This window comes from Gordionus sp. m RMFG-2023, chromosome 4 (genome assembly GCF_954871325.1).
Source record: "Gordionus sp. m RMFG-2023 chromosome 4, tfGorSpeb1-WG-v2, whole genome shotgun sequence".
NCBI lineage: Eukaryota > Metazoa > Nematomorpha > Gordioida > Chordodea > Parachordodidae > Gordionus > Gordionus sp. m RMFG-2023.
The window spans coordinates 26,781,297-26,925,475 of NC_088778.1; the positions used below are offsets into that span (position 1 = coordinate 26,781,297).

Consider the following 144,179-nt stretch of genomic DNA (forward strand, 5'->3'; position numbering starts at 1 on the left):
GAGCATTTACCATTTTTATAATTATAGAGTAAAAATAATGATAGTGTGAATTTCTAACCAGACCCAACTTTTTTCTAATATAAAAGATTTTTAACTAGGGTTAAAAAATATATATATTTTTATCATATTTTATATCTTCCTTGTGGATTAAATAGAATCAAAGTGCAAATTTCTTACTAGACCCAAAGGTCTTAGAACTTTCTGAGGATCACGTAAATATATGCTCAGTGTGTACCGAGTATTTTAAAAGATCCTTAGCTCTATATCTAAATATGACAAGCACAAGAGTTTCGGAAAAAATAGGGATTAATGTGATTTTAGGTATGTTCCAATTGTAACTTCTAACTAATATTCAGCTCTAACCATAAATTGATGGAAAGGAAGTGACCACCGTATAACATATGCAAAATCCCAAGCTAAGCGATTCCGTAACCTCACTCCAAGCATATAAAACAAAGTGAGAAAATGGAAAAGAGAAATATTTAAAAATAGTTGTTATATTATATAATAAATTTATATTACTGTTTATCAAAATAGTTTAAAAAATTAAATAATTCTTGGCTACGGCCCCCTTACGTGATAAAGTACCGAAATGAAAATGAACGATAACGCTATATTATACTAAGATTGATTGCTCATCATTTATTATATTATTTGATTAATTTGATATTCACAAGGAAAATATAATAAATAATAATTTAAAATTTAATAAAAATTTAATAATATATAAAAAATATATATTATTCAAATTTTTATAAATATTCTATATAATTCATAATTTTCCATTACTCATTTGAATGCTCTTTCATAAAAAATTGGGCAAACAAAATATGTGAAATTCATCTAATTCATCATAAAACATATGTCCAAATATTGCGAATCTACAGTTTTATTAAATATTTAGAAAGACTTGCACCTTAATTTTGAAGGATATTATATTATGAAATTTTCTTTCATTTAAATTAATCTGGGAAAATTTAATTCTTACATAAATATGACATCTAAAAATATCATATTTATTATTTTAATTTTTCATTATCCATATATTCGTTCCTTAATCAAACGTAAGATCATTTATATATACTTATAATAACTAAATACAGAAAATCAATGTAAAATTAATGAATTCAAATGTGCCAATGGAAAATGTATTGAAAAAATATGGATGTGTAATGGTATAAATGATTGTGAAGATAATTCAGATGAAGAATATAATATTTGCCGTACTAATTTAGTCTTACTTTTAGTAATAATTAATAATTTTTAGCTAAATCATGCAATTCTCAACAATTTGCTTGCCAATCTGCCAAAAATGTATGCATACCTCTTTCAAAAAAATGTGATGATAGAGTTGATTGCTCTGATGGTTCAGATGAAAAAGACTGTGGTAAATTTGCTATTTACAATTTTTTTTTCAAATTAAGGGTACACCTAAATTTCATTAATTAAGGTTATAAAAAACAAATTAATAAGCTTACAATAATGTTATTACTGAAAGTCAAAACTTAGATACCGGCATATTACATTTAAAAATATTTCAATTTTATCAGCCTCATTTATATAAATAATTCTTTTATTAAACATGTAAGCACGACCCTGTAATGCTACAGAATTTGCCTGTTTAAATGGGAGATGTATATCATTAAAATGGAAATGTGATCGTGATAATGATTGTGGTGATAATTCTGATGAAGCAAATTGCTCTTTTCCATTAAATTGTTCAAAACATGAGTTTATGTGTGCAAATACTCTTTGTATTCCTTCAAGGTAAGTGATACAAATATTAAATTTTTATAGGAAGAACTTTAACTGTTCCATAAAACCAAATTCATTATTTTTAACATACCTTAATTTATATTTTATAATAAATATCCTATTTTCAGATAATATAACATTTTTCCAAAAAAATATCATTGAGATAAATGACATAATTTATTTCTTATGTTTAATTTTTTTAAACCAATTATTTATCCATATTTATTGTTTCTCTATTAAATGAGAAGAAAAATGGTAATTTATTCTTTAAAATGCATTTTTTTTATCTTTTATTTTGAAAGGGTAAAAAAACTTAAATTTATCATGATATATAAAAGTAAAAAATAAATAATTATCTTTATCTAATAATTTTAGATGTTTCAAATAAATATTTAGAAAATAAAATATGAATAATGATTTTTTAAAATTCCTACAAAATTAATCATTCTTTAAATTAATATTTATTTTAATATTTAAATTATATTTTTATGGTAAATATTATTATTCATATGGTTCAATAAAATCATGTGTAACAATTGTTTATTTATTTTTAGAATAATTAATGAGTTTTTTTTATTAACCATTTTCCACATGTGATGGGCAAAAATAAATTCATTGTTTATAAAATAGTATAAGAATAAAACGAGATGGTTATTTTTTATTTTGTAAAATAAGATTTTACACATTTCTGACATAACGTGTTGAGCATTGGCGTAAATCCATTAACCTTGATTACATTTTGGGTCAAAATTATTAAAAAAATTCATCGAAAATTAGGCACAATTTTTTGCACCCATTCATTCCCCAAAATGGATCCTCTAAATACGCCACGGAATTTAGGTTAGTTGAGGTAGGTAATGGCTAATAAAATCGGTTCTATGAGATACGTTATAAAACAGTTTAGCATTGAGACGCGAAGTGACTAAAGACTAAGTTTTTATCCTATTTTTTAGAATTCGCGAAAACGGGCAAAAACATCTGAAAAATGGAGCCAATTTTTACTCGTTAAGTGTACTATAATTTAACTAACAACCAGCGCTAAAAATTTATTTGATAAAAATGACAGCATTTTACCGTTAGGTGAAATTTTTGGAACTTTAAGAAATTCTAATAAAAATTTTGAAAATTTTACTAATATGTTTTGGCCATAATTTTTTATTTTATTTAAAAAAGAACTTATTTTATGCTTTTCGATAAAGTTTCGAAAGTTTTCGAATTAAATTTTTTGATGTTTTGGATAGTGAGTGCATTAGGAAAAAAATTTTGGAATTTTTGAGTTAGATATAATACCTTTTTAAAAATTGTACTTTTTACAACTTTTTTTTTTGTACGGACATGTCAGTAAAAAAATATGAATTTATTTATAATTTATTTTTTGAAAACACCATGGCAAAATAATTATGTTTGAATTTCAAACGCTGATTTTAAATAAATATCGATATCTAAAAATATTAATTTTTATTTTTTAGCCTTAGATTTAAAAAAAAAAAAAATTATAACTACCATTGAAATTCTCTAATTTGGAAAGATGATGTAAACATTTTTTTTTAGAAAAATGTTGACAAACTTGAAATTATTTTAATTACTACCAAAATGATTTCTGTAAATATGTTTCACTTCACTCTATCTAACATTTATCCATGTAAATTGAATAAGATAGTGTCCATTGAGCCAAATTAAAAAAAACACTTCTAGAGATTTTTGAAACCTTTAGAAGTAAAAAAAATGTTTTGTGTCACTGAAATGATAGCTACCCTTTAGCCTTAATAAACCATTAGGACTATCAACCGACTGGTTAACTAAATATCGTCTGTTATATCCATTTTTAAAAATAATTTTTTAGGAGAGCATTTAAAAAAAAAATCCTATGTTTTAGATAGGAGATCATTACACCATAATAATGCAAATAAAGTATTATTCTAAATTATATTTTAACATTTTTATTGGGGATATATGTGTTGCGAAAAGGATGCATTTTGTATAAAAGTCTATGATCAATTTATATGAGGAGTTGATTTACTAGATAGAGTTTGATCATTCTTAATAAACTCGACAGAAGAAAAAAACATGGCCCATATTTTCCTATTTTCGTAATTTAGTAATTGTAGTTTCACGAAGTATAATACGAGACCAAGGATATATGTTTATACCTGGTGGATATATATTTTACCTTCTTTTCAACTCATATAGTAATGCCATTGATCGGGAATGCAGAATAAATATTACCCACTAGACCTGTTATAAAATGAGTTGTACGCGAGTTCCAGATATTCATAAAGCTCGTTGCAAATGAAAGCAAGATAAATAAAACCTATATATATAAAATAAATTTTTGTAATTAATTTATATAAAGTGGTCACAATTATTTTACAAAAAATGATAATTTTACTTCCAAATGTTTTGATTTTTCCAACATTAAAAGAAATCATGGGATGTATTTTTTTTTGAATTTAAATATATAATTATGTTTAAAAAAATTCTAAATTTCAGGGTGGAAATAAATCTTTTTGATTTAAATCACGATATAAATGGCGATTTAAATCAGGTAATTGTGATTTAAAATTTTTTTTAAAAAAAATATTTAAACTAAACAGATTATCAAATTACTTACAAATCACTTGACATTTTACGACAAATACCTTTTGCATATTATTGAAAATTATTAAGTGACCTTTCCTAAACTAAATTAATTTTATTATCAATTTATTTGACTGTATATATATTTGTAATGTTAAGTACAACGAATAAGATTGTTTATGTGTTATCACCGGCAAAAAAAAATATTTTAGAATTGCCATAACTCGAGTTTCTAGACATTATTTAATATGAAAGGCGTAAACATGATTTTACTCAACTTTAACATTCAATGATTTTATGACAGAATTAGCATCTTCAACGATATTTCGCCAATCCTAGGATTTTTCTTAATAGAAACATTAACATATTTAATACCTATTGTTCCTTTACACGTCTTACCTCTAAATCGTTAAGAGTATATTATATTAAAATATTTCCTATATTCCTCATCTTAAACATGTTTTATACATTATCCATAACCACCACCATTGTAACCCATGCAATTAAATTTCTTTTTGTACTTTATTATGAAACCTAGTGTTGTTAAACGGCTAACTTGATATCTTATTAGGAAAAATATTATGCAAGTTTTAAGATTTTGCTCATACGTGCCATAAAGGTTTGATCATCTACTAATGAAATCTCGAGGCTTAGACAATATTTATCTGGCTAAAATATTGAGTTAGCCTTTTTTAAAAATCGACTCAAATCGAGCCGTTTAACAACACTAATGAAACCTATCTTTTAAAATAAAATTTGATGTTCTTATAAAAGTTGCCTGAGAATTAGATTATCCCATTTCCATTTTTTGTAATTTTACAGGAGAGCAATTTTAAAAATCAAGTTTATATTGTTTTCAATAGGATATTTAACCTTATATTGGCTATAATTTAACTTATTTTTTATATATTAAAATTTTTTTTTGTTTAAATATAATAGTATAATTATAAAAAATTGAATTATTTAAAAAAAGTCACCTTTGACAAAAATTGTGGATATAGAATAACCTAATTCTCAGGCAATGAAATGTTAAAAATTTACTTTTATGTACTTTATAAATTAAAAAATAGGAAATGTATTCCCTTTTAAATACGATATATATATTTATAGTAAATAAAGATATCACAATTAAAATCCAAAAGAAAACCGATTAAAATAAATCAAAAATATTTAAAAAAAATTAGAAAAATTTCAAAATTTTCGCAAATTTTAAAATTTTAATAAAATATGTTAAATTTTTGAAATTTATAAAATATTTTAGAATTACTTTTGGACATGTTTTTATTTTTATATTTAAAACGCTTATTTAGTTATTTTCATTTAAGTTTCGAAAGTTCGCTTATTTATTTTTTTTAAATTTATTTTAAGGCTACGAAAAAATGAAGAAAAAAATACGGCCAAAAAAACATATTTGTGAAATTTTCCAAACTTTATCAATAGATTGCTTTTCCTTAAAATTTTGAAACTTTTCAAAACACATTTTGGACGCAATCTAACACTATATCTTTATAATAAATAATCAAATACTGTTGCTCCATTCCAACCGTTCCTTTCTTTTTCTAAAAATCTCATTTAATGATCAGTTTGATTCAAATAACCTCTATTTATAATAGATATTTATCTTTACGTGCTTGTACTTTTTTAAAAAAAGAGGATAATTCGAACAATCATTTATCTTAAATGTCATCACCCGTTTAAAAACAAAATCATAAAATAAATATGTCTGGGAGCATGTCCTGACCAATACTGAGTATAATATAACCAGCTTCTAAATGTTCCGCTTTAGGTTATAACGGCTTACCGCCTTCGCTTTTATAATTTTAGGCCTACTAAGCGGACATGTAAGTGATCTGAAAAAAATATAATATGTTAGTTTTATTATTATGAAGAGTTTTCGAATTCCAATTCAACGACATGTTAGTGTAAGAGAATGTCGGACTGACCATCCAATGCATTAAAAAACTGGAACCAATTTAGCATTTTTTTATATCCTGATTCTGTCGTTATGTACTTTGATTTAGAAATTTTAATTCGGATCGGGCGACTCGAACTTCAACAATATTTAGAATTATTTATGTTTTTTTTAAAAAATATATAAATATTCTTTCCAATAATAACACTCAAAATCTTTCATTTTCCTTCGACGCTTATAATTTTTCCGCTTTCGACTTTTCTAACAGTCCACTATAAAAAAAATTCGGATCGGATCGGTAGACCAATTTCTATAAATAAAGTTTTGCCATTTTACTGCCCGTTTCGAGCCGGGCTTGCTAGTCTGATAAATGCCAATCAATACTTTTATTGTATCTGAATTGAGTATAAATTATTTTAAAATATTTTTTTGCATAATTTTTTTTTTCTGCTAAATGGAGCATAATTAATTTTTATTGAATGGTATTATAATAGTATAGAGGGCTTAACTTAATCATAAAGTATTCGCTTTCATAAGCTCTGTTTTGTTTTGCTGTTATTTTCCAAAAAAATCATTTCAATTGATATCGTATCCATATATTATATTGGTAATTTTAGCGAAATTCGCGTTTTTTTTAAAACTTTATTATTTAAAAATACCGCACCAATTTAAAATAACTGGGCGTTTTATAAAAAAAACAAGGCTACATACACACGTCTCCGCTCAATTTGTAATCACTATCATGCTCGCATATATTTCAAAATTTTGCATAATAAAAATATGCCAAAAGAAGGATCAATACGAGGCTAATCGATATGAATAAACATTTATCATTTTAATTTTAAATAAATAAAAGGAATTAGTATTATGAATTTTTTATTAAATTATCATAATTATATTTGGAAGAATGTTATTATTAGACGCGTAATCAAGGGGGGGCAAATTTGCCTGTTCTCGTAAATATCATTTTAAGCTAATAAAAATCCCCTCTTCCACCCCCTTTCCTCCAAAAATGTTTACAATATATAACCACTATAAGGAAGAATTTGAAAGAAAAATTAGTAAATGGATGATATGATCATAATAGTCAAACCTAAAATTATATTAATATCGCAATTTATGAGCCTTTGCGATGTTTGAAATTTCATTTATTAAGATATTGATTGTAATAATAATTTTTGTTTGAATTACTTGAGTTACCTAATCAAATTAATATGTAATTTTTTTTTAAAAAAATTAGCGCTTAAAAATATTAAAATTTTTCCATTTAATATTTAATATTTTTTTTGATAAATTTAAAATTCTTATTTGTTTTATATAAGTATATATGATAGGATATATTGTTTAATTTAAAAATTAGATATAAAAATTTGTATATTTATAATTTTAAATAAGTTATTAATTAAGCTAGAACCATAACTAACTCTAAAAAAGCTACCATTTTAATCAAAAAAATATTTATCTTTTTAGTTATATATCAATCGATATTTTATTTTTTTATTTAATTATCAGGCCCAGCTCGGATGAGACTTAATTTTTCCCGGGTTCGGGCTAGTTTCAATTTTTTTATTAAGGGCCCCAGCCCGTGTTTTCAAAATCCAAGCCCGGTCCAGTCCGATTTTTATAATATAAGACCTAACTCGAAATGTATGTAGTTGAACTCCAAATAAACATCTATTTATAATATTAGAGAGTGGTTAAATTAAAAACACTTACTTTATGAATTCTCACTTTTATCAGATATCAGAATTCATCAATAAACATGATCCATTACATAATATGTCATATTTATGTCAATGATGATTTTATCATGTTTTGAGATTAAATTAAAATTCAAGATTATGATCAAATAAAAATATGAGCAAATAACCTAATAATGTAGATTGTTTTATCAGATAACCAATAATCGACATTAAATTTTATGCAAAATAAAATAAATATATTTAAACAATATTAGACTATAATTATTTATTTTTCTATTGTCATGCCGACCAGATATCTACTCTTTGCTCGCCCGGCCCGGTGAGTTTTTTGTCCGACACGGCTCAAATAAATTTTTTTGAACGTTACTCGAGCCGGAAATTGCAGATCTCTACCTTCAAATCGAAAGAGCCAATAGTTAAAAAAATTGGGCGGCCTGGTGGTGGCCATTTTTTTGTAGATTTCCTTGAAAAGATTTTTTGGTCTGGCCCTTATTTATCTTTACCCGGCATGATTTTGTGATTGATGGCTGGCTCAGTCCATAATAGTTTTTTTAATAGAAAGGATAAAAGACGAACTTGCTCGAATTTTTCTAAGCTCTAAGAAAAAAATTTGCGAAATTTAAACTCGGCCCTTAAAAATATTTGGTGCAAGTTTTCCAACCTGACCCGAGTCTAATGTCAGTTTGCCCCACCCGAACCCGATACTATTACCTTCATCTTAAATTTGGTATTTATTCCTTCTATTAATTGTATTTTTTATAAAGAAATGTAAAAAATCAAAATCAAATATTATCAATAAATTTTAAACTTATCTTGTGATCAGGGACCAAGAACATAGGCATTTTATGCTTTTCTCTGATTTCGGCCAAAAAATTATGTTCCGTTCCACGTTAAACTTCTCGGAACGTTTCTGAACGGTTCTAAAAAATCTTTCATTTCTATTTTATTCACATAATGAAGATATTACATCTATACAAGTAATAATCATTTATATTTGTTGGGTGTTAATATAAATCTGAGTGTACCGTTCAACACAAACGCCGCATTTATGGTAGACGCGATTCTCTCAAGCGATGCGAAATTAATCGCTAACAAAATCACTGCATTAGTTCTCTCGATTTCATCAGTTCGCTTAGTATTTATAAATTATATCTAATATTTGCTCAATTGTGTAAATTACGTAGTGAAAAATTTCGCATGGCTTGTGCCAATTCGCGCTTACTATAAATGCAGCCTAACCCCTCTAAGCGTGAATTCGCGGCGATTTAGAGAATTTAGAACTAACTGCGAAAGAGGGGTTACCCTGCATTCACAGTTAATACGAATTAGCGGCGAAGTATAACAAAATATGCACTTTTGTATATTTTTATATACTTGGTCACGAATTTCGCGCTTTATGAATGCAGGGTAATAACTCGAATTTTATGAAACAGTTACAAATTATTTTGAATTTGACCTTAAAAAAAATGTTTTATATAATCTTAAAATGTAATCACATTGTAATAAATAAATATATGAATGAGTAAATATAATTTGTTGCTATGTAAAGCAATGGGAAAAGAGAAGAAACTAATATATTAATGAATGGGCCACTCAGTGATGCAAAATGGTTCCAATTTGAGCCGATTTTTAAAAACGGTTAATTCTGTATTTCAACACTTAAAATATTTTGCGAGCTTGAAGATTTTGGTCATAGATGGCACAAAGGTTTGGTTTGGACATCTATTAGCCAAATCGAAGCTTGGGCAACATTTTATTGGCTAAAATATTGAGTTGGCTGTTTTTAAAAATTTGCCCAAATGGAGCGATTTTGCATCTAGAGCCACTTATAAAATATCATATATTTATTATATTATTGTAAAATTAAAATTTATATTACTTTTCGGAGTTATTTTATGATTCATAATTTTTCCCAAGTTACGGTTACCGGAACGTTCCATTCCATGTCCCTGTCTCTAATCATGATTTGAGCGGGGGAGGGTGGTTAATGTTTAGGACAAATAATTTTTTTAAAAAAAAACTTCAGGCTATTTTGGATGTTTACCTTTTGGCATGAAGGTTGGGGAGTAGGGTTAGAAATAAATTTATAACAAAAAATAATCAGCTGTTTTTTGACGGCTCCAGAGTTTTTTTTTTATAAAAAATTTATTAAATTTTTTTAAAAATTGGTCATTAATTAGATGGCGATGCGATGGGGATATAGATTGCCACGACAATTCCGACGAGATAGGCTGCGGGAAGCTCATTTCCGCCACATCCCTACTCCACTCGCTCTACAAACCCTTCAACATGAACGCCTACAAATGCAACTCTCACGAGTACAGGTGCGATAATGGTCACTGCATCATGTCTTCTTGGAGATGCGACGGCGACACCGATTGTTTAGACGGGTCAGACGAAAAAAATTGTAAGAAAAAAAAGAATAAATGATGATAAAATCGGGCAAAAAGGGGGATTTAAAAATACTGAAATAATTTTTTTTAAATAAAATAAAGGTAAAATAAGGATACTAACAAGCTGTTCAGTATAAAGGAGATGATCACGTATGTTGAGATTTCAATTTACGTTAAAATCTCAAAATGTGGTCACCTCTTCATATTTCCCATTTTGATACAGTCTCCTTAAAGTGAACTCTATTAAACCGCTCTTAAATGGTTCTATTTTATGCTGAAAATTATTATATAGCTTTAGATAGTGTTTTTTTTTAAAAAACGTCCACAACAATATTTATTAAAAAATACACGAAAAAATTGGTTATATGTTATATAATATATTTATATAATCTTCTGAAATCACTACTTTCGAATCGGACATTTATTAAAATACAAATTGATTTCTATATATCGATATTTCTTTCATAAGATATTTTTTTTTGGTCAAAATTTTGTTTTTAATGATAAACAAAGACCATGAAAAGAAAAATGACATAATACCATGTACACATTTTTTTTGTGATGTACGGTTTTTATGATGATATATAAATCGATTAATCTTTTAGGCTGGGTTTTTGTTAGTTACTAACTATGGTCGTTTTCGGGAAGCGTCTGTGGCCTAGTCGGTAAGAGCGTGCATAACTAATCCAATAGTTTTAGAATCAAATCTAGCAAGAACCCATGTTTTTTTCTGTAGGCTAAGTGGGGAGGGTGGGGTGATATTTAGAATATCTGAGCCGACCGCATGATTTCATCTCTTAATATACAAAAAAATTGGTCGTTGCTTGGCAAATTAGGTTGTTTAGAAAAGATTGCAACTAATATTTAACGATATGAATCGATGTTCTAATTTAATCGTCAAGCTGTGGCCTAGCTATTATTAATTTGTTTCTTTCTAAATTCGGGATGGAATTCTTAATAACATTCTATTTATGAAAAGGTTTAGAAAGCGCTTTTCTCCTTGGGTTTTTGATGCGTCCTTCATTTTTATTAATTAAAATATAATTCTGAAAATTTTTATCTGTCTTTATGAATTTTAAGATATTTTTTTAAAGTTGTTACTTAGCCGTGCTGAGAATTTACTTTCTGGCGGAGTATTGAAGAATTGGATCGGTTCAGACCGCTACATAATAAAAAGGTTGTTGGCTACATAAGAAAATATAGTTATTTATCTGCCAAAATTTTCTGAAGTCGATTCTGATTAACCGTCACTCTAATACCACAATATTTGTCGGAAAAAAAATTTACTAAATCATTTAAATTTTTTTTTTTTAATAATGTTCTTAAAAGGTTCAGATATATCTTGTCATTCTTACGAGTTTAAATGCAAAAACCACAAGTGTATATTGGGAATATTGGAGTGCAATGGACTCGATGATTGCGGAGACAACTCTGACGAAATCAATTGTGGTAAAAAATACTTTTAATTTTATCTATGTTATGTCCAAAATATGAAAACGATCCACAAACTTTTGAAACTTTATTTACGATCTCATTAAATTTAAAACTTATCTAAAACTTTTAAAAGTTTTAGAACTTATTTTTCAAAATTATTCTTGGATATCGCCGGAAAAATATAATACAAATTTAACTTTTTTCTGACTATAAGTAGCCGATGAAATCGGCTTACAATCTAATGTATACTAGCTGTATATATTTTTTAAAAAGGTTATTTTTAAATAAACTTTAATATTACAGTTATTGGAATAGATTTTGTTCTGATTCAAATCCCATTTTAGGAGTGTTCAGGAGTACCGGTTCAAAACTCTTCCCTCTATCATGAATCGCACAAGATTTTGTGTAATTAGTACATGCAAATTAATTATAAGAGGTTCTAAAGTCGGTTACGGTTCCCGGAAGAGGGTTTGGTTTTGGTTCAGAGAGTTCGGGTTCCAAACTCTACCCTCTTTTGAGTAGTTAGTACATGCAAATTATTTATACGTTTATTGGAACGGGGTACTGAAAATTTTGAGAAGGGCATCTAGTTCCGTCTCCTAGATTTTACCGGGTTTTAGCTACAATTTCAAATTATGATCTATGTATATTAAATATAAAAGTTGCTTTTTTTAATATAAAATATTATAATAAAAAAATAAGAGGAAGCAGATAACTTGTAGTAACAGCCTATTAACGATTATTGTAGTTCAGCTAATAACAGAAGGATCACATATTTTGCTACTTATTATTTTTAAAAGAGTAGTTAGGTTATTTGTCGAAATGTCCTTATCCTCAATTGGTCACTAAACTAGACCACACTGAAAATCGTATATTTATAATACATTTTATTTAGATTGATGATTGTAAATACATTGAATTTTGCTATTGAAAGGCATTTAAACTAAATGTCTTTTAATGGCTAATTACAGCTGATTTCAATGTATGATAACATTTATCTCCAGTTTAGACTAAGGAATTGATGCCATTTTCCAAAATTTTTTTTTCAAGACAAAAAGCATAAAAAGTGCGATCCCAAGAAAGAGTTTGATTGTGGCGATACCTGTATACCCGAGTCGAAAGTGTGCAACGGTAATAATGATTGTGGACAATGGCAAGACGAACTTCACAATTGTGGTTAAAATTTTATTATAAACTTTGAAGGTGCAACGCATATATAATTTTTTTTAGAAGTCTATCCGAATGGATAATACCGGATATCAAAATTCGATTTTTAGTAATTTAACGATATGGATGGATAAAAAATAATCGATTTTGCTAAAAATATATTATTTATCCAGCATGATAAATTAAATATAAATTATATTAAGTTCAAAGGTTTTTGCTGAAATTCTTACTTAGGTATTCCAAACACGATAAAATACATTTTCGGTAAAATCAGATGTTTAAATTTAAAAAAAAACGCGCTCTAAAAATGATTATAAAGTTGATAAAATAACGCACTGCCGGAAAAAAACACTTTGCCACTAACACACACACATATATATCACGAATCTAATTCTACCATATAAAATTTAGGCGTTAACGAGTGCCTCAAGGCGAATGGTGGTTGTTCCCAAAAGTGTATCGATCTTAAAAAGGGATTTTACTGCGATTGCCAACATGGTTATTCTCTCTCGCCAGTCGATAACGTTACCTGCCTAGATACCAATGAATGCCTTCTTCCCGGAACTTGTTCCCAAATTTGCATGAATACGGAAGGGGGGTTCAAGTGCGAGTGTCATGCTAGTAAAATGATTATTTTTTTTAAAAATATTAATGTGATGTAAATTTGTAAAATATTTGCTTATTAATTATTATAATAAATTAATAAATATAAACAAAGCCTGAATATCTTAGTTCTTGTTTTTTTGATAGATAGCTCATTTACAAAATAAACGAAAATCCTTGTAGAAGTAGTTAACGTCAGTAAGCATTCTAAAAAATCGATTTGCGAGTCAACTCATTGCAAGTCTGAACCTTTTTTACGACTCCAACTTGAGTCATAAAAATTTGATTATTTAACAACATCAGATAGGAGATACCATTGAATTTATCCTTCATATTTATAAACAAATGTGAATAATTAAGATTACTCCTTGTACCCACTAGCCGACAACAGTACCTTTTGCAAAGCTAGCGGGGAATCGGCCAAGGTAATTTTTGCGAATAGGAGGGATATCCGGATGATTGACAGTGTCCCACTCACCATGTATTCGAAATACAAGCTTTTGGTGTCGGAGCTTCATAGCTCGGTGGCCATCGATTTTGACATAGTAACTCAACGAGTGTTTTGGTCCGACGTCTCCAGCGAGACTATTTACAGGTTCGCGTTTTAAATATAATTTAGTTCTCATTTGCTATTTTTGTGAAACAAAAAAAATGAAACAGTAGCCTGAGATCACCTAGGCCGGAAATTTTTGCTGTTAATGCACTTGAAGTCAATGATATTCAAATTTGTGCAAGTCAACTTAATTGATATACGATATTTGAAATCTAAATTTTTTTTTAAAGTTCTTGTAATATTTTATTAATGATTTTGCGATACTTTAGTATTCATTTATATATAATCATGAAATAAAATGTATTATCATTGTTGATTTCTAACTTGAACATTATATTTAAAGTACTCCCCTTGTCCCCGAAGAAATAGTGGGTTCCAATAAGATCGAAACAATAGTTGAAGGTAATATAAGCATGCCAGATGGGATAAGCGTGGATTGGATATACAGACTTATATATTGGACAGATACCGGCAAAAATACTATAGAAGTTGCCCGGTTAGCTGATCATACGAATTCTAATCAAAGTTTTACAGAAAAAGGATCGAAAGATAATCAAGTTATTAAAATTTATTGCGTTTCGTGGCTTTAAAAATTATAATAAAATAATTGATTGATTTGATTTATAAATATATTTAAAAATTTTTATTTCGAAATTTTTAAGAAAGAAAACAATTGAAATTTAATTTTATTTGGTTAATTTTTGCTATTTTTGAGGTTGTTTTCTTAAATAAATCGTGTATTTGCTATATTTGTTGAATAGTTTTAATTAAAATTTTTTTTTAATTTTAATAAATCCATCCGAAAATTATTTAATTAATTTATGATAGAAAAACATTTTTTCGGGAAATATATTAATTTAAGAGTAGATAGAACCAATTTAAATTTTAAAAATCACCCGTAGTAAATGATTTAATTGGAGAAATATATACACTGATTGTTTTCCAAATTTCATTAATAATATCCTAAGTCTGATTTTTTTTTGTTTTCTTTAAAGTTTGAATAAAAATAAATTTTTTAAAGTTTTTTTTTTACATTTCTTAGATTTACTAATTTTTAATATTTGTTATATTAGTAATATATATTTTTTTACTAATAAACTCAATTAGACAAACATATTCACTAAAATTTATAAAATAAGTCAAACAGCTCCCGAACCTTTGGAGGAGGTTCTGTAATCGCCAGAAAAATTTTGTTCGACTCAGACCTAGACGAGCCTAGAGCTATACTAATAGATCCCAGGCACCGTTATCTTTATTGGACTGACTGGGGCGCTAAACCTAAGATAGAAAAATGTGGAGCGAATGGTGTTGGGAGACGCACGATTGTTAGCCGTAACATCGTTTGGCCCAATGGGTTGGCTATAGGTTTTTACTTTAGAAAAAATTTTATAAATGCATTGTTTCACGTAATATTGGAGTTATAACTTTTTTAAAAGTAATATTTGAAAATTTCTTTGGGCTTAGTAGTAGACTTCATTACCTTAAATTTTTATGATAGATCCACGATCAAATTGTATAGGGTAAAAGGTTAAGAATATTTTTTCAGTTTTTGAGAAAGCTGAAATTAAATTACTATGATTATAGACTTTTTTTATAATATAATTTTGGAAATGTATGTTTAATATTTCCAAATGCTTTTTTAAAATATAAAATCACAAGACTTTGCAAACAATAGGCTATTTTGGGTAGACGCGAAATTAGATCAGATCGTTAGCTCAGATCTAGAGGGTCAAAATCGGTATATAGTTTTGGATTCAAAGCAAAATATCAGACACCCCTTCGCGATCACAGTTTTTGAAGTGAAATTAATATAAATTTTAATATTTTTTTCTTTTCCAAAATAGGATCGGACCAGGCCAGACCTAGGTTTCTCCCCAACCGGATCCCATTTTTTGATTTTTGGGCAGGTTTATATTCTTTATCAAAAAAAAACTGGCCTAACAAAAATTTGCATGATGGTAGCAGTTTCATTTCGAATCATGGCACCTTATTACCAAAAATTAGTATTCTTAAAAATTACTTTTGAAAGGTAACAAACTACAATACCATTTTTAAAAAGGTAATTAGCTACACATTTAGAAAAAAGGTAACTTATAGTTACTTCTTTCCCCATATGGTTTATTACTATACTTTAACAACACTACTAAATAATCGAGGTCCAATTTTTAAAAAATAAGCTCGGATTTAATTTTTTCCATTTTCAAGCTCACCTGTTTGGATTAATAATGTTTTTTTGCCCTAGCCCGATTCTTTCAACATAAGGCTCTATATTTAGTAGTGTTATTAAACGGTATTTGAGACGATTTAAACTACCAACTTAATATTAGAAAAATATTACGCAAACATTAAGATTTTGCTCGTAGGTGGCACAAAGATTTTGACATTTATTAGCCAAATCTCGAAGCATCGGCTCAAATTGAGCCGTTTAACAACACTATTATTTAGCGTAGATTGAATTTTTTATTCATCTTTGGTATGGATTAATAATTCATAAAAAGAAATAAAGATTTTTTTATATTCATATTATCGTAGGATTGGATGTACTGGACCGACTGGGAAAACGAAACACTTTTTTCTGCAAACAAATTTACCGGGGCCGATCTCAAACCTTTAGCTCGAGATCTATACTCTCCCATGGACGTGCGAGTGTACCATCCTCTTAGACAACCCGTATATAATTTAGACGGCACCCCAGTTATCAATGTGTGCGGTAGTTACCATTACAACGGGGGCTGTCAACATTTGTGTCTCCCCGGGCCAAGTTTGTATTTTATTTTTTTTCTGGGATATTGTGGGCTGCACATCAAACCAAGCCCTCGTATCTGACGCATTGAAATTGTCCTCAGGAGAGACAAAAACAAACAATTTCAAAAAAGTTTTTTATGAAAAATCAATTTCATGAAAATTTTAGATGAGGTTTGCACTGAAGACGACGGACGATTAGAGACAATGTGCGTAATCGCACACTGAAATTTATAGAGGAGATATTTTACTCATGCTGAAATATATTTTACGTAAGTTCAGATTTTTTCAAATTTAAAAAAAAACGCGCTTAAGAAGATTTGTTGAATGCGTTTTTAAATTTGAAGTTCTGATTTTTGCAAAAATTATATTCCAATATGTTTATAATACTTAACTATTCTATAAATTTTCGAAAATCTTTGTTCGATTAACTAGTTTTTTTAAAACTTTATACGCTTAAAAATTAAAAAGGATTAACCTAAATATTAATCAGGTAATGTAATACACATATAGCCTGATCACATGAAAAAGTTTGATATGTTTTTTAATGCAAAGATTTCTGCCACGGAGGGGTATGAGATTCAAGATAGTCATTATCATCATTTAAATATAGTTGGAGGGAGGAAGATAAAATTCATTGGCGTAGGGGTGGGAGAGTGGGAATCCCTGTTATCGCGTTAAAATATAATTTTATATATTATGCCTCCAAATCTAATATCAAATTTTTTTTACCATAAAATTATTTTAAACTCAAAAATTCAAGGTAGATTATGTTGCATCTAACATTTTTTTAAAAACTATTATGCATAATTTAGGCCATAACAAGTCGGTTAGTAATGGTTTATCGGCTCTTTACATTTGCGCCTGCTCAACAGGATGGACCGTAGATCCCAAAGATGCCGCCAAATGTATATTAAACGAAAACGGGCTCATTGCGAACTATAAAGCTTCCGAAAATGGAAAAGTTAGTTTGAATAATATGGTTGCGTTATTTTTAAAATGAATATATTAAAATAGTATTGTTTAATCTTGGAATTAATTTTATGGTCTTTGGGAATCGGTCTAAAATTAATTGCCTATATATCCAGCTTTTTAAAAATATTTATATTACGAATTATTCTGTATTTATGTGTTATCTAACTTAAGATTCAGGAGTCATCTACTTCTAAAAATTCACAAGATATTCGCCCACCATCTTCAAGCTTTGCCCAAGGATTTACCAAAATTTTCAACAATAATGATCTTCATAACGATAAATCCGATATATTTTCTCGAAATGGTGATATAATATAATTTTTTTTTACCTAAAGATTATGTACCAAAGTATCAGCCATCTTAATTTCGTCGCTTGGGAATTAGGTTATTGCATATCCACTTTTTATCAAAAATGACTTTTTTTACCTAAATAAATTTTTTTGTAATTTTACTTTTATTTACATAGAAAAATTCGAAATATTTAATAAATTAAATTATAGCCAATATAAGGTTAGCCATCCTATTGAAAACAATAGAAACTTAATTTTTAAAATTGCTCTCCTGTAAAATTATAGAAAGTGGAGATGGGATAATCTAATTTTCGGGCGACGATTTATCAAATTTATTTTATTCTGTCACATGATTTTTCCCGGTTACATATGGATTATAGCTAAAATACTATGAAAGTTGTAGCCTATAATTATTTTATTTTTTTTACAAATGCTACGTATAAATATTCACGAAGATGATTATAACCATTCCCACTACCGAGCCGTGAATAGTGCAGAATCTCAAAAATTTGGTTCGTTGCAACAAATCAAGGAAGGTACAACCGCTAAAAAATCGCGCAGAAAGTCGGGATTCGCAATATTTGCCGGAGTCTTTATTACCTTTTTAGTCACCTCATTGGTAAACCTTTGATTTAAAAAATGTTCGATACTATATTCCGTTTGGAACCTACATGCCTGTAACTACCAAAAAGGGCACTTATGGGCCAAAGACACACAAAATCTTTTGATCTCGAAAGAGTTGTTATTTTTGGTGTTTTATGTAAGTTTACACTCAAAAAGGTTTAGATATAAGTCTTTTCATACAAATTATTTGTATTTCACTACAAAAATTTGCACAAATAATACTAGCTGCTTATTCACGAATTCCATTTTAAAAATGACGTGCATAGTATTATTTGTGAGTACGAAAGGGATAACAGAAAGAATATGATCGAAATATGTAATATGCGAAAATTTCTAGTTGGGATAACTGAACTACAAACAGTTATGGTTTCTAAATACTTAAAAAAAAATGTTTTTCTAGTTGTACTTCCTGAGGGTTCTAGTTTTCACAATAAGCATAAAAATTATTTGCACTCTTCTTAGAACCGTTTTCGTAGATTATAAAATGAGTTCAGTTTTCGGCTCCTGTTTTAAAAGTTGGGTCTTGGTCCAGTTCCTAAATTTCTCCCGGTTCCGGGGAATTCGTTTTTATTGCATCATAATTCAAACCTATTTTATTTGTGTAAACGGTCCTTTCCCAAAACAGATAATCTTCTTACTTTGGAAAAATTATTCTAACCGCACCATCAAAAGTCTCAATTTTGATAACCCAGTTTATCGCAAAACTACCGAAGACCAAATTAGTCTACCTCGCGCTTTCGAAAGCTCAGAATCTAAGAAGAGTAATTCAAGCCTAAATGGGGGCTATAGCACTGTCGGTGAAGAAAGTCGTAAACACAACTTTTACGCCCTTCCGGCCCAACCCCTCGAGGAAGAAGAAGCCTTTTTTGACGATTTCGATTCCACGAAATCCCCCCACGAATACCTTAATAATTTTAATGGGGGGAGGAAGGCTAACGAATACGTTTAAGGTTATGTTCGGCTGAGGTTTCAATTTTTGATAAACGGGATAGTTACATTTATGCTTTAAAAAAATGTAAGATATTGTTTTTAAATCACCCATACCAAAAAAGAAATTAAACTTGCAAGCAGTATCTATTTATAAAAATAAATTAATAAATTGGAGGACCCCTATTTATTTATTATCTAAAATATTTCTTAGGAAAAAAAATTATTCATTGAATCAAAAAAATTATATAATTGACTTTTCACACACTTCTTTGTCCTTCGTTAGTTTGTAATTTATTTTTATAGTATTTATTTAAATATTAGTTAGGGTCCCCTTCACCTATATTAGTTAGGGTCAATCAAAAGCATATGTTTATGAGTTAAAGTCACCCATGTTTCTGACAAAGGACAGGCACCATGCAACTCAAAAAAAACTACAAATATATTAATGCGTAAAAGATTCGATATTGGAATCGATATTCGCAAAATTTATATATAAATTCTTCCCTTCCTTTCTAGTTCAAAAAAAACAATTATGTGAAATTTTTTTTAAAAAAAAATCTCCAATTTGATTTTAAATTTTAATCATTGATAAATGTATCTAAATTTTTTTTTTATGATTTAAATTAGAATCTGAATGTAGCTTTTAATATAGGCATTATCAAAATATATATACTCAATCATGCTAATTTTCATTACATTTTTTTTTGTTGAATCGTATTAATTCGAGAATATTTGCGTATTTTATATACATAAAAATTTATGAAAATTTAATTTATAATTTTATATATTATACATTTTTTTTGTTTACTTTACAATTTTATGTTGTGTAATAAAATTCATTTTATAACATTTATTAGATATCCTCTTAAATTACTTGTTATAATTACGAAATTTTAAAGATATATATATTATAATCACATTTTAAAATAATTTCCACATGAAACATAAAACTTAATTTTTTTCATACCAAAATATACAATATTGCTTATGGAAAAATATTTAAAAATATCCTTTTAAACCGCGAACATTTAAATTTATTTTCATTTCCTCCGAACTTATATAATATTATAAATATAATCATGAATTTGAATTTTGTTTATTTTTTTTTATATATTTATATTATATATAATATATAAAATAAAATTTAATATATTTTATTTACAATATAAATTTATATATTTATAATAAAATGTATATAAATAATAATATTTTTTTTCTCATTATAATTAAAATAAAACTATAATAAACAAATTGATGATATTATTTAAAATTGAATATACGAATACAATCGTCGATTATCGGGGGTAAAAAACTTGTGTTTTGGTAGATGACGGTAAATACTTTTATTTAACAAATCGGTAAATATGATTTATTGCTAAGTTTCGGCTTCGACTGAACTTTGTTGGGCGGCTTTGGCGATTTCGAAAGAAATGGTGCCTTTTAAGTTATTCAAAAAATTATTGGCTTGAGTATTTGACATATTTTCTAAAGATTGTCCATTCACACTGAGAATACGATCACCTTTCTATTATTTATTTTAAATGATAAAAAAAAAGAATAAAAAAAATTATGTTTCTAAGTTGAAAGAAATGACTCGTGCTAAACGTAACCTGGTAAGAAATTAATTTAGCGCCCCATAAACTGTAAAATAATTTTAATTTGGTTTCAAATAAGTGACCAGTGATGTAATTTGCATTCATAAGAAAATATTACATGAACATAACCATAGTTTAAGTAAAAATAAAAAGACCATGTCTGTAATCCTGAGTTATGAGGGCGTGGAATCCGATAGCTACACTCCGGTTTTTCGTTTAAAATTTTAAAAGGGTTTATAGTTCCATTCTCTATCCCTGAATAAATTAATATTATTGCGTAAACATATCGTCTCGTTTCGGTTTTTATAAGCTTTGTATTTCAAATATATATTTTTATTACTCCACCCCCCTAAATAATTTAATAATTGTGCAAATATCCTTAGTGGTCGTTAGTGGCGTCACAAAACAATCAAGATTAAATTACAAGCTTTCACATGATATTACCTTAATACCTTGGTATAACGATCTAGCCCCCACAGTCTGGGACTACCTGCTTTGATTTCTCAGCAAAATCAAATAATAAGCACAGCCTAAATAAAAAACTTCGACTTTCAAGGGGAGCAATTTACATGCCCATAGTTATCAACGCCTTGGGAATCTTTGGGGGCAAGGTTTTCTAATTCAATTAAAAGTCTCGGAAATGCATGTGGTTCTATTTTAATTATTTTTTTTTATTTGGCTCGAAATTAATTATCTTAGTTAATTATATTTTCAATTTTTTGGACCTTTTACTGATGTATTAAGTGAGGAGGCTTATATAGCTTTTTCTGGAAAGCGGGTTTAATAATTTACATGTCATGATCATGTTATTTATCAAGTTTATATAATTTGTTTGAGTATGGCTAGCTATAATTATTCGTCTGCGGTAAACGTTTAGTACAAATCGTAAAAGGCTTAAACACTTATCATCTGCCCAGAACAAAATTAAATAATTTATCATTTACTTTTAATTTTCCCTCGCCCAAGCTTCCTGATTCGATTTGACTGACAGTCACGGGTTCATTTACTTCCGTTTGACTAGTGATACCCATTCCAATAAATTTAAATCCCAAATTTTCGTTTTCGTTGCGAGTGATCTGAACAAGCGAAATGTTTCCAATATCTTTTTGAGGGTGAGCAGATTTATCTTGAAGATTTATTAAATAATTATGTTTTATTTATATAAGTGATAAGAAGGCCTAAAAACAGCTGTCTATTTTCAGAAGAACTAAAAATACCTGCCTAAATGTCTAAGTTCAGAAGAACTAAGAATATCTCTAGTCCTAAAGAGTGCATAAACCATAATTTTTTTTTATTAAGATGTAGCTTAACACTTAGTTTTAATGTAAATATAACCATATGGATCAAGTTAAAGCCAATATTATACTAAATATAATTCAATAAAATGTGATTGTATGAATAATATAAAATGGAAAGAGATAATGAAGGGAGCTTACCACCTAAAATAATTATGTAATTAGAATTTTATTTTAAAACTCATACAAGATTCCAGACTTTTTAAAATCGGCAACAATTTTTTCTTTACAATTTTTAAAATTTTAACGTTATAACATTGGATGAAGTCCGAATAATATCAAAATATTTTTTTTGATATTTTATTTAATTTGGGGTCGAATCAATACCCCGGTTTGGGTATTTCTTACGCGGGGTAAACTAAACCCCATCGGTGATGGTATTTTTATTTCCAACCTATTTATAAATTTATGTCTTATTGTTACTTAAGACAAATTTGCCGTGATGTGACATCAAATCTTGCAAGGAATCGGAGCTCAATTTAAGCTTTAGAAATTTTTCGGTGAGAGGTGTTTTGGAAGTTATGAAAGGTTCGCCAACTGCGTGTTTTAATCGTCGAATTTTCAAAACAATCTTTCCAACCAAACCCTAAAAAAAACAACACATTTTTTATACAAGCTATGCTATAAAGATAATTTTTACTCTTAGTATCAAGGCTATATCTTCCTGATTGGAATCTTCGACATTTTCAGAATTAACTTCTAAGATCTGATCGCCAGCTTTCAATCTACCGTCGATTTCTGCCACCGATCCTTTTATCTGCATAAAAAAAACAGGTTTTCATATTAAATTAATATGCAGTGTCTTTTAATCACAGATAGTGTCACTTTTAAGAGGCATTGTCACTTTAGAAAAAAATATATTGTTTGAAGATACTGTTAATAAAAAAACGCGGCAATGCTATGTGACTATTTCACTTATGATAAATGAAATCTTCGTTCACAATATTAAAAAAAAAATTACCACATGAGTTATAATGACCCGAGGACTTGTTGATCTATCTTTAATACTTATTCCTAGCGATTTTCCCGGTTTTTTTATCAGATCAATACTATGAAGCTCGTAGTAATCTTTTTCGAAAGTTTCGATATCGGTATTACGCTGAACTAGCAATGTGACATGAGTCTGAGGTTGATAGATATAATCCTTCGCAATATTTAGCGGAGTTTTCCGCAAATTCTCGCCATTCACCTGAAACGAATAAAGATTTTAGGCTTAGGATTATGAATAAAAAAAAATGGAAGTAAACCTCTAATATTAGATCGTTCACCATTAATCGATTATCCTTTTCGGCGACTCCTCCTTTATATATTTCGTCGATCATAATTGAACCCTTCAAAAAAAAATAATAATAAAAATGTCGAGTCTTTTCCAAATTTTTAAAAATACAGTGAAGGAAATCAAAGGTCCAGTAATAGATAGCTCAACTTGCTGCGATTCAGATCATATTCATAAATCAAATAAAATTCTAGTTATTTTGTCGGCCAAACTAAACTGGAACCAAATCGATTTAGCTGACAAAATAACTATATTCCGATTGGTTTTCTAAACTCGATCTAAACTGCAGCCGATTTGAAGAAATTTTTTTTGATAGAACGATCTGAACCCAGATTCTTGTCATCTACTAATGCAAACAAACTCACAAGTAATGTGTCTTTCCCACCAGTTAATCCTATACCCAAAGGTTGGCCGTGTTTTTCAATATGAATTAAAGTTGGTTGATCGGGTATGATGGAACAAGTTAATAGATCGAATCTATCTTCTATTCGTTTAGGCGGCGAAGATATCAACTTTTCTGCCATGTAAAACAATATAATTTTAAAGGGAAGCGAAAAGTAAAATAAGACATTGCAAACTGTGAGAAGAGTATAATAAAAAGTAGGAAAAAGTTGATAAGATATTATTAACACTATAATGGAAGAGAGTAAGTCTTTTAGAAACGAAGGATGTTAAAATATGTAGGTGGTATACGAATTTCCGGGAAAGCCCGGGGTATAATGGCATAGGAAAAAATATGTTAATATAACTAATTGATTATTAAACTTGGACTTGAGGAAATGTTAGATTTGGCGTATGAGTATTCATTCATTTGAGCAGCCTAATCAATTCGTGGCAAAAAAAAACACAATTAAAACATGCTATTTTTAAACATGAATTTACATTCTTACTTTCAAATTTTTTTTCAATTCATCATCTTCAAGACCAGTCTCTTGAAATTGACAAATACTCTTTATTAAAAAAAACATATAAATAAATAAAAGTCTCCTTTGAGTCCTGATAGTATGAAAGGAAAAGAATAATTGTATATTAAATTAAAAGAATTAATAATATATATTCTTAAATATTTCTAAATTTAAATTATCTCAATTTTTTTAAAAATAAATTTATAACAAAATCGTAAGAATAATTAGAAAAAAATCCATTATAATATTGCTCAAAAAAAACAACATTATTTTAAGTTTAATTTCATGTGGAGAGAAAACTGAAGAACCAAGTATAATCCTTTTAGGGAAAAGATCATTAAGGTTTATTTAGATGTTTTTATGAAATTCTATGCCATTTATTGTATATATATTAAACTTACATTAAGTAAATGCTCATTAGCTTTTGTTGGTTTTATAGCCATTTCTTCAAGTCCATTAGCGCGCCTAATAAATCAATATTTTATTTTTTAAAAAAATAAAATAATATAATGTAGTATAATAAAAATATCGATTAACAATTTTAACACAAACTTTGTTTGTGCAGGTGATGATTTGTCAAAAAAAAACATTTTGCGAAGGTCTTCATAAAAATAAACGAAACAATAAAACGACAGTTTGATATTCCGGTATAAAAAAAAACAATCTTATATACATGCCAAAATAATTTAATAATTAACGGAATAAAGATTTAGGCTATTACAATAATTCGGGAAATGAATACACTTATTTTAATTCCCTTATTTTGGTCATGTGAATTGCTCGCTTTTCCATCTAAAGTTTCTTCTATAAAATTATTTTTGGATTTAAAGCTATTTCATTATTCTATTTTAACGAAGTGAGGGAAGATATTACATAATATCTAATGAATCAAATAAATGCGATATTAATTTTTTCCGACTTATCGGTCTTTTTAAACCTGTTATTGGGAATCTTTAAAGAAGATGTATATGTGCGGCCCAGAGCAGATGTTTGGCCTTTCTCTCCTACTCCTATTTTTTTAGTATCCTTAGTGTTGTTAATTGGTTGGTTGTGTAAACCCCAGACCCGGGGTTTGCTAAAAATAGACTAACAGCTCTTACGAACCCCGAGCACAGACCCGAAGTTTTCTTCTCTCTTTTATTCCTTTTCTAAAGAAAAAAATGTCAACCCAGATCACTTTGAACTGGATTTATTAAACCATCCTTCAATACCGCTAAGCCAGATCATTAGAATGAAAAAACATATTGGACTTCAAACTTCTAAAAGGTTTCAATTTAAAAGATTTAAGATAAATTTCTCTAGGATGATTCATTCGATACACAATATTTACTTTGGCACATTTAAAAAAATAAATATTTATAATATAATATTCTTATATAAACAAATAATTATATTTCCGAATAAAAAGGAGAATATTTTTACCTTAAAATGATGAGCTTTATTTCATTTGATTCCAAATTTTTGATAATCGTGGAGGCGTTGAGATGACTTCTACCCAACAAAACGTGATTATTCGCCTGTTTTTTTGAATAAAACAACAATGTTTGAATAAAATAACAATGTTTTAATTGAATAAAACGAGGATTGGAATTATCTGGAATCTTCGAAAAGTAAAAAATAATAATCTATCAATTTTATTTATATAAAAACAGTTTTTTTTTTCTTTAAAAGGTAAAACAAAAAAAAAAGAAGAGATTTTAATGATGTAATAAAAAATAAAAAATTTTCAATTTTGTTTTTTTTTGTAATAAAAAAAGGCAAAGAATTATTGATTTTTGCTGTGTATATTTTTTATAAGAATAGGAAGAAGAAATAAAAAAAAATGTTTAAGATAAAATAAAATTAGGTCAGTGAATATTAATAAGTCATCAAATGGTTAATAAATCGAGACTGAGGTGCATTTAACTCTGCCCAGGGAAGGGATCTAATCTAAAGGATATAGAACTTCATATGTGTCAGACTCATTGAGAGGCTTCTATTTAAAAACCTCTTTCCCACAACTCTCTCTAACCCCCCTCGGCTTCATGAATGACAATATCAGTTAATTCAAACAGGCGAATGCCGACCGAAGAAAAAATCTGCTAGGCATTGAGGCCCCTGTAAATTTATTTCACCCTTTTCCTCAAGGGAAAATAAATTTTTAACGGTAGGGGGGGGAGGAGGAAGGTTAAACACATGAATATTTAAATTAGATAAGATTTCAAGAACCGAGAATTGTTAACAAAAAAAAAATAAATATTTCTTTGGAAAATTTTTTATAATCATCCATGATTAAGCGATTTTAAAATTAATAGAGATCTACAAATCACGACCAGGGCCGCACCCGGGAAGGCCAGGTCTATATTTAAAAAAAAATTCAATTGGGGCTGGGTTGGGCCTAATTTTTTAAAAAATTTCCGGCCCGGCCAGGTGGGGCGTAAATTTTTAAATATGATATAATTTTATACTTGCAAGAAACAAGGCGCTACTTTTTTTTTTTTCAAACAATCAAAAAAATAAATAAAATTTTCTATATTTAAGGGCCGAGCGGGCAAATAATTTTAATAGCGAGTAGGGATTTTCGGGGCAAATAAAATAGAATTCGTTCGGGATCGCGCCGAGTCAGACAAATTTTTTAAAAAAATTTCGGGCCGGGTCGGGTTTGGGAAATTAGGCCAGATGCAGATCACTAATCTGTAATACCCGGCACGGTGTGTGAAAAATTTTATTTGGGCCTGGCAAAAAGTAATGATTCCCGATGCGCTTAATAGAGAATAGAAATTTCTTTTCTTTCTTTCTTTCTTTCTTTCTTTCTTTCTTTCTTTCTTTCTTTCTTTCTTTCTTTCTTTCTTTCTTTCTTTCTTTCATTCATTCTTTCTTTCTTTGTTTCTTTATATTGAGAATTTTAATCAAAAGAAGTGATGAAATAAAATATTTTAAATATATGATTGATGCTTTGTAATCTATTTTTCTTTGTCGTAAAAACGATAAAATCCAAGGCGATTAGAAGTTTAAAAGAAAAATATGATACATAGGATACACTCCTGGGACCACTTAAAATCGTATTTAAAAAAAATAATTGATTATTTTGTTTTGCAAAATTTTGTATTAATGGAGATATAAGTATAATAATATCAAAATAATTTTATTTTTGGCAAAGTGGGCGGATTAAAAAATCGATATAACTCTTTTGATTATTAAATTAAAAATACATTAATAAAAATTTACAATATTATTTGTATCTATTGATGCTAAAAATATAAAGATTGTTCTTTCCTTACCTAAATAATTTGGGTAAAGCTCAAGTGACCATTGCCTGTCAGCTGTAGAGTTGCTAAGCACACTTTAAAAAAATATCTATAGAAATTAGATTGCGCAAACTAAAGAGAAGAGCGTGACTAATGAGAAGGGGAGGGGTGAAATTCCCCCATCGCAAATTTGTCTGCTCTCGTAAATATAGTTTTAAGCGAATAAATATTCCCAACCCACCCACCCTCTGCCAAAAAATGTATACAATATATCATTATAAGAAAGAATTTGAAAGAAAAATTAATAACTTTTAAAAATAACGACTATAAATTCAAAATTTTTAGAAAAAAAGCATTTTAATAAAAAAAAAGGCGAAAACCCAAAACTATTTTTATTAAAAATTTAATATATTCGAAGGTCTCCAATAATTGGACTTAAAGATCTCCAACAAAATTTATGGAGAAAAAATTCACCTAATTGTGTTTCCCCTTCCTTTAGCAAAATCCTGGATACGCTGGTCACAGGGCTCACAAACCAAAAAAGAAAGAAAAAAATGTTGTGGAATAAAAAAACAAAAAAAATTATGGTAAAATGTTATAAAAAGTTTGTAATTGATAATAATTTATATGATAGATGGTGTTTATGTTTAAATCTTAAATTCATGACGAAAAAAAATAAAATTTACTTATTGGTTATTTAATTTTACAGTCTTTTGAGCAGATTTTTGGTAATTTTAGTTTTTTTTTCTAATATGAAAAACGAAAATATCCGCCAAAGTGTATGTAATAAAACCAAAATCGATCCAAAATTGTACAAATAAATAGAGACCAAAGGAAAAAACAAAAGGAATTTTTATATAATATATATATGTAAAGTTATACAATTAGATAGATATAGGTTACAATTTGCTTGTAATTGTTGCTTCAATGGATGCTGCATCATAAGAAAAACTGCTAGATAAGCATCCCCAAACATCGGAAGTTATAACGATTTTTGAAACTAAAAATCCGTCTCCAATTTTCACTTCGTAGGAATTAAATCATTCAGAACTTTTCAGAAGGACGCGGCCCCTGGATTTGAAGGCATCAAACCTTTATTTCTTTAAGATTTAACCACTCCTATCCTCAAGTCAAACCTGTTTATTGGACAAAATCACTCAAATTTGCAACAAAGTCATCAATGGTGACGTCCCAGATTTCGCAATTTTTTTTGAGCCAAATCAGGCTTATTGTTGGTGCCGTATATAGGAGATTATGTTCCAAGCTTATAGCTAGCAATATTTTTGCACAAGTTTCTAACATACTTCTTCCTCTTCCGAGCTCAGGCTATGAAGCGGCTGCACATATAACTCGTATTTATGTTCAAAATGCTACAATCGCTCAACACCTTGTTAAAATCGACTTTTAAAATAATTACACTAGCATTCACGGGAAAGTAATCATTTCACTATTCATAAAACATTTCCCAGTTTCTACAAACTATATCCTTTCATCCTATAAGAAACCATCTCATTTGATATTTGGCCATTATGTCTTACCCTCTTCTGAAGGTATGCAACAGGGCAACCCCCCTCCCCCCCCCAGGGGTTCCAAATTATTTGTCTTGGAATCCATGATTTGATAACTAAAATAAAAAATGACTGCTCGCTGCCTCTACATTTATTGTACATTGATGATGGGGTCATCTTTGGCGATTCTGCTGAGGTAGAAAAGGCTGTTAATATTATTAAGGCTTCCACTGACAGTCTTGGGCTTGTTATTAACCAAACCAAAATCGAATACTGCGAAATCAATACAATTCCATTAAACATTTTTGGTTTTAAGCGTATCCCCTTGAAAAATTTATCGCATTTGGGCTCTTCCATCGGTTAGGAGTCAGTAAACTCGTTTTTTAGCAATATGGACGATATTTTTGAAAATTTAATACGCATTCTTCCCTGCTCTCGTCTCACAAGGCCTTTTTTTTAAATTAAGAATTTTTTTAACATCCCTAAAATACTCTCTACGACCCGAGCCCATTATTTTTAGTGAGGGTGCATCTAGTAAAATTCGAAACCAGAATAAAAGTCATTCTTAGTGACTGGTTAAATGTCAAGTTTACAGATATAGCCTGGCATCAAGCCACACTTCCTTCAAAATATGGCGGTTTTGCTATAAGATCCCCACTGCTAAATTCAATAGCCACCTTCAGGCACGTAGATTAATTGAGCAACATCTGTTAGTCCACACCTTTTTTGAATACAGCTAGGATGGAGTGGGCAAAATTCGTCACAACCACAACCCTATTTCAGCAAAACGGAAGGATTGGGATCTACCACTTGTGAAAAACTCCATTTATTACCTTATTTCGAGTTTTCCACCTTTGGGGATCAACATTCGTTGAACTTATCAAGGATCGGGGATATGAATTTTTAGATGTTATTCCATCTAGTAATCTCAAACTTGAATTGGGAAACACGAGCTCAGCTATGCTCTAAGTAACAGGCTCAACATTCCTTTCTCATTACCATATAAAGATGTCATACTGATGATGACAATATGGCGCTGCATCCTTTACATTTCAATCGTAATCCCGGTCGGCAAACCCGACACTCGAGGTAATCAAGTTATATCTCTTGCACTTAGATCAGCTGGTTTTTCTACCTAATTGGAGCCTTCTGCATAAATTCCATGGTCACAAGAAAAGTTTCTAATATGGGGCTTTTCTTGTCTGGACACGAACTCCCCTTCCAATTTCAAGGATGCTCTTGAACAGAGCTCAAAATTTTAAGATCGCCAAATACAGCGCTGATTCTTCTAATTACATATTCTTACCAATCATTTGCTCCACTTTAACAATATATGGTGATTTGGCTATAAAAGTTTTTTAAAAATGTTGGCCGCCAAATTAGGAAAAATTCTGGGGAGCCTCGCGAAGGTTTTTACATAAGGCAGAGGATCGCAATAGCCATTCTTAAGGCTAATTATGTTTGTTTTATCAATTCAATCTCTCCTGATGATTAAGGGGAGGGGGTTTTGAATGATTTTGCATTTATTTATTTTGTATTTTACATTATTTTTTATTTATGTTCAATATTGTCTTTTTTGTTATTATGATTTTTTTCTAATTCTTAATAGTTTACTAACTATATTTATATTACATGGCCTGAAACTTATAGTTATATTGTCATCATTAGATATTTTATTTACAAAAGGTTGCATATATATAATTTGTTATTTAAATCAAATAATGAAGAATTTATGTCATACTAAAATAAATAAAACGTATTGTAATTTTTTTTTTTATAATTTGGACAAATCCTCACCCGTAGCTAAGGTCTTTAATTGAATTAACAAACAAAAATTTAAATAGGCAATACTTTAATGAAACCATTTAGACTTTTGCATTGCAAGGTTTGCTGAAGATCTAATTTTTTGACTATGCTCTTTCTAGAACCATCAAATAATAACTCTTGTGCTCTCGACAGACTCTTCTATCTTCACAAAAATATGCTAACGTAAATTTTAATAAAAAGATATCTGAATTTATTTCTTCGGTCCATTTTTGAATACGGTCTATGAATAGATGAAACTTATTTTCGAATGATAATTTTAAATTGTAAAAAAAATATTCTTGAAGGTTCATCATGTGAATTACATCGCATACAAACCCTTTAAACACAATTGCTGGGGTGGCTGAAATGTTTGAATCCTGAAAACCTAGTGCCATATTTCAGCCACAGCAATAGTGTTGAAAGGATATCTGTATGCGATGTATATCGCATGATAAACATTCTAAAAGGGGGTTTATTGCCTTAGATGTAGCCTCTGAATAATTACTCGTCTATCGCCACATAAATAAATTTTAATAATAAAACTGACATATACAGGAAAGATATCTGAATTTATTTCTTCTTCTGTATTAATCCATTTTTTAATATGGTAAAAAATGATATTTTCAAATAAATTTTTTATTTATGAAAGACGGAATGAAATGTATCCCAGAAAATGCCATATCCGGGATAAGTCCCTAAGACTATAAACTTAGATGGGATGCGTCTCATGGATACAAAATCCAGCGCGGAACAGGACTGCAGAATGGATATTTGATAATCTATACAATTTAAAATAGATATTTATTTTTTATTATATATGGCCATAAAATCAAGAAATTTAAACTTAAAAGTCAACCTATATACACTCATTTTAACTTTTCTTTAATTACAAAATGATTTGGTTGATAATGATTTGTAAAACAAAATATAGGAGGATATTCATTTGAAGCTGATTTCTCCAAGTCTAAGAGATAGAATAACCGGGGGGGGGGAAGTCCCCCACAGCAAAAAATTTCTTTGGACATCTAAATTTGCCCCCCCCCCCAAAAAAAAATAATTTAAAAAATATAATTTTTTTATTTTATACAAATTAATAAACAAGTTGTGAAAACCTATATTCGTTATATTTTTTGTGTAGAAATCCAAGAAAATTTTAATAGGAATCATTAATTTACAATGTCTTTCTGTTGAAAGCATTACTAATTTTATTTTAAAGCAACTTAATGAATTAAATAGTAATTCATTGAATATTTTAAGCCAGACATGTGATACGCCATGTCTGACCTAAATGGATGAGTACAAACCCTGCTTCAAAAAAATTAATAAAAAGTGCCTTATATTCATTGCTACAACAGTGTGCAAAAAAACGGCTAACTCAATATTTTAGCCAGAAAAATGTTGCCCTCTTCAAGATTTCGCTAATAATTGCCACAGTCGAGTTTTGAAGATAGCACGAAAAACGGGAGGAATTTAAATAACAAAGGAGACTTTCGGAATTTACTTTGTTAAATATGGATTTGTACTCGTGTTGGTGGAACACGATAAATTTATTGTATTATAATTTTAAATTGTGTATTGTTGTATATAGTTAGTTAATAAAATATCTTCTATATTCTATGTATGGGTGTCTAACAAATCTTTCAATCAATGTTCCAACCTACAATAATGGTGCCGAATGTCAAGGGAATTCTTTTCATTCCAATATTCCCAAAGGTCTCTTTTCGACATGGAAACAAGAATATTGAACTGTTGGAGGATATAAAAGAAAGTAGTCTCGTAGACAGTAATTTTCTAGGAGGGGATAATTTTTTTTATATTGAAATGATATTACAAATTTATTAGGACTTATCATCATCATATAAAATTATTATAAGCAATCATATTTAAGAGCGAATATAATGTTAAAAAATATTATAGTTATGTAGGTAAATCAAGGGTAATGTATAGAATTAAACATTATAATATGATTTAAAAAGTTAATCAAAGTATGTTCATAATTGAAAATTTTCGATCGGGCCAATTTTTCAATAATTTGTTTTTGTATTGGGTTAATTCTAGATGCATATTAAGCAAAGCCAGTTTATTCAATAATTTTAAGGTGTCGTACTTTTGGGATAAGTTTTTATTCTCCGTAATGAAGAAAAAGCCTTCTCATTTATGCTTGGATTAATTAGAATTGTTCCACAATATACAGTAATTTTAATATATTTTTTTAAAAAATATGCATGTTCCGTTGCATTTCTTGGAGGATAATCTATTAAAATTAATCCATCATACAAAGATTTAAATTCTAAAATTAATTGGTCTGATGCATTCATATCCTCTAAAATTTTAGTATATATTTAATTTTTTCAATGTCAAGATTTAAATATATTATCAGAAGAATTTATAGGTAATAGTATTTGAAAATTGGATAGAACCAATTAACGGATCACAAGTCATTCATCGATTTGAGTCAAAAATGTATCTAAAAGTGGAATAAAAATGGATAGTAATCCTCAATTGACACGTTAATATTGGAACGATTTTTTAGTCTAGGTATGAGTCGAGGTTTGAGAATATATAATTTAGCCTCAACAACCACATAAATCTCGTGAAATTTTGGTAGATATTATCTTTTAGTTTTCTAAGTTGTATTATATAATAATATTCGCGAATAACCTCAGCTAAATCCATATCAGTATTTTAAAAATATTGGATAAAATTGCGGTGTAATTAAATAATTATTAATGCATTCCAAGTGCAAAAATAAATCGGCTATCATATTAAATATAATAATGTATCAGTTTCAGATAAAACAACTGGTTCAGGCCATTATGATATTTCTTCAAAAGCATTTAAAATAGGCTCTTCTAGATCCAAAAATGATGTAACAGCTTGATGTCGAAGGCTCCATCTTGTCCGGCATGCTTATTGCAGTCTTATCTTTTAGCACAATAAATATCAAAAATAATTTTATTCAGTAAAATCTATCTCTTTAGATATCTGGATATGTCATACACTTTATAAATTATGCCTAATCATAATTACTATTAGAAATAAATAAATAAATAGTTTATTTTTAGATAAAATGTTCTTATATCCATCAGTGTATAAATATGTAGAAATTAAGCCTAGGTAAGTGTCGGAATGAAGGAATATACATATAGAATATTCAATGTGATATGTGCTATAATGAAGCGGATACTTTGTGATAAATTTATTAATATTGTATGCTTCTTTGGTAAGTCTGTTAGATCAGAAGTGATTAGCCTAATTAGTCGTATTTTGATTGGATATGCCGAGGTTCTCTGTTCTACAAATTATGCCATTTTTTATTTTATTTTAAATAAAATAGCAATTATATACTCCTAGAAATGATTTATACAGCGTTTTACAAAGTTTGATACCTATTTACAGAGTTTTGCCATTTATTGAGAATTAGAAGGACCCTATAACGGCGTGTCCTTTAAGAATTTCTAAAAATAAATAGTTAAATGTCCAATTATAGTGTAATAAAGAGGAAAAAATAATTAGTTTAATCGTTTTCTCGTGGTGCTGAATGTCAATAAGGTTGATTATGAGGTGATGTATGCTAGCACTTTTATTGAACGACCTACGGATGTAATAATAAATTATGAATCTACTAACCCCTTTGCATGTCTAATTGCATCTGTTGATTCCACAGTCGCTCATAAAGCGTTTTTGATGGTATATTTACTAGCATTCTGAACAAGTTAGTCCTTTTCTTCTTTCGTCACTTTAAATATTTTTTTTTATTCGTGATTCATAAATACAAAGTAATATTTTTCAGTACCCCCAAAAAAAACTTTTGGTCTAAATTGACAAAAAAAAATACAGATAAAGAATAGTGTTGTATATGTATATTTGAAATATTAATTTATATAAAGACGTTTATAATGAAATATTAAATTATAGCATAGATTCCAACACGTGGAATGAGTGTTGTAAAAACACCATTTATAATTGTATCGATTTTCTGTTTGAATTTCATGATATATAATAAAAATTATATTAGATCATGATATATTTTTTTTTCAATTATAAATTTTGTTTCATTATTTTTGAAGATATCTAAAAAAGCTTTCAAATTTTTTTTACGAAGAAACTCGATAAAATCTTTGAAAGGTAATTATTAATATATTCAATAAGCTATTTAACAAGGGTAGTCATAAACGCGGGAGAGTTAGACAAGGTACTCTGTGTGATATTCTGTTTTACAGATGGGACTATCATTTTTATGGCTAGATGATATGCTTAAAAGGCAAATGGATTTCGTATCATATAGTGGTCATAGAATGCGGGAGATATATTGTGCAATATTACGATATAGACTGGTTTTCGTGATAATATTAAAAATAAAAGGATCTATTTCATCGATTCTGCATTATCAAACCACGATATTCATCAAAAATATGGAATGTTTATGTGCCCATTTGGCGCTATCTAAATTAGGATCATTTAGCGGATGCAAGGGCTGAAATCACCTCTAACCCTGCGGGATGGATATGCATAAATGGGGCTGTGCGTCACAAGCGGATATGGACTAAATCGGCAGATCGTCGAGAGCCCTGAGTCCATCCTATCTTTTTTCCCGTCCGGTCTTGATCGAGAATCCTTATTTTAGAAATGGGTTCGATCTTAATAAATTATTCGAAATAAATCGAATAATTTACTATTCGTATTGAACCGACTATATAACATTTACAATTTCAATTCGACAGGTATAATTTCGAATACTAAATTATTAAACTTCGTTCGAGTGAATAGAGTACAAATAACTCACTATTCAATTAGTATTCTTTATCGAATAGACCTGGCTCCGCCCATTTTTGACGATTTTTAAAAACAGCTCGATTAAGATTTTAGCCAAAATAATATAATGTAAGCCTTGAGATTTGGCAAACAGAGCTCTAAACCTTTCTGGCCGCCTATGAGCAAATTCTCCAGGCTTTACGTAACATTATTTAGGCTAAGATCTTAAATGGTTCTTAAAAATCGACCCAAATCGGGCCGTTTAAAAACAGCAGAGTTGTTAAAAGATACTTTTTAAATGGATCTAGATACAGATACATCGTCGAAAATAATATCTAGATACCGATATTTTATTCAAAAATCTATCTAGATACAGATACCACATTTTTATATCTAGATCCTTTAACAACTCTGAAAAACAGTATAGTGTTATACTAACGTTTATCCGATAGCAAATAAAAATAAAAATATCTTTTTTTGAAATAAAAAAATTAGCGAGTTTATAAATTAAAGATAAAAAAATCCTAAACTAATTTTCTTTGAATCGCCATAAAATTAAAGATGACAATTATAAATGTCCCATATATGTGGAAATAGAACCAGGGGTGTTTTTGGCAAATTCTTAAGACTTCAATCATTGGTAGCGCGCAATTTTTGAATTTTGAAAAAAATACTTATTTTTTACTGGATATCGTATTTCAGCCTTGTATAGAAATATATATGTACCTTGTAAATTTCATAGCAACTTCGTTCATAAATTCTTGTGTATTTATTAATTTGTCAGTTGAAAATTATAATGTTCTATCTAAAGGAATTATTTTAAATGGGAAATCTCAATGGAATAATACAAATAAATGGTTATTCTCGAATATATTTTAATATTTATTGTGGATATATAAAATTGCAGTACTGAAGAATGCATTTATCAAGATAAAAAGGCAAAATAAAGTGGATATAGACCATTATAATACTTCAACAGACGATAATATGGAAATTAATATATATTAAGGGATAGATTCAAAAATTATCTGATTTAATAAAAGATTTTACCATAATCATATTTTTATTTTTAAAAATTAACGCGCACCATAAATGTTTTAAGTGTTTTTTAAAGATTAAAAACCTATATTTGCGAAACCTCCCCCCCCCCCCCACAACCTATATCATATGTTACGTATTAATTTACTTCTAATATTTCGTCGCCGACCATGAGTTCTTTCTTAGCATCCTCCGAGTTTATCCCAACCACAAAGACGCTCAATTTATTCCTATCTTTATTTCCGGCCAAACAAATACCCAATCTTCCCTGCGTTCTGCGTAGTTCTACGATATGAATTTTCCCCGGGAGTTCATTGTATTTGTTTTGCAGCTTTTCTATTATATATAAGTGCCAAACAATATGAGAAATAAATAAGGTTTATTTTAATATAATTTATATATCACAAATTTTTTTCCTTCTTCTATTACTAAACACACAATTTAAAGTTTTGTTTCCTTCCATATCCCCAAAAATTGTTTCTCCCACATTCTCCCTAGGTTTCACATTCGTGACTGACGTGACACTTCTACCTTTTATAGGCCCAAGGAGTACCAGTATACCCCAGATCTTATTTGTCTGAGGGTCAGGTCGTGGAGTTATTTAACCAGAGAAAACCTGATATGCGACTGTGTTGTAACAAGACTATTTGCATCATTTCACCATCTTCAAGGGTGATATATACGAATAGGTCTCACCCTAATTGCTCCCTCTCATTTTTTGAAATTCGAGTAACCCCTCGTTCATAGCACGAATTATACAAAATACGCTGTATTAATTTCCCGTGAATTCCCGCAAACTATGAATGTGAGGTACCCTAAATTCACAGTTAACACGAATTTGCGGCGAAGTATACAAAATGTGTATTTTTGTATTCTCCACCGCGAATTCTCACAGGAGGTTGAAAAAAAAGGATTGGATTAAAAAAAGAAATTTATAAAACAAAAAATTTCAGGGGGAAAGTATATTCAGGATAAAGAGGGAACGTAAATGATCGTTGGGGGTTAAACCGATGAAGGCTCTACTCTAGTTGTACAGTACATTATATGCATGTGGCAGTCCCATTTGATAAAAAACTGAGGCTAGATCATAGGTCTAGATGAGATCAAAGTTAAAATTACGACCCCGCTGCCCATATTGAGAGATCGAGAAGGGGAGGCTACGTCAAAAAAATAGAAACGACGAAACGCTGCCCGTGATTAGATTAATAATAGAGGCCCAAGTTAGAGAAATCCAAGGATGGTGGGGCTGACGTGTATTACACCCGTGGAGTTAGTGACCCGATAGTCCCACCTACTACCATTAGTCAGATGGAGGCTAGGTGGTCTCCGCTCCGGGTAACTCTTCGTCTATAGGATTAAGGTCGATGTTTATAGAATAATTGATGGGGGGAGGGTGTCACGTCTCGTTGTCCTACGGAAGGATAACAACATAAGTCACCGAGGAAGTAAAAAAAAGGATTTTACAATTTAAAGATCCTACTTTTTCCTTAAATTAATATTTTACTGCAATTTACAACATATAGGCAACTTTTTTTAATAAACAAAAATAATAAATAAAAAATTTATTGGTTTTTTTTAAAATTTCTAGATTGAAATCGGATGATTTTTGAATGATTAAAAAATAAAATATATTCAAAATAAAAGGTTCAAAAGGATGTTATTTTTTTTTTCTTCCATATTTATGCAGAGTGTGAAATTTTTTTTAAAAAAAAATAAAATAAAAAAATAATTGAGTGAGAAGATAATTTATATATCTATTTAGAAAAAAAAAATTAATCAATAAAAATGCGTGGGCAAAAATATATTACATTCAAGAAATTATTTTGTACAAATTTATTACATTCCGGCGACGGTTATATTATTCGATAAAATCAAGATAAAAAATTATGTTTTTGAGGATTGTTTTGGAAAAAAAGGAAGCAAATCTTCTAAGTTTAAAACCCGGCCCGGCTCATCGTGTATCCGGTTCATGACGGGTCCTAAAATGGCATGATTTTAAATAAGTGGCCTGAATTTAAAAATAAAATCAAAACACGCATAAAATTATAGAAGTTACTTGTTAATGATTATGATTGTAGATTAGAGGTCGGCGCTCGCGAAAAAATTTTCTAACGGGAATTTTTGGCCCGGTTTGTAATAACTTCTTATGATAGAAAAAACATCATAAATTTGCCTAAATTATCAAGCTTTAAATAACATTTTAAACTTTGGCCTGGCCTTACGCCTAAAAAAATATTTTAAACAATATGTCCGGCCCGGTCCGAAAATTATTTTTGTCCCGGTTTAGGGTTTTGGGGTCGAGTTTTATAATAATAATTTTTATTTTTATTTCATAAATTGTTATTTATATTTAAAATTATTTTTAAAACAATATCTAAAATATAAAAGTCATATGTGCAAATGTCGTAATTCAGAAATTTGATTTAATGGATTCGTCGGATTTAAGAACGTACCTGGCAGTTCTTTGTACTTATTCGATTCTAGGCACCAAATCTCTAAGTATCATTTCACCCGAGCCATATAATAATCGTACATTGTAAAAATCGAAATCTGGACTAAGTAAAAAACTTGTCCCGGGAATTTGAGAAAATCGGAGTGGGGCGGAATTAAATATGGCAAAAAGTTTTAAAACCGGTTCGGATTTTAAAATTTGATCACAAATATATATATATTAAGTCAAACTTTTATATATTATTAAATGAAAAAATAATTTATGATTTAATTTTGTAAAAAATATATTCATTATTCGATAAATTTTATCAGACACAATTATGAGACGCATTTAATTATAAAATAAAATAACTTTTTTGTAACTATGGAGCCTTGGATCCTCTAGGGAAAATAATGTTTTTTTGGGGGAGAGGGATGAAGCTCCCATATAAAGCAGTGCAGTGGGTACAAAAAAAATTCACTGAAATAGTTAAGAATTCTAGAGATAGTATTTGTGGCATATTTTGTCAGATAAAAAAAATAAAAATATATGATAACGATTCGGATGATGCATTGATTGATTGACATGCAAAATATAGAAAATGTTTCTAATTTTAAGATTTATTAATGGCATTCGCATGAAAATTAATCCCCTATAGAAAAAAAATCTTTTAAAATGAACTTAATTGATATTTTAAATAAAATGTGGGACAAATTTTTATACCAAGAAAAGAGAATCGAATCCTGATAAATTTCCCATTTTTTTTTTATTTAATATATAATCCGACATTAGTCGCCATTTTAACTAAATTAATTGCGTAGAATTTATAAATAATTAATATATCTTTTTTTTGGGAGAGGGGTCACCAGCTCTCAGCTTCCTTCAATCAACGTGTCTATAATTTAAGTACAAAAAAAAATATATATATTAAAGTTAAAATATATATTTGTTTTAGTTCAATAATTTTTTGAGTACGATTTAAGCAGAAATGCATTTCAGCACGTTTAGCATAGCTGCCCGATAAATTTAACAATTTTGCCCTTAACTCTTTAGTTAAGGTTAAAGTTTATTTAAAAATTTTTTATGGGAAAATGAAATATAAAATCATATTAATTACAAAAATTAATGGCCAAAATTTTTTAAAAAAATCACAGATATATAAGTTTTCTTAAAATAATGCGCTAAAAAAAATGGATGGAAATACGACTTGTATTGCAAATAGTGATTTGCATCGGGTCTAATTTTTCAAGCCCGGCCCAAATTTTTTTAAAAAAAGTTTTGCCGGTCTGCCCGAACCCGAATTTTTTTTAAGTAATTTAAATATAGAAATTATTTATTTTTTTTTAAAATTATTATTATACCCAAAATAAAAGATATTATGTCATATGGCGTCTATTCTTTAAATAAAATTAAGTATTCTCATTTTACATAAAAAATTCAACATATATATTTAAAAAAATTTCCAAGGCCCGACCCGGTCCGAACCCGATTTTTTGCAGATTTCTAATTGCAAATCGATAATAATTTTTTGATAAAAAAAAACTTTTCAAAATATATTAAATTGAAAATAATATTTCATTCTCCTTTACGATTTAAGCGAAAAATAAATCTTTTTGCGACAAAAGGATCATTAAGTTGCTGAACAACTCCCCTCAGAAAGTTAAGGAGATTTTATAAAAGTTCTAACTCAAAATATTGGTCAAAACAAAATAATTTTTTTTTACCTATAAAATAATCATCCGTACACATTCTCTTAAGAAAATTGATCCTCTCCTGATATAAATGCGAATGTGAAAATTCTTATAAATTTTCATCTATTACGATAAAATGGATATGTTAGGAACGGGGAAAGGGAAAGAGAGTTAAATTAAGATTATTTTAATCATTTCATTTCATTTCATTTAATTTTTCTTTTTTTTTTGTATAAAAATAATGTAAAGATAATCTAATATAACAAATCTATATAAAATTAAAACGGCATAAAATGTTAAAGTTAAACTGAAGCAATTTATTTATTTTAAAAATATTATTTTGGTCTTATTAAAATGAAATGATAAAATAATATTTATAAATAAATAAATATAATTTATTTTTTAAAATAAAAAAACAGAGGAAAAAAAAGTTAAATAATGTATTTGTTTTTGTGGTCCCGTAAAAAATAATTATTTGAGAATTAGTTTTTACAATCTTCTAATATTAAATTTCACTTCGAAAAAATTTTTAAAGAGAAAAAAAAAACATAAGTTTACATATGTCTCGCGTTTTATATGTATTACATATATTAATAGAATAGAGGATATATTATGTAGATGGATAAGTTATAGATTGAATAAAATGTATGGTTAAAAGTATTTTAATTGATAAATTGATCTCTTAATTTCGCTCGTAAAAGTTTATTAGAGTTTGGTCTCTTGATCATATAGAAAATATAAGAATTGCTTTACAAAAATAAAATACTTCTTTATTTTATTAAACAAAAAATAAAAAAATAACATCAATGAATGAAGATCATAGAATCTAGTGTTGCTAAACGGCTCGTTTTGAACCGATTTTTATTTTAGCCAGAAAAATACTAAGCAAGTCTGAAGATTTTCCTCATAGAAGGAGCTTAAGTCTAGAGATATATTAAAATCTCGAGGCTTAGGCAATATTTTGGCTATGAGTTGCCGTTTAACAACACTAATAGAATCATTATAAGATTCAAAAAATATTGAATCGGGGAAAGAGAAACATTAATGTATTCAGAAATTGATTTTTGATTTGTAATATAAAATTTGATTTCGTTTATAACTGGGTGTTATTTTTTGGTTTAAAAAAAATGATCGATGAAACTAGTAATTACTAATCATGCATCATATATTGTTCATTGCTTTTATAATTTTCCTCCTAGGATGATGCCCATCTTGGTGATTTTTTATATTTTGCCTAAAATGTTTTTCTCTAAACTATCTAACCAAACCGGTTGAGGTTGTTAGTTTTTGGTTCATAATTCGGTTACTTTTTTTAATAGCTGGCGAAATTGACTAAAGAATTAATGAGACACTAAATATTAAAGCAAACCAGATAGTTAGAACTTCTATATTCTCCGTTCTGGAATGATGCTAATTTTTTTATTAATAATTATTTTTCTTTTTAAACCAAACTACCAAACAAAATAAAGCAATAAAATATACTAATAAAGCCCTACATAATGGATTAGTATAAGTTTCAGAATTAGTGTTTCACAAAGCTTGGCTCACTTCATGCCTAAAGCGTGACGTCGGTTTTCATTTTGTTTAACTCAGTTTCTTTTTTGTGGTTCTCATATTTAAGTGAGGAGCAGAAAGTCCCAGCCAGGCACTTAATATTGGTGCATGAATATATATAGTTTTTTATATTTTTCATTTTATGCTATCTATTTTGACAATTTTCTTTTTTCTTTATACTGTCCACCAAACGGATTAAATCACGAATAAAACATAAAACATGTTCAGCCAAGTTTAAGAAGACCATGTAAAAATATATAACAATTTTTTATAGGAGGGACCAGGCCGAAGGCCGGGTAATATGGAGTTAGCCCCCTACTTCCCCCACAACATTGAAAAATCTTAGCTACGCCACTGAGTAATGGATATTTTATAGATTTGAAATGATATAATTCCAGTTTAAAAGGATACTTTACACAGCAGGAACGTATCACGGTCAAGTTCCTTTGCGGTTATTTTATGAAGAAATTTATATTAGCTCTTTTGTTCTAATTAAAATCACAATATATATATATTTTAAAATTGTTCCGTAATAATCTAATAAAAAAGAAAAAGTTTAATAATTTTTTTAAAAATATTCTATATAATTTTTAATCCATAAAATAGAGCTAATTTAAAAAAAACAAACCCGGCTTGAACCGGTTTAAACCGTTTAGAACGTATTTATTATAACGATTCGATTCCCTTGATTAGGAAAATTATAACGTAACAATTCAATATTAGTGTCGAGAGTTGTTTCACTAAATCCTGTTAGAAATGATACTTTAAGAAATAATATGATATAAAGTATAACCCGTGAAAATCTAAATCAAGTTTTTACGTTATGACACTTAATGATAAACTGGTTTTGAATCTCCGATTTTTTTTCTCTCTAAACTTAATTGGTTAAACCTTATTTTTTAAATCAAAATACTAAAAAAAAAGAAGAAATCTTTCATTCTTCCAAAGATTAGAAGCGACTTTAACTTCAACTTATTTTAAGGAGCGTAAAATTATATACCTACGTGAACATGTGATTCCTCAATTTGATTTCAAATTAAAACTGTCTAGAGAAAAATTATTATAACGAGAAGACTTCTTAAACGATTTGAGAGCTCTGACTAAAACATCCATTCAGTAGTTTTCTTCATTCATTTTATTTAAACTAATTTGGATTCGTCTTACTCAATATATACATTAACCTGGTTAGGTAATTTAACACATTTTAATACTAATATTGCGAAATCCATTTTAACCAAATGCATACCTCTATAATTAAGATGCTATGATTCTCACTGATAATAAAATGCCAACTAGTTCTAAACAAATGACTATAGCCAAACAAAAGCAGAAATTAACAATGAAAAAAAAACAGATTTGAGAAAAATATTTGAATAATAACCAATTAAAAATGTAGAATCATTAATTCACTAAGTTACGATCTTTCGTAGTCAAGTTTTGATAAAATATCGATACCATACAAATATCTCTAGGATAGAAAGCATTACAAATTTAAAAACAGAAACTTACAGGAAAATAGAATAATATTGAAACAATTTAATAAAAATCATATTAGTCTTAGAAGGAGCATAGATCTAATTCTTAACCCTATATTCACCGCAGAAGTATATTACAAATAGAAACAATGCAATGATTTGACACATCTTATGATGTTTTCCTGATAATATCTTGGATTAAGCATTCGCCATTGGTTTCAGTCTTACTGGATTATAATATGTATGTGGAATATTATTGCGAGAATAGAGATTAAAATATACATCTCGAAAAAAAACATTATTAAAACATGCCTATGCCTATTAATATTCCAGAGAACATAAAAATGACATCGATTTGCTTTCAGTACTAAACAAATTGTTATTTATGGCTTAGAAGAATATAATTCACAATTAGTTAAATTCTTTCATAGATAATACATTAGTACCAATATGGAGAGGGGGTTAAACAAATAGATATTTAAATGTTTTATTATTTGATTTAACAAGATTTCCTATTCCTAATTTTATTGAATATAGGGCGAGGTTTGAAATAAAGCAAGAAAAGCTGATTGCGCTATGTTTTAACAGCTAGGACGCACCTAAATTTTTAAAAATCATAGCGTATTAATATTTAGTTCCACGAGGCTAAGATAAGTTTTAAGATATAATAACAAAAGCAGGTTGAATATCCTAAAAAGGAATATTTAAAAATTAAAGAAATAAGAACGCACGCAGACGATAATATAATTTTCAAAGACAAATTTTTTTTTTTAAAACTTATTCAAAATTTTGAATCGTAAAGGATATTAATAAAAAGACAACCTCAATTTAAACTAGGAACGCGTTACGTTTTTATTTATTTAAAAAACTACGGCAAAACGTAAACTCTTAATTTGTGAGCACTATTAAGGTGTATGATTCCGAAAATAGAATTTAGTATGGAACAGAGAATATGTATCGATGTCAATTTCGTTTACCGATATCGATTAAAAGTATTGGATTTCTCTCTCTCTCTGGTAATCGATAACCATCCTTTTTTTTTTAATTTTTATTATTTCAATTGTTTTCAAACTTTATTAATTATGGAAAAATTTTAAATATGTTTATGATCAATTTCTAAGCAAGAAATATGCAAATCAACACATCATTTTTTTTTATTATTATTTATATGCCCATTTTTCTTTGTGTCTTGTAATTTGTACTTTTGATGTTCTGACCTGTCTTACCTACCTATATGATAATAATTCATACTTTATTGTCTAAAATATTTGATCACTTTTTAAGCCCCCGAAGTGGGGCTGGAATAATAACCAATCTTTGAAATTAAGGTCTATTACTATAAATTAAAATTTTTTTTAGTAACTTAGATCGTGACTATAAAACCTGCTTAAAAAATCATAATTATTTTTTTAAAAAAATCTACAACCCATATTATAAAATGTCAATAAGGGGATATTTTTCTTTAATTTATATCTAATTTTGATGGATCTCAAATAAATTATTCTATTTTAATCACTAGACCAGTAACCATAATTGTGTTTAGCATTAAGCTAATACATGAAAGTAATCTATATTTTCGAATTAACTAGGCCAGCTATAGAAGTTTAAAAAAACTATTTTTGTTTGATTAACCCCTGCTGCATTCCTTTTAGAAAATAATGAAACTCAGCAGGAATTCGTGTGAATTTGGAATCTATACATTTTAAATCATTTAATTAGATGGGCATTTATATTTAAAAAAAATCTGCTTTGGTCGAAAAATCAGCAAGTTTAGAGAACGCACATTGCAAATTCTAAACTTTTTTTCTCGTTTACTTTTTAAGTGTACTCTTTTCTTATTATATATATATATAAATACACAAAAATTTATAGAAAAATTGTGTGAAATTAACAGTGTGGGTACTATCTGCATACATTTCAGATCGCGTCCAATTTTTTTAAACTTAAAAATTGCTTCAATATATGAAAAAGATTGAGAGATCCCAAAATCTCTATGAATTCTATTGTATTAGGACCAAAGATTAGCTATTCTTGCAGTAAATGCATTTAAAAATGTAAATACGTAGTGCCATTTTGTGGTTGACATTAATCGTGCGTTAATATAATGACGAAGAAGATAATTAATCGATGTACAAACAATAAAATGGCGCTACAACTGAGTCCTTCCTATCTATGTAGGAGAGATCGGGTGAATAAATAATATCTCATTTTGTTTCACTTATTTACTTTATGGCAAGCAAAAAAATAATTTTTCAACAATATTAATTTTTCCCGAAAAAATATATCTGGGAAAGGATGAGTTACACTTTAAACAAATAAAAAATGGATTAAAATTGCAATGGGATCCAAGCGAAAAAAGAGAATTTACATGGGACAAGGACCCATAAACATGTTAGGGCAAAGGGGATTTATTAGATAGTTGTATAGCCTAGTTTCTTTCATTTTCTTGAATATTTGTCTTGATGTAGACAATTTTAAATCTTGTTGTTTCATTTATCTTATTTTATATCTTTTTACTGTTGCATAACCTAAGTTAGTTTTCTCCGTAACGGCTAGCAAAGGCGGATTTTCATTAAATTTATTAATGATAGTTGTTTCTTCTTTATAATATGATTTCGCCATATTCAAATTTTAATAATCAAAAAAATAAATTTCAAAAATTAACTCAAAAAGCTCATATGAACCTTTGAAAAATAGCCCCAGACCCTCAATATATCATTAAAATTTAATTGTATGGTAGTTTTAAACATATTTTTTTGTTCAAATAAAGAATAATTTTATTAGAATAGGAAGATAGTTATTGGATAATTAAAACCTTTATTATTTTTTATTCCTGATAAAAAGATTACTTTTGAGGGTATAAATCATATATTGTGTTATAAATATTTTATGTGATCCGATATTAAAAATCAGGAGTTGAGTACTATAGAAGAAAATCAAGGCTCACAAGATCTCCCCCCTATACTTTTAATTAATTGGAATCGCTAATATAGTAATATATATACAACATTAGTTACGACATACTATATAGTAATTTATTGTCCTGCTATAAATTTCCTTTAAAATTTACCATCCACAAAAAAAGTATGAAGCCAGTTGCATATTTTAAAGAACTTAATGAATATTTTTAAATCATAAATATCTAATAGTAAAAAAAAAATAGTGGCATATAAAATATTATATGCCGAATTTTTTTTTTATATTAATTATAAATTATGCAATAGCGAACCATCTAATCATGAATATAAATTAAACGAATCCCTTTTCCAATTTTTATTTAGAAAAAATAGCCTGGGAATAATTACATTCATTTTATTAAAAAATAATTATATCTTGTTAAGAATATTTTTATTTTAAAACATGTGCGAGCCATATGAAACCTCTTAGGATCCGCTAGGAATGATAGTTTAAATGTTTTTCTTTTTTGAAGTTTAGATAAAATACTGAGAAAGAATTGATAACTGATAGGCAATGTTCTGGCTCATCCCGACATGTGTGCTCTATTCAGAAAAAAAAGCAAGGACACCCTGACATTATAGGACGCCGCTATAAAGCGTATTGGTGTATTTTACAAAACATCTCCCTTCATTCCTTCCGACCTACCGTATGTCCCAAATTATAAGAAAGGAATCTAAATCAAAATCAAAACCCTTTGCAACATGATAGGCGGGCCTTATCTATTATAGTACATAGTTCAGGAATTTTATAGTATTTTACTTATTGATTATATAAATAATTCGTTATTTATTCCGTCTTGTTAAATTATCGAACATCATATTTTAAAGTATAAATGAAATCAATTAATTTATACATTCTTAAGGTTTTCTTGTTTCGTTTTTTTACCATTCGTCACTTTTATAAATTCTCAATGTATGTCATAATATGTTAAAGCTAATAAACTTTGCTAGTTTACAAACAAAGTAGAGGCTTAGCTAGTCTAAAAAACGAGTTAGCTAATATAGAAACTCAGTTAGTTTACGAAACTAAGTAGAGGCTTAGCTAGTATTAAAAACTAGTTGGCTAATATAAAATTTTAGCTAGTTTACGAAACTAAATAGAGGCTTAGCTAGTTTTAAAAACTAGTTGGCTAATATAAAATTTTAGCTAGTTTACAAACTAAATAGAGGTTTAGCTAGTTTAAAAAAATAGTTAGTTTAAACTAAGTTAGCTAATATACAAACTAAGCTTGTTTACAAACTAAGAAATAAATAATTCAAATTACCATTTAAAAAATATAATTATTAGCGCCTTGTTAAGAAACTTGAGGTCCCAATTCCTTTTTATAGAATGAGCGCCTTTTTATTTTTATTATATTATAGTTTATGATTGGAAAATTGCATAATTATTAGATTTTTGAGAAAATAGCCAATAAATATAGGTTTGTAATTTTAGTAGACTTAGCTACTTTTTAATACTAGCTAAAACTATCAAGTTAATACATTTGTTTTTATATATTTAATTTTTCTTTTCTCTCCAGATTTTGGAATATTTTATAATTGTTTTGTTAGAAAAAAAAAAATTTAATAAATTTTTCGACCTTTTATTCTTATTTTTTATATATTTTCCCCCCATTTTTTAAATATTTCAAAATTATTCTTTTTTTAGTTTTAACCTGGGATTTTTTCCTCTATTTTCGCCTAACTTTGTATAATTAATTCTTTCAAACCCATTCATCGATTATTATATTGACTTTTATTTTCAAACTTAATTTTTCTCCACATTTCGAGTTTTTTTTCCTTCCATTCATTTTGTTATAATTTTTTTTAAAAAGTTTATTCTAATTTTTCTTCTTCTCCGTTTCCGGTTACCTTTACATATTTTTTTCCATCCATTTATTTTTTATAGTAATTTATAAAAAATTTTTTTAACTTTTATCTTCCCACGCAATTTTTTTTAAAATATTTTATAAAAAAAAAATCCCACGCAATTTTTTATGGTAAATTATTCGATTTATTTTAGCCTGATATACCAGAATTTTTACCATTTCAAATTTAGTAGTATCATTTTTATATTTTCTCTTATGATCGTTGACATTTATATATATATATATTTTAAGCAAATTATTTACTTATATTTCGATTGAAAGAAAGAAAGAAAGAAAGAAAGGAAAGGGAAACTCGCCTCTGTTTAGCGTTATACCTTTTATTGGTAGAGATTGAAACACCAAACAAAAAAAAACAATTATATTTCTCATAAACATATTTTCAGTAAACATCCAGAGCCGTCCCCCCCAAAAAACAAATGAAATCCAACTTCTTGACTGATAAATATCTCCAAAACACATCGTAGTCCCTCCTCGTAATTAAAACCATATTTCTTTACTCACCAAGGATTAAAGTTAGCTTTGAGATGTAGCAAAATAGTTTCTCGCCTATTTTAACATCTTTACTCTGGCATTCCTTCTACTTTTCTAGAGACTCGTTGCGTAACTATTTGCTATCAGAGTCTCATATTGCAACTTACGTTCCCACTTTTCTCGATTTAATCTTATTCTTTAAACTTGGCTCCGTTGTTCAAAATTATCCATCTTTTTTAATTTTTATCTTCCTAGCGGAAACCAACAACAACAACAAAAAAGTAGATATAAAATTTTATGTAAAAATGAAATTCCAACAGTAGGAGACTCTGGTAGCAAATCATCATGCAAGTCTCTAAAAGTTGATCAAATTCAAAAATGATTCAAATCGGAAATATAAGATATTATATCAACAAAAAAATCATATCTAAATTTATTTTATATCTCTTTTTTTTTGTAAGTAATATAATATATATTCGATAAATTTCATGCGAATCGGTCAGTAAACTAATAATAATATTATCTAATAATATGATAAAAACTTTAATGACATAACACATTATCATAGTTTATACAACTATTACTATACATTGGTATAATAAACATTTATTCGAAAAGAAAAATATAATGCATAATGCAAATAAGGGACAAAGACAACGGATAAAAGAAAAATAAATTATTAATTGAAAAATTCCTGAATTGTAAAAATTAGTAGCATTTGTATGGCGTCGATCCCAAAACGAATTTCAAAGACTATATTAAGACATTTCGATAGAAAGGCATTGGAAAATAACCGTATATTGTGGGATAAGTATTTGAAGTTTTTTATAGAATAAAATTGTAGATTTTTCATCACATAGGAATTAAACCTTTGAGGAATGGGTAAATAATAGACATCATTGTCCCATCTATACCTTTTTTGGAATGTTTTGCTTAATTGGATAGCTAATAGATATAGGGTGATAACTAGGTGATAAACTATAATAGCTTCTTTCCTTTTTTTTTAATACTAATTATTTCCGTGTTTTTATTGTCCTATATCGATGAATGCATTATATTTTTTTTTTTTACAAATAAATTATTTATAATAATATTATAAAATAAGATGATATTGATGTATATCGGTGAGGTCGATTTTTTTCTGTGTTATATTAAAATATTAGATAACATCATAATTTTATCTTTATACACAATTTGATCTTTTTCGAGTAGGGTCTGTGCCCTAATCGGTTCAGTGCGTGTATCACAATCCGATAGTTCTGGGTTCGATTCCAGCAAGGGTCATGTTTTTATTTAAAGTCAACTAGGCGGTTCCGTCTTTGGGGGGGGGAGTTCACGTGATTCCGTTAATATATACTAAAAAATAAATGGATCTTATTGCATTTTAATAAATTTTCGACGTGAATTAACGTAATATATCATTACCCAGAGAATTAATGAATGAATGATTTCTTAAATGTAAAAATATAAGGGACTATTGTTATGTAAAAATTTTATAACGAATTAAAATGAATAAGTTATAAATTAAAAGTTGCATTGTTGTATTTTTCAAAAGATGCAAATTTGAAGTATAACTCGTAAAATTTTTAAAAAAGTTACATCTAAGATACTTAGAATGTAACTAGCTAAAGTTATATTTACCCTAAAATAAAATGCTTGGTTATGGATAAACAACTTATCTGGTAATATATAATTAAACTCAAATTACAGTTAAAGTTATAGATTTTCTAAAAATGTTACATTAAAACAACACTAGAAGTAGAAATTAACCACACAAAATTTGTATAAATTATTTTTTTTTATGAATTTACCGCTAGTCGGCGAACTTGGAACACTTGAAAGGGATGATGATATAGTCGATATTAGCGATAATTTTTTAGGGTTAATGTGTATCTAAAAAAAAGAAGATAATAATAAAAAGAGTATTTTTTATGCTTTTTTGTGGCACTTTTTTTTGCGAAGAAAAAAATGGCTTTAGAGCTTTTCAAACCCCCTGAACCTCTATGGAAGTTAGGAAAATAAAATAAATCAAAATTTTCTCAATTAATAAATCACAAATTAAATTTTTTTTATATTATAGAAATAATTCATATGTATGACATATTAATCAATAGGAAGGGGCAAATGTTTAGCATTAGGCCTAATATATATATTTTTTTAAGCAATACATGTATTTTTTTTTTATCTAAATATATCATATTTTTGTCTCTTTAGCACGCAATATAAGAGTTTATAATCAGGATCACCAATGGATGCCTAAACATTAGCCCGAAAATTAAAAAAAAAATATTGATTTTTACCGTTTCATCTTCGATAATAACGGTTTTTGTTGCGCCATCGCTAAAATTCGCGGGAAAATAAATTGTATAAATGCCACCCCGTTCATTATATTATAAACTAAAATTTAACAAAAAAATAAAAACAGTTTACCTATTAACACAGGTTTGCTTTTTGATGATTTCATCATCTTTGACGTTCAGACTAGAGGGATCGATTGGCGGTTTTAATTGTTGCAGTAAAATATTTTCAGTTTCGTTCTTTGCCATGGGGATTAAAGATTTTTTTGTTTGCGGGGTTATAACTGGGGGAGACATAGTGTGAGTACCATTATTGCTTGAGCCTTCTGATGAGATCCTCCCACTCGATGAAGAGGAGTATTCGGGAGATGATAAAACTTGATTAGGTGATGAAATTGCATTGTTATCAAGGGGAGTGGCCAATAGAGATCGCGAAGAAGTCTCTGTCTTGTCAACTGGTATGGTTATTCTTTCGAAGAACAAAGAAGGGGCTGGATTTATAACGGTCGATATGGGTATAATGGGGGTATATTTACCGGGGAGTTGTTCCGATAAACGCTTCGATAAAATTTTGTCGTTTTTAGTTGCTGCTAAAGAGGTTAAGGACGGTTTAGTATATGCAGTATTGAGATCGAATGTTGTTACATTACTCATCCTATTAAGATGAGGTGGAGACGATAATCTACGCGATTTGGGTTGGAGTTTCGTTTGACTAGCTGTATAGGCTTTGGGGTGTCCTAATAACAATTCTAACTGAGGTCTTTGCATAAATGAAGTTATGGGAACTTTGAAACGCAATTGACGGTTCATCGAATCCGGGGTAACAAAATTAGTGGGACTATACGATAAAGGAATGGATTCTCTCGCGGGAAGAGACGATACATTGGTCAAAGAATGTCGCTCAAAAAACTCTTTTTTTAATTGATCTATAGATTTATAATTTACTTTAACGGGGGTAGGAATTTTTGATTGCGATGACTCCTCTTGAATAAATCCTAGCGAAGGTGTCGCTAAAGATAACCTTGATGGACTCAGGGGTGTTACGGTGCTGGTATACTTTTGCATATTACTTGAGATAGAATTTTTTGATGTATCTATAGGATAAATCTGAGTGCTATCATCGATTTTCAAAGAACTTTGGACATTCGTTAGCACAGAACCTGCCCCCGATTCAAATGGTATGCCATTTATCGTACTGGGCTTGAATGCTGTATCCCTTCTACCTTGATTAGTTAGGTCTTCTTTAATTTTAGTTGAGATTGGTTCGAAAACAAGGGTGGAAACCGTCGAAATTCTTTTTGAAGAAGGGGGAGAACTCTCCGGTGTGGTATTATCAATATTTTGATTATCGGCACCGATAGTAGATATATTTGTGGTATCAGATTTTTTGGGAGTAAATGTGAATGTGTATGGTATCTAGAAGAAAAATATGAAGAGGAAGATATATTAAGATTGTTAAATCAATCGCAAAAAAATACCTCATTAGATCCCATCAAACTTTGTACCAAAAACTGTACTCGATTTTTGGATTCCCGAATAATTTTAACGGCTTCATCCAAACTTGAGTTGTTAACTTTATAATTGTTGATCTAAGAAAAAGAAAAGGAAAATAAGCGTAAATTTTATACAAAATACTTCTAAAATTCTATCGCCCGTTTTTAGGCGCCCATTTCTAAAAGCGGGTCCGCTGGGAAACACATTTTTGATAAATATACCCGCGACGGGAACATCAAAATCTGGATTAAGATCACTCTCTATAGTTCCACCCACGATACTTAATCCTAATTTGTTTTTGTCAAAAAATATATATATTCTAAAATTGAAAAACAATTAGAGCTTTTTTAAAACCGTAGCTTTGGTTATCATCTTTAGTGAGTTCAATAAATTGGGGAGGACTCCAACGATTGTCTTCTGTGGTATTCGTTCTATCATCTTCGGTAGAAGTTGTTATTGCTTGCGGAACAAATTCTGTTTGCGATTCTGGGCTAATATCACTTTTCAAAATTTCTTGGATTTCTAAGCTTTCGTTACTGACTGGCGTAATATCTTCTTCTGGGTACAAAGGACTAATCGTATCATGTTTAAGTAATAAATCTTGTTGCGATTGAGGAAGAGGGGGAGGTAAATACTCTTGAATTTTATCTTCCGATATATGACTTTCGAGTATCGCCTGGGTCAGAGATTCACTTATATCTTCAATCAAGCGTTCCATCAGGCTGTCGACGTATTTGATATACACAGTTAAATCTTGCATTGATAACTTTATACCCCTCAAAATTTAAAGTATTTAAAAAGGTTAATCTGATATAATTTAACAGGTACATTTATGATAGAAATTTTAATGTAATCGAATGCATGCAAAATTAAATTTGAAATATTTATTTATTAAATTTAAAATTACAATAAATATAAGAATTGAGGAATTATTTTACAAGGGTGATAATTAATATAATTCAAGGAATACGCGAACGATAGATAGCATAATATAATTTACACTAAAATAAAATAAAGTGAATATATAAATAAAAATATGAGACAAGCAAAATCGATATGAATTCAATCACACATCGTAATTAGGATATGAAATACATGAGAATTCGGAATCTCTCAGTTTTAAATCATTTACTGAAAAACATTCTTAAAATCTAATTTTACTGGAAATGTATTCTAGCGTGTGTGAAGTAACCTATCTAATTTCAGACAATTTCCGTCAACAAATTTTGTATATTTATATGAAAAATATACATAAAAATTAATATAAGTTCATGATAAATGCCTGAAATTTACGATTAGATACTATACACTAGTGTTGTCCAGCCCGATTAAGATTTTATCCAAAATATTATAAAAACTTGGAGATTTTGCTCATAGTTGACAGAAAGGTTTAGACCTTTCTCTGCTAAATCTCGAGATAACATAATACTATTTTGACTAAAATCTTAATCAGGTCGCTTTTAAAAATCAACACAACTCTCTACACGTTGATATAATTTTCCGGTCAAATCAGGTTTTTTTTAAATTTAAAAAATTTCACCTCGGTAAAATGATATAAAATCGATTCTAAATTCCTCATGAATTTCATGTCCCAATATGACAATATACTTTTAACCCTTTCTTACAATAAGATTTTTTTTTTAAATATAAATTATTAAACTATTATTCCTAATTTGTATTACTAACCAAAAAAGGTCGTATTAAATAAATTTTAAAAACAGGCTGTCAATTCAGGGTACCTACCTGATCAAATGTTAGATAAATTATAAGGATAAAATATAGTTTAGTATTTTGAAGCATTATTGCTAAAGAAATAATTTTTTTAAAAACACAAACAATTATAATGGGATTGTTATAGTTAGTTTTGCTAAACGGCCCGATTTTTAAAAACGCCTAACTCAATATTTTAGCCAGAAAAATTCTCCAAGCCCCGAGATTTTGTTAATAAATGTCCAAATCTTTGTACCATCTATAAAAAAAATCTTTAGACTTGAGAAATATATTTCTGGACAAAATATTGAGACAGCCGTTTTTAAAAATGGGCTCAAATCGAACCGTTTAACAATACTAGTTATTAGTAATAATTAATTCTTTTTTTTTTATTAATAATCGTAACGCTAATAAACATATCTAATCATGAGATAAAATAAATATTGAAACTTTAGTATTTTTTTAAGACTATGAAAATACTTATAAAAGATATTGATTAGTATAGGAAGAAAAAAGTGAAATGCAGATAAAAAATATACAAGTAATTATTAATAAAAATACTTATTTCGCATAAAAAAAAAGGGGGAGATACCCATGAGAGTATTTTTTTTAACCAACTTAAAGGAAATTATGGCGAACAAGTTTTATATTCTACTAGTTTACATTCCAATTTAAATATAAGCAAGGCCTAAACTACGTGGGGACATTTAAAAACCAGAAGTAAAATTCTAAATATTTTAAAATAAACATGATTTGTGCAATGCAAATAAATAGTTTTAATTATAGAAATAAATTTGACTTAATATCATTGTAAAAATTTTCAAAAAAATTGCAACCACTTTCATTTAAAAATTTCTGGCTATGGCGGTAAATGTAGATGTATCAATATTAAATAAATTGTATTTTGTTTAAGGATACAATTTATGGTGTACTTTCTATGAAAATAAAAACATATTATTGTTAAAGTTAAAACTTATTTTGTTAAAATAAAATTATATTTTATTCTTACAAAACCTTTTTTGTATCTTAAACACCACAGTAGGCTCGATCATTTTTATAATTCTATGCATAATTTTAATTTAATTTATGTATTTTTTTAAAACTCAATATGCTATTAGCTGATATTTATTTTATCTACTATAACAAAACAAATATTACTCTTATTTCTTCCAAGTTTATATTTCATTGTAGGAGATCTCTTGGTCAAATTCATCAGAAACAGCACTGGCCCAAGTAATGGGCTTTTCGAGAATTTGCCCTGAACGTCAATAATGCTATTTTTAGGGCGTCATAAATTAGAAAGTTTTAAGCAATCCATCAAATTTTTTTCGAGTTTCCTGTGTCACAAAAAGCTTTTTAAAAACTTATAAAAAAACACCCACTTATTTAAGATCGAGTATTATACATAGAACATGTATAATAATTTATCGATTGTTTTACTGGAGAAAGAATGATATTGTACACAATTTGAATATTGAGAAGATAGAAAATTTAGCAAATAAAAATAGCCAGAAAAAAACAACTTTTATAATATATTTGATTTTAAATATGATGTAATAATATACATGTTCAATGGTGTTATTTTTCAACTTTAAATCATTTTTTTTGAGTGCGTTTTTTTAAATTTAAAAATCAAAAATTTAAGGCCATGATCAATAATTGTAATACGTAAAACCAAATTGGGAATAATGGAGATGAGAATGAAGATAAAAACTGGCAAAGAACTGGATACCAATTGGTGTTATAAAAGATTTATGGGAAAGATGCCCAAGATGGGAACAAAGCTCATCTAAGATATTATATGAGAAGATGGCAGATAGTGAGAAGAGAAGATAGAGCAGGGTCGTGAATAAAAGAGATTTGACGGGGAACTGGCTTACAGTGTTATCTAGATGGATCCCATAGACTGAAAGAAAAATCATAAGAGCCTGTTCCAACAGATATATTCAATTTTCATGCTATATCTTATATTTTTAAGCATGGTAAATTTAGAGAGGTAAAATAGTTGGTCAAAATATGATAATTTTAATTTTATTATCTTACTTTAGATTCAGCATTAACAAAATAAACCTTTAACTTTTGTCAATTCATAATGTATGATATAATCATAATAATTTAAAGCCATTAAAACAGCTTATAATTTTTTTTATCAATTACTTATAATAAATCTAAATACCATTAGTAGTATTGTATTTAATTTATATATATAGAACTAAAATTCAAGCTTTAAATAAAGGTCAAATTTTAAATTAATCATGCATTTAAAATTTAAATACTATGTATATAATAATTATTAATAATAAAAATTTAGTTCATTTTGAATAAAATATTTAAAAATTTTTCATAAAATAAAATAAATATCAATTTTTTTAAAAAAACAATACACAATTTAAACATAAATGCATAACAGAAACTGCATGCCATAAAGATATTTTTTTGCGGTAAATACATTCCACAAATAATTTATATAATATTCATAATCACACATTCTTTATTATATATACTATAGTATAAATATGATGCATTAAAGATGATACAATGAGCAAAATATAATTAATAAATTTCAGGCAAAATTATTAATATATGCAATGCGTATGGAAATTACTGATCATATAAATTGATGGAATGTGTTGAATCATCTTGCAAGGCCATAATGGCTGATTGATTATGAATGGCCGCGTCATCGGAAGGAATGTAATTTAAGCTATTTAAAAAAAAAAATTTAATTCAATTAATATAGTGGTAATTCTATTCTTTAAAAAAATATGACTATAATAAATTTCCCTGGAAATTAAAAAATTGGTTTTAATTCTGGTTCGGTAAAATTATTTAAAAAAAGGTTCTGGTTACAAACCAATTTACAGATAAACTTTTAAGTTATCGTTTATTTAATATTTCATGAATTTAAAATGAAAGAAAGGAAACAATTTGTATCATAAGAACAAAATATCAGACCTAATATCACTGCTTATGAGGGATATCCTGGATAAAATAGATTTAGCCTGGTTAAGAGTCACGTATCTAAGACTTTCGTTATTGATGGAAGTTATATAATCTCCCACTTTAACTCTACCATCCCTTTTTATAGCTCCATCGGGGCTTACGGAAGAAACAATGCAACCATTGGTGCCTATACCCTCGGGTTCTAGCGTCAATCCTTTTGTGATGCAGATCATCAAATTTTTTTTATTTGAAACATATAATATATACAATTATATTAGAGTCTTAGGCCGGCCCTCGCCAGTCTGAATTTAAAAAAAAATTAAGTAAAATTTTTTTTAAAAAAAAATCAGTATTTTGTAATAAATAGAATAAAATAATTAAACATTAAATTATCAAAAGAGATTTCTAAATATTTAATTTTAAAATATACCAAGCCTATATCTAAAATTAAAAAAAAATTGTGCCATGGAGCAACGGGGGAATCTTGGCCAAAAATATGAGATCCTAAAAAAAAAATCACTATAACATGCCTGACCCAAATGAAGGAGTCCCTTTTTGATTTTGATGACACGTTCTAACGCGTGGGGCAAAGGTGGTAATACAGGAATTTCGTCTTTTTTAGGTTTGAAAGAGGGGATTTCGTCTTCAGAAAGCGATGGCCTTAAATTAATTTGAGTCTTATATACGTATTTGTTAGGACCAGATGATTCCTGTTGAATAAAAGGGTGTTATTAATAATATAATAAAGATTATAATATATACTTGAAAAGGTGACAACGGTTCGGCATCTTTGATGGTGAACAGTGGCTTGTCTTCAATGGCCAGTTCGTTTTTCTAATAGAATTACACAATTTACAATTAATAATAATTACGTTTTTCTTTTTTTTATAAAATATTATTGGCTTAATTTTAAAAGATTTTCAAATGTAACTTGAAATGATTAACATCTAGTTAAGCAAAAATAGCTATTTTGAGCCGATTTTTAAAAACGGCTAGCTCAGCATTTTATTCAGAAAAATATTAGAGCAAGCCTGAAGATTTTGCTCATAGATGACACAAATGTTTGAATATCTTTTAATGAAATCTCGAAGGCTTAAACAATATTTCTAGCTAAAATAATGAGTTAGCCGTTTTTAAGAATCGCCTAAAATGGAGCGATTTTGCATCTCACTACTAATATAATTATTTATTTAAAAAAAATTATCACCCAATATGCTATTTTTTCTAAAGACATAATTTTCAAAATTCAAGTAATATTCATAATGATTAAAAAAAAGGGGAAATAAATAATGAAACTAAATACTATTAAAAAAAGATGTAATGGAATTAATAATATAATTAATTCTTTTTGTTTTACATAAGGTAAAAATAGGTCTTCCGCTTTAACAGGTTCTTCTTGAGGTACTGGAAGGACGATTTTCTCTTTGATTTCTCTATCGGGTGTAAATTTCTGTTATTGAAAAATAAAAATATATTTAGATAATTTCTAAATTATAAATATCAAAAAAGCCAAGTATAAATAAAATATTGAATTATAAATGAGAAGAATATCGTTTTAGAATGTAAAGAATAAAGTAAGGTGGGTGGATTGTGTTAGCTTCACCAAACCTTTTTAGAGTTCATTTAACCCACTTCTATAAATTAATTATAAATAAATTAAGAAATGATATTTTTTCTTTCTGTCATATCTTTTCCTCTTTTCCAACAAATATTTTAATTATTCCTTTTTGATATTGGTGGTATCAGTTTGAGTATCGACTAAAAAAGTGACAACGGTTTAAAACGGCAAAAAAAATTAATAGAAGTAAACGGTTTTATGTTTGCTAACCGTCACATTTAAGAGACAAAATGTATTAATAATTTATATAAATATATTGTAGTTAAATCTTTATTAAAAAAAAAGATGATACCTTATTCAAGTACTCCGAGCTTCCTTCCCCTTCCTCTACAAGAAATGGCATGGGTTTGGAAATGCCAATCCTCACTAACCCCTTGGGAGCACTTTTAAGTGCGGTAACGGCAGAATCAAGGGTCAAACCTTCCAAATTCACGTTATTAACGAATAAGAGTCTATCACCAGGTACGATAGTTCCGTCTAATTGGGCTTGCCCGCCCGGCACCAAACTACGTATAACTATAACCGTGTGATTAGGATTTGCGGGATCCTTGGGGAAGGGGTTTATGAACAAATATGTAATAGATATTGGTATTAATATACATTTTATAAAATTTCTAAGACTTTAGGTAGGGTAATGTATAAAAGATAAAAAAAAATGTGACTAGATAATTCTATATATATATGTGTATCGTGCGGAGTTTTTAAAAAAAATACTTTCAAATGGATCTAGTTAGAGATATATCATTTAAAATTCTAGATAGAGATACATTGTCAAATTTTTATTATACTCATAAACAGGGTTTGCGTTGTTTTCGAATAGAAACTCTTATTATGAGAGCACAAAATACGTAAACAAATTTTTATATTCTTGTTCTCATCAATTCTAACACCATATAAAAAAAATGTCAATACCAGTATATTTTTATTGTTCTTTCGAACAAATTCTCATTTAAAACGAGCATTTATTTTAAAAAAACTTATAATTTATTCATTAATAGCTATAAAATTATTTTAAAAAATTCTAAATAAATTTATTAACAAAATAATTTTGTGCATTAATGTATTGTTTTTAATAATTAATGGGGGCAATGGCTAAACATGGATTTATATATTCCTTTACATGAAAAATATATCTTTCACAATCTTGAACTGATGTCTATATATTTAAAAGGAAAAAAATAATATTGAATTAATTTTCTTTTTATATATAAGTCTTAATACTAAATATATTTTTATTATATTTGTCAATATTTTTTAATATATCATAAATAAAAATTTTTTATTTTATTTTTAATATAAAAAAGCGTTAAAAAGTATATCAGATTGAATATTAAAAAATACCTAAAACAGATACAAATACCTCTAAAATATATATAGACAGATACTTTAATAAAAGTGTACCTAGATACAGATACTACATTTTAAACTCTAATGTAGTGTGATGGGCCGAGAAAAGTAATATACAAATTAAAAAAAAAACTTGATAATCTAGTATGCTAAATCCCAGGCCCCTATCCCCTTTGATGAGGTCCACAACGATGGTTTTGTTGCTCCACATAGCCAAGCCATGCATGGGTTCTAGAGATCTAGATTTTATTCTAACGGAATCGGCGGTAATATCGTGTAGCGAATCGGTAAGACCTAAGGATATAGCACCTTCAGATTTGGCCTTGAACAAGCGGTCGCCTTGAAAAGATAGGAAATGTTAAAATAGTTAATCCAACATGAAAAAAGTGATTAGAGGGAGACAGGGATTTTAATAGCCTGATATTATAGCAAGAGCTGTATGGTTCTTTCCCGAAGGTATAGGATAAACTTTTTCGAATATTACAAAAAGAAAAATGTAATAAAAGGCATCTTATATAAAGAGGAAGGGGGGCTCTGCATGATTTTTGGAACAACAAATAAGTTAAAACCTTCTTTAAAAAAGAATTCCGATGAAAAGGGGTTGGGAAAACTTTTTTTTCAGAAAAAACCCATTCAAAATATGATCATGGCATCTTCAACTTAAGTTGATCCTTATGATTCGGTCAATGAGATCATTCTTTCATGTTATATTTTATAATCAATGTTAGCATTTTGGGGGACGATAATATATATTAGAAATCTGGAACCGAATTGGGGTTTAAAATTTTAAAATTGTTTGGTTGGGCTTTTTTGAAACCATCAGAATTTATGGACAATCCAAAAAACCGGGATAATATGGATTCGGGGCGGGTAGTTAAGACCACTTTTAGAAAAACGGTTTTTAAAATTCCCTGATATATTTATAAAAGAAAATACCAACCTGATTCCCTTCGGTCGACCTCCTCATTCACGAAATATTGCTGAGACTGGGCTCTTGTATCTAACGATTCTTCCGGTGTGAAAGGCCTGGTGGAAGGTAAGAAAAAATAGGAACTGGGTATCGAACCCTCGATCGCTTCTACATTTTCCAAATCCTCCCTATCCAAAGAAGATGGAGAAGTTTTGATTCTGGCGCATACAATTATAACTCTTAAGGGAGTTTCCTTGAGGACCCTAACTACTTCCCTATGATTTTTGCCGTAAAGAATTTGTCCGTTAACCTTTTGATTGATTTACGGGAACGTATTAATTAGAAAATAAAATAGAAAATTTAAAAAAACAAAACTATTTAAACAATTGTAATATTGTGCAACTTATAAAACCTCTAATAACTCGTCTCCGCTTCTCAGTTTTCCGTTGATACCCAACGGTCCGTCCGGCAAGATGGACCTAATGTAATGATGAGGACTGGTTTCGGTTCCGTCTTCCGTAACATCCACTGTTCCTTCTAGGCTTATTCCCAAACCGCCACCTTGTTTAAATTTGTCGAATTCGGATATCACGATCAGAGCGTCGGGGCCTAGCACCGACGACCATTTACGATAGTAATCCCTTGTTTCTGGTGGCCAAAGATTTTTTTTATAAGTAAAGTGTTGTAGATTGGAAATAACTAATCCTTTATTATATATTTTTTAGAGTAAGTTTCAAAAACGCCTAAAAATTGGCTCATATTAAAATTTATATCGCTAGTTTGCCTTACAATATAGCAAATATGTTTAACATCAATAAGAAACTATTGGTTTTAAATATTATATTATAATGATTAGAATAACAAAAAATAATAGTTAATTAATGTATAATAAAAAAAAATTGGACCTCTAAATGTTGATTGAAAAATGCGTTTTCAAATTGCACTTAATTTTATTGTTTTGTAAAAAGGATTCATAAAACTTTTTTTAAAAAAAAAGAAAGGAAGGTGTAATATATAGTGTTGTTAAATAGCTCGATTTGAGTCTACTTAAAAAAGGGCTAACTCAATATTTTATTCAAAAAAATAATACGCAAGCCTGAAGATTTTGCTCATAAATGTTACAAAGGTCTAGACATCTATTAGAGAAATCTAGAGGCTTAGACAATATATATATATATATATTAAGTTAGCGGTTTCTAAAAATGGGCTCAAAACAAGCCGTTTAACAACACTTGTAGGATATTCCTAGTGGATTAAAAAAAAGATGTGGCCCCGTTTTGAAATTTTTATAACTCTAAAACGCGTCATTCGTTTTTTAAAAAGTATTTAAATCGAATCGGTAAAAAAATTAAGATAAAAAAAATAACTTCAAGACCATCAATTTTTTTCCTTTCAAAGATGGGTTCCAATTTGAACTATTATAGCCGGAGGCTCGTCATTTATTTTAAAAACTTTTACCAAATAAATAATTTATAAATGATAATGCAAAACGGATGCATACTTCGAGGAAGGAAGGAGAGAAATATATACTGGAACGTTCCCTATATTTTATTGAACAACACCTAACATCTATCCACTAATCGAAAGCCAACTTTTCTTGGAATTAAAGGCCATATTTCAAGAATTATATTATTCAAGTTTATCTAAAAGATCCAAAAAGTTGTAGCCTAATTTTTTTTAAATATAAACTAAAAACTTTTTCGGAATATGAAATCCAGTATTTTCCGCGTTGATTTAAAGAGCTCGTTGAACTGAGAGAATATTCAACTTTTGCTAGGGAGTAAGGAATCATTAGTGCATTCCAATTTTTCAATTCGTGGCATAATTTTATGATTATAAAATCTTCTATTGATAAATAAATTTATAATTATTGTCTAATTTTATTTTTTTTTCCGGTCATGGGTTACTTTATTTGAATAAATACTGACATAATTAATTTGAATGATTAGGAAAATTTCGACCAGCTACCACAGGTAACCCATCTAGCCCGTTTTTGAAAAATTAATAATTGAGGGATTATAAGTTCAATATATTCTTTAATAAAATATGGTATTATTTCATTAAACAAAAGGATGTGTTTTAAAGTTATAAAGATTTCAAAACGCGACATATTTTTTTTGAGCCATGGTATATTACAGATATATAACTAGAGATGTTATCGCTTTTTTATACAGACCAATCCGATTAAACCCTAAAGACTCCATACTTACATATACAGTTTATGCGAAAAGTGATCGCTAAATATGGATGAAATTTTTATTTTTACCTTCATCATAATGAGGTTTGGGTGTAGGGGAAACAGTCAGGTATTCGGGCTTGATCTTGCTGGAAGATTCATCCGTCGATCTTTCTTCCCGTTCTTGTCCTTCGGAAGAAATCAATTTTTCCCTCTCGCTCTCCTTCTCTTCGACGTGATACCCGTTTTGTGATGATTGAGGAATGTTTGACTCTATTCGAGATGTAGGAAGCTCCTTTGCCGGTTTAGAGCCGGGTTTAATTTCTTCAGTTTCTGAGGGTGGTTGAGGAACGGCATTATCCATTTCTTCATGTTCTTGATTTATCGAATATTTAAATAATGATTTTAAGGAATAATCAGAGAATAAACTTTTTAAAAAAATATGAAAATTATATATTAATCAACATTCCAACTAGTAAACATGATAAGAACAATATTTTATTATAGGCACAGCACTCGTATATTTATATTATCATTGAGAGAATGGGGTTAGAAAGGACCTCATAAGGGCCATAACTTAATTTCCCAAGGTGCTAAAATCCTACAAAAATCAAGTCACCATTTTATTTATAATTTTATTCTGATGGAATTCATCAAAAATCGATGTAAGACTTATTTATCAGCCGTTTTATAATATTTAGGGATCAGAGGCGCAATGCAAAAAACAAAAATTCGTATGGGAATCCGTAAAAAATTGGATTGCCGACCCATGGGAAGTATTTGTTACCCCTCTGGGGAGGGGGGTGGTCCTGCTCATTAACGAATATCAAAAATAAATTTAATACACGTAATTACGAAAAAAAATATGAAAAAATAATGTTAAAAGTATACTAATTTACCAGTGTGATGTTCCAGCTGTTCATGCTTGGAACCCTTGAGATATCTAACGAACTTCAAATGGACTTTATTCCCCGTATTTTTCAACACCTCGACAGAATCTTGGTTACTCATTCCTATCAAGGTACGGCCATCAACCTAAATATCAATATTTTTGTTAAAAAAAATGGGAAAATAAATCAATTTTTTCTCTTTGAATATCGTCTTGATAAAAGTGCCAATTAAGGGGATATCATAGTTCAAATATATCCTGTTCAAAAAATGAATTATTTGTGATCGATCCCTTTAAAAAAATCGAATAATTTAATTCGTACAAAAGAATAAAATAAATGAAACTACATTACTTCGACAATTTGATCGTTGATTTTTATGTAGCTGTCAAGATTGGCAGGACTCCCAATGGCTATACTTTTAACAAATATCCCTGAAATTTCGTCTATTATAAAATAGATAGTTTATTAAATTCTACATAATTTTTTAGAAATATGTATCTTTTCTAAATTAAGTCGGAGTGTGACTATGATTTTATATCTTTCCAATTATGAGATTAAACTACGCATTTAGATTGAAAGCAGGGGGGGAACTCCCAATGTTGGATAATCGATGGTTTATAATATTATTATTCAATATGATAAAATAGTTCGGTAATGTAGTTTATTACAAATGTCACACAATTATATATGCGTATTGGGCATTAATATAAAAATGCAATTAAAAACTTTCTTTCTACCTTTTCTTCCCTTCCTCTTTCTTATGTTCGAATAATATATTTTAATTAAAAATCGAAAACCTTTTCATTTTAAAGGTGAGGTTTAAAGTTACTTAAATTCTCAAGGTTAGTGTTGTAAAGTATTTATTTTTTTGCAATCAGTTACACTTTACTTCCGAAACAATGCAAGCGAAAATCAAATGCGACAAATGCTCAAAAAAAGATATAAAAATTTGAACTTAAGACCCACGAAGGTGCCAATTTCTGCTTATTAGGACTTGCTCACAGTAATACCACATGGCTTGTCCCGTCCGATAGAAAGAATTTTCAGTAATACATACTATAATTGACTAAAATAAACTGTAGGTGACCCTTAAAGTGAAGACTTTTATAGTGATTTCGATGTAATATCATTTGATAATTTAAAAACTAACCTCCAATATAACCGGCGATAGTCATGCCTAACCCGTGAGACCCTTTTATCAACGTTCTTTCAAACGTTTCGCTCTCTTCTACTAATTCATCTTCCGTTAAGTTTTCGGGTTCATCTGGTAATATATTTTTCTGGTGGAATAATAAATATACTCTTTTTTTAATGAAAGATACGAGTTATTAATAATAAATCCAATTTTAGTATTTAAATTTAAAATGGCTTAGTTTCCTTCCAAAAAATCTTACCCCTTAAAGCAAAACCTTGTTAATTATTTTAAGGGCTATGTCCAAAATATGGAAAAATTTGAATCGCGACTTTATCGAAAAAGAAGAAATAAACCTTTGTTTTTGTAAAAAAAATAATAAAAATATCCAAAGTTTTAAAAACTTTTCCAATTTTTTAAAAAGATTTTGGCCATATCCTAAAATTAAAAATCTAGGTAACAAACCCCAATAATTAATTGGTTTTAAAAAAAAAACTTCCAGGCTTAATATAATTAATAATTAATGTAACATTAGTTAATAAATGCAGCAAAACTAACATTCGCTATGATCTGACTAGGCAGTATATCCATGCCCAATTGTTCGTTTAATAGTTTGGTTGGAAGGTAAAGGGAATTAGCAAGGGTAGTAGGTGATGGGATATCTACGATTCCTCGGGCTACCACTAACTTAACGTAAGGTCCGCAATGTCTAAGAACGCTGGCGACCTTTATATTAAAAATAAATAAATAGTATATTATTATATAGAACGCTTATGAGATGCGCGGTTCAAGCATTTTTTTTAACGGATTTCCGTTACTTTTTAAATGTCGATACCATCCGATTCTGATGTTTCCAATTTAGATTTTTGATGATTCTCATTAAGATTTTTGCCCTGAATATGACCCCCTCCCCAGATCTAATGTCTAAGTCCGAATTGAAGGGTAATTCTTTCGATTAAAGATTTTCTTAATTAATGCATGGATCCCTACGCAATGTACTTCAAATCAATGACAAAAAATTATTTATTAAATAGCGTGTATAAGTTTTTAAATCGTAGTAAGAAAGCTAATTTCGCCGAAAAATATTAAAATATGAAGGAAAAGATAAATAAAATATCCTAGTATAAATTCTTAAGATACGTTAAATTTTTTGGCCGGCTCGCGTGATACATTGTCTTTAAAATGGTAGATCGAAGATAATGAAGGTCGAAATTCCAAAATGATATCTAAATAGATATTAGGTCCGGTGACTGTCAGATATCCGAAAATCGGCGCAAATCCGATCTCCGAGTTTCGTACATCTCCATATAACCAAATGTATAAAGATATTGGTATAATCTCATCATTATCCAAGAATAATAAATTTTAATTTTTCTTTTAATAATAATTTTATACAAAAGAAACATTTATTCCTAAATTTTTTTGTTTTTATCATTTATGCAAAATCAAGTTTCAAAAATAAAACACAGTGAAAAAAAAATTACCATAATAGCTAAATTAATAATATCAAACCACAAAAACTTTTCTCACAAAAAAGATTGATAATCGCAAAAAAAATATAAATAATATATCTAAATCTATATCTATTTAAAAAGTTTTGATTAATTTTATTTTTAAAAATCAAACACCAAATTATTATTTATAATATAAATCACTTTTTTTTATAAAAAAAAAGAAATGGATGGGATGATAGCAGAATTAGGATAAAGAAGTTATATCTAATACATATTCGGCTTTAAAAATATTTCCAAAAAATGTGTTAAATTTATATTTATTTATTGATTTTAAATATCTTGAATTACTAGAATTTGTTATAAAATGAAGATGCTATTTTAAATATGAGTCTTACTATTTGCAGGCCCATAGCTAGGGTTAACAGTTTATATAGGAGCTAATATTTTTTGGCGTATCTATCTTTCATCATTAGAAACAAATTTATAAGGCAATGTTTGGGGATCGAAAATTACACATCTTAAAACCTGCTACCAATACACAGCAAGTCACGTATAATGCTTAGGTGATATATTGAAAAATACAAACATTTTAGACTATAATTATATCATGCCGCTAAAATAATACGATAGCTTAGATTCACTATTGAAAGTGAGGAAGTAAATTTTCCACTAATGCATTCCGTCAACAAAAAGATCTTTCTTTATTTCTGTTTTTCTTAAGAATAGTTCAAAGGTTCGCAAACAAAATTGCCTGAAATTCATAGGGTGTAAAAAATGCTAGAATATTTAAAATCGAGATATTTCTAATTAATCCTCAAGAATTCTTAGAAAGGCAGGAAAAGAAGTAAGTGCCATTTTAGGATAAACTGCTATCAAATCCCTTGCCTGGCCATTTTTACAAAAGTGAACCACGAATACGAACCGTGGGAAAGAAGGCCTATTCACGGTTAATGTTAATATGTAACTTTAAAAAAGGCAGTACATGTATAAAAATATCTGGATTTTAAATATAAATACAAACTTGGTCCGAACTCATGCCTCTAAGATTGACGTCTCCTATTTGTAAAATGTGATCCCCATTTTTCATATGTCCATCCTTAAATTTAAAAAAATAAATAAATTAAAAATAAAATGTAAATGATTATTATTCATTTTTTTTCTTAAATTTTCATAAATCAGAACTTTTCTTTTTTCCGGTCCGAACCTACCCAAGACTAGGTGGAACTATTTTTAAGGTCTAGGCCGGTCTCGGCATGTTATAAAAGCATAATATGTGGGGGAGGGGGGAAATGTTAGGCGTTAAATTTAAATATTCACGCAAAGTAACTTATAAAATTTAATGATATTTAAATTCTATTCCATTCTATTTCATTATAAAAAAAAAATATGATTATCGATATATTTTCCCAACCTTTCTGATTTTTGGTTATTTTATTTTTTTTCAAGAAATTTTTTTTTTTTATTATTTCATCGGCTTGAGTATTATAGTGTTCTATATCCTCATTTATTTTATGCGTATTTTTCAAAAAAGAAAAAAAAAATTATTCAGTTTACACTATTTATGAACAAATTAAAATTATTAAAATATAATTTAGAAATAATCCTTTATTTCTTCTATTTTAAATTACAAAAATAAATATTGTTAAATTTCATTTTTATAATTTGTGATATTTTTAATCAAGCAAAAAATAAATAAGAGGAATTAGGGTAGGAAATATAACATAAATATTTTTCTGAGTGATCACGTCACGGGACGAGCCTATATTTTCCCGACGATGCTACCACTGGCCTTGCAGGACTCAACTATTGTAGTAATAATGGTAAAAAGCAACATCAGCTGTTGTGGCTAAAATATTTTGTCGGATTTAAAAAAACAAATATCAAGGGTAAAAACTAAAAGTAATATATTTTTTTGTCTCCTTCAACAAAACAAATCATCAAAAGAGAAAGAAGAAAAATTAATATGATTTTTTTTTACAAACGAGGCATAATGATAAAATATATGTATTATTAACGTGAATCGATATTAAAAATATATATATATATAAATTTGGTGTGATGGTCATTTTTGTAATATTTCATTTTTGTTGCATTTTTTTTTGAACATTATAAATATCCTCGTAAATTATAAAGAAAAGAAAAAATATTATATATTTTTTTTCTTCTTCGAAAGGCGCTTGTCAAAATAACTAACTATATTATTATAAAAATGATTAAAATCATCTTTTAATAAAATTTTTGAAAATATATTATTGGTTGGTCAATATTATTTACTTTTTTTAAAATAAATATATATATTAAATTAAATAAAAACAAGCAAAAACGATGGCAAATATAGTATTTAAAAAAAAATAAATAATCTGTATAAAAAATAAAAAGATATGCGCAGAAGAAATAATTTAATAATTTGATCAAAAATAATGTTTGAACATTCTTAAAAAATAAATTCTTCCAGATATCGAAATTTTTTTTTAAAGAACAAATCAAACTCAGATGTAACGTTTTTGGAGGCATGAATTAATAAAATAAAAATTGATCTGTAAATTTTTCTAACCCGACAAGACAGTATATTAAAATTTTTCTACATTTAAATAAATTCGGGTAAGATCGGGAAGGACATAATAATTTTTATTTTAGGGTCGGGCTTTTCGGGACAAATAAAATAAAATTTTCGTTCAATAGCAGCTTCCCCTCTAAACAAGATAAAAAGAAAGATGCTAATTAGATCTAGTAAACACACACACTTAAAAACAAAATAGAATAGGAGTGTCCTAAATAAACTGGTCTAAACATAAAAACGCTTCAAAAATAAAGAGTAGTCAGGATACGGGTTTTATTGCCGTTTCTTGAAATATCAAATAAATCAAACACTTACTTAATAATTGAGTAAAGAGCGTTGATTGGTAATTCTAATTGGTATTATAAAAATATAATAAATATATTTGGAAATATAAGGGTTGATGGTACATTAAAATTTGTTTATTTTAAAAAAAAAAAATTATTTTGAGAGAAAACATTGAAGTTGTTTAAAGTTTAAAAGATGATAATTAAAACATAATTTTATCAGGGCTCTGGACCCGAGTTCACGTTCAGGAATTTTAAACTCTATTTAGCGGAAATTTTGATAACAGGAACTTAATCGAAAACCGATTTTCGAGGTCCGAACTCGCCCGGGTCCATATTATCCCGGATTTGATGGGTTGCCCATAAATTGGTCTCTGGTCTCAAAATGACAAACCTAACATAAATTTTTGAACCAGAATTCGGGTCCTGATTACTGATTCTTATCTTATTCCAGTAAAATAAAATATTACGAAAATATGTATAAGAGAAGCAATATAAAAAATTTTTAAAATGGCCAAAATTTATTTTTTGTGCTATCATTAATTGCAAATAAAAATTAATAAATTGTTCTTCAAGACCTAATTTAAAGCGTTATTTATAATTACGCTGTTTGCGTTATTTTCAAAAAATATTAACGCTCAATGTGTCACTGTTAACGCTATGAAGAATTGAAGAATCAGCTGTGATTTCGATAGCGTTAAATAAAGCAATGCTTGAACATAACGCGTTTACTATAAATTAGGCATAAGAAACAATACGATTGCGTAAAAGTAAATTTTTCTCGCAGAAAGTAATATTTAATTATGTTAGAATTTTTTATATGTAAAATAAAATTTGATTAGTTGTCAAAAAAAAAAATGTAATTGAATTTGTGGATTAGTTTAAAAAAAATTTTTTTTTTGCTTGTTGTTAAATAGCATTAAATATTTATAGGTTTACTTTTCTTTGAGAGTATTAGATTAATAAAATTATTGGTGTATTTTTGGATCTTATTTGTATAGAGATAGATAGATGAAAGCCAGGGATGTATGGTACCAATACTGTACACAGCGTTGGGCGATTTTTTTTTAAAAATAAATAAATTAATCGGGATACAAACCATAACGGATATCGGTTTAGCTAAAAAAATAATGGTTAACGATTAATGACCTACTCGTTAAACATAGTAATATCGGTTCAGTTTTGAACCTTTAAAAACCGGTTTGAACCCTTTTCGCAAGGTAAAGAAGAAGCATCACTAAAAAATAATATTGATAGAGCCCATATACAGTTTAAAAATACTTTCAAAATCCCTTCTCCAAAAGAATAAATTCTACGGTTAAGCTTGTAGACAGGACCAAAAAACCTTTTTTAAAAAAAACAGGCGCGGGTAAATTTATTTTTAATTCCTTCAAAGTTGAACAATATTTTTTGGAAAAAAAAACCAAGGCTGAGGGAGATAGTTTTAAGTTAAAAACTAGGTTTAGACGGCTAGAATGGCTAAAAATATGGTAATTACTCGACAAATCTTTTAACCGATTAATGTATAAATATATTTCGGGGGAGGATAACAAATTTCGGAGAGAGGCTCAATTGACATGAGTTTTTTTTAAAGCTTCTTTTAGTAAATCTTAAAATAATTGAATGGCACGTATTTTTATTTTTTTAAAAGAGAACCCGCAAGAGACAAATTTATTCGGCCCAACCTGACTTGACCCGTGGGAAGCAAAAATTTTTCTCATTGAAAACTGCTGGTATCGAGTTAAGTTAGCTTTGATGCCAATTAGAGTGCCTTTTTTCTTTTTAAAAATGAGTATATCTGTCTCACCCCCTAAGTTGCCATTTTTTACGGGTAGGACGAGATCTGATAAAAATTGTCAACTAATTACTTATTTCTTCAGGATTCTTTCCCTTCCCTCATTTTATCAAAACGGTTAAATGTTTGAAAATTAAGCATGTATTATTATTTTACTAATTAATAAAAAAATCTGTTTTTTAAATGAAATAAAGGAGAACCAACTGGACAAAAAAGGATTCTAGTTCCTGTATATATTTTTTTAAAAAAAATGATTCTCCGGTTTACAAAATGTTGAAAAAGGCCGAGTTCCGATGTCTAAATTTGATGCGGTTCTAAGGGTTTTAGGTCTTGATTAAATCTGATCGAGTATACATACTCTGAACTACAGATTTTTTTTCCGCGAATATTTTTGAATATAATTCCGGCAAAATCCTTTGAAAATTAAAAATAAAAAAAATACGCGCTCGATAGTTTATTTAAAAACCAGGGTATAATAATTCTCTTAAAATTTTTGTCAGAAACAACAAATAGCCTCATCTTGTACACAATAAAATCGCTATGAAGGGGTAAAATCGCTATGAAGGGGTAAAAAAACGAACTCAGTGCAACTTAAATCCAAGCTGAAGTGATGCAGCTATGACGGAGAGAAGGGGGGAGTTTGCCCCTGTTTGAACGAGAACTTCTAAATATTTTGCGTATATGGGCCAAAGCTCCACTCCACTGAATAAAAAATTTTTTTCTTCTTAAAATTACCTATCTATGCCAATTTTTGTTTACATTTAATAAAAAGGTATTTCGAATTTGTTTAAATTTTTACAACCCTAAACAGTCCTACATTGGACACGTTTTTCCGGTCCGACCCGATACGTAACATTTTTAAGTTCCGCGAATCCAAACATTTTATTTTCAAATGATAAGGATCCCAAATCTTTTTCCGGAAATAGGCCTGTTCATATACTTTCAAAATAAGGTATACTCTCCGAAACTCACAAAAAAATATTGGAATGTGTTAAGGAAACCGGAAGTATTATGAACGGTGAAAAGGAAAATAATATTTTTTATAATTTTTGTTTTTCTTGAAAAGAATATTAATAAAGAAATGTATTAAGGAAGGGAAAAACAAAAATTTAAAATTTGGTTTTCTTACCAAAATCCGAAGTCTGAGAAAATTTTTGTCCTCCGGCCCGAATAAAAAAATAAAAAATGGAAGTGAGACCTGAATCCAAGAGAATATCTGAGTCTGAACCGACTCAAGTTCGCGCAGGGCTCTAAAATAGAGAATTTCATTAAATTTAAAATTGGTTTCTCTAAATTTTTAATCTGATTTTATATTTCCATTATATTATACTTTTTTTTACCTTCTCCCCGTTTGAATTAGGGCTAAAAATATTATCCGTCTAAGCGAAACATTTTGTTGGATTAGTAATTGGGTTTAAGTGAAAAAAAAAGAATTAATCATAGATTCTTAACGTCTTAAAAAAAATTTTTTTTTGGATATTTTACCATGAAGTTATTACGAAAAAACAATTTATTTATTTATTTAAAAAAAAATATTGTTTCAATTTTCGAATAAGGATTAAAGATATAAATATCTATAAAATTAAAGAAGATATCAATCAATATTAAAAATAAAATATTTTCATAAATATTTTTTAATATGGTGGATCGAATTAAGCCCGTTTGTACCATTATTATTATCTTTTTATAATTCATTGATTTTAAATTATATAAAAAAAAATTAGTTTTATTTGACACAAATAAATCAGAGGCCTGCAGGATTCGCATAATATTCATTTATGAAAATATAACAATAACGATGTTTTATGATTACGATATAAGCCACACTGCCAGGTAAAATTGATTTGACAACGACTCCAGTACTCTTGCCACCCACGATACCGAAACCTAAACCTGTGCCCTCGTTCTTTAATTCGATCAGTTCTATTTCGGCCCATTCGGTGTCCAACTAGATTAAATAAAATATATAAAAAAACGATATATATAAAGCAATTAGGCCAATTTGTTATCGACGTGTTAATTTTTTTATATTTAAAAAATCTGATTAAGGGTATTCCAGCATGTTTAGTTAGAAAACCTACACTATGAATTTCAGACAACTTTGCCGTTCAAGTCATTTATAATATTTATATAGAAAAAAAAATTTCTAAAAAATTTGAAAAGTAAATTTTCTACATAAACTTGGAATACAATAGCGAAATAGAAAAACGGGTTTAAAAAATGTTTTAAAGTTTAAAAAAATCACACATTAATGCTATATTTATGGAGCTATCTAAATAAAATTAAGCCAATCATATTATTTAAGCCTGATTCGACTAAATTTCTTAAGCATGGAACATCTCCAAAGAAATAGTATCAATGTTGAAATATTGATGTCACCTACCATTAAAAGAACGAACAAGATTGTTCAAATTGTTAACTGAATAAATCTGAACATATGGATTGATTTTAAGATTCTAATTGAGCGAATATAGGGATTCACAAAAGGCCAAAAATAATTATTTTTATATAATATACTTGCAAAATAAGTGAAATGGGAAAATGATTTAAATGAGTTTAAGCATTCAAATTTACTCGTATACTGATATAAAAATTAATATAATATTTTAAAAGCAATCTTAAAATAAAATAATATATGCTGTCCAAATGTCGCCGAAAATATGAAGGGATCATTAATTTATTGTTGGAAACGAATCCATATATAATAACCATCACCATTTAAAACTATCTATTAACAAACTAGATATAATTATGTTTTTTTAAACACAATTCATGCAGCTTATTATATTCCATTCATAATTTATGACACATGTTTAATATTAGATATGATGGAGGCAGACAGTTTTTTTTTCGTGATTTTATATCGAATTTTATGCATATTTTATCTAGATGATAATGTATCGTATCAATTACAAACAAGCAAAAAAATCCAAAATTGATCGAAATTCGGTGCAATTTTCGCGAAATAAAAAGTTTTATTATAATGTACGATTATTAAAAAGTAATTTTTTTTTCTATATCGAATTTTAGATTTTAGATTCTTAAATTAATAATTTATTATTTTTATTAATGTGTTTCATTAAAAAAAATTCAATATTTTTTAAAGTATATTTTAATAATTATTCTAAAAAAAATATATAATTCAAAATATAAGTGTAAGATAGCGATAAGATCAAAACCACTTAAAACACTGATTGGCCAGTCGGAAAACCTTTGGCCGCCAATCATAAAGTTGGATTTTAAGGATAGGTTTTATGAAATAAAATTTAAGATTTGGCATCCAAATGATCATGTGACCTAACTAAAATTAAATATATTCTTACTCACCACCATATTCTTATCGATTTCTACACGACTATCGAGAGAATGAAGGGGTTTGGAGAGTGAGATATCGGGAGCAAGGGCGGGCACCGCTTCGTCTAGGCTTGGTTCTACTTGAGAGGAAGTGAATGATAATTGTTTAGTTAGTTCGTATGGAATATTAGACAAAGAAAGCCTTTCGATTTCCTTGCTTTGAGTTGCGGCAGCGTTATCGATAGCATCTGTTGTCCATAACTCTTTGTCCTTAATATCACCTGTTTCTTTTCTTTCGACAGAACTAGGGCCGAGGTTTGTGGCAGTGATAGGGATAGGTCTATTTTCGGACGTAGAACTTTTACGTTTCTTTTTGACCTGGCGTTCGATGAGAAGGTTTAAAGCGCCTTTGGAGTTTTGTAACAAAGAGATGGCTTCTTTGTGGGGCACATTTTGAAGGCGCACGCCATTTATAGCAAGGATCTGATCGCCCTCTTTTAATTGACCATTTCTAAAATGAAATGATTATTTATTAAATAGTTGGTAAGGGGGGGGGTGTGGAAGATGAAATTTATAAATCAGGGAAGGGACTGGATTAGTGTTATTAAAGGGCTTAATTTAGCCAAAGTGATATTACGCAAGTCTCAAAATTTCGTTAATGGATGCCCAAACTTTTCCGCCACTCATGTACGGAATCTCCAGGTTTGTGCAATATTTCCTGGCTAAAATATTGGGTTAGTCGCTTTTTAAAAATAGAGCCGTTTAACACCACTAGACTGGATTTAGGAACCGTGAATTGAAACACGAGAATGAAACAGCTTGAAAGTTTCCAGAAATAATAATTAAAGAAAGTAAGTTATATTTCTCAATTTTATTAACGAACGCATTACGCTTCACCGGGATGAAAAGGAGTGGCTAATAATATATTGGGCACAAAAATATATTTCGATACATTTGATTGACTAGAATGTGTTCGTTAAATTAAAAAATTATATAAATAAAATCCAAAAATATTTTTGTAACATTTCAGAACTTTTCCAAAACGCGTAAAATACCCCTTGTGCCATGATCTGGTATAAATGAGATATTCATAAAATTAATCAATTAAAAAAGGAATTTTTTTTGTTGTAAATTTATCGAATCAAGTTCAATTCTGCGAAACTTTTATCGAAAATCTCGTTTATCGGAAGGAATTTTAGAGCTAAGGTAATATCGCGAAACCAATTCAGAGAATTTTTTCCGCGAAACATTTATAGCGAAAACAATATTGCGAACTCATTATCGCGAAACCGTAATGGTGAATACATTTTAGCGAAATTTTGATCGCGAACCCGTTATAGAGAAACTTTTATCGCGCACCCTTTATAGCGAATGTATCTGCGCGAAGTTATTACCGCGAAATAATAAATATATTGCGAATGCATTTATAAAAGTTGCTTAAATCATAACGCGTGTCATAATACCCCCCTCCATGCTAAAATATATGTATTAAAAAAGTATTTAAAAATTTGATCTTCCTCATGATTTGTAGTGATGGAGATTATTAACAAAACAGTAGAAAGATATTTTTATTTGAGAATCATGTCGAGAAATTATGTAATAATTTTTATCCTCCCCACCCACCCCAGATTTACTCTAAAAATGTAGAGATAAGTAACAATGTAAACACATTCTTTTATTAGCTTTCATTTACCAATGTGGAAATACATGTTATAAATATTTTACCCTTCCTGTCCTCCCAACCAGGCTAAAACTTGAAACAAAGTGACTATAACTATTAATTAAATATATTTTTTTTAAAAGATTTTATTTAATACTCTTATGGATATTTATAGTAAGTTTTTACAACCCCCCCCCCCCCCTACCTTTCTATCAGTGAGCTAGATCAAAGAACCTAGAGGGATAATAGCATTCAAAAAATATTCTTATTCGCATTCATTTGATGTCCTTGACGGAAATTTCCATTTAAAGAAATTAAAACTCCCTTGATACGAGGGCCTATAGAATGATGGGTAATTTTAAAAGTACTCAAAATTATTTTACTGGCTTCCATTTGATACCCTTGTCTGTAAATTATTTTTGAAAAGTGTTTAATCTTCAAGACATAAACCAGAAGATATAAAGTAACCTCAAAAAACATGCGGATGCACATAAAAATAAAAATTATAGTAAAAATTTCTGAGCGATATTATATATTTTCTAAGATATTCAATTCTGAGAAAATTAAAATTTTCACCTAACAGAATCATCTTTTGGGAATTCAGTGATTATCACTTTAAGTGTTTTAAATCTGAGTAATTAAGGGAAAAAAAATAATATAAGTTGAAGCACTAACCTACATGTATACTGTAATTAAGCATTACATATTGGTTTGAACTTCAAATGGTTGCCAAAGTTTAGAAAACTTTGGACTTAAGGCTACGTCTTAATATTAGATTCAGATTCCTATCAAATTCTTTGATAACCAATATTTTATAACTAAGTAAACAGAAAAGAAAAAAAATATATCTATAGATCGCAAAATTATAATATTCAAAAATAGGTTGAAATAGGGGAAATCCTTTATTTCACTATGAAATTTATTTTCGAATCGCCATTCAAAATTCGATAAAGATTAATTATTAATGTTATATTTGGCATATAACTCTGTCTTTGGTTAGTGACTGGCAAAACTGAGTGATGAATTTGTAAATATTATGTACTCATCTAACAATAAATATTGACGCAACTCAGATAGATAAGGTTTAACTAATGAACTCAATGATTAATACATTAATCAAAGACCTACAGGCCAAGCCCAGTGTTGTTAAATGTTCGACCTGAGTCGTTTTTTTAAAAAACGGCTAACTCAATATTTTAGCCCGAAAAATATTGACAAATAGATGTCCAAACCTTTGTGATATCCATAAGCTAAATCTTGAGGCTTGCGTTATGTTTTTCTGTATAAGATATTAAGGTAGCCGTTTTTAAAAATCTGTTCAAATCGAGCCGCTTAACGATACTAGGTTATACTAATCAAAATTTGGACGAAGGCGACTTTATAATCTTGAGGCCTAAACGCGGATTGATAATTGTCACACCAAAGTAAATCAAAATATCAATTACATTTCGATTTCAAATCAAAATATTTATTTATCTTTTAAAATGGTGTCAAGGAGAATTTTCAGCCGATTTAAAAAATAAATAAAATAATAATACTATATTTTAAAAAAATTTTAAAAAAAATCTGAGAATTTTCAAAAAGGAAAAAGTATTGATTTTATTTTTCATTAACTTTAATTAATAAACTATCACAACAAAATATAGAATAGAAATTATTGGTATTATATAAAATAAAAATCGGGAGTAATAGATCACACACGCCCCGGCCAGTTAAGGTTTAAACAAAAGGTTTATAGGCCCGGCTCGGGAAAACCTCTAGTTCGTTCCGGTCAGTAACATTTTATGCGTGACCCGTTATAAAAGGTTTTGTCCAGGATAAAGAAAAGGTTTACCGTTCAACTGATCCAGAAAATTAATATAATTACTAATCGTAGTATAGGGATTATTAAGGAGAGAAATGGGAAGGGAAGAAATCCAATTGAAATCGTGAATTTTCTTTTAGGATCAATTGAATCTCGAATATATAATGAACACGAATAATAAATAGTTATATTATATCGTCACCTGAGAATTGGAATATTCTATCTCCACTTTTTATAATTTTACACAGGGGTTCGAACCGAACCCGAAGAGGAAAACCCGGGTTTTGGGAAAATAATTTGAATTTGAACCGAACCTGAACCCCGTTTATAAAATTTTCAAAACCCCGAACCGAACCCGAGAATTTTATTTGAACCCGGGTTAAACCGGGTTCAGTGTATTGTTTAAATTAATCTAAGATATTTGTTTAATTGTAAATACAAATATTAATAATTTACTTGACATTTTATAATATTTTCAAATTTCCAATTAAGTGAAGTGTTAATAAATTTTAGACAACTTAATTAATTTACTCCATTTTTAAATTTTTAAAAAATTTATTCTCAAAGATTCCTATTGGATTGTTAATAAATTTTAAACAATTAAATTCATTTACGCCATTTATTTTTAATTTTTAACTTATTCTCAAAGATTATTAATTAGAAGAAAATGAAAGTGAACAAGTCAAAGTAAAAATTATTATATTGGATATTTATAATAAAGAAATACGTCTAAATAAAATTTTTAAAATTGATACCTATGCTTTGTATTTTTAACAATATTTTGCCTATAAATAAAATAAAAAATTTATTTTTTATACCAAATTTATGTCTAGTTTTTTAATTATGATTGAAATATAGAATATTTTTTTTTATCAATTCAAAAATTCTTAAACCCGAGCTGAACCTGGAACCAAACCCGGGTTCAAAAATATTTCCCTAAACCGAACCCGAACTGAACCCGGGAAAAAATTTTGCCGGGTTCGTATCCCTGATTTTACAAGAGAGCAATTTTAAAAATTAAATTTCTATTATTTTCAATAGGATTGTTAGCCTAGTTTAGGATTTAATTTGAGTTGTTTTATAAATATTTCGGATTTTTTAAAAGTAAATAGAATGGTATAATTATAAAAAATTGATTTATGTAAAAGGAAAAGTCATATTTGACAAGAAATGGATATAAAAATAACCTAATTTTCAAGCGACGATATATTAAAAATTCACCTAAGAAAGATGCAATACAAAAAGTAAAAATAAAATAAACATTATTCATAAATCTGATGAAAGTACTATTTTGGCAATATGAAAAGAGATTATCGTAAGGAACATATTCGAAATATGTACCATAGATCCGGGAGGAACTTAAATTATTTATGGTGTGCGTTACCTGTTTCAACATTGTATATAATTAGACCTGTGCACCGCCGGAAAAGCCGCCAATTGAGATGAGCAACGCGGCCTGGCTTCGTCGATTTTTTTTATGGCGGCGGCGCGGAGCGCATAATTTTCAGAATGCTATTCAATTATATTTATATATTAAATTATAATTATATAAATTAGAATACTAACTTAATAAAATTAAAATATGAATTGTATTCTTTTGGCATATAATAAAATAGTTTATATCATTTACATTCATTCATATTTCAAAATTACACAAACACATATACAGTGTTGTACAGATTTAATTCAAAATATTTCCATAATCTTTAATTCGTTTGTAAATAAAATTATTTAACTTGTAAAAATTGATAAGAATTATATAAATGTTATTTTAACAATTTTTTGAAAGTCAAATAATATTATTTTCAAATAAATTAAAAAATATGGAAATGTTTTCCATCAAATCTGGTCATTAATTTTTTTTTATGAACTTACAAGTTTTAAACTACCCCAATTTGTTTATTGCTAGCTTTAATCGGCGGAGAAATCGGCGCCCGCCGAACTCCGCTAAAAATTTTTTAAAAAACCACTACCGCCAATTAAGGCTTCGGCGCACAGGTCATATAGCACCAAAATATATATAAAATAAGGGTTAGTTAGAAAAATTAATAGCTTGTCTGATATTTATAGGGAGCTATTATATGATTTAAGTATTATATATTAATCCAGATTTTCTAATTCGATTTAGATATATTGTAGGACAGAGGTCCGAAAAATAGCGGTCTGACACATTTTCCTGGGGGTCTGTGATAAATCGGAAGGTTTCAGGTTAAAAATAAATCTCGGCAAGGTTTGTAAGGAGAGTATTAATCAATGGGATGGTTTGAACGTAAGATTATTTCAATTTATAATACCGATTTTCGTGGTTTTATATTTATAAAAATAATCAAAATATGACCTTAAGTTAAATGGACTTATCAAAATATATAATATTGGATTTGTGCAATATGGAAGTAGAAAAAAACAATCACGATATTATGAATTTTGAGTTAATTTACAGAAATATAAATCTTTCCCCCTTTTTATCATTTAAAAAAGAAAATTGGTATTAGAGACTAGTGTTGTTAAACGGCGAGCCGATTTTTTAAAAACGGCTAACTCAATATTTTAGCCAAAAAATATCGCCTAAGCCTCGAGATTTGGCTAATAAATGTCTAAGCTCTTGTGCCATCTATGAGTAAAATCTTCAGGCTCGCCTAATATTTTTTTATGGATAAAATGTTGAGTTAGCCACTTTTAAAAATCGGCTCAAATCGACTATTCAAAAACGAATCAAATAATAAATTATTCGTTTTCGGTTTTTATGAATCAAATAATTTACTATTCGAACATACAAATAATAGAATTTAATATTCTCATTTAATCGGTTCAATTGGCAATGTAAACAATTTTGTAGTTTATAGATGGAAGTCGTTTTGATAAATTTAATATAAAGTATATACTAAAAAAAATAGAAGGGGGGGTTTTAAAGTCAAATTTATAATTTTAGAAAAAGGTTACTAAAAAACCAACTTAGAGAAGAAAAAGAAATTTTTCTTAAAACCTTTCAAAAATGAATGCAAAATAAAAAGGTTATGGCTGAGAGGGACTATTAGAAACTAAATTTTATCGATTCAAAACCTCATTACAAAAATAGTATATATATATACTATATAATCTTTAATTATACATTATAAAATAAAAGGATTTTTAAGATGAATAAAAATTTATTATAAATTGTGAGTTATAATCGCATAATCTCATAAAAGGAAGGAAGGATAATATTATGAAACAAAAATAAACAAACAATAAAATATTAACTTTTAAAAATTCTAAATTAAACATTAGCCAATGATGATGTGTGTATATATATACTACTAAATTGGCGATACATTAATTAAAGCACGGGAGTCAGCTGTAACGATATTTTGTGGTTTGCACGCGTCACCTAAAGGTCCTGTCCTATCAATCATTATATTAATGCCATTTAATCGAAGGGTAAACCACAAAATGGCGCTACAGCTGACTCCTTTATAATGTACACTTTTAAATGCAAGAATCGCCAATCTAGTCAGATTATGTAAATAAACATTGTAAAACAAAGTATTTATATACTAATATAGAAAGTTATAGTAGATACATATTTTTAAGAAAATGAAAAGATTATTTTAAAGTAATAAAAACGCGATGGAAGAAATATTTAGTCTTTTTGTCTTTTCTCTTGCCTTTTATATTCCTTAGGGATGAATTTTTTTTTGTTTTGTTACTTATAAGAATAAATAATTATCCACATAAAATGAAGAAGGAATGGTTGAAGTGAGTGTCAATAATATTAATGCAATTTTGACATTGTATATAATTATACTGAATTCATAAACAATATTATAACCATTTTTTCGCCTTGCCATTAAATATTTTAATATAATATGAATTTTTTTTTAATGAAATTCGAATTGCAGTAAATATTATTATAATGTCATGTTTAGCTATAAATAGTAAGATATGGTAATTGTAAAAAAATTGCTCGTTATTTGAGATATCCAATATTTCAGACAAATAGTTTGCCTATCAAATATCATTAAAAATAATATATATCCAAAGGTCTTCGGACTAGAAGATTTCATTAATGGAGCGGGTTAGCGGATGGGTTAAAAAATATTTAAAACAATGGGCGGGTGAATTTGAAATATTTTCTGGCCGAAATGAGCAGAAAAAATTTTCCATTTATTAAAAAATCAATTTTTTAAAGAAATTTCATAATAACTGCATATTTTATAAGTTTTATACATTAAAATAAAATTAAATAAAAGAGCCAACCAAACAAATAAATTTTAAACATCGGGTGCGGGCGGGTTGTCAAATCCCAGTATGGGCTGTTGTAAAATCAAGAAACTTCGGTCAAAGTATGTAATTTGTAAATAATGCATAAATTTTTAGGGTTTTCAAAAAACATTTCCCGAATTCCAAATATTTTATAGTTTAAAATCAAATTCCTTTCCCCCGCAAAATGAATCTTAAAATATTTAATTAATTTTTTTTTTAATCTTTGGGAGTATTTTTGAAACATTTCTATTTTAATCAATCAAAACTTTGTATTTATCTCCTATCTCCCTATTTTATGGCCAGACCTATATCACTAATAAAAATTTGCATAATATAAATATATCTTATAAAAAAATGTCACCCCTCTCCCCCTCTCTCATAAAAAGTGGTGAAAATAAAATATGGTTTTAAGAAATAAATAAATAACTTTCAATGGTTAAACAAAATATATTATTTTTAACGAATATAAAATAATCAATATTTAAATTTTTTTTTTGGAAATTCTTTTTGAGAGTGTAATATTATGACAAAACTTACAATTCGATAACAAAAACTCCTAAACTATTATATTATTAATATATATAACAAAAGCTTATGAATGAAATGTGAATAAAAAAGTCGAAGGTTTATTATTTATCAAAATATTGTGATTTTGCAAAAATGAATTTATAAATATTTTAAAATAACAAAATAAAAAATTAATTGTTTTAAATTCTTACTTTTATATTTAATGCTAGCTAAACATTATAAAAAGGTATCGGCATCAATTATAAGTGTTTCGTAGAATAGGAAGCGTGGGGGGTTTAGTATTTAGGTCAGCAAAGTTCGGAGTAACCCTTGAATATAAAAGCCTTCTTCTGCCCCCTTGATGCAGTGGCATATCTAGGATTTGATTTTAGAACCCGTCCAAATATGTTAGGTGGCCTTAGCGCCGGACTGCGTTTGGTCGATATAGCACTTAGCAATACGCTCACACTAAATTTAATTCTTATAACTGACTAGATTTTAAATCAAAAATTGGTTTTAGAGCTCATATAAAATAATCCGTCTAAATTTTAATAATACACTATCTTATCCTAAGCCTAAATTTTTTTATAATAAGATAAAGATCGCAAAAGGGTTTGCTTAAAATGAATAATTGACCTGGTTTACATATACACGAGGAAATCACTTACCAATGTTCTTACGTGTTGGAAATGGTGAGAATAAAATAAAAGAAGGAATTAAGGATGATTGTTTAAACAGAATTTGTAAATAATTTACAATATGGGCATTTATTTAATTCAGGCCCCGTCTATATTTTCCACCAAAACGCTATCTCACCCCTTAAAGGGTTCCTGCTAGCCCTGATGAATAAAAATATTATCTCTAGAAATATTAGGGAGTTTAAAATTTTACAAGGGTTAAGATTTACTATTATATTCCGATGATTTAAAGAATTGATAGAATTAATCCAACCAAATTTTATATTAAAGATCGTGATATTTTAACTAACTTAATTTATATTGATTTCTCGTTTTCTTTTTCTTTTATGCTTGAACAAATTTACCAGAAATGAACTTTTTAAAAAAGGGAGCATTTCAGTTTACAGTCTATATATATAAAAAAATACTCATTTAAATCTTATGGCTGTGTCCAAAATATCAGAAAATTAATCTTACAAACTTTCGAAACTTTAATGAAAAAAAATAAAAATATGTTCAAAACATAATTCTAGAAATTTTTTTTTATAAACTTCAATTTAACAGACGATTTCATTAAATTTATAAAATTTCGGAAAGTTTTGAAATTTTTCAATTTTTTTTAAAATAAAGTTTTGAATATAACTTGATTGAAAAAAATTTATAATTTCCTTTTTTTTTCTTCTCCTTTCCTGAAAATATTTTTGTAAAAATGATGCACATTGTATTCAAATGTGTGTCAATTACAAATCAGCTGGTTATACTGGTATGCCATTTTGGATGCCCACGTGTAATAAGTTCATACTAAAATTTTGTGTAAACTTTTAAAAAAAGATTCGACGGTTTCATTTATTTATAAAAAAAAATTCTTATATGGCAAACCAAAATGGCGTGCTCCTCAGCTAATTTGTATTTAATGACGCTTCAAAAATGCATTTTAACGAATGAGTCGTCAGACTGGGTATGTATTAGTATGTCATTAATTACATTTATAAATAATGGTTTAAATAGAAGTCCCGCACTGTGACCTTGCTCTAGTCCGACTTTGACAGACATGTTGTCGTACTCGATTGGACTAGAGTAGTTTTGTTAAAACGCTACGAGTCGCGACTAATGAACAAAATAAACCCATGCTTTAAGCCCAAGTCGTATTTTTAGGTATTGACCCGGGTCTAGCTCAAAAAACGACCCAAAATGAGTAAGCCGATTAATAATACTAGGATGGAATATCTTGATTTTTTTTAAATTTTCCCTAACTAGATGCTTAGGAAAAAAAATGCATTTATAGATATTCCCTTCAAATAAAACAAGAAAATTTTTTTTCCAAATCTCCTCGCATTTATAATTTTTTCATGTTTTTCCTCACCCCAAATATTTGGCCCCAATTTTTTCTTTTTCTTTGTCGAATCTAGATAAATATCCAAATAGATTGGTGTCCCACCCCATTGGTTATATATGTATTTTTTCATAAAATTGAATATATTTCATTAAAAATCATTAACGATTTTATTAGTGTTGTTAAACGGCTAGTTTTAGGGGATAACATCAATATTTTAGCCATAAAAATATTGCATAAGCTTAGAGATTTCGTTAATAGATTGTATAGACCTTTGTGCTATCTATGAGCCGAAATCTTTAGGCTTGCTTAATATATTTCTGATTAAAATATTGAGTTGGCCCTTTTTAAAAATTTACTCAAATACACTAGATTTTACTTAAAGATTTTTCAAAATAAAATTTTATATAAAATTTGATTAAAAATCCTGCCTGTGAGCATTATAAATAAAATATTCATTATTTAAAAAAAAATCGCCTAAATCATCTAAAATCTTTAAAGATTTTTTTTTTATATATATTGAAGAACATTTTAAACCACATACTTTCTGTTTAAAATAAAACAATTTCTTATCATGTAAATGATTTACATTACAAAATCCATTTTTTAAGGTATTCAAATATAATTTAACATAGTTTAATAATTCATATTTTTATTTCGAAAATTTTAAAATTTCTCTTAGGAGAGCACTCCGATAAATTCATCCAACTAATAATGGGATTACCATATTATAAGATTTTTAAATAAAATTTAAATTGTTTTTTTAACCACTTTAAAAGTAATTGGTAAAAAGAAAAATTTATAATTAATATTGCTTTTTTTTTGTAAAGGCGCAGATGTTTTTGTTTTACACTGGATAATACAGCTATTGATTAAAGAATATATATCCTAAACTACCACGGCATATAGTAGCTGGAAATTCAAATTTAGTTATTACCAAAAAAAAATCATATAAAATTAATTATTAAGAGAGAAAGAAAGCGCAATGAATTCTAATGTTTTTGGATTCGAAGGCCCAGAATATGAGGTTCCCTTTAGGGAGAAGGAGGAGATATCTTGAGATCAAAATACAGTTTTTGCTATCTATCTTTATTGGGACCTCTATTAGCCAAATATAGAGGCTTACATGATATTATTTTAGCTAAAATCGGGTCGATTTTTAATAACCCTATAAGTTTGAATCGAAAAATTGTAATAGTTTAAAATCTTCTATATTTATTGATTTGGTTTAAAAACAATATTATCAGTCATCAACACCAAAGGGTTATCTATATTAGAGGTACTGCATGGCCAAGGCCAGTGCCAAAAAAATTTTGGGATGGATAACTTGATATAATTCGGGTCGGGCCAGAATTTTGAGAGATTATATTAATTAAAATATACATGGGATTATTATTTAAAAAAGTTAGAGGATGCCTCTTCCCTGCACCATATTAAAACAGGATATACCGCTTTGGAGAACATGAAAATTATTTCCCCTTCTAATGTCAGAAAATTTGATATTGTCGGTTTCGTTATTGCAGGCCCAATATTCGGGCTGGGCCTAAAAAAAATTTGCGCTGAGTTGAACCTAAACTGGGCAGATTTTTTTTAAAAAAAATAAAATTTGAATTGTATCAATTAATCAGTTAGAAGATCATAACAAATGGAGTGTTTTAATGATTCATTCACTGCTTTATATTTTAATTTAAAAATTTTTGAAACTATCCACAAGATACATCCAAAATTATTAGAAATTTTAAGAATTACGTTCCGAATCAAGAAATTATCGAAAATAGAAATCCGGGCTAAGTCATAATATCTCTCTCAAACCCGGACCGGGCCGGAAATTTTAACTTTGGCGGGTCTCGGCTTTAAAATAAAATTTCTGTAAAACATTTTTCTTTTTCTCAAAAAAATCAAATTGAAATTAACTAAGAATTAGATTATATAAATCGTTTCATGATAAAGTGAATCAATAATTAACCAGTGAACTATTAATAAGTCCCTTTTTTTATAAAAATATAAAATAATTATCAGCCACTAAATTAAAAATAAAATGAATTGATTACAATTACAAATCGATGACAAAATAAATATTCCATTTTACTTGTTATTTTTGAAATTAAATTGATTCCGATTTTTGAATGATTCACGGGTTTATGAATGATTAAATTTACGAATATTATTTTTGCTATGGTAAAAACGAGTCACGCTCCGCGAGTCTTTTACAACATGTAGAGATTTGCCAGGATAATATTTAGTTAGGTCACCCGAAAGAAGATAATTCGCGAGATATAAATTAAATAATTATGTCGGAAAATTGGCGATAAAATAGTTTTTAAAATTTAAAATAATACAAAATATTCAAAAATCATTTTTTAGATTTTTGTTTTCGTTTATATTTATATTTATTAGATTTTTTTTTCCCGTTAGTATTTTACTATTTTTATTTTATTAAAAAATAAAATATTGAAGATGTTATAATAATATTATAATTTAGGGGAGTGAAAATTTTTTTTAAAATTATTTTTTTTTATCTAAACAATACGATATTGTTAATTTTTTTTTATTGATAAATTTTGTTTTTTAACCCCCTTTACCCAAAATCAATAATAATTTTAAGAAAATTCCAAATTTTGATTAAATAATAATAACAGGTTACCTATAATGATCATAATTACTTACCTTATTTGGGAGAAGATAGTTCTAGATCAGTGACAGCTTTTTCTACTTCAAATGGCTCCTTATTTTTGAAAAAAAAATTCCAACATTTGCAAAACGGGTAATCCTATCCAAAATGAGCGCAAAAAAGGAGTTATTCTATACCTAAAATCAGCACAAAATAAGTAACTCTACCATAAAATTTGCAAAAAAAGTCTACAAAATATTTTCAAGGGAATTTTCGAAAGTTTTCATGGGGCCAGCTTTTCTCCTAGCAGAAGTTACAATTTCCGATCCATCAAAAAACATTTTTTTGAATCACAATATTAAGAGAAAATGATTTTAATAAAGAAATCCTTTTCGTTTAAATTAAAATTTTGAAGGTTTTTTTCAAAAACACAAAAAAAATTTGAAAGTTCTTATAGCACTAAGTGGAATTCAAATTTCAGTTTCCTCGAAAAACGCTAACGCTTTTATATTTTTGTTTACTCCATTAATCTTAAAAAAATAATTTTAATCTTTTAAAAAGATAAAAAAAAAAATTTTTAAATTAAGACGGGGGGGGGGGGGGGGGTTAGATTTAAAAATTTTTCCAAATATTTAAAGATAGACTTAGTTGTTATAATTATTTTTCAATGAAATGGAATGGTATAGAAAAGAGATGTATAATAGTGCGCATAAATTGAACGTTTCAACGCAGCTTTTCAAAACGCATAAAAAAAATGCTTCCATTTTAAACAAATGCATTTAAAATGAATTCTTTGCGTTTTGAAAAGCTAATTGTGCACACTATAACCGATAAAACTTTTATAATCAATATCGATACATATGCATATACTAACTAGTATCGGCCGATACAATTTATAAAAAAATAAATAATGTATAGCATATTTTTACTGAAAAATTTTTTTTTTATAAATAATTTATGAAATCTATAAAAAAAAAATTAAAGTTAAAAGGAAAAAGGTACATCCTATTTTTTTTTATAAACAAGATATCTATATATAATTAATTTTGTAGGATAAAAAAAAAGAAATTTGAGAAGGTTAATTACCATTTTTTTAATAACGTAAGTGTATTGATTAAAAATTGAAAAGGTATCGGTCGAACAAATATAAAATATCGGTGTATCTTTATATAGATAATAAATTAAATTTGAACATTACGCTCCCACTCTAATAGTAATTCAATGAACAAATGAGGATAATGTGGCTTATTGATAAAAAAAATATGAGTAATGATAATTGGATTTAAATCTTTGCCAAGACTAATTCCTCCTTATTTTCAAAATGCCTTTAAAAGGGGGAAAAAAAATCTCATAAAAAAAAATTTCCCACAATCGAATATAAATAAAATCAGTACACACATGGGTGCCGTTAATAAAAATAAGATTAAAAAAATAAATAAATCCCATATCAACTTACGGAACATAAATATGAGAGGGAATGAAATACGATAATAGCGATAAAGATTTGTCGCTAAAAAAATATATATAGAAAGGAAAAAGGAATTAATTATGGTATTTAAAAGTGCCGTAAGGCGGAAAATATAAACCTGACCCCCCGTGTCCGAAAAATATTACCATTTTTTTTGTGTGATTAAGGATTGAAAATTTTTTTTAACAAAAAGAAGAAAACGGAAACGGTTTTCAGGAAAAAAAATTCAAATTTTGTATTAATTAGGCATCGTTAAATTTATCAAGAAATTATAGCTATACACGACATAATAAAATAGGGAAGAGATATAAACTATTTTTTAAAAAAACGGGGAGAAAAACAAATAATTTTTTTTTAAAAAAAATGGAGGAAATGAAGGTTCTCACTGATACCCGATATTTTAAAAACATAAATATATATGAGAGTAAATGTGTTATTTATTCAACTTTAAATCATTTTTTGAGCACGTTTTTTTAAATTAAAAAGGCTTGATTTTATCGGAAATGTATGCTGTCATGCTTGGAATACCTACCCTATGAATTTCAGGCAATTTTTTTTTATGAACTTTTGAACTTAATTTAATTTGTATTAGTTTTTCCATTAGATTTTTCATGTAAATTATAAAATTACTAAAAGGAATATTGTCTATAATTCATAAGATAGGTATTCCAAACATGATAGAATATTATTCCGATAAAATCCGAATTCTAAATTTAAAAAAAGGCGCTCAAAAAATGATTTAAAGATGTAAAAATAGATGCTAACATATATAAAAAACTATAAATTAATAAAACATATTTTTATAAAAAACATAAAAAACGGGAGGAAAAACAATATTTTTTTTGGAAGATTCTCATTGATATCCGAGGAAACTGAAATAGTTACCACGAAATTCGGCAATTTGGGGTAAAATTTTAAAAGAAGATCAAAATTCCCATTGATTTGATAAACAAATTTTGCCTAAAATCTTATGTCTTGTTTATATAGGAAACCAATAACTTGCCAACAGCTGATTTATTGATATACACATTTAAATGAATGATGAATCCTCAGTCTGAATACTGTTATCCCAATTTAATCAACGATTATTTTATACGAGGTTAAGCGGAAAAAAATGTCCACAGGGAATAGAAATCACCTTATCAATCAACATTGTATCAAGAATGAAAAAAAGGTTATCCGCCATATTGTATAGGATGGGTAAATTGAAAAAGGATCGACCTATATCCTATATTTAAAAAAAACTCCCGATTTAATCATGTAGTAAAAAAAATCGGTAGATTCATATTAAGGAATAAACTTTTTATAAAATTTTTAATTGAAAAATACAAAATTAAGCGCACTTTTTGTCATAATAACAAAGTTGAAATTAAAATGAAAAATAAAGTTTGAAAACATAATTTTCCATTTTATTCTTCCTTTAAGGTACGTCTCAAATTTCTTTAATATCTTGAGGAGTCAATCCTAGATAGGTTTCGACTTTGCGACTTGCAATTATTCTTGTTACAAGGCTCGATTTAGCCGATCTTAAAATTAGAATTCGTTAATAGTTGTTCAAAACCTTCCTACCATCTATGAGCTAATTCTCGGGGGTTTGCGTAGGCAAAAATATTGGATTAGCGCCATTTTAAAAAATATAACCAGTTAACACTACACTCAAAATCTTTTTTATAAAAAAAATATATGAAATCCGAAAAATATTGATCATTAAATATTAGTTGAATAAAGAGAAATTTGGAGTCTTACCTGTTTTAAATCTTATAAACCAAAAAAAAAATCCGAAATTTTAAAAGGGGAAAAAAATAAATAAGGGGTACAAAAATCTTGTAAAACAAAAAAAAATCGCCGAGAAAAATTAATAGATTTTTTAAAAAAATATATATAATAAAGTGCTGCCTTTTAAAGGATAAATATCGATTTTTTATAACTTATTATTTTTTCCCTTTAATATTTTAATAATAATAAAAAAAATATTATTAAAGTATGAAACCAAACCGAACCAAAACAAAAACATAAAATTGTCTTTTTTTTTGTTGCGAAACATTTTATTTTAATCCTTAATATAAACATTAAGGTGTTAAAAATAAAAATAAGGGCAAAGTACCCGGGGTTTATTTGATAGTAAAAAGTTGTGTTGCTAAACGGCCCGATATGAGTTGATTTTTAAAAAAGGCTAACTCAATATTTTAGCCAGAAAAATATTGTCCAAACCTCGAGATTTCGTTAATAGATGTTCAGACCTTTGTGCCGCCTATAAGCACAATCTTAAGGCTCGCATAATAATTTTCCTAATAAAATATTAAGCTAGGAGTTTTTAAAAATCGCCTCAAAATGAGCCATTTAACAACACTAGTAAAAAGTGTACAAAAAAAATCTAAATAGGGAGGAAAAAAACCTACTAAATATTACATTTAAAGCGGCTGTCGATACTAAATATCGGATCGAGCGGAATAATGAGGGAAGCCATTTTGATCAGTTAGGACGAATTTATATATTCGCTAAAAAAAATACGAAAGGTATTATTTTGCTCGTAAAAAATTATCTTTTTATACCTATAGAAAATACCATTTCCTGCTAATTCAAATAATCTTTTTTTTTGTTTTTAAAGACCAGCTCCCAAAACATTTAAGCTCGGTTCGATTATAAAAAAAAATTATTTCTGCTGACTTGCAAGGCTATACATAATGTCTAATATCATTGGCTAACTCTGCCATTTTTCCCCCACTTGGGAGGTGCTCATTACATTAGCAAAAAAAGAGGATGCAATAAAAAAAGGACTATAGCTAAATCAAAAATCAAAATTTTTCGTGAGAGAAGGGGGGAAGATTTTTCTAAAGTTGTCAGGGGATTGGAGTCCCCTATTAGTATACTCCCACACACTCTACTCTCTAGTGTCTGCTTAACATTTTTTTAACGGTTGTTAAAGCGCAGGATATTAAAAATGAAATACTGATTGCAAAAGAAAAAGTGACAAAATGTTTAATAAAAAATTTTTTCATATAAACTATTGATTCAGACCATATTAAGAAAGATCAAAAATAAAATTGCAATTTAAATAACACGTAATAAAAATTGAGAACGTCTTTATTCTTTAATAAACTTGATTGATATTTTGATAGATAACCAATAAGACGATTTTGAGCGATCGATAAAAAAACTTTTCAGTTAAATAGGGAAAATCTTTTACGCGTATTTTCGTTATTAAATACCTAATCGGATTAGCGCCTCTAAAGGAGATCAGCTGTCCTGGCTCCATATTATCTTCAACGAACTTTGACCGTGGCCGAAATGAAAAGGGTCGGATAGTAAAAATTTAAACCAAAATAGAAGGAAGGTGATATTTCGCCTCGTATAAAATTTTCTTTTTTACTTTGCTGAGTTATCATTAAGCCTTTAAACTCGGTTCACGCGCATGTGCAGTTTTAACTCACATAAGATAACAAATAGATGGGCGTAAACGGGTGTAAAAACATTTATTCTATGAAAAGAGGGTCGATCTAACTAAAATACTAGTATGGAGAGAGTTTGAAAAATCTTTTTTTTGGTTATATCAAGAGCCAACCATGCTTTAAAAGGTCAGAAATTTTAGAATAAATTAACCTTTTGAAGGATAAAGATAGTTATAATAAGATGGCGATATAGAATGAAGTGCTGTTGATACTTCAGAAAAAAATAAAAAAGGTTAAAACTGGAGGTTAGGTCTGGTTAACTATTCCCTCCCCCGTCTTTTCATATCAGCCCGCACTTTCTATTATTTTTTGGGCCAGGCCAAGATTATTAAAATTATCTAGCTATGAATAAAAATAAATTTTTGAAAGGTTTCGAAGAGAAATTGATTCGATTGAAAGTTAAATGATTCATTATCAGGTTAATCGTGAATAGATTTGGCCCTGAGGGGGTTATAAAAAAAATCGAGTCGGCCCCGGGTTAATGTTAGTTCCCGCCTAGTCAATGTATTGAAATTTTTTAAACAACGATCAAAATAAGATTTACAGTATAGGTATATATTAAGATATAGAATCACGAGGTCGCTTCCGTTCTGCCCTTAGCATACATCCACATAGTTAGCTTCAGGGGAAAAACTCGATCCTTACTAGTTTCGAACCTAGAACTATGCGATTCGTGATATAGTAGGTACTCACCAACTAGGCCGCAGACGATTTCCGAAAACAACGATTACCCTATGTGGCAGTGTCGATCTAAACAAAAACTTAATATAAAATACTGATTCGTTCAACACCGCCTTTAATAGTAACTAACCTCGGGTCTGCAGGTGTCAGTGGAAGCAAATATACATATTTTTATGTAACACGAGTCATTATTTAATAGCAAAAAAATATATTTTGAGAAGATTAAAAAGTATAAAATTATAACTTATGGAAATAAGCGGCATTAAAAATGATTATCATATGAATGAGATAGATATAGGAGAGAAAATTTATATTAAAGGCTGTTATATTTAGTTTTATTGGATATAAAATGAGGATATACTAGCTCCTTTTTAAACAATTTTGTGTTAACAAAAATATGTTTCAAATCTCAAGCTGTGGCTGGCTTCGCTAGATCCAATCAAGACCCTCTTAAGAGCCAGTTTTTTTTCCAAATAAGGGAAAGATGTCTCCGATTCATGAGGCTTCTTTTTATTAGGACTGGGCCGATGTACAAATTATCATTAAATATTTTACAGATCCGATTTTCATTCAAAAACGATCCGATATTTAACTGATTAATTTTAGTGAATATCAGATCGGCACAGATCTACTTTTAATATTGGTAATGAATTTGTACAACTCTGATTGTGCCAAAATTAGATCTTTTTAAATTATGAAACGTGAGCTATATAATCATGTTGAGTTTTGAAAATTCGCTGAAAACTAAGATTTAATAAACATAACTATAAGTGTAATAATTAACTTTCCTTTCAAAAATCTTTTTATATGATTTTAAGATTTAATCTTTTACAGGAAGTCATGGTTTCTAGAAATAATGCGCGGAATGTTTAACCAAATGGCGTTTAATGACCCTATCAAAATATTGGGCGGAAAACGTAAAACCGATATATAAATATGTTATATCGATATTAAGGTTTGAGTTTTGGGATTAAGTTTAATTTAGAATTATTAAACGGTTCGATTTAAGCAGATTTAAAATTGCGAAACCTATTTTAGCCAAAACATTATTACCCAAGCTTCGAAATTTCGCTAATAGATGCCCAAACCTTTCTTTCATCTGTTGGCGATCCAAACTTGAATAATTTAATTTTGGCTAAAATCTCGAGTTACGCTTTTAAAAATAGGTCAAAATCGAGCCGCAACATTCTTGATTTTAAAAATTACTTTTGCGAGGGGAGACGGGCTAATTGGCGCAATGCTTGTCAAAATCATGACAGGTCCGAAAATAATTGCTCTATTGGAATTTACAAAATACCATAAGATAGCCCAAACATTTACCTTGCCTTATACATTGGTGAATTTTAAAATTATTTTATATTTTTTTCTCAAGATTGATTCTAGTAAAAGTGAATTCTTGAATAATTAATATTGATTTATTGATAATATTTTAATTTATACCCGGGCAGGGCCTGAAATTTTTTTTAAAAAAAATCCGGGCCTATATTTTAAAACAAATATTTGAAATCGCCATTATTAGCTATAAAAATCAAAAATAAATATAATATATTTTGAAAAAACCCATGCCGGGTCTGAAAATATATTTTAAAATAAAAGCCTGGCCCGGCCTTGCAAATTGTACCTCTGCAGGTCTCTGATATAAATATACCATTTACATAAAAATATTTCATATAAAAATATACCGAAATATGACATTATCTGAATTTTAAAAAATATGTAAAATTTTTAATAAATATTTTTTTATTTTTCCTAATTTTATTGCATTATCATATAGAATTGATTTGAATATATAATAGTGGCCAATGAACACTTATTTTATATTATTATATAAATACATTATAATATATCATATTTGTAAGCATAATTTGTCTGATCCAACTAGCATTAAAATAAACAATATCTTTTAAAAATATATTTAGATATATGATTATGAAACTTTCTGAAATGCGAAAAGAGGATTTTAAATTTCATATAATGTCAAATTTATTATTTTTTAAATTCTTCATATTTTAATGCCACCTAATTATTATAGTGTAAAAACGGTGTATCATATAAAAATTCAAATAGTTGAAGGGTATAAAATATTTTTAGGCTCAAATACACATATGATACAATGCTATTACATAATTATATTTGAATTTCTAAACATGTCTGGTTTTTAAATAAAATTCGTTGAACCGACTAGTCCCTGGTCTCCCATATTTGATAAAAAATTTATTAAGGTGATTTCGTCAAAATTTAATGGGTATCATTTCATTTGAGTACTAAAAAAATTAGTATACTTTATATGTTTTTAAACAAAAAATTATGTAATATCGGGAAAAAAATTTTTTTTTACGACTAAATAAAAAAAAACCAAAATTGATTATATTACAACTTGATTTTTTTTTGGTCTAAATTTAGTAGAAAGTAATAAATGTAGTTATAATTGTAAATGAATAACCCCGTCCTATACCTAAAAAAAACATTAAAAATTAATTAAAATAACATTAAAAAAATATTGATTGTTGAAGGAAATCGGGATATGCTAGAAATGTGTAAATCACAATCAAGCTTTTATGATATTAGATTTAGTGGTAGCTATAACGCCGCCCGGAGAGCAGGAAACTCTTGGGAGGCAAAAGGAAAATTTGTGTCAGATATTTTTCTGGGCGATTGACAAGGCTACAAGCAATTTTTAAAAAGTCAATTGCTTGGCTCGGTTCGGATTAACGAGCAATCCAGATTTCTAGGTGGTTTCTTCAAGCACTAGAAAAAGGGAAAAAAGTCATCGTTATTCATCGGAAATTCGCGCAAAATCGAGGTGGGGGCTAACTATATTAAAAATCATGGTGTATTTCTTAGGTTTTTGAGGAACCGATAAGAATGATACAATTTAGGAATAACAAAGATGCCATTGTGCAGACCCATGCAAACGGAGGACAAAATTAGACTATTTTAGGCGCCAAATTTTGGTTTCGTTGCATTTTTAAATATAAGGGTTAAGTTTAGATCGTGAATATGGAGTAGCTAACCCATTCGAGGATTACCCTTAACCCGAAACAAAGGATCAATTTTTTTTATAAAACAAAATTCATTCTTTTTCTACAAAAGATCCAAGATAACTGAATAGTTTATAGAAGACATTAGAGTGATAAGATTTATTTTAATGTTTTTTAAATATAGGGTTTAGTTTAGAACCCGAATACGGAGCAGCTAACTCGGGTTATGAAGGGTTTATACCCTAATCTTGCGGTTTGATGGGTAGGGAGAGAGACAGTGATAGATTTTGTTCAAAATAATATTTTTAAAAAAACTGCGAATTTGCTAAGAGGATAAAAAAAATCTCCCGCTATTTAGGAATAACCGTTTGTTCTCTGGGAATGAAATTTGGGATTTACCGAGTTCATCAATAGAAGGGAAGGGACGACATGGTGACATAGGGAGTAAACCTTGTAAAATCGAATCTTCGATTGATTCATTTTAAAAGAATATGAAATCTAATGATAATTTGTATTCGCCGAATAACTATCCATAAAACATCCGAGATAAAAGGTAATTTAATTTTATAAATAATTTTTTAGAATGTATATTTGATTTTGAAATGATAGCTTTTTAGATTTAGGTGTATTATTAAGTATTTTATAATCTACTCCTTATATTTTATGGCAGATAGCTTTCACTTTTGTTAAATACATAATAGAAGTTATCCATTTTTACCCCATTATCGAAGTGAAAAACACAAAATATGATAAATAGGTTGTTTTATCTCATTTTTTTAAAATATATATTTAACATGATAAAAAACGTATTATAAACATATAATACAAGAAATATTATTATACTATTATTATTTGCACATTTTAACTGGGAGGATCATTCAGTGTCCATTGTGCATTTAATCCATTCAACATCAGCTTTGCAAATTATACATTATATACACTTATCACCTTTTTATTTTTTTTTGTGTTTAAAGTGTTTTGTGTGGTGATATTTTCTATGACTTATCCCTTTTTTCTTTTGTCATAGGGTAAAACTTTATAGAAGTGAGAAAGATTTTGTATAAAACTCTTTACATATTATAAATGGCGGTGTTATGATTGCGAGAAATTTTGGGGATATAATTTAATTATTCGAATGGATATGGCATTATGGTGAGATATAGAATAGTGTAGTTCATTTGACTATATCATCAATGAAAATAATAAATATTTTTTGAATTATGGGTGGGAGGGGTGACATTTTTTTATATTTTGTCCCTGCCAGAACTATAGAACAACTTATATAAGTGGCAGAACTTGGTTTGAAGTCTGGACATTTCAGAACCTAGGATATAAATTTTGATTAATTTATACATATTTTCATAAGAAATTAAAACCAGGAGGGCCATATCGGTAATATTAATGACGTAGCAAGACCAGTCAAAATTTTTTTTAAAGTTTTCGGTTAAGCACAAAAAATAATTTACACTGGTGGACGGGCCCAAAATTAATAAATTTACATTATTCAAGGTTTAAATAAAATCCAGAAGCTTCGTCCAAATGCCTGGTCCGTTCCGACCGGAGACTGCCATAAAAAGTGAAAAGTTTATGATCGACTGCCATTTTCCCCACGAGAGGTTTAGTCCTGATCTCCCCTACCTAAAAGAAAAGCAAGTTAATAATTTTTATTGGAATTAAACAATAACAATTCATTTTTAAGATCACAAACACAGGTGGAATATTTAAATTGGTAGTGACCTAAAGAGAAACGAAGGAAGTGGTGGTGCTGCTATATTTATATGAAGAGTTAATCCTTATAATGCACAAAGGTTTTAAGCTGATAGTAGGTATAAGCATGTACAAACAAGGGGAGACTGTCGATGCTGTGACCGCGTAAGCGAATTTCTTTAGCAGTGGCTTCATCCCCATATTCTGCTTTCACCAGGACAAATTGCATATATCATGCACTTCTACCATTGGAGAGGGGTGAGGCAAAATTGGCATTAAAATTAAAAGGGGGGGGGGGGATGACATATCATATGGTTTTGCTAATTTTGATCTGGGGTTAATATGATATCATTATTGGTTTCGGGGAGTGTAGAAGTTCTAGGCAAATATAATATGAGACATACTGTAGTGTAAAATTAAATAAGATAAAATATTACAAGTATATTGTTATAAAGATTGCAATGAAAGTAAATGATTTAATGTTTAATATAAAATGCCACTTGTGTAGAAAAACTTCTGATTTGTCATATCCATGACTAAAGCGCAATGTATTTTATACTCGTTTTGTTGGTAAACCTCAGCTCATAGTTTACATGCGTAACTGACAATATTAATATAAATTCGTAAGCAAAAAATAGATTGTGCATACTACAAACTATGCAACTGGTCATACACACAAATTAGGCAATTTTAAAATGATCTCCCAATTCGATATTTTATTTACAAAATTTTTATTTTCATTATATCATAGCAAACGAAACTAATCCTTGTCCTAATTCCCAACTGAGGACTTTTTATTAATTCAGGTATTATATCTAGCAATTCCTAGATACTAGCTATTAAATGTCCAAATTTATTTGGATGAAATTATTGAATATCACTAATGAGGTTTTACATTTTTTAGAGAATCCCACATCAAAACTATTGATTATTTGGTCTTATAGGGCAGGAATACTACAATTCTATAAATATCCATAGGATTATTAGGTTTTTCATCGCCACAATCATTAGAATATGCTTTTTCCGTGAGAATAATTATATGACAATATTTTCATAAAATTTTATAAGTGAATAATTATTTTAATTTTTTTCTTTGCTTTTATTTCATTTTGAAATAAAATCCAAAAATTAGGGTTAGTTAATTTAACTTTAACAATGGCTCTGGAGTAAGCATATCATCTTAGTTAGAAAATAGCGTGATTATTGTACAATTAATTCTCTTTAATAATGTATAATTAGAGCCTATAATTATTTTTTCAGCGACTTGCAATTTTAAAAAATAATAAACTAATCATAAATTATTCGTCGAACCCTATAAAACCCAGTTAGATTTCACTGTTAGTTTATTTAATAAATAAAAAAAATTCGATTATTGATGAGAGAAATTTATACTGCCTGAGCACAACCTTGAAGATATGTAAAATATATCCTGAGTATTACAGTAATAACAGTTCATTGTAGGCCTAAAACGAATTATTTGTTATTTGATATTCGATTCGATTCGTATTTTACGAATACGAATAACACAATTATGAATAATGAGGAAAATTATTCGTATTATTCGAAATTATTTATATATAAATATTCGTAATTATTCGCGAATATTTTATTGCAAGTAAAATAAAAAGAAGTAATTAAATTTTCCTAGTGGATATCATTTCGTTTTATTTTATTTCCTATTATCAAATATCAATCATAACAAGTTATATTTGCTCAAAAAGTTTAATGGAAGAAAAGGTAAGCTTCAAAGTAAAATATAATTATTTTATTTTGATTGTTTCTCTTTAATCATTTTTGATATATTGAACAAGTCAAAACATTTTTATAGAGTGTGTTTCTTTCCCATATTCTCGAGTTCCTGACAGATAAATAACTAATTTTTTTTGACTAGTTCTTATTATTTGATTAGGAAAATCCTTTTCCCATTTAGTAATCTTATTTTTGGCAAATTTTAAAGACAATCTAATTTAGATAGTGCATTATAATATCTTCATCCTCTATTACATTGTCATAATCACCTCTAAAAATTATATTAATAATTAAATAAAGGAAATTTATGCTACTAAAGTATTTTTATATATTAAATAAAATCTATAATGAAATACTTTCTAAAATTTTGTTATATTTTATATGCAAATATTTAAAATGTAGATATTTAAAATAGATTATAATTTTAAAAATTTTATTTTGTCATAATCACCTTCACCTCTAACTAAAAAAATGATATTAATAATAAAAATAAATACATGATTAAATAAAGGAAATTTATGCTACTAAAGTATTTTTAATAAATAAAATCTATAAAGAAATACTTTCTAAAATTTTGTTATATTTTATATGCAAATATTTAAAATGTAGATATTTTAAATTGATTATAATTTTAAAAATTTTATTTTGTCATAATCACCTTCACTAATTTTATTTTTATAAGCAATTCTAATTCTAAAAATCGGATATTTTGGTCAATTTGTTTGGTTAACGTTATATGAAATCATTGGGTTTTATTTCGTTTATTTTCTATAAATTTTTATATTGTAATGACAATTAGTTTAGAGAATCCTTAAAAGTGTCATCTTTAAACATCTGTAAAAAATTTTTTGCAAAATATTTTATAAGCTTTAGAAAAATTTTCAAATCGAATCGAATATTCGACGAATCGAAACAAATAATGATTTTATTATTCGTACGAATACGAATAATTATTCGATTCGTTTTTTTGTAGGCCTAGTTCATTGTAAGCGCTTTAATTAGATCGTTATCACTGATTTTTATAAAATCAAATAATAAAAAATCTATAATATTTAAAAAAAATGTTTTACAGAATGACAGCAGAATATATCATAGCAAAGTAATCCATATCAAGGATAGGCATAGATGTCGCAAATAACTCACTACAAGCTAACTTTTTAATTTCTAAATTGTAGCTCGTAAATGATTATTTTTTAAATTTATAAGCATTTCGGTAAAAAAAAATAATTATCGAGATTGATTTTTGCCGAGTAAAGGCAAGGAAGCAAAGAAAAATAATCTATCCACTAGTAATATTTGTTCGTTCTCCTTTAACATATGGTATATGAGTATAGCTCCTCATTTTATCAGTAAATTTTATCAATTGAGGTTTTAGGATATATCATTTTCTCTCCCTGAGGCAAAAATGATGATAATCGTTGAATAAAAATGAACGAGTCCTTGGAGAAAAATTTGTTAGCTTGTTATTTTAGGCTCCATGAATTTCAGATTTATCGATCAAAAAACTCAGTTATTTTTTGAATAACTCAAAACCAAAAATTCACATTTAAAAAAAATGGTCGAAGTATATTATAAGCCTTATAATTTTTTTTAAAATAAATTTTAAAAAAATTATGGTTACCTTCCGGCTATTCCATCAGCATCTATATCTTTGACAAAAACGCCCACGCTATCGTTGGACTCGTTCTGCAACCCTAGGATGCTTATCCCTAAACTGGCGTTTTCTGGCCTAAACAATTTCACGTTTGAGTTTTCAATTAAAGCATCGCCGCTTAAGGGTGGTGTCTTTAAGATCTAAATATATATTTTTAAAAAAAATAGGATTTATACATTGAGGGGTGAACTTAAACTGGTAGTCGGATCAAAAGACACCAAGCCAAAATGCCCAAATTGATCAAAATATTTTTATTATGAATTTTAAATTGTACAGTAAGATGGTTATTCTTTAGTTTTGAAATAAATAAATTGGGAGTCACAGTATCATTTTCGCAACTAAAACAAACATTGTAATAATCAAAATTTGGACCAAAAATAATTAGACTATTGGAGATCAGTGCATTCAATATCCAAGCAATACGATGTTGATAAATACTAGGATGCATCCATACTTTTAATTTTAGAAGATAACAAGAAATTTTAAAGTTTTTTAGATTTTTTAAAGAATACATATTTAGAATCCTTATCACAAACAAACAAAAAACGGTAAATAATAAGGCAACATTTTGATTGACAACTCTCGAATATGATTTAAAAGCTAATTCGGATTAATTTAATGGTGTCCAAGTTTCGTTTATTATTTTATTTTTTATAGAGAAATAAAAAAAATAAAATAAAAACCGCCTGTTTATAAGAGACAAGATATTTATTTTATATTAAAATCAGAGGCGTTACATTTAGGTACGCGAATAATATAGAAAAAATTAGGTGCCCTGATCAGAACACGCTCTTGTCACACCCCATTTAAGGTAAATGCATTTGAAATAAAATAAATCGGAGTGACGCAAACGCGTTATTTTATTTTGTCCCATATAAAGTTATATAAAAAATCATTCGAAAGCAAATCGAAAGAAAAAAGAACTTCGGCAAATTTTTCCGTAGATATTGAGGGCGATTTGTATCTAGGACTTGAAATCGGGGAATCGTATTCGGGCTTCCCTTCGTGGACCGGGGAAATTTGGGTTGATTTTGATCCCGCAGTAACCTGTTGGAATAATTTATAAGAAAATAAGGAAAGTTTCAAATTATATTTATGGTATTCAAATTATTTAATTTACATGATAAAATGTTATATATATTGTATAAAATTATTCTGTTGGATAGGAACATCGTAGAGCTAGGTATATATAAACATTATCACGAATATTAGGCAAATTAGCCATCTATAGTATAAAAATATACCTTTCATTATAGTTTTATTTTATCGCTTATGAAGTCGTATAGGCACCACTCTAATTTTTTTTACTTATATAGATTGGAAATACTAATCATTATCTTATGTTTTATAAAAATCGATTTGCCCAATTTTCGTTGAGGATATTAAATTATATACTGGGAATAAAGGGTCAAGAAATTTTTAAAAGTATATTCTTTATTTTGATACTAGATTTTTTTTATATATATAATTGAGTAATTTTTAATCAATCCTTAACAAAGCCCTTCACAGATGTAATATGTCAACTTACAATAATTCCTGATCATAAACAATTTTTTGAAAATGATATATAAAAGATATGAAGAAGATATGGTGCCAGGGGATTATAGGAATAAAAATATAGACTTCACCTTTTAAAAGGTAAAAGGTTAAAAGTCAACTTCCTTATAATGTGGAAACAAAAAATGACAAAAGTTATGACCGACATAATCTAGATGTTGATTCAATTTGGAGACATTATAATTAACAAAACAGATTCATTCTTGTTCTCAGGGATCCAAACCGAACCTGAACCGAACCGTTAAACCGCTAAAAACCTGTATTTTTTATCGAACCTAAACCTCTAAAAAATTTCTAGCCGAACCTGAACCGAACCGTTAAAATGCCTCTGAACTGGTTTGAGTCTCATAATTTTATGCTTATAAAATAATGTGTAAGTTATTACTAGTAGTATATTGCAAATATTTTAATTATATTCAAATTGTTTTAAAAATTATTACGTCAGTCATAATTTTTATAAACTTTAGTGTATTGCCATTTTGCAATATTTTTAAGCTTATAAATTATAATGAAAAAAATTAAATCTAATATTTAAATTATTTACATATAGTATTATAAATGACACATCAAATCTGATATCATACTGGCAATGCCAGCTACCCAAGTTAGTGTGGAAGGATGTTTTTCAACAATTAAATTTATATTATCTCCTTATAGATGTAATTTGAGTGAGACGAATTTTGAAAATATATTAATTGTGCAGCTTAATAAAAAAAATTTAAGTAATTGTTCATATTTAAATTAATTATTGGTATATTTATTTGTTATATTTATAAATTAAATATTATTTTATAATGTGCAATTAATAAAAATGATGGTTTTTATTTTAATTATGAAATAAAAAAATTTTTTTCCTGATACATAATCTTAATGTAGGTTTGAATACAAATGTGTTCAAACCGGTTTTTAGAGGTTCGAACCTAACCGATATTTTTATTTTTTGCGAACCGAACCTGAACCGTTATTTTTATCCGAACCTGAACCGAACCGATATTCGTTTCGGTTTGGAACCCTGCTTGTTCATTCATAATATGGTAGGCAGTTTATATATTTTCGTGATTTTCACAAAAAAGGTGTGAGTCCCATCCATGTATATAATAAGTCTGTATAAAAACTCGATCCGTGATAATCGGCAAAATCGGATTGGCCTCTAAAAAGCTTTTTCTTTCTTTCTCTCATCTATATTATAATGATATATTCCATATAACGAGAACCACCATTAACTTAAATGGAGTTCAAAACAAATTTTCTTTTGAGTAAGTTGATTGAAAAAATAATACCATAATAAATATTATACAATTTAGTATTATTAAAAACTTACCCTTTTGTTAGTGCCAGCAAAATGGGTTTCAACATATTCCGCGATTTTGGGAGATAAAATTAAGCCCTCCGTCAGCGATACCGCAAAATCATCGGACGTGAATAAAGGTAGGTCATAATTTTCGACGTAATATTTCAGGTTTTGTAAGGAATCCTTTTCGAAAATAAAAAATATTTTATTTTATGGGGACCATTATTTTCAGGTATTTCCGGTTCACATAAATTAAAATAAGACGTAGTGAAAATTGAGGTGACCACTCAAAGGGACATTTTAATTTTAAAAAATAACGGGGAGAGGTCGAGGGAAAGGAGGTGATCACTTTTGGAAGTTTTACCGAGTCTCATGACATGTATTCATTTTAAGAAAACTAAAATGTTTCCGTCCATACATGAAAATGAACTTCTCCGAGAACACTCTTTTTACTTACTTCCTTTCGTTCTTTCTTTACTTTTTTTGTTTTTTCTTTCTTTCTTTCTACTTTCTTAATGAAATACTTTGGGGAAATTGTATAAATCGATTGTGCTGGAGTTTTTAGAAATGAAACCAATGCTTAGGGTAGGTCTAAAAATTAATAAATAACCCATTCAAATATTTTTCAAATAGCTTGGGAAATATTTCTTTAGCAACACCAAAAAATTAAATTAAAAAATAGCAGAATTTAAATATTTGATTGAAGGTGCAATAAATTTAGAGAGAAATTTTACGTTGATCGTCAATATCTTTTGAAATAGAGGATCCTCCAATAAAGATATCGAATCATCGATTTCTTTGGCGGTAAAATTTTTGTATTTTAATGAGTAGAGTGAGTGAAGAACATTCAACGAATCTAGAATAAAATATAGTTAAATGTAAAAAAGTTTACGAAACTATTATTAAAATATATAACTTATCCCTTGGTGTGGTTTAAATATAAACATGCCTAATTTTTTTTTCACACTATTTAAAAATAATGTAATAATTAAAATAAAACGCGTGACGCTTAATTCAGTTCAAAGACAAAAAAAGATTAAAGTTGAGAATTATGCAGATAATTATATGAATAAACAATGACATGAAAAATCAACTTATTATTTATAAAATTTTTAATATTATATTTATAGTTAGCTCACTTTATTACCTAAAGAATATGATTTTTTTTTTATTTATTAAAAAATATAAATAAAAAAAAAGATATAACATAAATAGGACATATAAAATATACCATGAATGATTAACTAGCAAATAAATTATAACGTGAAGTTAAAGCAAATCTGTTTTAATTGGCCTTGCCTATGAATTTTACATTGATAAATTAATATAGCTTCATCGTTAATCTTTATGCATAAATTGTGCAATGGCCAATGTGGTAAGATAAATAATTAATCAACCATAGATAATAAATTTTCGCCATTTTCAAATTTATTTATAAAAAGAGAGTATAAAGAGAACGGTATTATAATTTTAAATTAATTCTTGAACAAGATATTCATCAAAAAATTCAAAATGAGTTATAAAAAAATATTGTGAATGGACATAAATTCAGAGATCTGTATAAAGATGCCTACCCGAAGGCCCGGTCCATAGGCCAGGTAATTAACTTAACGGGTTGGGTTAGACTATTCATGCATAGATAATTATCCGGGCCTCAGACACTGATTTTGAATTTGATTAATAATTTTTTGAAATATCAATATATAACAGCAATGAGAGCTTTATTTCTTTTCGTTTTTAGATATATATAAATGTAAATTTATAAAAAAAAATGTTCCTCCTATTTTAAAGGAAAATTACCCGGGCATAAACGTAAAATATACTAGATGCATTTCATAAAATTGTATCTAGGCACAGATACCATATTTTTAATCCAGATACTTTAACAAAACCATTCGGCCAATATTTATAAAAATTTTCACTAGACATTATTGAAATACTTGCCCAGGTATCAAATAACATTTCAACCATTTGTCCACCAAATTTTAAATTTATATGAGGACATGAACTCTGTTCCTTTGCTCCCTCAGTTATTAAATTTTTAGGCAATTTAGTCGGTTGAATGGTATTTATTTTAATCTCTTTTTCAATACAATTAATATTCATACCTAAATTCATCTCAGAATTTAAGGATCTCTGAATCTCATTTATGTTTTTATTAAAAATATCTCCTGGATATTTCTCACTTGTTTGATTACAATAATCCTTTTTATTCAGATTATTGGTTAATTTAAAATTTTTTATTTCATCAAAATGACAATAAAAATTTCCTACATTAAAACTCTTTTTATTCGAGTTAAATTTCAATGTATAATCATAATTATGATTATCTATTTTATTATATATATCCACAAAATTTTTAATAAAACTATATATCAAAATATTTATAATTCTCTAAATATGATTTTTCTATTTTTATATGATTCTCTTTCAAATCATATAGTCACTGTTACCAACTCACACTTTGGATAAAAAGGATTTATAAGAAATTCGACTAACATAATTTAGCTTATAACCAAAGTTGACAATAGAAAAAATGATTTCTATATTGTAATTTGGCCATAATATTTAACACAAGATGGCGTTAATAGCGCAATTAAAATGTAAAGTATGCTTTTAAAGAATGCGAATTTAATTAGAAACAAAAATTTAATGGCAGCAGCTAGAGTCCCACAGTGCCGCTCAGTCAATTCGGCCCACGGTAACTTTATCAATAATTCCTATACGCTTCTTTTAAATCTGAGCCGCTACCGCAGCGGTAGATCGAAAAATGTGTTTTGGAGTAGTTTGAAATTGGTGTCAATTTTTTTTACTCCACGAAGAAGAAGAGTAAATAAAATTTATTTTTAGTGTTGGGTTAGTTAGAACATTATTACGAAAACCTTTGCGAGTGGTTCAAAATTTATAATTCTAATTATCACTACTCCATGATGGAAAGTAAAATATTTTAAACAACTTGTTTTTTTTAAACAGAATATAGGGTTTTCGGTAGTAAATGAGTGATTTTATAATACAAAACCTTTGAGAGTAGTTTTAAATAGAATGCCGACTATTTTTTTTTACTTCACTAGTAACTTAGATTAAAATTGGACAAAAAAAATATTTTTCATTAATTTTTTTGTTTATAAACTAAAAGATGTTAATGAAAATTATACAATCAATTTTTAGATTTAAGGATGATTTATAATATATTATTACAGATAAATTGGGTATAAAGTTCTATAGTTGATTTTCTGTCACGTGATATTCTTTGATCAGAAATCAAAATTTAATAACCCGGCCAAATTTTTATATTCAAAAAAAAAAATTTAAACATGCTTATGTAGGACCAGGCTTGAATATTTTCAAAAATTGTTTCAAAAGGAAAATATTAGCTGTTATAGTGTTGCTAAATGGCTCAATTTGAGACGATTTTAAAAACGGCTAACCTCAAAATTTTAGCCATAAAAATATTTCCTAAGTCTCGAGATTTCGCGAATAGATATCCAAACCTTGGTCCCACCTATGAGCAATATCTTCAGACTTGCATAATATATTTTTGGGATAAAATACAGAGTCAAGTCGTATTTAAAAATTGGCTCAAATCGAGCCGTTTAAACACTAGATTTAATTATATGATTTTTCTTATATTTTTTTAGATAACTAATATCTCCTGTTATAAATATTTTAAGATCAGGCTCGAGTTTGTAAAATTTTTTTATTTTTTTAAAAGGACGATGAGCCAAAAGAGAATTTCAAATTTTGGAGTGTTTTAAAAAAAATTTCTAACTTTATAATTATAATTGTTTTGTTGTTTTTTTTAAAAAAAAAATTGGCAAAATCCTTTTTAAAATTGATACTTATATTATTAGCGATGAGAAAGTGGTTATATTTTATCCAGACTATTTTCATTAATTTTCATATTCAGACATTTGATTCTCAAATATATATAAAAAAAATTCCCACAAAATTAACATTTAAATATTTAGCTAAATTCGTTTTGGAAATTACTCTTTTATGGGAGTATTCTTTTTTTTGAACAAAAATAATAAATATAATTCCACCCGTAGCCAAAAATATCACGAACTTAAAATGGGTGTCCGTGAATTTATAAAAAAAATTCTAGCATTCGCACTAAAACTAAATTATCAAAAGTGTTCAAAAACTCTAAGCATATCATATCAAAATGGCTTCATAAACAAAAATTGAGAACTATTTTTAAGAGGCTTCACAAAATATTTAATTTTTGTAAATATTAATGTTTTTATTGATCAAATAATAATCTTCCACAATTATAAAATATGATGTTAATTAGAAATCGAAAATTGGGTTATATTAGAATAATATTTTCATTATCTTTTATTTTAAAGATAATCTTAAGAGGGAAAGGGTACAGTTGTTAAATTTAGATCAAAAAACTTAGTCGATATTTTTTTTATTTTACTATCAATATAATATAAGTAAAATTGATTTATTTTTGTATATAAAATAAAATAGGTTAAGTTCGTGTTTATCGTTGATATTTTAAAATGATAAGTCTTTACTGAAATTTAATGTTGAGCCTATTTTAAAAAACGGTTAACTCAATATTATTTTAGCAAGAAAAATATTGCTTAGGACTCGAGATTTCGCTAATAGATGTCCAAACCTTTGTGCAATCTCTGAGAAAAGTCCTCAAGCTTACGTAACATTTTTCTGGATAAAATATTAAGTTAGCTCTATTACTGAAGTTTATATATATACAATTGCACAGTAAGTCTGATTCTGGACCTTCATGGCCTTGTAATAACAGGAGAAGGGGTGGGTACGATATACTTGCATGATTGACATTTCAGGAGGAAAACCTCATAGTCAGCATTAGGCTCATTCAAAAGCGAATAATTCAAACGAATTAAATAATCAACTATAATTCGTAATTATTCCAATCAAATAAGAATAGTATATTTCATTATTCGTAAGAATAGTCAATTATTTGATTCATTCAAAGAATCGAATACGAATAATTCATTATCCGTATTCGTTATTGAATTGGCCTGGCCAACAGGCCTCTATCAAAGATTATTTCATAGGGCATATAGAATGACTCCAATTAAAGATAATTATCAATACTCGGACATGAAAAAGTGGGGGAAAAATGTTAGAGAAGCCGCCAACAAAGTTAAAGCCTTCTCGGTTGGTAGAATTACAGTGCAATTTCTATATGTATATTCTCATCTGTTTTGTCATATAAAAGCCGGTATCCATTTTATATTTTAGTCGTATGGGAGTGGGGTGAGTATTATCATTATTGGCTGGGGGAGGGGTCTTGAGGATTCTGGCGACCTTTACAGAGTAGGGTACCTGAATGAAATTAATCAGTTTCCGTCACATTCAAATTTTCAATTATTATAAACGTGTTCCGAGAAGCTGAAATTATATTGAGAACTCAAAAAATTCTGGAAGCTTCGGAACATATCCTGGATTCCCTCGTATCTCTAACATACACCTTTTGTTCCTAGAACATTCAATATATCTGGATTGAACAAAAATTTGCTGGATGTGTGGAGGTGGTGGAAAAAATGTGAATTTTAACGAAAATCAATGTTTTAGAGATTTATGCCTAAATTAGATTTTGATAATACAAAACTATATTAGTATTGTATTATAAATCTCTTTATTCTTTCAGATGTAAGTTATTATCTATAAAAAAATTTTTCCAATTATAAAAAAATATAATTAAATATCGGAATCTGGTAAAAAAAAACAAATATATATACATACTTTTTCAAAAAAATTGTATTGATTTTAAAAAGAACGATGTTTTCATTCTTTTTAATTGATAGTATTTTTGAGATAAGAGATTGATAAGAGATTTAGAACACCATATGAGAGGACAATGATAGATATATTCTTTTTGGTAACTATTTACGGCATTTGGTAATATGTTTTATTAGTGAATAATAGAAAAAATAATAATAAAGTTCGTATCGATCTATGTATTATATATAATACATACACATGGATTATAAAGTTATATTATCTCATTAAAATGTAATATAATATCACTTAAAAATAATTAAAATTGAAACTATACGAAATTTTTTAATTTGGGATTGGGATGATGCTCAAAAACCAGGAAAATCTTTTCAATTGAGTTTAGAACTAACTTTGTAAAGTTTGGTATAACTATAACATAATTATTTTTAAAAAATAAATAAGGACCAATAAAACTTCTGATAAACCAGCTGATTGTAATAGCTTACTATTTTGGTTATGCGGCGTCCCAGTAATTAATGGCATTATTTAACTTAAAAAAAATTATGTTGATGACTAAATCTCCGCTTTCATTCATTCACATCCAATTTATTTTACTTATTATCAGCGATTCACATTTAGATCGATTGATTCAAATGAAAATTTCGATATAAATAAATATATTGATTAAAAAAAAATAACATAAAATTTTTCTTTTTTTCTCTCTATTTTTTGGTAACTTGCGCAAAGTCTCCACGGCCATCTCCTAAAATAGTTTAACGTATGCCATTTTTTGAACCTCGAACTTTACAAGTGCTACATTTAAGTAAAATAAAGTCCAATAAGAATACAGATAAATCAGGTGTGATTGTAAAAGGCTTTTTTCCCCTCAATTTTTCGAGCTATGATTAACTCTAGTTTCGTGTGCAAATATTTGACCAATAGAGTCCAAATTTTTTGGGGCGTGCTTTAGCAAAGCAAATGCCTGAATAATCGTAGTCCCTTTATCATCGTTAATCAAGGGCCAGGGAAATTTTTGCCCAAATTAGCTAAAGTGATAAGATTTATAAGGAGATCGTTTTAAACTTTTAATTTAACTAAATGTACTATAGGCCGAATTGAGTATTTGAAGGGCCATTTTTTTTATACGTCAGTGCTCCGATTAAATTTACGCAATGGCCAAAAATAAAAATTGACATGGATTCAGGTTACCCCAGTAGAAATTATTAACTAGTGAAAGTTACTAGTCAGGTCCGTACCGCGGTCAAAAGACCAAACAACCCTTGATAAGGGAATACTTCTAGGTCTTAGCGAATTAAATTTGCATACGAGGTAACATAACCCCGTTAGATTCCTATTTTTTCACTACGATAAATGATAACAAATTTCACACGAAACTTTCTTATATAATAATAAAATAAAAAAAATGGATTGTAAATACTAAACGTTTGAAGTTTGACATTATCATTTATAAACATAAATATATTACAATTTACAAAGAATTTTAAAAAAATTGAATTTGAAATGACCTTAAAAAAGAAATAAATATATAATTTTTTTCTATTATTTATAATATTGTAAAATTTTTATATAATTATGAAAAATCGTTATTTATCGAAAGTGTAAAAGAATGACAAATCGAGATATTAGAATGCATAATTTGAACACCCTTAGGACTTGTGAGAAATTTTTTTTTAAGGGCCCAAATCTGACAAATATGCTCATGCAAAAATGAAATTAATATATGATAGGAAAATATTCGTCTATCAGACAAAAAATCTTAATTAGGAAAAATTTGTATTATAAAACAGCTCACCACACGTTTATAGTCAGAAATATTTAAACTACACTTTGTACCTAAAATTGATGTTCTCATCTCATGCATGAATTTATCATATAAAAAGCCATTGGGAAATTTTATTTAAAAAAATAAAGAATCATGATAACTAGATCAGGTTTATGCTAAACCGTGTTAAATCAGCATGTAGCAATTTGCTAAACAACGAACAAATTTTTATTAAAATGCAATAAAACTTATTTTAAATATATTTTAACAAATGGAACTACGCTCTCTCTTCCGATCTGTCTATAGCGCAAAAACTACCGAGATTAGCTTCAGAAATAATCCCAGTTCATCCTAATATAGAAGCCTTTGAAAATATTTTATTTTCAAGTACAGCCCAGATTTTATGTTAACAGTTAAGTCTTGAAATTAGTAAATAAATATGCTTAATTATTATACGATTTTTAAAATTGATTAATTGATATAATCTTAATTACTTTTTACATTGGTTTTTGGGTCTGCGGATCTCTGATAAATATTAAATATATCAAACAACCTAGATTAGCTTGTTATACCATATTATTCATAAAATTTTTCAAGTGAGAAAAGAATAGCTCCATAAAAAAATTACTCAAGTTAACAACCCGATAAAAACATTATATGAAGCTGTCAATCAAAATAATGTATCTCACATTTTTCTAAATATCAGCAGATATACTAGAGAACAACAAAATGCCATCTTACCCCCCCCCCTTCATGGTTAACGCGAATTCGAGATTAATATAAAATTACTATTTTGCCACGAATTTCTAAATTTTTGTAGCAAAGGTTGCTAAACAATGAAAAAGTAATTGTAATCCATTTTTTTAATAGATGGCGAGTCAGGAAATTAAATTAATTGCAGATCTAACATGGTTTTTTAAATAGAGTAGTGGTATATACCAGGTCTCGACACTCCTAAGCCAATGACACCAACAGTGGTGTATTTTAAAAATATGATATACATGTATATATACATATATAAAATTTAAATTACGAATATGAATTAATTCTTTATTTATAATATATATTAAAAATAATGTAACAAATTTAATACCACCCGATATCTGATACACATTAATAAAATATATTAAATTTATAAAAATTTCCATAAATCTTTCATTTCTTCTTTTCCTTGGGGTGCATTTTTCTTTAAAAAGATTTCATCCACCCACGATGATTCCTTTTCGAAATTTTGATAAATTGGATCAATTCCGATATAGAAGATCCTGTAATATTTATAAACATTATAGGTATCCACAGTTAAGGAATTTTTGAAAATTTTAATTAGGAATATCTTCATTGATAAGTGAAATTTCTGAATCGAGCAACATCGAAATATTTACCTATATATTACAAAGGCTACATTAAAGATAGGAGCAGGAAGCCTCATTTTTTGAAGGGATAAGGAAGTAGGTATTCAAAGGGGGGTAGGGTAAAGTTTAAAAAAAAACACTATTTGTAGATTAAAGATAAAAATAACTGCTAAAAAAATTTAAATTTATTATAATTAATAAATATTAATTTTTAGTTCATTCACGGATAACATTTTAGTAGAGTTTGAAGTTATACACACTCGTGGTAAATGTTTATAATACGGTTAGTAACTAATTATCACCAACCAAATGATTATTTGTTATTCCTGGTCTAAATAATAATGAGGACTGATAGTTTAATTTGAATTGTTTTGAGGTTATAATGAGGACTGAAAGAGATCAATTTGAATTGTTTTGAGGTTATAAATGATGTTTCATTATAAGATTTTTAAAAATTAATATCAAGGGGTTGTTAGAGCATAATTGATGGGCATATATACCTGCTGAAGGTCGTAAATTTTTTTAGAGGAGTCGGGGTAGATCCTGTAGTGGGGTTTTTAGGTACCACCTATATTATATTTTATTATTACCAATATGTTCTTAATGATTTTTTTTCATATATCAGTCAATCAATAAAAAAAATGGTTAAATTCCAATTTAAACCAGGGTTGGTATAATCAGTCAAATATGATTCGGTCAATTGCCCGCTAGTTGATCGGTCAAATTCAAATAAATGATTTTTAAGACAATATTAACTTTATTTTATATATGTTAGCGGCAATTTATTATATTTATTTAAATATTGAAAATCCAAAATTATTAATGAGAAAATTTTTTTATTTTTAAAATGAAATTCTAAAATTTTAATATGAAAATCTTATATTTTAATATAAAATTATAAGTAAATCGATGCCTTGATGATACAAATATATTTTAAAATAAATTCTAACCTAATTAGATTGATAAAAAAGCTTTAAACACACATTACTTAATTATATTTCAGAGTATTTTTGGTCAAATGACCAAACCTGATTTAAACATTTAAAAAATTTTGCTTAAACTGGACTATTTCTTGTCTGTAGTGTTGTTAAATTGGCAAAATCCTAAAAGTCACAAAAATTAGCTAAGTTTTATGGCAAGAGTATATATTTTCTCAAGTAGATTCTCAAAACCTGATAAAAGGGGAGATATTTATCTCACCACTACTTGTTGATGGTAAAACTCACTCTTATTATATTTAATAAAAATTTATATAAAAAATAATGAAAATAAAAATATTGAAATATAAAACTTTTTGCTTTTCTATCTTTTATGTGGCTATAAGAAAAATATGAAAAAGATTTTTGATAATAAAATAATTTTAATAACGTTGGGCACTTTGGAAATAATAATAAAAATTTTTGGCAAGAGGCTCAGCCCCTCTTAAAAATTTGGAAAGGTAGGTAAAATTCAAAAAAAAAATAGTGAGTGGAGGCATAGCTCCCTATAGCATCCCTCGCAATGATACTACTGTAGTCCATGCTACCTAATAATTAAAAAAAATAAATATTCAATAATAAAATGGATATTAATTATGCATCGCGAAGGGGATACCCCCTCCCCAATGCTTCAGTGACACAATTGCATCATACCCAAATTTTAGATTACCTTAAGGTAGTCACGAGTGTAAATAATCGGATGTTAAAAAATTATTTCAGGCCAAATACACTTGGCTGATTTTTTTTTGGATATAACCTTAGTCCTAACATATATATATGTGTGTTTTTAGTGAAAAAAAAGCTAGAAAATATCTATTTTGAATAAATTTCAAAATTTGTGTAAGTTAGAATACTGCTAGGGCCAAGTTTTAATGAACATTAAATATCTTATACTTGGTCCAAATATGTTATTTTTATTTAAACTAAATATAAATGATTTTAAAAAATATCAATCTATTTATCTAGTTGTTAGCAAGATGTTTAAATGTCCAAAACTAAATTGATTGTGATTCCAATTTTTTTTTATTATAACTTTTGTTTATGTATATAAATAATTATTAACTTTTCCCATATATATAAAAAATAAATAATTTTATTTTTAGCTGTGCTGATAATGTTTGAGTGCCATTAATTTGTTTAGAGAAAAGTATTTGCTAGTAGCTTTAGTAAGTTTAGGTGAAATATCTAGGTTGGTCGAGACTTTGTGGTCAATGATAATGCCTAAATAGTTGAGAGATTTTGAGAAAAGGATATTTTTTATTGTTAAATACTAAATTATGATGTAATAGAGAAGTAGATAAAATTTTTTAGTCAGAATTGATTTTAAGGTTCATGTGTTGAAGGTTGGTAGAAATTATTGTAAGAATATTGATATAGTTAAAGTCTTCTGTGATAATACAAATTTTATCAGCATAGCAAAGCCATTCAACATTTTGAAGGTTACATGAATTGATTAAGTTGCCAATAATTAAATTAAAAAAAGGAGGAGATAGAGGACAACCTTCTTTAATGCTACATTTAATTTTGAAATAGAGGGAAGTGAAATTATTAGGTTTATTAGTGATACTGTTTTCATAAATGGACATAATGATTTTTATTTAATGTGTATTAATATATTATTTGAAAAGAATGTTACATAAATATTAATGCTTAATGGAATCAAAAGCTTTGGAAATATCAATAAAGATAATATAAATATTTGTTTTATAAATAGATGCTTTTTCAAGTCTTATTTTAAGAGCAATTATTAGTTCAATAGTATTACAACCTGGTCTGAAGGAGGCAATGGATTTGTGATTATTTTTTTCAATATCTTTAATAATAAGATTGAAAATGAAGATGGTAAAATTTTTTTAAAAAAGAAGATGTGAGATTGATGCCTTTATAATCATGTATTGTGATTGGATTTGAGATTTTAGGTAAATTGATAATGGTGGATTTGCACTAATCAATGGGGATAATTGCTGTATTCCAAATATTGTTAAAAGTTGGAAATAATAATCAGTTATGGTTCCAGGAAATATTTTTAATATTTCATTGTGTGTTTTATCTGAAGAGGTTTTATGGTTTTTTAGTTTTTTTATAATAGTAATAAATCATTTTTATTCAGAGGAAAAGGAATTTTAATAAGTTGTTGTGAAGAAAATGGTTTGGAACAAGGAATTTTATTGTTAAAGATAGATCTGTAATGATCAATATAGATATTTAATTGGTCTTCAGGATATTTTATAATAAGATGACCAACTTTTAGGTTATTTTTTTTTATCATTTGAAGAGGTAATAAATTTTAAAGATTTAAAGGCAATATAAAGGTCATTTGTGCTTTTAAATTCTGAGATATTGATCATTTTGTTTGTGAGGTAATTACGTTTATCTCGTCTGATAGATTTTTTGATTATATTTAGTTTAGTTTTAATATAATGTTTTTTTCTTAGTTTTATTTTATTTTTGTTTGGTAAGAAGTATGTGTGATTATCCAGTCAGGATAAATTGTTTTAATGTTAAGGTAAAGATTAGAAGAGTTAATAATTGAGTTGTGGATAGTGTTCCATGGATTATTATTGTTAATTGATTTAAGACTATTATGATACTTGTTGGCTAGAATAGGAATACTTAGGTTATTGATATTGTAGTTTTTTTGGAGGTGGGATTGATTGATTTAACTTAGATATATTAAGATTTCTTAAAAGGGAAGGTTTAATAAAAAGATTTAGAGCAATAGGATGGTGGTCTGATAAGAAATCTATATCATTAGAATGGAGAGGTTTTGAATTAAAAATTTATTTTAATACTAGTAAGCAAAAAATCTAATTGGCTTTTTTTATAAAGAGTTGGGTTTGTAATATGATAAAATAATTATTATCCTTTTGTTTAAAAAAGATGTTTATAATTCTAAGATTAAATTTCATGCAGGTTTCAATTATTTTTTTCACCATTTTGGTTAGTTTTTTTATTTAGAAAAGCGAATCCTGTGATATTATTGATATTTTTTTTTACGAATTTTCATGTTAAAATCGCCACCAATAATAATAAAGTGGTTTGTGTTAATTTGTTTAAGGTGATTATTAAGAGAATCAATGAACTTTGGATATTCAGAAGAATTAGCAGGAACAAAAATGTTAATAAGATGGGTGATCTTGCCTTTTGTTTTTAAGGTAATGCATGCGATATGGTAATTGATTGGAACCAAATTGGAAGGAAATTTTAAGATGGAATTCTTAAAGAAACATTGTATCAAGGATAGTCTAAATTCATGCTTGGGAGATTATACTGTCATCTCTATCAAATTAGGATCCATAGATGAGCTCATTTTATCAAAAATAAATAAAGTCGATATATAAATTGCTGCTAAGCAATTTTTAAATATTTTGAAAGTGAAATAAAATGATTCTCGCTTTGATTAAGAATTTGGAATATTATCGTACTATACTTATATAGTTGTAGGCTACTATGAAAAAATACTTTTTTCCTAACAAATACCAAATCTTAATTTTTTATAATCTTTTTCTTAAAATTATGTCTTTAAATAAAAAATTAATTATACTCCTATAACATTCCTGGATTATTAAACAAAGTTACTATCTTCAGAAAAATAATGGAGGAAAAAGATATTTTTATATTAATGACACAAGAAACATTAATAAATAATAATTCAATTAAAAAAGTTAAGAGGCTACACAATCTTCAATTCTAATTCTTCTATCTACCAATGGTGTATCATTTATTATTATGGATTCTATTTTAAAATATACATCTATAGCAACCGTATCTCTTCTATTACTTTAAAAACTAAAGGAAAAATCACCCATCTTATAAACATTTATCCTCCCGTTAATCACTCAGAATATCTCAAATTCAATACATTTCTAAATAACCATCTTAAACAAATTAATACAAATCATTTTCATGAAAATAGGTAATGAATATACAAATAAAAATATCAGTTTTGCTGCCCTTGATCAAAAAACAAATCAAAACAGTAAAAATATTATTAAAACTTGTAAAAAATTTAATCTTAGAATAATTAACACCTTTTTTAAACAAAAAAATAATTATTATTTTACCTATTTTAAACCTAACTCTTTATATAAAAGTCAACTTGATTTTTTCCTTATACAAGTATTAAAATATACTTTTTTATACAAAATATTTTAATTCTTAATGATATCAATTTCTTATCGGATCATCGCCCTATTGGTCAACAACTTTTTATCAAACATTCATTATTAAAAAACCTTAATATTTCCAATTCAAAAAATTCTATATCTTCTACATCAAAAAAAATATAATATTAATAACTTAAATATCCTTACCTTAGCTGATAAATATCATTCAAGTCTCAAATCAATTAACCTTAATAATTCATGGAACAATATCCAAAATTCCATTATTAATTCTGCAAATCTTCATTATATTAAAACTATTTATCCTGATTGGTTAAGTAACCATACTTCTAACCTAATCAACTCCCTACCCAATAAAAATATAAAAAAACAAACAAGGAAAAAACAACATATTAAAGCTAAACTTAATATTATAAAAAATCTAATAGAAAAGATAAACAAAATTTTCTTAAGAACAAACTTAATAATATTTCAGAATTTAAATGTACTAATGACTAATGCTTTCAAATCCTTAAAATTTATTACATCCTCAAATGATAAAAAAGTAATATAAAAATTGGTCAAATTATTATAAAAAATCCTGAAGACCAATTAAATATTTTTATTGATTACTATAGATCTCTTTTTAACAATAAATTTCCCTGTCCCATTTCTTTCTCTTCACATCAACTTATTACTTTCCCTCCCTATCCTCATAATAAAAATGATTTTATTAATATTATAAAAAATCTAAAAAAAACCATAAATCCCCTGTTGATAATATCCATAATGAAATAGTAAAAATATTTCCAGAAACTATTACTGATCTTCTTTTTCCTACCTTAAATAAAATTTGGAATACAACAATTCTTCCCACCAATTGATGTAAATCCACCATTGTCAATTTACCAAATCCTTCCTCAATCTATGACTATAGAGGCAACCCTCTCTTCCCCTTTTTACAAAATTTTTACTACTTACATCTTTTTTATCTTTAAAGATATTGATAAAAATACTCATAATTCATTGCATGCTTAGACCAGGACGTAATACCATCAAACTAATTACCTCACTCAAAATAAGACTCAAAAAAGCCCATATTTACAAAACTGACATCTATGTTATTTTTATTGACATTTCTAAAGCTTTTGATCCGATAAAACATCAATATTTATGGAACATTCTTTTCAAATATAATATTAATACACATTTAATAAAAATCATTATGTCCATTTATGAAAACAGTATATTAATATTAAACATAATAATTTAACTTCCCCCCTATTTCAAAATTAAATGTGACATTAAACAAGGTTGTTCTCTATCTCCTCCTTTTTTTTGATTTAATAATTAGTGACTTTATCAATTTGTGTAACCTTCAAAATGTTGAATGGCTTTGCTATGCAGTATCTACTTCTCTATTACATCATAATTATATATTTAACAATAAAAATATCCTTTTCTCAAAATCTTTCAACTATTTATCATTGACCACAAAGGCTCGACCAAACCTGATATTTCACCTAAACTTACTAAAGCTACTAGCAAATACTTTCTCTAAATAAATTATGGCATTCAAACATTATCTCAAACTTCAAATTTTCAAAACCTATATACTATCATCCTTAACTTATAGCATCATACCTTGGGATATCACAAAATCCAACCTAAATAAAACTCAAGTCTTCATTAATAAATCCTTGAAAAAAATCCTTAACATTAGATTTCCTTTTATTATTTCTAATTTTAATCTATGGAAAATACTCCTTAGAAAAGGGGGAAGGTGGGGGTGGGGGGATCATCATTATATTTTATTGGCCTAATACTAAATTCTAAAGGGGGTTGGCTTTTAGTTATAGATAATATTGGCTTTTTAGTTTTTTTAAATGATAGTTTTTAAATTAATCAAACTTAAGGAGTGTGGAGAGAGGGAGGGGTTATTAATTTTATTATTAACATTTAAATCATAATCATGTTAGAAAATAATTTTGGCTTGAACATATAGGTTTGAAAAAAAGGGCAAATTTAATGGGATACAATTATATAATTGCTAGACAGTACTATTTGATAATTAACTTATCATAAATCAACCCTTTAATATAAAACTAACATAAAAGTATAATGATTTCACTCAATAAAGGTATGTTGTTATATTTTGAAATATAACTAGTACATTGTGCATTATAAAACAAAATTCAATTACATGAACCATGATTATATACATATATTTCTATAAAAACAAGGACTATTGATCTTTAGCCATAACTTTGCAAATTATAAGTAAATAATTTTTTTATTAAAATTTGTTATTTTTGATATTATATATATATATAAATTCACAAGAATATTTATTTAAAAAATTGTAACTAATATGTATGAATCTTCAATATAGTAAAAAATAAGGTTATTTCTATTTATAATTGCTTAAGTAATTATTTATATTAATCTTACTTTGATATAATGCCATATATTCAGGAATAAAAAATATAATGCATTTATTGAGGTTAATTAATATCTTTTATCAAGGTTAACATAATTTAAAAATTCCTATACATATGTGATTTAAGTGAATTTACTAGAATTGCGCTAAAACTGATTAAATAACATTTTATTTTTTATAAATGACAGTTGTCAACAGAAAAATATGAAACATCAATTTTGGGTTGCAAAAATAAATTATCAGGTTCTTAATTCCTATAATCGCCCCCCCCCCTCCTGTTTAATTATAATGTCATATATGATGATCAAATAATAATAATAATATTCTTTTTATTAATATTCTAAAAAAAGAGCCACTAGCTTATATTATCCTAGGGGGCTCAACTAAAATAAATCTTATGGGAGGCTTAGGCCGGATTCTTTTAAAATATATAATATTATTTAAATTAAAATTTGCAAACTCAGAACTAATAATAAATTTCTTATTTTGTCATTTATTCTAGCATATAAATAATAATTAACGCAATACTAAATATTTATCTAAAATATATTTTTTAAAAAATCATCTATTTTTTTCAGTATTAATTAATATTGCAAATCATATAATTATAATATCAAGGAGCATTAAATAAATTTTGCAAGTAAAAAGGATTATATAAATGTGATAAAAAAATATTCTTTTTTTTCCATCATTATCTAATATACCATAATATGAATTGTTACTTACAATCAGGCTATAACATCCTCATCAGAATTCCTACCTATATTTAATATTATCCTTATTACATTAGAAAATTTAATACCATAAGAGATATCTTCAGATTGAGCCTTATATATAGCTTATTTTATTTTACAAATAAAATATCTTGTATAAAAATTAATTTACCCTATATTCTTTCTCTTAACTTTTTTGCTTTCAATATTTATGTTTCTCAGAACTCAAATTACTCCTTTGTTAATATCCAGAGCATTGTTTGAAATTGAAAAACTTTATTTTAAATGTATTTTAACTCCAACTATCATCCTTTGTCTAAAATATAATTAACAATAATATTGCTTTTATTTCAATTATTTAAAGTCATCTTAAAATCAATAACTCTTCTTTCTTCATTATCCAATAAATATAATAAATGAATGAAAGAGGTTCTTTTTCTAAAATATTCTAAATATTGCTTCCAATTCCATTATTTAAAACATTCATCTCCTCATATATAGAACAAATGAGTATTAACAAAGTAGTTTTGTACATTGGTTTGGATCATAGATATTTTCTTAGGAAGTGATATGGTAAATTAAATTTAAAAATGAATAATTTTGCTGATTTGTGATTTTGAATTCGGCTAACACAAATCACATTGGATTTATTTTATTTTCAATTAATAAATGATTATATTTATTTAATAATTTAAATAATATATATCAAATTAACTACAACTCTTAACCCTTCAATACTCCGGTGAAAAAAATGACGTTAGTACTCCAGTGGGGTTTAATAGACCCCAATTTCAAATGTATATATGTCTAGTTATATTCATTATTTTGATTTAATATTTGAATATAAGATAGAACTAACCTTAAACTTGATAAAATATTTATTTATTTTTATTTCTTAAGTTTAGATTAAAGATGGTGAGTAAAATAACTCTAATTTTATTAAATTTATATGACTCTAAAATAACTCTCTAATAATATTTAATTATATATATATATTTAATTCCTCCGATTATATAATATATTCTTGCTATTTATTCTACTTTATTTCATAATTTTTACAATAGTTTATATATCTTATAATTTTTTTATATAATATTCTCATAATTATATTAATTCCAACAATCTTGTCATAATTTTCATAATGAATACAAAAACATTCGTTTTTTTTTATTACAAAACCTTCCGCGCCGATTATCATATAAAAATCAATATCAACAAAAATCAATATTATTACTAACTAAATATATATTTATAATTGATTGAATACTAAAAATATTGATAAATATATATATAATATACCAATATATATATAAAATATCCACTACAAATATATAAGAAATATATAACACGACCGCCAAAAAAAAAACCAAAACGTAATAATCAAAAGAAATATGTGAACTTGACATTTCTATATTTATTCAATATTTTTGTCCTCTTTTAACATTTCATTTTCTTCAGTTTCCATACAAGTATATTTCTTTTGTAAATTCATATTATCATTCATTTTAATCACGGTCGAACTCAATTTGGTAGCTTTGTCACCGATATTTGACATCTTAGTATAATATTTATATTTATCTTCCATAATTGAATTTGTTCCGACCACGGTTTTAGCTTGTATTCCATTTGTTCTTTTAAACTTTCCATCATAGTTATGCGGTGGCCATGGTCTATTCCCATATTGTTTACTAGATTCAATTTCATTTGTTTTATTATAATTTACATATCTATCCCCAGATATTACATTTTTATTTTTTCCACAAAAATAACTGGTTGTAGGGACTTCCTCCGAGTCACTCACATAATCATTACACTCTTGTTTCATCAATACCTTAGTTGGTATCATACAATTTTTAATGGAGTGTCCGAAACTTCGGCATCTAAAGCAACGCTTATAGCTGTCCCCACGGGGCTTCTTAATAGATTTTTTCTCTTTTTTACAATTTTCAAATATATTATATGGTCCTCTGTGTCCAATTTATAGTTCATTTTTTTTTATTTATACACTAATTTATAAAAAAAATTTTACTTTTAAATTTTAATTTTGAAAAATAATTTATTAAATTATTTCTTTATAAATTAATAATTATTAATCATCTCTTTTTTTTATATGAATTTTTATGAAAAACAACTTTCCAGTTATTTTCTTTTACAAAAATATGTTATTTTTCACTTTACATTTAAAATAATAAATCACAAATTATCCATTTTCAATTTTTTCTTTTAACATATAAAGGATTCACTATTACCCCTATATATTTAATTCATATATAACATTAATTTCTCCATTTTCTATAATATACATTACTTCTATTTTTCCCTTATGTAAATTATACAAAGAAAGAAACTTTCATGAAAACTCACTCATGTTTTTATTTCAAAAACTAAATATTTTGTTTATTTTTACTTTTATCTCCATATAAGAAATTTTGTTTCTTTTTATTTTTCTTTCTATATAAAACATTCTCTAACTTATCATTAAAAACAAATTTTCTTTTTTACAATCAATTCATAACACATGTTAATTTAAAAAAACTCATATTTTCCTCGAAATTTATATTATAAAGTTTCAATTATCTACTATTATTCTCCCAATAAAGAGTATTATAAATTTTTTTATAAAATGTAACATATATACCTAGCGTAGATTTTCCCATAAATCTGCATGTTCAAAATTTTTTTTTTATTCACTCTTCTCTAAAATGATAAGTATTTTATTTTATATTAATTTCTTCTCAGTTTATTCACCTTTTTGCTATACATATATTTTTAATTATCTAATTTATATTTCTCATTTATACTTAAAATTGTATAAATTTAACTCTAAATTGTTTAAGTACAGAGTAAGTCTGTTCTAAAGATTTATAGGAACTTTGTTTCCGGTCTTTATGGACAAATTTATTATTATTTTTTTAATCAAATACCTTAATAAAATCATTATGACGTACTCCCACAGTACCATCATCAAACTTTATATTACACAATTTATTCCCAATATTATCCAAAACAATACCTTTTTCCGATTTTTTTTATGGTCAAAAAGTCTTCCCCAAATAATTTGACCCACAGGAAATTTTATATTGCTTTTTCCATAAGATTCTAAATTATCAATCTCTTTTGATTTAAGAAAATCTAAAGGTAATCTGGTTCTTCTACCCAAAAATAATTCAACAGGAGTAACTCCCTCTTTATTTCTTGAATTATTATAATATAACTGGGCTAACCAGACTTCATTTTTCTCTTGTTTAGATTTCTTTAACCAACTTTTCACTATGGCTACCATTCTTTCAGCCTGGCCATTAGAACTAGGATAATGAGGTGGAGTCAAAATATGGTTAATTTTTATCGAATTACAAAATTGTTTAAAATTCTCACTTATAAATGCCGGACCACCATCCGACACAATTATTTTAGGAATCCCAAATTTAGCCCACAATTTTTGTAATAATTTAATAACAACTTTAGTTGTTAAACCTTGAACCTCTTCAAATTCAATCCATTTGGAATATGAATCCACAATTAAAAAATATGATTTTTTATCCAATTCAAAAAAATCAATGTGAAGACGATCCCATGGTTTCTTTGATTTTGGCCATACTTGTCCCATCTCTTTATGGGGCATAACGGCACAGGTATTACATGGAACACATTCCTTTGTAATTTTTTCAATATCATTACCCATTCCAGGTCACCACACATATTCACGAGCCCAAGATTTCATTTTAACCTGACCCTGGTGTCCTGCATGTAACAAATTAATTATTTTAGCACGTAATTTCAAAGGAATTACCGCCCTATTTTATCTCATTAAACAATCATCCACCACGGATAATTCTTTTTCGAATTTTTGATAAATTTTATAATTATTTTTCCATGTTTTTTTTCCCGTTAAAAATAATTTTATTTGCCTCAATACTTTATCTTTTAAAGTATATGATTTGAGATCTTCCCAAGTTGTAGGACCTCCTTTTAACATATATGATAAAGTACGCACTAAAGCATCTTCTCTATCTATAATCATATTATCAATTATTTCAGAAGTAGCACAACCTGCTCCCAATCTTGATAATACATCAGGCAAATGATTTTCTCTTCCTCGCCGATATTTTATTTCAACATTAAAACTTCCCACAAGTAACAACCACCGTTGTAATCTTGGAGACATCATTAATTCTTGGTTGTCTTTCTTGAACAAATGAATTAAGGGCTTGTGATCGGTATAAATCACAAATCTTTTCCCAATTAAATATTCGCGACATTTGGTCAACCCAAAAATAATCGCTAAGGCCTCCTGTTCTATAACAGAGTACCTCGTTTCAACTTCATGAAATATTCTCGAAAAAAATAATAATTGGTCTCTCTAAACCATCAATGACATGTAATAAGGCACCTCCTACACCTTTATTGGATGCATCAACTGCAAGAATTATCTCCAAATCATTTTTAAAACACACTAAAATTGGTTCCTCACCAATTTTTCTCTTTAAATTTTTAAAAGCATTTCTTTGTTCAATTTTCCATTCAAAATTAACACCTTTTTTTAATAAGTCATATAATGGAGCTGCAATTTTTGCAAAATTATCCACAAATCTATGATAATAATTTATCATGCCCATAAAAGACTGTACCTCAGCTTTATTACTAGGCTGATTTATGTTCAAAATATTTTTTAAATTTTTATCAAGAGGTTTCACTTCAATTCCATTAATCTGATGACCCAAATACACTATTTCGGTGACACCAAGAATACTTTTCTCTTTACTGGCTTTTAAACCTTTATCTTTAATTCTCTTGAAAACCTCTTCCAGACGTTGATTATGTTGTTCTGGGGTCACTCCAGTTATCAACACATCATCCATATAATAAAATACACCTTCCAAACCCTGGAAAACTGATGCCATTGTTCTCTGAAAAATCGGTGCAGATACACTTAACCCAAAAGGTAATCTACAAAATGAAAATAATCCTTTAGGCGTCGTTATTGTCATTAATTTACGAATTTCTTCTTTCAAAGGCAATTGTAAATAAGCTGATGAAAAGTCAACCTTTGAAAAATATTTGGCCCCTTTTAAATTTGCCAAAATTTCTTCAATTCGCGGCAATGGATATTTCACTTCCACAACCCATTTGTTAAGTGTTACTCTAAAATCTGCACATAATCTAAGTTTTCCGTTAGATTTTTTAACAGGTACTAATGGTGTAGCCCAATCACTATATTCCACAGGAATAATAATACCATCATTAACCCATTTATCTAATTCTTCATTGATTTCCTTTTTCCACTCAAAAGGAACTCTACGACACCCTAAGAAAATAGGTGAAAATACCTCTTTTAATTTTAAATCCACTTGATAATCATTTAGACATCCCAAAGTGTCTTCAAAAATTATACCATATTTTTCCACTAAAATAGGTATAGCATTTTTAACTCTATTAAATTCATTAATTTCATTATTAATTTTTTTATCATTTTCAATTTCATTATTGATCTCAGATAGATTTGAATACATCATGGGTTTCATATGATATTCACAAATATTGTTATTAACTATAGATTCTTTCATTTCACTCATTAATTTATTCATTTCTCTTTCTTTAAGTTTTTCTCTGACTTCATTAGCCATTATTTTTCTTTCGGCATTTTCTTTAGCCAATTCGCTATCAATGATAAATAAATCCCAATAATTATTTCGAGGTCCCAATTTGGTAATCCAATCCCTACCCATAATTGTTTCAACATTTTTATTCACTATCCATAAATCCAAAATTATAGGAATATCATGGAAAATAACATCCCACTGAGTTCTACCCAAAACTTTGATTTCAGATCCATCAAATTGTTTTATACACATATTTTGTCTCTCAACAATACCATTCGGCCAATATTTATAAAAATTTTCACTAGACATTATTGAAATACTTGCCCCGGTATCAAATAACATTTCAACCATTTGTCCACCAAATTTTAAATTAATATGAGGACATGAACTCTGTTTTTTTGCTCCCTCAGTTATTAAATTTTTAGGCATTTTAATGAGTTGAATGACATTTATTTTAATCTCATTGTCAATATAATTAATATTCATACCTAAATTCATCTCAGAATTTAAAAGTCTCTGGATTTCATTTATGTTTTTATTTAAAATTTCCCCTGGATATATATCACTCATTTGATTACAATAATCCTTTTTATTCAGATTACTGTTTAATTTAAAATTTTTTATTTCATCAAAATGACAATAAAAATTTCCAACATTATAACCCTTTTTATTCGAGTTAAAATGTATAATCTTCATTCCCAAGATGATTATCTATTTTAATATATATATCCACAAAATTTTTAATAAAATTATATATATCACAAATTTTAATACTCTTTAAAATTAATTTATCTATTTTAATATGATTCTCTTTCGAATCATATAGTCACTGTAATCCACTCACACTTTGAATACAATTGATAGCAATGTGTCCCATTTCTTCACATTTGAAACACATTCTATCATGATCTGTATTATAATTTTCAATTTTATCCACATTTTTAATAATAGGATTTTGTATATTTCTAACCACCGGTTGTAAAACTACCGAGGTTCTTTGTGGAAATCCACTTTTAAAATTTGCTTCTTTAACCATGCAATTTCGTTTAATATGTCCTACAAAACCACATCTATGACACACAATGTCATTTTTTTCACTTGGTTTTACATTACCATTCTCATTCATTTTTCGGTCTCTTGAATAACAATTTTTACCGATATGTCCTCTTCATCCACAGAGTTCACAACTTTCAATTATATTATTATTTTTAATTTTTAAGTTGGACACATCTTTGGACAAAACTTTCATGTTTTCTCTCATTTCTCTAATTTCACATAAAATTAGAGATTCTTCCGTACTTTGTCTCAAAGTACTATTTTTATTATAATTTTTTACAATTTCAACAGGTCTCTCAATTAAAACCTCTATATTGAATTTAATTTTTCATTGATATCCTCTGATATATTATTATTCTGAGAAAAATTAAATACTTCACCAGTATCTAATATTTCCTCGGATTTTTCCTCCGACATAATATTCTTTTTATCATTTAATTTTTTTAATTCTAACAAAATTAAATGTAAGCTATTTTGGATATCTTCAGAAATATCTGGAGATTTCACCAAAATTTCAGAAATTAAATTTTCAGTATTAGTATTTTTTATATCATTTTCTTTAATAGATTTTTTTTTATTTTCTTAATTGCATGTTTCATTATAATCAATATTACATAAAACACAAAAAAAATTACTGCAGTAATGATATTATTAGTTACATCCACTTTATTAAACTTTGAATTGAAAATTTTATTAAAATGATCCTTATAATTCTGCATTTTATCAAAATCAGGCCTACGATGAACAGTAACAAAAGAAAAAACCATAATTTCATTAATTATCCAAAATTTAAAATTTTATCTATATTTTTCTAATTTTAATCCAAAAATCCTACTATTGCGTTGTGTAATTTAAAAATCAAATAAAAAAAATTTTCTTACTTTTAAATATCCAGAATCCACTATAATTTTGAGGAACCCGGTCCTAGAAAATATTTTTGTTGATTAATAACTTCTGAAATTTATTTTTATAAAACACTCTTGTTTTATTTTTTTCTCTAAATATTTCAATTTTTATATTTTTCTCAAACTTATTTTTTCCCTAATAAGTGTTAACGTATCTTGGTCAGTCGGCACCAATAAAATAACTCTAATTTTATTAAATTTATATGACTCTAAAATAACTCTCTAATAATATTTAATTATATATATATATTTAATTCCTCCGATTATATAATATATTCTTGCTATTTATTCTACTTTATTTCATAATTTTTACAATAGTTTATATATCTTATAATTTTTTTATATAATATTCTCATAATTATATTAATTCCAACAATCTTGTCATAATTTTCATAATGAATACAAAAACATTCGTTTTTTTTTATTACAAAACCTTCCGCTATCATATAAAAATCAATATTATTACTAACTAAATATATATTTATAATTGATTGATTGACATTTATAATTTAATACTAAAAATATTGATAAATATATATATAATATACCAATATATATATAAAATATCCACTACAAATATATAAGAAATATATAACAAGGATAATTATAATTTGTGCCATAATTTTCTAAAAAAAAGCTTACTTTTTTTAAATTGGAAATTAAAAATTAAAAAAATAACTTATCCATCATATAATCCTGATAATTCATAACATGGATCTTTATTCTTCAATATTAAAAAAAAATTGCAATGATAAATTCAAATATAAAAAAAATATTGAACATTGAAATATGTTAAATTTGACAATCAAAACATTTGTTACATAAAATATTAATGTGTTCTAAACATAAATTTATTTTGCATATTTGACAAAAATATTTATTTCTAATGTGTGTTGCTTTGTCTACCACCTTTCTCTCTTCTCTTGTTAGTATGTCATCAAATCTCATTGCATGAATTAGAAATCTGAATCTTTTAAGAGGCATTGTTACTCTAAATATATCAATTCCAAACCCATCATATTTCCATAAATCAGACATATTTTGATGGTTAGATTTAAAAATTCCAGCTAAATAAAGAATTCCCAATAATGCTTTGAATTCAGTTATATAAACTTCTTTTGTAGAACTTTCATATTGATTATAATTTTGACTTACAACTTTTTCCATTGAGTAACCTTATTTTTAGCTAATTTTAAAGAGAAATATACTATGATAAATGATTTTATATTTACCTAAATAATACTTAAGCTTATTATCTGTTTCAGCTAATATATCTTCTTCTTCATCTAATTCAGATTGTGTATCATGATCACTATCATACATAAAATCTTCATCCTCACTATTAATTATATTATCCAAATCACCTCAAAAAAAATATTACATTTATATATTTTATATTTACTTTCAGAATCTGCAAAAATCATAGTACGTCATACGTCATAATAAGCGCAATTACCCTTTATCGCTATATGAAACAGCAGAGCTACGTTTGGACTATCTCATCCCATCTAATTGGGTTAAGGGGGTAGCCTATGAGATGAGCCCATCCACAGTTTTTGGGCAGGCTGCAGTTACCTGTGCGCGCAAGAGGCAAACCACTTGCTTAAACGCCTACGGGAGATAAGAAGAGAGAGAAAAGCCCGTACCCGATTAACTAAAATGTATATTATAGGGAGGGGTATTGATAAATTTTAAGTTTATGGTCTATATTGAATTTGTTTATTTAATATAAATATGATATATTTTTTTAAATAAATCTGCCTTACTATTTAAGAATATTAGATTAGTGAGTTAAGTATTGATTGGGTAAATTTAAAATAGTTTTAAGTATGGCAGAAAATTTCTTAAATATAAATGGGTGAAAAGAAAATAATTATGTAGAACTATTCTAGTTGTTTCCGTTTCGATATCTTATTTATTACAGAAAATTAAATAAAATAATTAAAATAAAAAAACATGGAGATCATAATAATTTTGTAATTGAAAAAATTTGTTTAAGAGGCTAAGCAAATTTTTGAGCCCACTTTTGCAACCCCTCCCTTCCTTCCCCCCTAGTGACGCTAGTGTTAGTAATTCTTAATTTTTTATATTTTATTATTCATATTAAATTTTATTAAATTAATTTAAACTTAATATTCTTCTCTTAGCATCCTTTTTATTTTCTTTTAACTTCTAAGAAAAATTGAATATATTTCCTAAATTGAATAACAATTTTAAAAAATATAATTTATTTGTTTATATATATAAGTTGTTTCAGATATATATATAGTGATAATTATTTTTATTATATTTCTTTACAAATTGAATGCGATTAAAAATATTTTTATAAGATCATATTCATTGCAATTTTTGTATATATAAAAGCAAATAATACTTAAATTTATAAAATCATTTGGATAAGATTCTTATATTATATACTAGCTGATAGCCCGTCAAAAATGACGAGTGATCAGAATTTTCTCCGTATGGATAAATAATAAATTTTACCTTCATTTGACGATGGATGAAACAGAATAATAGTCAAATGAGAGGAATAGATTATCCGTATTCATCCTTCCAAGATTTCTATAAATTTTTAAATATATTATAAAAATATGGAATATGATTTGTGAGTTATGATATTTATTTATCAATTCTTTTAATAAATTTTCCACATAGATGCAATGGTTTTTGCTCTCTCACTTCGTTTAAAATCTACATTTTTCTCAAAAAATTATTTAAATGCTTTTAAAACTTTCCTAAATACTCTTTTAAAAAAAACATACCATCATAGATTCGAATCAATTATAGGGGCACCTGATTATCTCACAAACATTGTGGTGGTATCCACCCCATTGTAATGGGCTATTTAGAAGATTATTGGCAAAAATAATTGCCATGGGTCAAAACCCAGGGTCTTAACTTATTAAGTATACTTATCAATTAGGATTTGGTGTTTAGGGAGAAGGCATAGCTTCGCATGCCATCTATATTCCGAAATCCTCCTCCTAACATGGCTATTATCAAAGTAGACTTTAAAAATGCTTTCAATAGCAAATTTCGTGAACATTTCATAAATTGTTTTTAACCCAAATTTCCTGTTTATTCAAAATTCCTAGAGACATACAACATTAAAACTCTTTTATTCAGCCCACATGTCATAGATTCTGACAAAAGGATTAAGCAAGGGGAAACGTCTTCGTTTATATTACTTTGGTATTCATTATCTCATCCATTATCTTAAATCTAAATTTGATTTGGATATAAATATTTGGTATCTTGATGATGGAACAATCTGTGATGCTCTTCTTAAAATAATTGGTTTTCAATTTCTTGAAGCCAATTTTAAAAGATCATTCTTAATAAGTCCAAATCCGAAATCTGTTTCCATGATAACAATATACAAAACCCTCATCTAGCAAAATTGAATTTTTATTGAGTACATAAATAATAAAAAAATTAAAAAAAAAGGAAATTAATATGTATACAAAGTTGGATTAACAAAAAAAATGCATTGCTGGGATTCGAACCAAAAGCCATCAGATTCGTAAGCGACGCTCTTGCCGATTAGGCCAAAGTCGCTTTTCAAAGTTGAAGATTTTTTAAATATATATGATAAATTGTGACACTGTGACTATCACACCGCTTTATATATATTATTATAGATAGATAGATATATGTTTGTGATGTGTAAGATGGTAATGTTAGATATTATTAATGGATACTTTGATGAATGAGTGTTTGATATGATATGATGCTTAAAAATACTATTGGCTATTTCGTTGTGAAAAATTTCAAAATATAAAAATACCTATTTAATAGTTTAAATTTTAAAATAGCAACAAACTTTGAATCGTATGAGAATATGTAACACTTTATTATTATATCTTCCATTTAATTAATTTTGCCAGATTAAGTTAAAAAAAAATCTTATAATGGATTTTACCTCTGCCAAAGAATTCATTTATAAATGATATGCGTCTGCCACTTTTATTTTCACATGCATTTACCACCAGAGGTCTGCAAATGACAACATTTTCAGGTCCAATGGGAATTAAGTAACATGTCAAAGGACGGAACCACTAAGTTGGATTAAGAAAAAAAAATCATTGCTGTGATTCGAACCTAAATCTATCAGATTTGTAAACGACGCTCCTACCGATTAGGCCACAGACACTTTTCAAAATTTACGATTTTTGTGATGTGACTCTGTCATTGAGAGTGTGACAGCTTATATATATTATAGATACATCAGTTAGTTCTAGTATATATATATATATATATATATATATGATAATGTATAAGATGTTAATGGTTTTATATTATATGGTGATTTATATTGGACGAATATTTTTTAAAAGAATAATAAAATTTAAAAATATAAGAATACTTAATTAATAGTTTGAATTTTAAAGTATCTATAAACTTTGAATCGTATCTAATTGATTAATTTTGCCAGATTAAGAAAAAAAAAATATTTTGCCAGATTAAGAAAGAAAATCTTTGCTGGGATTCGAACCTAAGTCCATTAGATTATAAACGACGCTCTTACTGATTGGGTCACAAACACTTTTCAAAATTAACGATTTTTTAAATATATATACTATAAATTGTGAAAGTGTGACCGCACAGCGTGACAAGGTTTTTATATAAATTACTAGTAGATATCTCCTTATTTTGGTAATACGAAAAAAAACCCCTGGAAAAAAAACCCCGGAAAAAAAACCCCCGGGAAAAAAACCCCCGGAAAAAAACCCCCGGAAAAAAACCCCCAGGAAATAAAACCCCCGGAAAAAAAACCCTTGGGATTATTTTTATACACTCTCATATTTAAGTATAATCTAGCAATAATTTATATTGAATTGGTATTTAGTCAATTGCAAGTTAATAATTTGTTTAAAACATTATTGTTCAGCAACTAGTTAAATGAACAGATATTAAAATTATCACCGTATATAAAAAAAAAAAAATTTTTAATTTACAAAAATATTTTATTCATAAAATTTATATATGACCGCGGTTAAGAGTATCATTGGTATGATTATTAATATGTTTAATAATTTATATTTATTTTTGGGATCACATCGTAATTAGAGGATGTTTTTACCATTTGTGTCAAAGTACCCATAGAAAAATTCAGAAGCTGGGTCTGGAAAACGAATACAGGACCGATGATACTCTAAGTTTTTTTTGTGGTATGATAAACGGCTTAGCATTCGTTCCGTTATGTGATATGGGCAATGCAATGATATTCCTGATATCGGTTACTCCGAGCAATGGTAAGTCTTGATTATTTCGATAAAAATTATGTCAATGGAGTATCAAGGGAGGTCATAAGAAGCAATTCTAAATCCCAAACACGTCGAATTGAGCCTCGATTTCCTCCAGAAACCTGGAACGCGAATCAGAGCACTCTCTCAGATGAAGAACGAACAAATAACCGATGCGAAGGTTGGAATCATCGTTTTTCTAATCTGGTTGGGAATAAACACCCATCAATCTGGATACTCGTTAAAAAAATGAAATGCGAGGTGGCTGCCGATGAAACCAAACTTGAAAGATGGCGCGTAGGTAGTTGGACATCGAAATCAAAATCGCAGAGTTCTAACAACCAGATTCAGCTAAAGAAACTTTGCGAAGAATACCGTGATGGGGTGCGAAGCCTTCCAGATTTTATAAAAGCGATTTCCTTCAATATTCTATGTCAACCCATATAATATTATTATAAATTATAAAATTTGTATATACATAATCATGATTTACCAATAAAATAAACATTTCTTATTATGTCAAATTTAGTCTATTTAATATCATATTTAAAGATGGTATTGTATTTTTACTATAGCAAAAATATTTTACAATTCATAGTTATTTTACTGAGGCATTTTTTCACAGTACCAATTTAAACATCAGTTTTTCTTATTTAAGAATTTTTTTATGAAGAGTAGGCCAAATAAAAATATACCTAAATTCTATAAAAATGAAAAAAAATTATTGGGGAATTTTTTTCCGGGGGTTTTTTTTTCCTGGGGATTTCTTTTCCGGGGGTTTTTTTTCCTGGGGGTTTATTTTCCGGGGGTTTTTTTACCTGGGGGTTTATTTTCCGGGGGTTTTTTTTCCTGGGGGTTTATTTTCCGGGGGTTTTTTTCCTGGGGGTTTATTTTTCGGGGGGTTTTTTTCCGGGGGTTTTTTTCCGGGGTTTTTTTTCCAGGGGTTTTTTTTCCGGGATTCCCTTATTTTATGATAGTTGTTCCCTGATATTTGGAAATAATATCCAATTTTTATTATTTATAAACCGCCCCCCTTTTAGGCCAGGTTCAATCCATTAAAACTAAGTGTAAATACTAAGGTTTGAGTCAAAATATATTTAAAGTTTTTACTTAATAATATCAATATCATTTGTTAAATATTACTGATAACCTATGCCTAATATTTAATATTTTAAAAAATTCCCAAGCAAGGTACGCCATAATAATATTGAAAAAATTGTTCCAAGCCCAATTTGTTAGTTCCTGGCCATGTCTTCAAAAAAAATTTCAGCTCAATGTCTAACCCATATTTAAAATTAAAAAATTTTTAAGCATGTGACCAAAATAATTTTGAAAAATTTTCCCAAGCCAGGTCCATACCCGTATTAATTGTGGAAAATATTTCCCAAGCCCAGCAAAACCCATAATAATTAATTTTTTCGTTGGATCCAGAAAAATAGGTCCAATGTAAGGGATTTATAAGAATTAAATCTGTCTTATATGTACATTTTTTTGCCATTCTATATTATTGAGAAAATTTTTCAAATAATTTATTATCAAATGCAAGGGAAATATCTGATTTACCACCCCTACTGGTTAACTCCTGGCATTTTTATGAAATTCATGAATACATATTAAAGTACCATGCCTTTTATATACTAGTGAAAAATGTTCACCCTAATTTAAATTTTTACCAGACAACCACCCCTCCAAATAATATGTGTAGGTACAAAATAGAAAATTAAATTTAAGACCTTGTAATTAAATTACAATAAAAAAAAATATTCTAAGTTAACAAAAAATAGGAGGTTAATTCAATCATAGTCAGATAAGTAAAACAAAAAGGTCATACATTTAATCAAAAATGTTATAATAAGTTATGTGAATAACATACATTCAACAATTATGAAGTGATGAGAAAATATACCAAACTATGCAATTCATGTAAAAAGGCATCTTCAGAAAAGATAAGAGAGGTATTCAGTTGAAAGTTCCATGAATAACATGGAATAGACTATACAATGTCAATAATGGCAAAATTTTAAAATATCAGCCATGCTAATGGCAATTGAGTTGTATTAAATAAACCAAAATCTTATTCCATAATAAAAATTTCATTGATTTACCAATTTTAAAAATTACCGACATAAGATATTTCATAAAAGTAATAATTCATAAAGCATGGCTTTTAATTTAATTCATCCATCATCAAATTAAAGAGAAAATTCTAATTTTCTGTCAAACTTGATGATCTATCAGTTAGTAATCCTATAAATGCAAATATTTACTTATACATAAAAATTACCTAATTAAAAGATATATAATTGTATAAAATTCAAATATATCCATTCTTCAATAAAATTTTTATTGTAAGAAATATTTGATAATTTAAACATTGATACTGTGAAATCTAAATATTGACCCTCTGATAAAATGGTTAGGCTATATTTTTTGTCTTCTGGTGAGGTATCTTGGGTATAATCCTCATTAAAAATATCATATATAATTAGATGCCATTATAACCCATTGATTTACCAAATTGCAAAATTACAGACCTATGATTATAGATTGATAGATAGGAGATATTATAATGGAATCACGTGGTCAAGTCAGGCTTCCTATATATCATTTCCCCAAGGATGGAACCACCAAGTTGGATTTAAAAAAATGATCTTTGCTAAGTGGGCCACGGCCACAGACGTTTATCAAAAAATAAATTTGTCCAAATGAAAAATAAACAAATTACAAATTTGATACTAAGGACTCTAGTATATATGTAATGGTAGCTTAAATAAATGAATGTTTGATATGTGATATTATCATTGGACCGAATAAGCTATGGTTTAAAAGAATAATATTGGCTATTACGTTGTGACACTGTGACTATATATTATAGATAGATTATAGATATTATCAACTCACCAAGGATTAAAACACCAAGTTAGATTTAAAAAAAATTCAGATTTGTAAGCGATGCTCTTTGCCGATTAAGCTACAGACGCTTTTCAAAATTCACGATTTTTTAAATACTGTGACACGGCTTATATATTTATAGATAGATAGATATTATCATCTCCCCAAGGATGAAACCATCAAGTTAGATTAAGAAAAAAAAAGAAAAAAAAATAGATTGTTGGGATTTGTACCTAAATCTATTAGGCTTGTAAGTGAGGCTCTTGCCGATTGGTCCACAGACACCTTTCAAAATTAACGATTTTTTAAATATATATTATAAATTTTGAAAGTATGACTGTCACAGTGTGACAAGGCTTTTATATATATTATAGATTATGCCATTATTTTATTTATCACAAAACAATTCTAAAAAATTTAACATTAAATCTAAATCCAACTCTTTGGTAAATCGAACTGAGAGTTCTATAATGCATGAATTGAGATCCAAACTACAAAAAAAACTATTATGCGTTACTATCTGATCATATCCAGGCGTCACTAGCTTTTACAATCCCAGAGGGCCTAAAATATCATTTTTAAATTGTTTTCAATGAGAGGGCTCTTCAAATTTTTGCCTCCTTTCCTCCTAGTAACGTTACTGATCATATCATAGATAGCTTTATATTTAGTCATTTAGAAATCATATAATATTTATTTTTGTGTCTAATGAAAAAGAGTTCATATAATCGTAGTTTGTGTTAAGCAACTTTAATTTTTATTATGATATACAACATGTCATATATAACATATACCCATAATTAATTAATGATCTATTTTAACAATTTTAAAAATATAATTCCTCAATCAAACGTTTAGTTGTGTAACAAAGGTGCTGTGATCATTTCGTCGATTCCAGAATTGTCAATTGAGTTTCGATCGACATGTCTTTCATCTCATACACAGGGGACATGGTGTAGTATTGTGATATATAATTAATGGAATTCTGTAAAAATTCAAATTTTAAATCATTTTTAATTAGAGCGAATTTTAAATTAAATTTATTTTTTTTATTTTATGTTGGAAGGAATACCCTTAAATTTAAACAATTTTGCTGTGAATTTTTGTGTATTTTTTAAAAATAATTTATACCAAAATAGATGTATAACATTTAATATAAATTACATAATATATAGTACAAAAGTGCACGGGAAAAAATTGTTTAATATTCAACAATGTGGGTTATTTTTTACTTGCTGAAGTACCTTTTGGACTCCGCTCATATTTTTTGAAATTTAAATAAATCTCCCTCAAGATTCTAAATTGAGAGTTTTCTAAATCCTTATTCTATATTCTATTAATAAAATAATATATAACACAATGCAATAAACTTTCTTCTTTTATAAATTTTTTGACCATTTTCTAATTTGATTTATATGATGTGTAATACTGATAATTAATGTAATATATCATTTACAATTAAAGCAATTATTTTAATTTGTATTAAAAATAAATTATCTCATTTATATTAATAAATTGAGTTATTTATTTATAATCCACTAATCAACTGAAATTATAAATACTTAATGATTTAAATATGATTTATTTCTGAAGCCTTTAAAGAACAAATTATAGGACTACGCCCCCCCCCCCATATCTCCCATTTTGCGGTGCCCGGCAGCTTTAGTAGAAAAGTCAACCTATTTTCCTAGCACCATGAGATAACATTTTTTTAATCTCTTTTTTATCTTATAAGATTAAAAAGTATAATAATTTTATAATTTAATAATAAAATATAAAATGTCAAATTTTGTGTTATTTTAATTAGAATTGACCTGATACTCTATAGTTAAGATTTATTATATGGAAGAAATAGAAAGAAATATGATTTTTTAAAATAAATCCGAACACCCCCCCCCCCCCCCCTCCTTCCCCAAAAACTAGCTATGTTCACTAATGCCTACACTGGCTGTCTACGCTAATTTCACAAAGTTTATAATGTTAAGGTAGAATAATTTAGTAATTAAGCCGTAATCAAGCAAATCTTAGCTCATCTGCGGAGAGCAGCAAATCAAAGTTGTAAAGGAAGATAGTAACTTAATAAACAACGTTGTCATTATTATCTGCAAAAGTTATAATAATCTTATTAAGGTGGTTCTCATAAAGTATATATTTCTCTATTTATTAAATCATCTTCAACATAAATATGTCATTTACCACTTTAAAATATTATCAATATCGTGATGTATGCCAAATTTTCTAAATAATGTACTACAAGCGAGAACCTGGTACAAATCCAAATCTATCGGAACAGGCAAAAAAATTCACGAATATGATATGACCTGCAAAAAAAAACAAGTTCGATACAAATGTATATACATATTTTCACTATTTTTCATTCTCTCACTTATACATTTATCAGAATTGGAAATTGGCAATGAGAAGGTATTCATTCCTAAACTGTTTGTATAATAATTTGGATCTCTATCAATGGCAACTCAACTAAACTAAGGAATATGCACCCCCCCCTCCTTCTCTGTCTCTAGGCTGAAAATATAGTAAAGCAAGTATTGAAGAGAAGGATATTCTACTCTCAAGTATAAGTTTTCAACAGTTTTAGCATGAATACGACTTTTTTTAAAATTAATTTTTGATGTTTTATTGGGTTATATTTTACAACAAAGTTGATTTATTAAACGACTTTTTTTCTTTACATAATAAATTGCCTCTTTTTGACAAAATAAAAAAATTCACAAAGCAATGCATTCAAAGTGTTATTTTTCTAATTCAGAAAATTTTTGTTATTGTCCGTCATTATTAATATTAATATTATTATCATAAATATGATAAATTTCTAACTCTCTTTTTTTCAGTTAAGCCCGAATGTCATAGCGTCAGAATTTTTGCAACCTCTTAAAGACAAATTTTGTCTACTTAAACATATGATCGCATAGCTTACAATAATTATTGTTCTTTTTTTTTAAAAAGAAATGTTTCATATCTTATTAAATTTAAACATTCTTTGAAACTAGTGTTGTTAAACGGTTCAATTTTTAAAAAATAGATAACCCAATATTTTAGCAAAGAAATATTATGCGAGCCTGGAAATTCTAGATGTTTAGAAAATTTGGGCATCTATTTAAATCGAAGACTTGCGTAATATTATTTTGGCTAAAATCTTAATTTAAAATTAAGCTAAACTGAGCCGTTTAACCATTTGAAATATCGCCTTTTAAATGATCAATAGAAATATGCATGGAATGTGGAAGCCATATGCTTGATGTATTTTAAAATATTTAAAAAAACCCTTTACTCTACTATGTGATATGATTAATACTAGAGAGAAGGGGATTTTTTTTGGTCAAATCTCACTAAATTCTGACGCAGAACACACGTGTTTTGTAATGTGCTGCCATAGGAATATTCTTAATTAGTTATATTTTTTAAATTTATTCTTATTTTTTATAAGAGGTTATTTTTTAATGGCTCCTTCCGTAGAAAATATTTGGGAATGCATTTTCATCCAGGATTTTTGTAGAGTAGTTAAAAAAAACCGACTGAATTCCAAAAGACACAAAAACATGATATGCTTAAATATGAATGAGTGGCTTGGTCTAAAAATGTAATGTGTTTATATGAAATCGTGTGCCATTATTTTAAGTTTTTGGGAGCAAAAAAAATGAGTTAAGGATGATGCATTTATAAATAAAATGGATGCGAAAGAATTTTATGAATCTTTAAAATCTAAAAATCGCGTCATTTAAACTATCCCAAAACTGTCCGCTTAAACATACCACTATCAATATTTCCTAAAATTTATAGGTATCCATTTTTTTATAACCCTAGTTGTATTGCTATTTTACTCAAGCTCGCGCACTAAACTATGATGGTAGATAAGCGTTGACTCATTTTTGCTTTGTTTATATATAATATAATCACAATTTCTGTAACAAAAGAGCAAAATGCTTGCCATCCCACTAATTTTGTGTCAAAATGCCTAACTTTAGTCAAACTCCTATATGGCTTAATTTGAGCCTAAAAAATTGACTTATACCTCCAAGTATTTTCCTAAGTTGAATTTTTAACTTAAAGATGAAGATTTTTTGGGATAAAATCTTGGGCCAAGTTGGAGTTCATTAATTGATAGTAGATTTAACAACACTAGACCCTACCTAGGATACTTATACTGGGTATGCTCTTTTTATTTTGTTATAGAGATATTAAGATAATAATTCTTTTAAACGGAAAATGAAATAAAGTATTAAGGATGTGTACTGGCTCAACTTATTACTAAACAGCCGGCTTTTAATGACTTTAAAAATACAGTAAAAACCTAATTTGACCAAAGTTTTGAGTCCCAATCAAATTCCTATTGATATTTGGGTAACTGTCTAACTTGGACATAAATCTTGATCCCAACTGTTCCCAAATTAGAGAGGTTTTCCTGTAAAATAAAAAAAAACCACCACAATTTGATTCAATTATTTTAAATGAAATTTCGTTAAATTAAGTTTTTAAACGAAACATGTTCACGCATTCGTAATTATTTACGATAACCAAAAAAATATAATCATAACATGACAATTATTTTTTTAGTTAGAAGTTAAAAAAATTTTGTTTTTTTACATTAAAAGTGATAATAAGAAAAATGTTTTCGAAATTTAGTGCATTATATAATAATGGGAATGTCTCAGATCCCGATTATGTTATTAATATCAAAGAACACAAAATTGGATGCCATAAAATGATATTGTTTTGCTACAGGTATATATATACATAAACATAAACAGATATTGAAAAAACAAATATATAGCGGCAGTGTTTTTTTCCGGCAATATGTTATTTATTAAACTTTCATCAATCATTTTTTGAGCGAGTTTTTTTAAACATTTAATAATCTGATTTACCCGGAAATGTATTCCTTTATGTTTGGAATATTTCCCCTATGAATTTTCAGACAATTTTGCCTTGAACTTTTGAACTCAATAAAATTTATATTAGGACTCGAAAGTAAAGGTTAAATCTACAATTCCTAATATAGGTATTTCAAACATTATAGAATATATTTCCTCTAAAATCCGATTTATAAATTCGAGTTGTAAAAAATAACACATTACTAGAAAAAACATATTGACGCTAACATATATATATTATATACCAAAATCATGTGCTTTTTTAATTAAAAAAATATAAATAGTGATTTTTTCCGAATACATCTGTCAGAAAACCAAGATGGAAATGAGATAAATTTACCGGAAGATATGCGCGTAAATGTCGAAACTATGAAAACAATTTTAGGGTATATGTACACGACCGTTGTTGACATTGATATCAAAAATATCGCTGATATACAAAACGCTAGCGAAAAATTAGGTTATTATTAAAATATACAGCTGTTTTAGTCACATAATATCCCATCCAGAGTAGTCACTTTTGATATTCCAAATGAGAATATTATGGGACTAAAAAAATGGAGGATAATAAATGAAATTATTAAATCATAAATTTCAAATCAATCATATGGTTTTTAAAGGTATCTTTGGATTAATCAATTTGTGCATGATATATCGCAAGAAGCTGGAGGAGATAAAAACTATTAGACAAAATCGAAATTCCCTTTCATGGGAAAAAGATAACACTGGCTCAAGTGGGGATTCTATAAAAGGACAAATAATGAATATTGGTAAAAAATGAATTTGGAAAAGGAATCCAACTGGAGATTTTCTTTATGTTAATTTATAAAAGAATAAAATAAGAAAAGTGAAATGTTATAATTTCATATTTATGGGAGAGCGTCGTTAAATTTGGAAATTTTTTTTTTTAAATTAGTCAATTGAGAATAAGAGAATTCTTTGATTTGCAATAAGATACTAAACAGATGACATTTGGTAATAACGACACAATAAATATAAATGTACGGTGAAAGATATTTAAAATGACAACTTAGAGTTAATTTAAAACTAGACATTTATTACCTAAATTATTATTATTTTTTCCCTATTTTAAACATTTGCTATGATAGTAATTATTAGAAAATTTAATCGAAAATTGAGGATTAGTTATGTTATATAGTAATATACGCGATTAATACCATTATAAAATAAGATAATGGTGGCAAAGAGATTAATTTTTTTTTTATAAATGTTTAATATACGATTTTCCAATTTGGGGGAAATGTCGGAAATGATATATTTTCTTTTGATAAATGCTCGAACTCTAGTCGGAAAACTTCAAAAAACATTTTTGACTCTGTTTTTTTTATCCGAAATGAATGATAAAATACAGAGATTGTGAAAAGATTTTTGGAACATCTTTTTTTGCACGAAATTTTAAGCAAAAATACTTTGAAAATTATAAAATTGAAGATTCTTTATTAAAGAGGATCAGTATCATTTTTATAAAAAAAAATTCTGATTTCATCATTAAAGATTTTTTATGGATTAAAATCATAAAAAGATTTTTTTTAAAAATATTTGGAATTTTTAGGTAAAATTTGATCAAATTTGAGCATTCATAAAATAATCTTCAGAGATCAAAATCTTTGAATATTTTTTTTTATTTTGAAGATCTTAAATAATTTATAAGGAACCTAATTTTTTTTCGACATTCGATAAGCGAATTAAGACCTTA

General features: G+C 27.5%; 2 protein-coding genes across 5 annotated transcripts; one reads left to right on the plus strand and one right to left on the minus strand.

Annotated features, from left to right (window-relative positions):
* The first annotated feature begins 910 nt into the window (after nucleotides 1-910).
* On the plus strand, nucleotides 911-20,352 carry LOC135929087 (very low-density lipoprotein receptor-like). The gene is made up of 17 exons (XM_065465586.1): nucleotides 911-1,064; nucleotides 1,104-1,223; nucleotides 1,268-1,387; nucleotides 1,590-1,767; nucleotides 10,128-10,354; nucleotides 11,670-11,789; nucleotides 12,825-12,950; nucleotides 13,353-13,562; nucleotides 13,905-14,139; nucleotides 14,441-14,654; nucleotides 15,237-15,462; nucleotides 15,757-15,896; nucleotides 16,630-16,858; nucleotides 17,655-17,803; nucleotides 17,986-18,118; nucleotides 18,560-18,723; nucleotides 19,354-20,352. Exons 1-17 carry the CDS (start codon nucleotides 995-997, stop codon nucleotides 19,675-19,677), a joined length of 2,985 nt encoding a protein of 994 aa, XP_065321658.1. The 5' UTR covers nucleotides 911-994; the 3' UTR covers nucleotides 19,678-20,352.
* A 453-nt stretch (nucleotides 20,353-20,805) lies between these two features.
* LOC135929086 (inaD-like protein) lies at nucleotides 20,806-121,302 on the minus strand. Of its 4 annotated transcripts, none has more exons than XM_065465582.1 (40): nucleotides 121,167-121,302; nucleotides 105,520-105,641; nucleotides 104,816-104,968; nucleotides 102,862-102,984; nucleotides 101,905-102,077; nucleotides 75,448-75,925; nucleotides 73,934-74,068; nucleotides 68,503-68,577; nucleotides 66,586-66,753; nucleotides 66,046-66,175; nucleotides 65,247-65,338; nucleotides 64,905-65,040; nucleotides 64,096-64,380; nucleotides 62,242-62,477; nucleotides 61,860-62,139; nucleotides 61,053-61,258; nucleotides 59,865-60,119; nucleotides 59,312-59,404; nucleotides 58,717-58,788; nucleotides 58,490-58,664; nucleotides 57,967-58,168; nucleotides 57,617-57,715; nucleotides 53,656-54,077; nucleotides 53,443-53,588; nucleotides 53,286-53,396; nucleotides 51,941-53,223; nucleotides 51,811-51,850; nucleotides 51,322-51,403; nucleotides 37,212-37,399; nucleotides 26,152-26,246; nucleotides 25,131-25,194; nucleotides 24,715-24,774; nucleotides 24,590-24,644; nucleotides 24,190-24,341; nucleotides 23,796-23,879; nucleotides 23,510-23,737; nucleotides 23,189-23,305; nucleotides 22,972-23,134; nucleotides 22,198-22,379; nucleotides 20,824-21,095 (listed from the first exon to the last, which is right to left on the minus strand). In XM_065465582.1, the coding sequence occupies exons 1-40, from the start codon at nucleotides 121,180-121,182 to the stop codon at nucleotides 21,006-21,008; spliced, it is 7,266 nt and encodes a 2,421-aa protein (XP_065321654.1). In that variant the 5' UTR covers nucleotides 121,183-121,302; the 3' UTR covers nucleotides 20,824-21,005. The 4 variants fall into 4 exon arrangements, with proteins under 4 accessions (XP_065321657.1, XP_065321654.1, XP_065321653.1 ...); XM_065465581.1 differs by having other exon boundaries at nucleotides 20,825-21,183; XM_065465585.1 differs by lacking the exons at nucleotides 73,934-74,068; nucleotides 75,448-75,925; nucleotides 101,905-102,077; ... (2 more) ...; nucleotides 105,520-105,641; nucleotides 121,167-121,302 and adding exons at nucleotides 73,250-73,370; nucleotides 73,461-73,537 and having other exon boundaries at nucleotides 20,806-21,183.
* Between the last annotated feature and the right edge of the window lie 22,877 nt (nucleotides 121,303-144,179).

What these genes read in the sequence shown, in the direction of transcription:
- LOC135929086 (XM_065465581.1), bottom strand. An exon ending in ACAGCTGGAACATCACACTG is followed by an intron (nt 64,381 to 64,904) that starts GTAAATTAGTAT and finishes CGATAAATCAAG; the next exon opens with AACATGAAGAAATGGATAAT. An exon ending in GTTTGATGGGATCTAATGAG is followed by an intron (nt 53,224 to 53,285) that starts GTATTTTTTTGC and finishes TTTTTCTTCTAG; the next exon opens with ATACCATACACATTCACATT.
- LOC135929087 (XM_065465586.1), top strand. Translation starts at nt 995, where the DNA reads ATGACATCTAAAAATATCATATTTATTATTTTAATTTTTCATTATCCA. An exon ending in TGAAGAATATAATATTTGCC is followed by an intron (nt 1,224 to 1,267) that starts GTACTAATTTAG and finishes AATAATTTTTAG; the next exon opens with CTAAATCATGCAATTCTCAA. An exon ending in TCGCGATCACAGTTTTTGAA is followed by an intron (nt 15,897 to 16,629) that starts GTGAAATTAATA and finishes ATATTATCGTAG; the next exon opens with GATTGGATGTACTGGACCGA.